At 39.0% G+C, this 103512-nt stretch overlaps 4 protein-coding genes and 1 non-coding gene across 15 annotated transcripts; 4 read left to right on the top strand and 1 right to left on the bottom strand.

Annotated features, from left to right (window-relative positions):
* Positions 1-4545: 4545 nt before the first annotated feature.
* SIKE1 (suppressor of IKBKE 1) lies at positions 4546-10967 on the top strand. Of its 2 annotated transcripts, none has more exons than XM_032653108.1 (5): positions 4546-4796; positions 5030-5135; positions 6070-6212; positions 7396-7509; positions 9395-10967. In XM_032653108.1, the coding sequence occupies exons 1-5, from the start codon at positions 4638-4640 to the stop codon at positions 9494-9496; spliced, it is 624 nt and encodes a 207-aa protein (XP_032508999.1). In that variant the 5' UTR covers positions 4546-4637; the 3' UTR covers positions 9497-10967. The 2 variants fall into 2 exon arrangements, with proteins under 2 accessions (XP_032508999.1, XP_032509005.1); XM_032653114.1 differs by lacking the exon at positions 9395-10967 and adding an exon at positions 9038-9365 and having other exon boundaries at positions 4571-4796.
* Positions 10968-22196: 11229 nt separating this feature from the next.
* Positions 22197-59181, top strand: CSDE1 (cold shock domain containing E1). 7 transcript variants are annotated; one of them, XM_032603139.1, is made up of 20 exons: positions 22197-22327; positions 29034-29455; positions 39499-39697; positions 40709-40818; positions 41220-41312; positions 41934-42031; positions 44507-44588; positions 44922-45050; positions 45176-45301; positions 45926-46138; positions 48125-48265; positions 48351-48515; positions 49798-49905; positions 50516-50691; positions 51540-51652; positions 52654-52773; positions 55624-55802; positions 56657-56820; positions 57380-57512; positions 57882-59181. In XM_032603139.1, exons 3-20 carry the CDS (start codon positions 39499-39501, stop codon positions 57927-57929), a joined length of 2397 nt encoding a protein of 798 aa, XP_032459030.1. In that variant the 5' UTR covers positions 22197-22327; positions 29034-29455; the 3' UTR covers positions 57930-59181. The 7 variants fall into 7 exon arrangements, with proteins under 7 accessions (XP_032459030.1, XP_032459049.1, XP_032459038.1 ...); XM_032603158.1 differs by lacking the exon at positions 41220-41312 and having other exon boundaries at positions 22199-22327; positions 57882-59174; XM_032603147.1 differs by lacking the exon at positions 29034-29455 and having other exon boundaries at positions 22268-22327; positions 57882-59174.
* LOC116745430 lies at positions 31699-31784 on the bottom strand. Its single transcript, XR_004347428.1, has one exon. It is a non-coding gene; the product is annotated as a small nucleolar RNA SNORD35 (small nucleolar RNA).
* A 118-nt stretch (positions 59182-59299) lies between the features above and the next one.
* NRAS (NRAS proto-oncogene, GTPase) lies at positions 59300-69395 on the top strand. 3 transcript variants are annotated; one of them, XM_032603202.1, is made up of 7 exons: positions 59300-59438; positions 59937-60064; positions 62105-62283; positions 64572-64731; positions 65298-65421; positions 65734-65775; positions 65883-69395. In XM_032603202.1, the coding sequence occupies exons 2-5, from the start codon at positions 59954-59956 to the stop codon at positions 65415-65417; spliced, it is 570 nt and encodes a 189-aa protein (XP_032459093.1). In that variant the 5' UTR covers positions 59300-59438; positions 59937-59953; the 3' UTR covers positions 65418-65421; positions 65734-65775; positions 65883-69395. The 3 variants fall into 3 exon arrangements, with proteins under 3 accessions (XP_032459093.1, XP_032459100.1, XP_032459107.1); XM_032603209.1 differs by having other exon boundaries at positions 59324-59438; positions 65865-69395; XM_032603216.1 differs by lacking the exon at positions 59300-59438 and having other exon boundaries at positions 59471-60064; positions 65865-69395.
* A 13251-nt stretch (positions 69396-82646) lies between these two features.
* Positions 82647-103028, top strand: AMPD1 (adenosine monophosphate deaminase 1). 2 transcript variants are annotated; one of them, XM_032640071.1, is made up of 16 exons: positions 82647-82806; positions 84089-84100; positions 87440-87620; positions 88920-89085; positions 92298-92463; positions 95035-95254; positions 95716-95845; positions 96875-97069; positions 97654-97785; positions 98549-98712; positions 100073-100199; positions 100383-100546; positions 101228-101348; positions 102012-102185; positions 102379-102489; positions 102849-103028. In XM_032640071.1, exons 1-16 carry the CDS (start codon positions 82686-82688, stop codon positions 103005-103007), a joined length of 2343 nt encoding a protein of 780 aa, XP_032495962.1. In that variant the 5' UTR covers positions 82647-82685; the 3' UTR covers positions 103008-103028. The 2 variants fall into 2 exon arrangements, with proteins under 2 accessions (XP_032495962.1, XP_032495971.1); XM_032640080.1 differs by lacking the exon at positions 84089-84100 and having other exon boundaries at positions 102849-103022.
* Positions 103029-103512: the final 484 nt, after the last annotated feature.

Raw genomic sequence — 103512 nt, 5'->3', positions numbered from 1 at the left:
GAATCAGCCAAGCCTGACCCAGACCAGAAGGACTACCCAGAAGACTCATGAACAAAATAAATGATTATTGTTTTAAGCCACTAAGTTCTGGGGTAGTTTTTTATGCAGCAAGAAATAAATGATATACCCTCTGATTCACTTCAGTAATTACTTTATTCCAAACCCTTGCACCATTTAATAACCACCCCTACTACCATTCTCAGCACCTGATTTTACCTCCTTCTTTAATGAGAAAAACGAACATACTTAACTCCCACCCTGCCCTAACACCACACTACAGTGTAGTGGTAAAGAGTACTGATTTTGAAGTCAGACTCCCAACTCTTACCTTGGCTCTGGAACACATAAGCAGTATGACCTAGAGAAAATTACATGTTCCTTCTCTGTTAAAGTAGGGGTAATGATAATACCTACCTCATAAGGTTGTTGTGAGAATTATGAATAAAGCCTTAAGATCATTTCACTGCACATAGTGAATGTTCTAGAAATATAAGTTACTATTATTTTTATTGTGATTAGCCAGTGATCCAGAACTTGATTGTCAACAGCTTTATTCACATATTTATTTATTCATATGCCATAAAATTCATGTATTTACAGTGTACATTTCAATGGTTTTTAGTATATTCACAGAGTACTGCAACCATCACCACAATTTAATTTTAGAGCACTCTCATCACCCCAAAACAAAGCTTGATTTTTGAGGCCTGAAAAACTAAGGTGGCTCTAATCCAAATCCTTAAGGAAGGGCCAAGAGTCCAACAGGGAAGACCAAATACTGATGACAGTCCAATGAGTAGGAGCAGAACTGTAAACAAGAAGTGAAGCCAAGAATCAGAGTCAGATAGAAATAGGGTTGGAGAGGAAACGAGGTTTAATACTCAGACACAAACAGCACCAGACTGTCTCCAGCTAACATTATCACGTATGCCAGACTGACTTAAAGGTGTAGCATTAGGTGAAGCTTCTCACTCCCCACAGTCAGACCTACCCTGTGAAGGCTGACAAAGCCAGGATTGCCCCAGATTTCTGCCCTCTAAAAAGGTCCTAACATATCCTGGTAAGCTTTAGTCAAGGTTCCTTGGGTTACAAGTATAACCTTCAAATTCTCCCCAAGTTCGCCAGAATTGAGGTGATCACCTTTATCTTTAGTGTCCAGCTAACATAGCCTAAGCCCCCATCCTATGTGACCTCAGGGAGTTCTGTCTACTCCCTAAGTATTTCTAAGATTCCTTGGGAAATGCTTACATGTTCCACAAATATATTATTGTTTCTTGCCATCTCTTACTTCAGTCTACTGCCCTGTGTTTCTCACAAGATCTCTTCATACTATCTCAAAATCATTTCAACATCCTACCAGGATTATCTCCCTAAAGCTTTGCCCCAAGTGTAGACTTAAGCACCTACCTAAAATCCCTAAGTACAGCTAACCTGAGGCTTTAGTATTTATAAATTTAACTGCTGGCTCAAATATAAAAGGGACTACAACATGGCAAAAGATGATCATTTAAAACAAAATTTTAATTATCATTGCCCTAGAATCTACTGGCAATACTTTATCCCTGAGGGTCCTCTACCAGTGAGCTCCCTCCTTATCTTCCAGTTGGTCATGGTGTTGTAGAATGGCAGCTCTCCTCCCAAAATCAGGAGTCACTTTAGCATTATCTTTTCCTTTCCAAGCCATGGGCTTTCGCTCTCTTTCTCAGACCCAGCCAGAGAAAAGGCTGGCCTCTAGGTAGGGGCCACATTTTCTCCTCAAGGTTGACTGATAGTGGGAACAAGCACTGAATTCAGGAAAGATCTCCTATTTCCCACCATGCAAAGTATGATATGGACCCTGGCTCCAGGAAGCCAATCCATAATAGTTGACAATGCAGTTTCCAAAGTCTGACTCACTCAGCCTTAACTAGGCCCATGTGTGGTTCACTATCCTATTTTGACGCTGCCATGTATGATCCAGTCCAGTTCCTTTTCACACACTTTCCTCCAGGTTATAGTGAAAAGAATTTCAGACCTTCATGCTCCTCTTGTGGACTATCCTCCCAAGCTATTATAAGCAAATATTTATACCAAAAACATGCACACTCCTAAAGAAAAATAGTAATTATATTCTGTCACAGAGCAGCCTAAGACTGGAAATATGAAGAATACTATTAACTGTGGGCAGTCAGTTTTATTAAAAATGCAATATATGTGCAAAAGATGCACATAATTCATTCAGACCCTGCCAGGAGTATATATAATATACAGTATATGGATCTTATTACCTTTCTAAAGTATTACATTTTCTGAATCTCAGAACACATCATGTCCCAAGGTTTTGAATAAGGAATTATGGACCTGTGTAATCAAAAGCTGACTTAGGGAAAGTGGTCAATATCTGGAAAGAAAAGTTTGAGCTAGATAGATAATACTAAAGCTCTCTGATGCATAAGACATTGTTTGCAGGAAATCTAACCTATATGGTAACTGTGAGGATTAAATAACTTTACTATAAAGTCCTTAGAACAGTGACAGACACAGAGTAAGCACTTAACATCAGTATTGCTGTCAATACTGATAGCAATTCTGGATACAATCCTTTCCGTAGACCAGGTGTTAGAGACGGTTATGGTACCATAGAACTAGTATACCTTCTAATGTAAACGTTGGCTTCCCAGGTTAGGAAAAAGGGGGGAGGACAGGATCTAGGCCTCCTGAGGCACAGCATAGAATGGTAATCGGAAAAAAATTCCACAGGATAGCATAATAAGAAGTAGAATTCAATAGAGTTGATTACATACTTTTGTGGCTTTCTAATGGACCTAAAATGTCGTCTTCCAGATTTCAGTAGGAACAGATTGCATGAGTGTAACAAAAAGAGAATTAGAGAATTCCACTAGATTGTCTCTCCTATGGGCCACTGCCTGTTGTGTATACTTAGCACCTCTCCTTTGCATAATGTAAATGTTCTGTGGGACTGTGGTTCAAATCGTGTGGGAAAGTGGAGGAGAGCACTAATTGCTTGGAATTGTGGTTTTAGTAAAAGAATATGTTAAAACATTGTTTGCAAACTCTGCAATTGTGGGATAGGTGGGCCAGCAGTATTATCTATAGGAGGTGTGGTAGGCAGATTTTCTTCCAGAATCTGCTGGGAATACAAAGGTAAAAAGCCCAATTCTCCTCCTGCACCCCCTTCTCTGACCTCTCACTACTGCTGTGACACTCTTGCCCCTTTCACCATGTTCCTAATCATATCATTACCTTCAATTACTTATAAGAGTATGAACTCTTTCTCCCATTAGAATGTAAACTCCCTATTCACTTTGTTATACAGCAAAAACTAACCCTCCATTGTAAAGCAATTATACTCCAATAAAGATGTTTTAAAAAAAAAGAATATAAACTCCCTAAGGGCCAAGACCTGTGTCATTCTCTGCTGTATTCCCAGACACTAAACACTGCCTGAAACAAGACTCTCCAAAAGTATTTACAGTATTAAAGTAATTAATGAAAAAGAACAAAGTTTGACACACAAGCTTGACAAGGCAAACTCATAAACCAATATAACAGCACAAGTCATTGCTGTTCTGGTTAAATTTATTTTCAATTAATAATTGAATTAAAACAGAAAAAAAAAAGGTAAGCAGAAAATAATGACTCCATCTCACACGTATTAAGATGGCTATTAAAAAAACAACCAGAAAATAGCAAGTGTCTACAAGGATGTGAAGAAATTGGGACCCTTGTGCACTGTTGGTGAAAATGTAAAATGGCACAGCCACTGTGGAAAACAGTATGGTCATTCCTCAAAAATTTTAAAATAGAATTACCACATGCCCCAGCAATTCCACTTCTGGGTATACACTCGAAAAAATTGAAAAGAGGGATTCAAACAGATATTTATACATGTGTTCATAACAGCATTATTCACATCAGCCTAAAGGTGGAAGCAACCCAAGGGTCCATCAGTAGATGAATGGATGAACAGAACGTTGTGTGAAACTTGAGGACATTATGCCAAGTGAAAGAAGCCATCACATTATATGATTCCACTTGTATGGGGTAACTAAAGTAGTCAAATTCATAGAGACAGAAGGTAGAATGGTGGCTGCCTAGGGCTGGGAGGAAGGCAGAATAGGGAAAGTCTAATGGGTGCAGAGTTTCAGTTTTGCAAGATGAAAAGAGTTTTGGAGATGAATGGTAGCGATGACTGCACAACAACCTGAAGTACTTACTACTATTGAATGGTTAAGATGATATATTTTATGCGTATTTTACCAATATTAAAAAAAAATTTTTTTTAAAAAAACGGTTACAATAACAATCCACATCAATCAAAACCAGTAGGGAAAGGAGAAACTCGGCCTAGCCCAGCTTTAACACTACTCGACCACCAGGCTGTGGAAACAGGAAACCAAGGGCGGGGCAAGGGCAGGCTTCCAGGGCTGTGCCCTGGGCGAGACTCCAGGAAAGCCGCCGGTTGAAGCGGGTCACCGGCCGCCTAGGCTGCCACTGCGCAAGCGCATATCGCGGCTACCACCGAGGCGCCTTTTAAACGTACCCGGAAGTGACGTCTGTAAAGCTGAGACCGGCTCAGGGAGATCTGAACTCTTCGCGCAGGTGAGCGGTTCTGCGACTGTCGTCCTGGGGCCGCTATGAGCTGCACCATCGAGAAGATTCTGACAGACGCTAAGACTCTACTGGAGAGGCTGCGGGAGCACGATGCAGCCGCCGAGTCGCTAGTGGATCAATCAGCGGCGCTGCACCGGCGGGTGGCCGCTATGCGGGAGGCGGGGACAGCGCTTCCGGACCAGGTCAGGCAGAGGGTAGGGGTCCGTGCCCTCGGGTTCCGGGCACTTGAGGGGTGGAGGGTGAAGTAGAGTGGGCACTCGGCCTGGAATTTTGTCCTGGTCCAAGAGGGCGGTGGTGAGAACGTTCTGCGGGGTCGGGGCTGAGGATGCTGCCCTGGAGCTCTGCCTCCTGCCTATTAAGTTGCATCTGCGGCTGTTCTCTTTAATGCGCGATTAGTCTGTCTCTGTTTGTCCAGTATCAAGAGGATGCATCCGATATAAAGGACATGTCCAAATACAAACCTCACATTCTGCTGTCCCAAGAGAATACACAGATTAGAGACTTGCAGCAGGAAAACAGAGGTTGGTCAGGCCTTTTTGTGTAGTTATGATTTTTTCATATCCAGTAATATTTCATAAGCTCTTGCAAAACTGACAAACTGTTCACAAAAGCGCACATTCTGTATATATTTCCAAGTCAGAGAGGGGCATTGGTGGTTCAGTGGTAGAATTCTCGCCTCCCAAGTCAGTACTTTTAACAGGAAAGTTAGCCTGTGCTCGCCCAGTATCAGTAAAGTTTGTTACATTACCCTTTTCAAGGTCTTACTGATTTTTTATTTAAAGGCAGCTTATCAAAGAGGTGCTTAGTAGAGTTGAATTATTGCATGGCTTATTAGGTGTCCTAACATGGAGGCTTGCATAACAAGAGAATATCCTCAAGGACTTAAAATTTAATGTTTAAATATTAATTGAAATAAACATTAAAGCTAAGATTGAAGGTTTTTTTATGTTCCTTGTGCAAGGTGGAAGAGGTAAATCGTATCCTCGGGTGTATATTCTTGGGCTTGATGAATACATTATTAATGATAGTAGTATGAATAGTTATTTGTATATCAGTTTACAGAGGGCTTTCACGTGTATCATGCCATTGCATTCTCACATCTTCATTTTGAGGTAGACAAGCAAGGTTTTTATTATTACAAGGCAGATAAGAAATAGGCTCAGAGAGGTTAAATGATTTGCTTAAGAGTCGTAATCTAGTGACTCACAGAAGTAAACTTAAACTCATGTCTTCTGAGGCCACATCCCGTGTTGTTTCTACCAGATTATGCTGCCACTGCCTAGAAAGATATTTTTCACATAGACCATAACTGTTGAGTTCTGTGGACTTAAACACTAATTTACAACTTTGGATTCATAATGTTACATGAAGTGTCATAAAATTCCAACTGTTTGAGTTTGGCTTTAGGACGTATCTCTCAGACATCACTGCCAAGTTATTTTATTTTTTTGATAGAGCTATGGGTTTCCTTGGAGGAACACCAGGATGCTTTGGAACTCATCATGAGCAAATACCGGAAACAGATGTTACAATTAATGGTTGCTAAAAAAGCAGTGGATGCTGAACCAGTCCTGAAAGCTCACCAGTCTCACTCTGCAGTAAGAAACTTCTAAATGAATTGAAATCTTGAAATTGTTTTAGATTGTGTGTTTGCTTTTGAAGAAAAGTAAGCTTGTTTTCCTTTCATGTTTATCACATTTGCTGTAGGTTTTACTATAGCTTTGTAAAGATATGAATAGAAAGAAGGGGGTAAAGGGCTGCTCAGGGCCTTTTGAGTAAGACTAAAGTTCCTCCCCCCTTCACCAAGATCTCTTTTCAAGATGTTAATGAATGCTTAGTTAGCTCTTCCACCAAACAATGCCAGTTAGTGTTGAAGGTGCTCAGTAAATACTTGGGTAGTTATTATTGTACATTTCACTGGTCTGTAAGCTCCTTGGTTGTAAGGAGCATGAATTCATCTTTTATCCCTAACATAGTACTTGGCACGTAGCAGGGGGTCAGTAAACTTTTATTAAACTGAACTACATAGCATCATACTGTGTTGTTAGGAGAGAGAAGTATGGTTTAAAAAAAAAAAGACATGGCATAGTTTCTATACTTTGGTTGCTTATGATTTAATTTGGGAGACTGAGTAATTGTTCTTAAGTTTGTAGAGTGCTTCAGAGTTGCCACTGTACATTCACAGGTACTGTATCATTTAATCCTAGATTAATAGATTGACACCTCACTATTTACTGCAGTGGAATTTATGGAAGATAAGTTTCATCTTAGATCCCACTTGGAGCATTTTAATGACTTCAGTTAACTAAAGTCATAGGGCACAGGGATATTTTAAATATGTGAATGGCTTACATCTGGACAAGATAATAATCTGTGGTCCAGAGGAGAAAACTTGATCCTTGAAGGAGACAGAGTTTAGCGTTTATGAAAAACTTGCTAAGAGATATGTCCAATGATAGAATAAGATACTTTGGAATATGGTACGCTTCCTGCCAATAAAAGTATTCAAATTTAAGTTAAACAGCCATTTAGAGATAGTGTCCAGTATCCAATGGGTGGTTAGACTAGAACTGATCTTTTGAAAACAAATTATCTGTGAATATCACAAGATAACTTTATTATGGCTTTACCTCTGAGGACTTAGATTGTAGTGAAACTCCTTTGTAACCTCTGTACCACAGATTAAATGAACTTTTAACATCATAATGCACATGTTTTCATGAACTTCCTATCTGTAAAAAAGATGACTTTTTCACCTTTTTATTCTTAATATCCTCACAGGAAATTGAGAGTCAGATCGACAGAATCTGTGAAATGGGAGAAGTGATGAGGAAAGCAGTTCAAATGGATGATGATCAATTTTGTAAGATTCAGGAAAAACTAGCACAATTAGAGGTAAGATTGTTGATACTTTAGGTTCACAATATTTTATGGAGATTTCAGACTCTGGAAGATATGCCATCACTGTATTATCACTGTTATGTACTGATGTTTCCTTTGTGGTCTGATTTAAAATTAAAATACATCCTCCATACCCTTTTCAAGAAAGGAAATGTAATCAGCAGCAAACAATGAAAATGCCAACTGTGTATTAGCTAGAAATTGAGATATCATATTGAGAGGGTAGAGAGAGTGGAAGGGACAGATTACATGGGAGCTAAGGTGCCTCATCTGCCATAAAAAGAACTCAAATAGGCAATGTCTAAACTTGATGATCAGGAAATAGCAGTACCGGGCATATTATGTAGAATTATGGAAGTAAATACCAAAAGAAATAGATAAAAATATTAAAAGTGGTTGCCTTTGGGAAACAAAGTCAAGGGACTGCAGTCTACTTTATAAGTCTTATAGTCTTGATTTTTTTTTAATTAATTTTTATTGGATAGTCTTGATTTTTTTTAAAAGCTATATTCTGTAATATTTTGATTAAAAATGGGAGTAATTTACAAAGAAAGGCCTGGGGTGTTAGTGTGCCCATAAAATTGTTAAGGAAAAGCATTACAATAGATCAGCAGTCCCCAACTTTTTTGGCACCAGGGACTAGTTTCGTAGAAGACAATTTTTCCACAGACTGGGGGTGGGGATGGGGGGATGGTTCAGGCAGTAATGTGAGCGATAGGGAGTGGCAGATGAAGCTTCGCTTGCTCACCCGCCACTCACCTCCTGCTGTGCGGCCCGGTTCCTAACAGGCCGTGGACCAGAAGCCATCAGAGGCCCGGGGGTTGGGGAACCCTTGCAATAGATGATTTGAATGTTCCTTATTACAAGATGCTGTCATGGGCCCTTTGAGAAATACTAGAGAGAAAAAGACAGGGTCCCTGCTCAGAGTCTAACGAAAGGAATAAGACTAGTAGTATTTTGGTATGAAATGGTATATAAATGCTAGGAGAGAGATACGGAGTATTGAGGGAAGCACTTTATATGGTACAAGGTTTAATGACCATGGGCTCTAACTCTCAGTGAAACCTGAAAATGCTGTGGCTTCCCAGAATTTCCTGCAGAGAGAATAAGGATGAAGAGTGCAAACTGCCCTACCTGGAAATCAAAGGAAGTGGCAAGGTCCCCATTAGGAGCTAGGAGTTAGGTAAAATGATAGAATGATCTTGTCTACACTGTCCCTAATTTATCTCACTTATGGAAACAGCCTAAAGAAATGTGGGACAAATTTTACTTAATATTTTAAGTGGAAAAAACAGGGGCATTGGATTGAGACCCCAGCAATACCACATCTAAGTTGTCTAAGTTTGGACAAGTTTTTGGACTTTTGTGGGCCAGTGTCCTCATCTCAAAGAGAACATGGATGTAGGCAATGGTACTTACCCTACCTATTGTGTGAGATAATAGATGTAAGACATACGTGTGATACCTGGCTGTGTGCCCAGTGATTCTTTTCCCCCTTTCCTTCCTTTCTCCAAAACCGTAGGACGTCTAGGAGAGAAGATTGAGCAGAGTGAAATTATTATTAGGAATTTGAAAGATAGAAGAAACAATACTAAAACTTGTGGGAACCATAAAAAGTTTGACAAGCAGTGAATTCCTCAAGTGGAGAGGGACCTTGTTTTTTTCTGTGTAGTCCTAACACGTGGCATGTGGAAATTACTCAGTAAATGTTTTTTAAATGAATAAATAAGTAGAATTTTAGGAAATTCTCAGTTCTTTTGTTTCCTTAAAACTTTTAAAATTAAAATAATATGCTTTCTGTTTCAGGCCCAAAACAATGTGTTCTGATGCAATTTGACAGTCAAAATACCTGAAATGAACATATACTTTTTTTTTCCAGCTTGAAAATAAGGAACTTCGAGAATTATTGTCCATCAGTAGTGAGTCTCTTCGGGTCAGGAAGGAAAACTCAATGAACACTGCTTCCCAAGCTATCAAATAATTCAACTTCTGAATGACGGCTAGAGATTGTTTATCGAGGAAGGAAGTTATTATCTCTCTATTCGAGTATTGTCCATTCAGTGTCTTGCCTCAGACTTGATTTAACGTTGATTAAATGTATCAAGTGGCAGTTTAGAATTCTCAGTCAAAAGTGGCTGTCCACGAAACAGTTTTGGGGTATGTTAGTGAAAATACTCACTAAAATACACTGAGTTTCACCATTCCTTTCTCTAAGAGACTACTTTTAATTTTCATTTCTGGGACCTCAATTTATATGAACTGTTTTCAGTTCATTTTTGTTCTTTCATATCTCTGAAACTTAGAGCATTTTATTATAAACCAGCAATTTTATTTTATATAGGATTGTAAATTGCAATTCTTAAAAAATTTAAAAAGAGATTAGCTTTTTCAATATATTTGGCATAAACCTGGATTTGTTTCCATTTGAGAAAAATAATACAATTCCACAGAAGTAGATTGGCAGATTCTCTAATTTGTAATGTCATTCACCTTTTTTGATGTTTTAAGTCTCTCTGGTGCTAAGAGTTGACACTTTATGGCCTGGTGTCTTTACTCTTAATTTGAGAGAACCTATTGCTAGTCCCTGGGAAACATACTTGAAAATAAGTCAACTGTTTTTTTACTAGTGGGAGGATAATCATCGTATTGTTCAAAGAATGCTGAAAAATTTGTCCTGTGTGTGTTTACACACACATGTGCTCTTAGTTCAGATGCTAAAAGTAACTTTTATTTATTCTATTAGATGTTAGTAGTCAATTTTTCAATTTTGTCCTACTAGGAAATCTTCAGCTTGGGTAGTTTACCCAGTGTGAAGAAGATATAATTGGTTTATTCACATCATAGTTCTTAGGTACTACATTCTACAGTTTATATATAACTTTCATTTATAATTAAGAACCATCACTTACTTGGATGTCTTTCATTACTAGTACTAGTAGTTGGCTTTTTTTTAGATCCATTTTTCACAGGAAGCAAAGTTTTATCACTTAATGAGAGTTTATTACATTCATAGAAGCTGTGTTGAGATTCAAATGCTAAGTGGTCAGCTAGGCCCACTCATCATTTCATTCCCCCATCTCAGTTTACTCACATTTCAAAGTTATAAATTACTTCGTGTAATACTATCAATTTAGGTTTGCCCAAAAATAATTGAAATAATGAATGCTAAACCTGTCAATATTTCCCAGTAACCGTAAGCACTATACTGCATGGGAGAGACACATCATTAGAAAGAGCTTTTTGTTAGTGCTTTGTGTGGCGTAACCTTTTTTTTGTACAGCCATAAAGAATTAACTCCAAATAAAACAACAGAATTTCTCCATGATATCCTAAGAGCATCTGATCCCAGTAATACCAAAGGACTTTGCCTAAAATGGTAGGCTGTAATGAATCGGTATATGTCATTTTTGAATTTGTCAAATTTCTATTCAGAATCCTGCGAACAATTTCCACCCGAAGTGTGGATGTTTTTATCTCATTTCCTTAGTATGTAAACTTTTAGTCTAGCCATTTGCCTTGCAGTATATGTCCTAAGTGCCACTCTGTGTTCCACAGTTCCATTCAGGAGGCAGGTACCCTATACCATTGGTCAGCTGCCATGGCCAGTTTTCAGTGAAAATGATAAGGTAATCAAATGGCCCATTAAACTATAACATGGTGTCCCTTTATCTACTTTATGTTCCTTTAGAGTTGTTTGTAAAGTTCTTTACATCTCAGATATCAGGATAAATCTAAATGTTAACTTTTCCCCCTGGTAAATCAAAAGCTTGAAGCATGAGCCTCAAGAATTCTTAGCACCCTATATAATGTGAATTCTAGCTGGTGTTAATACTATGAAAATAGTGTGTAGTTAGAAAATTGAAGGGGAGAAGGAATGTTCTTGACTTTGGTCTGAATGGGTATGAAAGTTTATTTTGCAGTGGATGATGGAACTTGACTAATGTGCAAAATTTTAGTACAAACTTACCTTTTCTAATAAAAATCTCATTTTGAGAATATCAGCTAATTTTACTCAGTAATGAGTCTAACTATAGGAAATGCAAGTGTTTTTCACTTATATAGCAACCTATCAGGTACACAGGGTTTTTCATAAATACTCTCTAATTATCACATTGTAGTTCAGATAACTATAAATAGTTGTTTCTGAAATGGCTTTAGAGGTTTCCTCATGGTTAGAAATCATAAGTTACATGATTACAAGTCAAAGTATAAAATTAAAACTGTTTGGAAGTATCTTGGAAAAATGCATAAATATTATTGATACCTACCTTTATTACCTTATATTAATACCTTATGCATAATTTGATTCAAACATTGAAGATCTATTCCAGTGTTCCTCAAAATGTGGTTCACTGACCTACTACAATAGAAGTTTGGGGATGGAATTTAGGAATTTGTATTTTAATAATCATCCCAGATAACTTCTAAGGACACTAGTTTCAGACTGTCTAGTTTACTATGTTAGGCACTTGATTTGGAGTTATGAATTTTAAAAAGCAGGGGGGAGGCGTTGACAGTGTTTTTGAAGAAAAATCTGGTAGAAGAGGCAAACAATATGATAAATCCAATATAAGGATGTGTAGAGTACAGAGGAGGGACTATTTGCCACTTGAGAATCCAATAGAGACAAAATGAGTAGAACTAGAAAGCTTAGTGCTTTCTAGTTATTATATAATCTCCATTTCAACTGTACCTCATTTTACAGATACTCAGGCACGAGGAGGTTGTTATTATTCCAAACTGAAACCAAGATTCAAACCCAGAGTTAAACATATTCTTAACCATTAAGATTCCTTTAAATGCCAAATACTATTCAGAGTTCAAGTGGTTCTTGAGAGGAAAATCTATTTTATTAATGGTGCAAAAGATACACCACAGCCCATATATTAGAAAATATCACGAATTTAATAAATGGAGTCTTAAGGAATGAGACATAATTGTCATCTGTTTTTTAGAGTGGTGTAGCTGAGAGTATGTGCGTGCAACTGAAAAGAGCAATGCTTAGGGCTTCCCTGGTGGCGCAGTGGTTGAGAGTCCGCCTGCCGATGCAGGGGACACAGGTTCGTGCCCCGGTCCGGGAAGATCCCACAGGCCGCAGAGCGGCTAGGCTTGTGAGCTATTGCCGCTGAGCCTGCACATCCGGAGCCTGTGCTCCACAATGGAAGAGGCCACAACAGTGAGAGGCCCGCGTACCACAAAAAAAAAAAAAAAAAAAAAAAAAAAAAGAACAATGCTTAATCAGTGCTTAACAATCCTTACTGTTGATACATACAGGAAAGGGTGCAGTTCTGTCTTTCAAATCTGTCTCCTTAGCGTGTTGTTTTTCAGCCTTCATGCAATTTTCTTGTTGCAAGAAGGTTGCTGCTCTGCCAGAAGTCATGTCCATGTTTGAAGGCAGAAAAAAAAAGGGAAATGTCGTATGCCAGCTATGTGTATTCTCTTTTATGAGGAAAAGCAATGCTTTCCCAGAAATCCAGACAGACTTCCCTTTGTCATTTGCCTGACCTGTTACATGGTCACTTCTAGCAGCAAAGGAGGCTGGGGACATAGCTGCCGCAAATAAAATCAGTATTCTATTAGCAAAGAGGAAACAGTACTGGTAAAGCAGCTAACAATGTCTGACACAAGTCCTCTTACACTGAATAGTTTTTAACAAGTGTAAGCATTAGCCAAAGGAGTGTGTTGGTGTTGAGTGGCCAAGGAGTGGGCTGCGGAAGACATCTGACATTTCTTTTTAGGCTGCCCGTTATCCTAACTCCTATACTATAGTTAGGGAACCCATCACCTAATGAGGCAGAGCCTTCCTCCCTCCTAAAAAATTTGAAAGTGTCAGATGTGTTCCCAGCCACTTTGCAGCCAGTGAAGATACCTCTGCCTTAAAAGTTAGTGATACAAAGAAGCAGGGGACTATGCTGAATTCTTTGAATAAAGGCAGTGACTACAACACTGGCTACTGCATCCACCTCCACAGAATGAGCAGCAAGTGGCTGTACTGACAACATTCAGTATCCAGTGTCAGCAAAGTCAATGGTGTAAGCTGCAGTGTCTCTGCCCCAGTGGACACAGTGGGGTCTTCACTGAAGCAATTATCTGAAGTGATTATAGAGGTTGTATAGCCTCTAATTCTGGTTTTCTGGCTATCCAGAGGTCCTGAGGATTACCTGAGGATTATTAGCTTTTAATAAAATCACTTTTTGTTAAAATTAACCTGAATTGACTATAATTAAGAACGCTGACTGATAAAATAAGCATAATTTAAAAAGCAACAATGCAAATATAAATTTTGTCAACACATTATGCATAATTTTTCCCTTATGTTTTAATGTAATTTTTGACATAAAAAGATGTGACATGCAAATAAATTATCAAGCATAATAATTCATCACCTAATTTAAAAAATAGAACATTACCCATGTTACATTTATTTATTTGTGCTCTTCTCCTGTCTCTACCCCTCTGCTCCCTCTTTTTAGTAGTTTTATCACATGAGAAAAGACCTAAAGTATGTGTATAACACTAAAGTGACATTTTTTAGTTTTGCTCCTTTTTGAGCTCTATGAAAGTGGTATTAGACTGTATAGTAGTCTATGGGGATTTGATTTTTTTCACTCTCCATTATGTTTCTAAGATTCATTGTGTTGTATATAGTTGTCATTCATTTTCATTGATGTACTAGATTTCATCATGTGACTACAGTATATTGTTAAGAGATACATACATGTAAAATAATAAAATTATACATTTTTTTAAAAATCCTTGCTAATATCTGACTCCTAATTTTTAATTTTTCCTCCATCTACCTCATTGATATTAGACACGTTTCGCTATAAGCAGTTGTATTTCGTATTCTGCAGTTATTTCACTTGCAGTTGTCTCATGGCAACTTTCAAAGTGAATTAAGGACTATTATCCACTAATATTCATAGTGGAAAGCAGATGATGCTTTTTCTTTTGTCACTCTCCAAGAATGCCTAAGAGAAAGTGGAACCTTCAGAGCTTCGATGAACTACAATTCACTCAACATTTCGTCTAGCCTCCTAGAAATGGATTTCTGTATGTTATTGATCCTAAGATTCATCTTTATTTCATATTTTAATGTCTCTGAAATTGAGATATGTCTTATACATGTAGGGGTTGTCGTCTAGTTGATTCTAAGCATAAGAAAATTGGTTTGCATTCCTGGTGGTGTGACTGGATAAAGTCAAGTTCTTGATATTTCAGTCAACAAACTAAGGACCATTTGAGAAAGGAATGGGGGTTTAGCTGTTTTCTGTGAACTTTCCATTAGCACTTACTGTAAAATCAGGAGTGCCAGCATAAGAATTTGGAGTATGGCTGTATTCATTTTCTATTGCTATGTAACAAATCACCACAAATTTAGCAGTTTAAAGCAACACCTATTTAATATCTTACAGTTCTGTAAGTCACAGGTCCATGCAGGGCTCAGCTGGGTTTTCTCAGGATCTCACAAGGCTGAAGTCAAGGTATCATCCGAGGCTAGCATCTCGTCTAAGGCTCTGGGCCCTCTCCCATACTCACGTGGTTGCTGGCAAAATTCATTTCCTTGCAGGTGTAGAACTCACAGGAGATCATCTCTGACTTCCCTTGCGTTCTACCTCTAGACTCCCTTTTAAGAGCTCATCTGGGGACTTCCCTGGTGGTCCAATGGTTAAGACTCTGTGCTCCCAATGCAGGGGTCACAGGTTCGATCCCTGGTCGGGGAGCTAGGATCCCACATGCTGCCGGTATGGCCAAGATAAAGTCTCCAGCCACTGAGGGGGAAGAAAAAGAAAAAGAGACAGAGAGACACAGAGAGAGAGAGAGAGAGAAAGATCGCGCGCGCGCGCACGCGAGCTCACCTGATTAGGTTAGGCCCACACAGAATAAGCTCCCTCTTGATTAACCCAACTGATTAGATATCTTAATTATATCTGCAATGATCCCTTTTGCCATTGAGGAGATGTAAGTGATATCCTCTAAGATCTACAAGCCCAGCCCACGCTCAAAAGGAAGGAATTATACACGGCAAGTGTACCAGGTGATAGGAATCTTGGTGATCATCTTAAAATTCTGCCTACCACAGTGGCTTTTGGCAGCTTGGAATAAAATCCTGGAGACAACAATGAAACACTCAGGAAATTCTGCATTACCAGTATTCTTGGTGGCCCAAGAATACTTCTGTGTGGAAAAACCTGCACATCTATGAGACAAAAAAGAGATTTATTAGCAAGATCCACCAATGCATGCTAAAATAAGTGGACTAAAGTTCAAACAGAAAAAGGATATTTGCATAGTCTCTGTATCAGTTTCCCAGAGTTGCCATAACAAATTACCACAAACTGGATGGCTTAAAACAACAGAAATCTATTCTCTCACAGTTCTGGAGGCTGGAGGTCTGAAATCATGGTGTTGGCAGGTCGGTTCTTTCTGGAGGCTCTGAGGAAGAATGTGTTCCATGCCCCTTTTCTAGCTTCTGGCAATTCCTGGCATTCCTTGACTTCCATATGCATCATTGCAATCTCTGCCTTCTCAGTCTTCACATGGCGCTCTCCTTATATGTCTCTGTGTCCAAATTTCCCTCTTCTAAGGACACTGATGGTTGGATTAGGGTTTACCCTAGTCCAGTATGACCTCATTTCAACTTGATTATATCTGCAAAGATCCTATTTTCAAATAAGGCCACATTCTGAGGTTCTGGGTAGACATGAATTTTGACAGGACACTGTTCAAGTATGGTCTCAAAGTATCTCCACCACAATATTTAATTATTATAAAGGGAAAAACAGTAATTTTACCACGAAGAATCCTGGCAGACAACACTGACCAATTGATTAGGTAAACATCACTAATAATACTTTTCAACATCATATAAGCCCTGATACAATGCAATGACAAGGGTACATGACCTCTGTAACATTCTTTCAAATAATGCATAACCTCAATCTAATCAAGAGAAACATCAGACAAAACTGAATTAAGGGAGGTTTACAAAATAACTGACCAATATTTTCCAAAGTATCTAGGTCATGAAAGACAAGGAAAAGCTGAGGAACTGTCATAGGATAGAGGAAACTAAGGAGACATAGTATTAAATGTAGGATGGGATCCTGGATTTGATTCTAGGAGAGAACATGGATATTAGAGAAAAAACTGGTGAAACCCGAATTAATTTTGTAGTTAATATTATTGGGTCAAGGTTGATTTCCTACTTTTGAAAATTGTTCTATGGTGAGGTAAGAGTAACATAATAGAAAACTGGGTGAAGGGTTTATGGGAACTTTCTGTGCTGTATTTCTAATTCTTTTGTAAGCCTAAAATTATCTCAGAACAAATATGCATTCCCCTGATTACTAATGAGGCTGAGCATAATTTCAAATGTTTATTTGCCTATACAGAGTTTTTTTAATATAGACATTCAAGTCTTTCCTCCATTTTCCTTTTCTTTGATTTTTTTCTTATCGATTGATATGTATTAATTTACTATACATTCATGATAATGCATTGTCAGTTTTATATGTTGCAAATATATATTCTCCTAGTCTGTTGGTTTTTAATTTTTTTATGGTGCCTCTTGATGTATGGCATTTTCAAAATATGTTCAGGGACTTCCCTGGTGGCGCAGTGGTTAAGAACCCGCCTGCCAATGCAGGGGACAATGGTTCGAGCCCTGGTCTGGGAAGATCCCACATGCCACGGAGCAACTAAGCCCATGCACCACAACTACTGAGCCTGCGCTCTAGAACCCGCAAGCCGCAACTACTGAGCCTGCACACCTAGAGCCCGTGCTCTGCAACAAGAGAAGCCACTGCAATGAGAAGCCCACGCACTGCAACGAAGAGCAGCCCCCAATCGCCACAACTAGAGAAGGCCTGCACGCAGCAACAAAGACCCAACACAGCCATAAATAAATTTTATAAAAAATAAAAACATATTCAAATTTATTACTAAAAAGAAAGAGATTCAGAAGAGTTGGACTAGTAAAGAAGTTTTAGGAATACCTTAACTAATTTACTTTGCTTTTTTTTTTTGCTTTATATACACACAAGTGTGACATAATTTTAAAAAACTAGGTCTAAATTAGTTTAAAAGGGCTCTTTTAATAAATATAAACTTCTAAGTAATAAAAGTATTATGTCATAGTGTGTTGCTTTTTTTTTTTTTTGGCAGCGCCAGCACGGCTTGCAGAATCTTAGTTCCCCAACCAGTGATGGAACCCATGCCCCCTGCAATGGAAGCATGGACTCCTAAGCACTGGACCGCCAAGGAACTCCCTATGTCACAGTGAAAATGGCAACATTTTCTTCTTGCTGGTACATAAATAATGATGTATCACACAGTCAATACTGTCTTAGATTTAATTAAATAAGTATAACTCATTCATTCAATGAACATTTATTAAGTACTTACTGTTATCTCAGTCACTATCCTAGGTTTAGAGGATACAATGATGAACCAGAAAACTGAAGCTTACATTATTGTTCAGGAAGTAGGGCAATGAAAGATTAAATTCATAAATGTGTTAATTTTGGATAACAATACATATTATACAGACAATAAAACAAGCTAATATTGTTATGGAGAGCAATGGTAATAGTGGGTACTTTTACTTTAGAAAAGATCTTTGTGAGGTGGTAACATTTGGGCTGAAACCTGAGTGATAAGAAAGTGCCAAATATCTGATGATTTGGGGAAGGAGCATTCCAGGCAGAAGCAAGAGTAAAGGCAAGGATTCTGAAGTAGGAAAAACTTTGCAATGTTGGTGGCAGTGGATTGAAACACAGTGAACCAGGGGTTAGACTTAGCAGAGACTAGGTCATTTAGGGCCTTGTACTATAGATCATTGTAAAAGAGTTTGGACTTTATTCTAAATACAATTGGTTTTATTTTTAATTAAGTTTGAAATAGGCTTTGCTCCATGCTTCTCTCTGGCTGATTCCCAGAGCTAAAATGTTATGGTGATTACTTTTAGTGCAGCAGCTTAGCATGTCCACCTAATTCTTCCGTTCAGTGCAATGTTGACATTTTAAAGGGAAGCATTATAGGGCTTACCTGGCGGCGCAGTGGTTAAGAATCCACCTCCCATTGCAGGAGACATGGGTTCGAGCCCTGGTCCGGGAAGGTCCCACATGCCGCGGAGCAACTAAACCCGTGCGCCACAACTACTGAGCCTGTGTTCTAGAGCCCGTGAGCCACAACTACTGAGCCTGTGTGCCTAGAGCCCATGCTCTGCGACAAGAGAAGCCACCGCAATGAGAAGCCTGCATACCACAATGAAGAGTAGTCCCCCACTCGCCACAACTACAGAAAAGCCCACGTGCAAAAACGAAGACCCAATGCAGCCAAAATTAAATAAATAAATTCATTTTTTTAAAAAAAGGGAAGCATTATATAAAGCTTCTGCCTTATTTTTATTTAAATTCTAATATTTTATTACATAATTGTTATGCTTACATATTATTCTCATTTAAACAATCATTTTAACTGTTTGGGGGCTTGCTAATGAATAAAAAGTTTTGGATTGTGGGGTTCTAGGGTTAAATCTTATTTACATTCTTTTGGAAGTAATATTCTGTATGAAAGTTTTTGCTCTAACTTGTGTTTTCCTGTTCTGATATCTTGAATGTGGATTCCTTTACCATCCACTATTACCATAATTTTATAAAGGAAGTTCTCATTAACTTCCCTAGCTAGGAAAGACATAATGTCAGAATAAAAACGGTGCTTAAAGACTTCCCTGGCGGTCCAATGGTTAGTATTCCGTGCTTCCATTGCAGGGAGCACAGGTTCGATCCCTGGTCCAGGAACTAAGATCCTGCATGCCATATGGCATGGCCAAAAAAAAGAAAAAAAACAAAACAGTCCTTAAATCTTGAATAAATTTAGCCTTACTTAAAAGAAGTCTCTACATTGATCTAATTTTTCTCATTTCACAGACAACTGACAAAGATCTCGTCCATTGCTGCTCAAGAAAACCTTATAAATGCATAAAGGATGCTTACTTTTTAAAAAATTTATTTTATTTATTTTGGCTGCGTTGGGTCTTCGTTGCTGTGCACGGGCTTTCTCTAGTTGCAGCAAGCAGGGGTACTCTTCCTTGCGGTATGCAGGCTTCTCACTGCGGTGGCTTCTCTCATGGAGCACGCGCTCTAGGAGCGTGGGCTTCAGTAGTTGTGGCTCGCGGGCCCTAGAGCACAGGCTCAGCAGTTGTGGTGCATGGGCTTAGTTACTCGGCGGCATGTGGGATCTTCCCGGCCGAGGGCTCAAATCCGTGTCCCCTGCATTGGCAGGCGGATTCTTAACCACTGCGCCACCAGGGAAGCCCAGAATGCTTGCTTTTGATTCTCAAATAGACTCCAGAGAAATGTGCTTATTGATAATGGTAGAGGAAAAAAACCCCACAACTATAATCAATCTCATTGTCTATGTTTCTCGAAAGAAAAATTAGTATGATAAATAACCAAAAATATATGCAACTTTTAAATTCTGATTATTATTCCTTAATGGAGTAAATATCTTCCCCAAATCCATGATTACCCTATTGTTATAGGAAATGGTTTCCCAAGTGACTTCACAAGCTTCTGCTTTAATTAACTTCAGTTTAAAAAATAAACATAAAAATATAACTACATTTTGGGGTATTTTTAATTTGACTTCAAAATTACTCTGAAAAAATATTATTGCCTTAAAATGTGATCTCCTAAGAATGAAACCTACCTCTACCTAAAAATGAAACCTATGAGTGGTAATTGTAGAAAAACTAAATCATTTAAACTAGTGATTTAAATCAATGATTTAAGACAAAATCATTTAAACTAGTGAATTACTCCATCTTTTAATGCATTGGAAGCTAAAATGTATGCTTCTGGATTGATACACATTTGCATTTTGTGTTAAGTGTAATTTGATACTAATGGACCAAGGAGGAATTTAAAGGCAATTGAGACATAGAATAAGGATGATAAAACAGTTACATGGTTTAAGAAGGTCTTCAGAAGCTATGTATGATGGTAGAAATTGAGACTTTATTCTTATTAATAGGACTTGTATTTATAGAATTTAGTGAGACTATTATTTTTTACATTTCCCATTGCTGTGATATTTGAGAATGTGTGCTCTTAGACCTAATTCTACTTTTAGCCCAGCTTCACAGGACCTTATTTCTAGTGCAAGAGCCCAGGGCAGTTTCTCTGTAACACTAGATTAGAATATCCAAACGAGATCTATTGCTGGGGAGGAGAAATCTTAATTTAAGATTTGGACAGAGGAAACAAAACAGCTAGGTTGACATATTTACATTCCATACTTCCCAACAGAACACTCCACTTTCTAACAACTTCTTACATTGTTGTTCAGTGCTATTCATTCAACAAGCTTTTGAGGGTTGTCTATGCCAGGCACTGTCAGGAAAGAGCGATGCAAAGATGAATGTCACAGGCCCTGTCCTAAAGAATCACTAGCTAGTATAAACTAATAATTACAATAGAGTGAGCTATGAAAGCGCTGAAAATGAAGCAAATGTCTGTGCCTGGGAAAGCGTGGGAAGGCATCAAAAAGAAGAGGCAGCTTGGAGGTGGTATGGGATTAGACCAATAGCAACAGAGGTGGAAAGAAAAATCTTTGAACATCAGAAGATACCACCTCCTCTTATAATTCAAGATGATTTGCTCAGAAATGAGCTGTGCACCTTTCCATCATTGCAGTTATTTCAATGTGTATGTTCAGATTTTGGTTTTGTGATTATTGAATGATGCTAGACTGAAAGTTCCTTGAGGACAGAACCATGACCGTTTGTCTTTACTATAGTATACACCCCAGTGACGACGCATACAAGATGCCAGACAAATAAGTGTTGAAGGGGAAAATAAAGTGGTGGGAGAGTTCTCAGGAGCGTTGACTGATCATTTTTTATCCAATATTGTCAAGTGAGAGAGCCACAGAATCTGTGAAAGAGCATTCCTCTCACCAGAGGGGACTGCTCTATCGTTTGGCAAGGTATAATTCATTGAACTTTTCTGGGGCCAGAATTAACCATTTTCCTCCTTCCCTCTTTCCCTGTGGGATGAGTCATCCATTTGCCCTGATTTCAACCTTTTCGTTACTGATTTACCCCTCTGATTACCTGATACACTATGTAGATCTTCTGTTAACTAAAAAGGTCAGTTGAAGGAGTTTGTTTTTTAATGATTATGCTACCTTGCTCACTCTCGTCTGTCTGTTGCAAGCAACACAGTTTGTGGGAAACAAAGTTCTCACGTATAGCATTCAAATTACCTTGCTTAAAGCCTAACTCTATATTAAATAAAAGTCCAGTCTAAGGTAGCGGACAAGAGAAAGAAGGCTTGCACTGTGAATAAAGAGGAACTGGGATTTGAGGAACTTCCGGATTATCGCTGAGAAAAGAGAAATCCTTTATATTACATTCCTGATATGCCCTCCTAATTGTTCGTCTTCAAGGTTTATCCTGATCTCGGGGCCTAAAACATTCAGGTTTGCAAAGATCAGAGACGCCGAAAGTCACCCGCCACCCCGCCCCGTGCGTCCCAGCGGAGTCAGCAAACACAGAGATGGCTTCCTGCAGCTCACGGAGGAGGGGAACTAAGGGAATGTAGACACCACCTCGGTTGTGGTTAAGCACAGCGAACTGGCCGGCGTCACTCAGCCCTCGTGCGCAGGCGTACTAAGGGTACGCTCCCCCCCCTTCCTGTGCACGCGCTCGAAGCCCGCAACTCTCGCGAGAGAAGCGAGATTTATTCCTACGTACCGGGCCGTGCTGCTTATGGCGGCGCTGGAGAGGGGGCGCTGAGCTGTTGGGGTGAGTACGACCTCAGGGTCCAACTGGGGGTAGCAAGAAGCCACGTTAAGGGCAGATGAGAGGACCAAGACAAACGGGAGAGACTTCTGAGGCAGGGTGGGCACTCCTAGAGCTCCGGGTAGAGACGATCTCACCCTGAGTCCCTGCCCCGGGCTTTTCCACCCGGCTCCCGTTCAACTGTTTAGGCCTCACATCAGGCTGCAGAGCAGAAGCGAAGAGTCTAGGCCAGGCGGTCGCGCGTTGTGGTGGTGGTGGTGACTAAAGTGGGGGGAGGGAGCGAAAATGGAGGCTCCGACCGCAGCCAAGATGGAGGCAGGGGTGCGGGGCTCGGGCGCGGAGGCTGCTGGGAGTTGTAGTCTGGCTGCTGCTTCCTCTGCGGCTTGGTGGGGGAAACGAGAACTACAAGTCCCGGCGGGCGGGGCGAGGGAGTGGTGGCGCGGTCCTTTGTGTGAGACTGGAAGAGCTGGAGGCATAGGAGAGGGGCCTATTCTGACTCTGAACCCTGTGGTGTCTTGGCCATCACCTGCTTGGATCTGACTACGAGTACCAGAGCGCAGTGCGGCAATGGCGCTTCCTTTGTGTATGGACTGAGACCCCGCTCCATCTAACTGCTTAGAGACACCTCCTTTCCTCGGCACATCTGGCACGGTAGTGCGGCCGAATTGTCATCCTTACTTCCATTCACCTAGAGCTGTTTATCTTGGGTCTCAACACCCAACCTTCCTGTCTAGTCCTCCCCTTCGGCTTCTTGAGGAAGAGAACCAGCCCCTAAACTTAGGCACATGGCTCTCACCCTTCTAATCCTGGTGTTAGGGCGAACTCGGTGAGAACTCAGTGGAGTTCTCCTTACTCCCTCTCTGGTTCTTCTAGTGTAAGAGCCCGGCCCATATTGTGCAATGAAAGGCATGGCTTCGTCATTCTGTGTAGAATTAGTTTTTTAGAGCCCTGGTCGTAGACACTTTAGAGGTTCTTACCATCCGCTGTATCATAAGTAGGAACTCTTAGTGCTACGGTTCTTTTTGCTTTAAGGTTTTCCTTTAGAAACACCCAGTAGCTCCTCTCTTGCCTGACAAGTGAGGCAGGGAACCCTCTCTAAAAACAGCCTACAATCCGCAAATACAAAAGCTGAACGTTGTTTGAGGTAATTTCCTTGTTTTGCATCTAAAATGAGCGCAAGAATGTGGTCCTCTTAAACAGTTGGTAGACAGGGTGGAGGAGGGAGGGCGCCCAAAGGCACTGTGGTAGTTAAATCTTTAAATCTTTCCTGTGGGAGACTTAGCTTTTTATCAGGATGGTATGAACTGGCAGCTCTTGACCAGAGCTACCAATCTATAAAATGTAGGTACCAAATTATAGCCCGCTAATATAAGTTGTTCTGTATCAAAACGCTGAGTAATTTTCGAGTCTATAGAAGGAAGCATTTTCAATACTACGTTGAGGGGCAGTGTAATACCTTTGTGCCCTTTTGGTACTAACCAATATTGGGTATTCTTGGTTTGGGTGAGGAGGGGGGTTATATACTTGAATAGGCATATGCCTGAGTCATAAAATCTCGATAAATTTTCATCCTTGTTTTTTTTTTTTCCTTTCAGCCATAGGCCCGAAATAAAAGAGATGGTAGTGGTTTGAGTGATTTTGCAGCTGCTCTGGATGTTTACCATCGAGATGAGTATTTATAGCAGCTGAGTTGAAAAGTAAAGCATTTGAGACACAGAAGATAGGTTTTCTTTTTTTGTAAATAAGTTCTGACTTAACAAGTATGACCTTTAGAGTATGGTTGAAAATTCTGGTAAATTCCTGCAAATAAAAAATGAGAATGTGGAAGCTGACATGTAGTCCTGCTTTATCCTACTCCTGTTTTCCCTTCCTTCCATCTAAAGACACACAATGCAGGGCCATTACAACATTTTAAAAATTTTTTTCTTTTAAATTGTGGTAAAATATACATAACGGAATTTACCGTTTTAACCTTTTTTTTTTAAGTGTACAGTTCAGTAGCATTAAGTTCATTCACATTATTGTGAGGCCCATACTTTTGGAAAAGTAGTTTAAACATGGAAATGCTATGTGCGCAGATTTTTAAGGAGTTGAATTTGAGGACTGCATTACAAAATAAAAATCTTGAGATCTTGTTAAATAAATACGAGGCGTTGGTTTGCCTTCTTAGTTTAGTCTTTTCAAAAATCAAAGGGGGACTACTTTGAGATTTTTGACCCAGACTGTCTTATGAAGAGCTGTAACTTGTAGGATTTTTCATGATAAAAGAATTACAGCTAGAAGAATTACAACTGTATTTTTTAAGATTTAATAGCTGGAATGTCTACAGTGGTGAAATTGCTGTGGTGGGGGTGACTTGTTTTTTGAATCCCATCATTTCTTGCTGTTAAATGCTTTCTGCCAAATCAAGATTTTTAAAAATTCCTTTGTCTTGGTATTAGAATGTTTTCTGCTTGCATGTGTGAGTACCTAGTTAAAAAAATAATTCAACACTTTTTTCCAGTTCAAATATACTGTCAAGCCAGAGGAATTCTTAGAGATGTTTCTGTTGTGCCACATTTTTTATTAGGGGTATTAAACTGAATATTGTGTATTGGAAGATTATTTTTTGAGCATTATTTGTCCTTTTATGCTGAGGTATACTATTAATGTGTAGTTGAAAATAATTGGGAGTTTATTCGCGTTGAACCTGTAGGCTATCCATTGGTTTGCAGCTGCAGCCAATATATAACCAGTTAGTTGTTTGTATTTCTGCTAAACGTTGGATTTCCAGGGATGTTAAAAACATGTCAGTTACCTGTGGGAACTGATGACATTTGGATTTGGTTAAGTAAGATACTTAATTAAAATTAGTTTCACCTTTCTTTCAAGTTCATATGATTACTAGAAAATTTTAAATTACATATGTGGCTTGCACAGTATTTCTGTTGGATGGTGCTGGTCTACACTATTCTTTGACTTTTGTGTCTGGAGCATTTCTTCAGCTTCTTTCCACACTGGCAGTTGTCCTATTTCAAAGTATTAGTATATGTAAAAGAAGTTAAGTGATGGGTGGGTGTATAATTTTAAATATCTAGTAACAGCACAATTGTTACTACTAAAGGAAACATAGAAAAAGATGGTTGCAGCAATTTGATTTTCTTTTATTTCCGCTCAACGTGTTGATGACTTAAATTGTTTTAAGGTGGTTAATTATCTGAACTTTTATCATTTTCCTTAGATCCCAAAGTAAAACTGAATTAAAACCTGTTAGGCACTTCGGTTATACAGGTTAGAGAAAAATGTGATAAACTTGTCTTGGGTTAATTCATCAAGAAATACCAACTGGGGAGTTAAGGCAAGAACGAGTGTTAGTCATATAAATCAACAGTAGAGAACCTTTTCAGTTCCGTGCTGCCTATTTGGGTCTTTGCTCTTACTCTCAAAGAAAATACTCTGAAGAAAGTGGGTTAGGTGGAGGGACTTTTATAGACTGGTTTAGCATTTCTTTAACATTCTTCCCAAGTGAATGCTGTACAGACTTTGAGTATAATTTGTCAAAATGATAAACTGGGTTATGTGGTAACATTTTAGATGGATTAATGTCATATAAATGTATTAGTTCAACGTGTATTAGTTTAGTGCCTGCTGTGTGCCCGGCTTCAGCTAAGCCTTTGCGATAAAGCAGCGAAGTGGAGGGGACAGTAAATAACAAAACAGGTGATGATAGTTTTAAGGCAGGTAAAATAGGGCATGACTGTTTGGATTATCAGATCAAGTAAAGGAAAATTAACTTCTAAAACAGCATGACATAATTGATAATTAACTAATGGTGGTAGTGTTCCCATACAGAGAAAAGGGAAAAGGAGTTGATTACTTAGTAATCAGGGAGACTCTCAGATCCACATTTAAATTGTTCCTTGGTTTTTTTTTATTAGTACTCTGTATTTCATGGGACTTAAGAAGCGTCTAGCTTTGGGGGTGGGGGGGAGGTTGTAGGGGGTACACTTTGGTTCAGAGGATTAAAGCGAAAGAATTGGTCAGTACCACCCATGAATGTTAATAATCTTAGCATGAGTGGATAGCAAATTTATTAAAATGCCCAATGGGTATCTTTTAAAAGAAGAGGTTATTTCTTGATTGGATAATTAAGACTTTATACAGTTCACCAAACAAAATTTTTTAAAGTTGGTGGAACTGTCTACCAACTTGAACTGTGTCTTTTGCTGTTATAGATTAACTGTCTTTTTGCTGTATTAGTTTCTGCTGTGGTAAGTTTAGCAGTACCTGGTTAAGTGCTATCAGAGGTTGTGATAAAGAAATAAACTTGAATTTGTCTCTCAGAAATCTGAAATATAATTGAAGGAACAAGATACATAAACATGTAAGTAAAGTACAGAAATGATTTGGTACCAAAAAGCATGATGCCAGCAGTGGGAGTTACTGTAATAAATCTGTGCTGGAATGGTCAAGAAAGGCTTTTTTTGTCGCATTGAAGATGATAAAATGTATTATTTGTGGAAAGACCCGTATACACAAAGACTAGAATTCAGGAATCTCCCAAGAGTTGCGTTTAAGAATTAGGGAGGAAAATGCACCTATCTAGAAGAACTGGAGAGCAGAAGAAGGTAAAGATGTAAAGGTAGAAGAGACACACCTTGAATGGTGGTGGTTAAACGCTGGCTGCAAGTCAGAAACATCTTGGGGGCAGGGTGGGAAGGAAAATACACCAATGCCTAGGACCTAACCCCAGTTAAATTAGAATCTCAAGGTGGGATCCAGGCTTTGATTTCCCCTCCCCCCAAGTCCCTCTTGGGTTGGATTTGCAGCCAGGCTTAAGAACTTCCCATTTACAGTGCTGGAAAAATCACTGAGGATTTTGGACAAGGAGGTGAGATGAATGAGATGAAATTGGAATTTTAGATAAATCAGTCTGGTAGTGTTATGTGGCAGAATATGGAAAGGGTTGACACTGGAAGTTAGCAGATGTGTCAGACCCCTGGACTAAAATATGATGTCATTTAGGGCAAAAGATGAATACACAAGGTATCTTGAAATATTGATAAGACTTGCAACATTGGGTGTGTAGGTGGAGAGGGAGGAATCAAAGATCATTACAGAAGTGGCCCTACGTCAGGCCAGTTCAGTTACTCTTTGAGTGGGAACTGGGCATGTGTATGTCTTAAAGCTTCCCAAGTGATTTGAGAATCATTGCTCTAAGAAGTGTCTAGTCTGGGTAATAGAATGATCCAAATAAAATTGAAAGATTTGACAAATGTAACATTTGATATTTGAAGTTATTGTATAAAGTCATGGAATGTTAGGTATACCCAATAGCCACAGATCAGCTGTTACTAAGTTTTCATTTTGCATAGGAGAAACTGAAACTCAGGGAGATTAAATAATTTGTTTGTTACATTTTACTGGTAAGTATCAGTGTGATTAATATTGAGCTCTCCTACTCTGTTTCACCAGGTCTGACCTCTCACCTTATAGTCATTATTTCTGATCTTAAAATATACTATCCACCTCTCAGCATATCTAAAACCAAATCCACCTTTTCTTTTCCCCATATAAGTCATTTTAGTTAACAACACCATTTTAGCTAACATTTGAGGCACTGCAAAATAATAATTTTTTACAGCTAATACAAAGCACAATTCTGTGATTTTATTTATACATATATTACACTTCTCTTCCCTTCTTATCTTAATTGTTTCTCTTCTATAGACATTCCTCATCTGTTTATGGCAACAGCTCTAATGAGATGTCTGTTTCCTTCACTAAGTGATCCTTCATAGGATTTCAGGATTTCATACTCTTTCATCAAGAACTAAGGCTCTCTGTTTCCTGTTATATCAAGTTGAAACACTTCATAATCTGGCTCTACTGCATCTGTCACACCATACATCTCATTTCACTTTAACCCAGCCCTCTGTTCTAGCCAGGCTAGCCTATTGATTCCTCTGAAACAACAAGCCACACTTGCTGTGACAGTCTCATGCAATAAAGCTCCCTTGATGTCAGGCATAGAAAATCCTATACATGGTCTCTGCTCTCAAGGGACTTAGGATTTAGTTGTATACTCTGGCTTGGTTTATGTGATATTTTATGCCTAGAATACTCAGCTGTTTTCTTTTTCTCAAAAATCTGCCCATTTCTCCAAATTAAGCTGAAATAGTCTACCTCTTAACTAAAAGCCTTCTCTGACCATGTTGCTTTGATGCACAGACGGTGATGCATAAACAATAAATAGTATTTCTAGAATAGTATGTGATGTAGTAGATACCCAGATATTAGTTGAGCAAATTAATTTTGGACATTTTGTCCTATATTCTAGTTTTCCCTCCATGTATAAATAACTCTTCTCAACAAGGGTGTAAACTCCCTGATGGCAGGAAATTCTTTTATGTTTTCCACAGTACCTAACACAGTGCTAGGTAGTTACAAAACACTTATACTAAATAGAATATTATGTTATGTAACTTCGAATTTATTTGTGGGGGGGGTGTCAATAAGGACTGAATAATTTCGGGTTTTGAGTGTACAGTACCAAAGGAGGTATCCATTAGCACTTGGGAGATTGCTTAAATGACATTGAGTGTGTGTGCTTCCAAGTTTTCTGCCTTGCTTGATTCTAAGTTAATGAAATGAGTTTGTCCCTCTAGCTACCTTCTGTTCCTGATTCTTTTATGTAAGTTATACTTAATGTCTTCATTCTTATCTCTAGTATGAAGTGTAACAGAACAGACTTTACCACCTGAAACTGCTGCTTCAAGTTCAGATCAGGCAAGGAACAAACCTCGAAACAACCAACAAGACCAAAGAAGAGTACACTTAAGTTGAAGACACAACACTTGATCTGAAACAAGAAGTTTGTGCCTACTCAACAGCTTTGAAAGAGCACTTCCCAACGCTGCTAGTAGTCTTTGTTTTCTTCAGTGCTGTACTGTGAGATTGCCTGGTGCAGCAGCAGTTGTATTCTTTATTAGCTTGATAGGTCATTTTCTCTCGCACGCGCGCTCTCTCTCTCTTTTCTTTTTTTTTTTTTTTTTTTTTTAACAATAGCAACTTTCATCCTTTGAAACGTGTGCTGAAAAAGAAGAATCAGCAAATACTACTGAAAGTGCAATATTTGATTATCACTGCGAGGTAGGTTTATCGTTTCCTATTGGCAAGAATCAGTTTATAATTCTAGATTTCCTAATTATTTGGTTAAATTTAAAATCTTAATCTGTTTGCTTCTAAAGGTATTCTGAAAACAGTTTATATTATCAACTATTAGTCTGAAAATATCAACACTAGATTATTTTAACTTGTTGTCTTTTGTTAGATGACAATATTTATGCCCAAAACTGGGATTTTCCACCCCAGATTATATTTATTAATACATGTAGGTCTCTTGATTTATTGGTCTCTTAGAAAGAAAAACTCTCTCTGTACTGTTAAGTTAGGGTTTCAGTTAGGAGTGCCCTTTGTAGTCTTTCTACAGAGAAGGGACATTTGAAGGTGAGTTGTACTTTGTTAAGAGGGAGAAGAGTTTTTGGTAGAGGTATAGAGGTAACGGAATGAGCAGATTTGGGGAGATATGAAAGCACATGGTATATGTTGAGTAGTCTGTTATGAACGGAGTAGAGAATACAGTTTTGTGGGTCAGAGAGAATAACTGGAAAGGGAGGCTTGCTGGAGGCAGGTTCTACAGGGCCCACTCTACTTGCCTTTATTTTTCAGGAAAGTTGTCAGCTGTTTATAAGCAAGGGCTTAATGGATTTTGTATTTCAAACCTGAGATAGTTTATTGCTTCAGATTTTAAAGTTACATGTTCATAAATGTATCTTTGAAAGACAAATGGTGCAACTTTTAAGGAATAGGCTGAGGATGGGAAGACCTGTTAGGAGCAGTGGACAGAGTGGAAGGAAGATAAAAGCTAGGGTAAAGGCAGAGAAAGAGGTAGACACTAGTTGTTTTAATGGTAGAAGTAATAGGACTGGTGACTAGTTGAATGGGAAGTTGAGGCTGGAGGGAATTGATTTAGTCTATCCAGTTGTCCAAGTTAGAAATCTTTGTTCATAGGAATGGGGAAGTTCAGGTAGGAATTTGTGGAAATCTGTTTTATTAGTAATCTGAAGTTGAGAAAATATTATAGTATGGAATGTTAAACAGTGGTTGTTTGGGGGAGGTAAGATTGTGAAGGGCAATTGATCCTTTTTAATCTTTAGTTTCTAGAGTTTCTAAAATCAGCAGAAATAAAGACTTGGAATTCAGAAAGGAGTCATCACTTTATAGGTAATAAAGGAAGAAGTGCCAAAGAAGAGAATGTTGAAAGAAATAGGTAGTCCAGGTAGGAATGCCAAGGAAGAGAATTTCAAGAACTGGGTGGTAATCCTTTTGTAAAACGCTTCATTGATCAAATGAGGAGAATGAAAACAGACCACTCCTAGGTTGTTGTCTTATAAAAGCTTCATCACCATTTCAAGAAGTAGTGGGCCTTTATCTCCAGTTTATTTAAAGGTTAAGGACCTGGCTGTGGTAATGACCTTACTGTGGACCAGAATTCCTTAATTTAAAACTACCATTAACACCAATTTATTTAAATTACCCATAAACAGACATATAATTACTCAGTATTAAGGGGTTTTTTTGTTTTTTAAGCATTGACTAATTTAATCCTCACATCCACAGTGGCATTGGTACTTTTGTTTTTAATTAATTTATTTATTTTTGCTGTATTGGGTCTTCGTTTCTGTGCGAGGGCTTTCTCTAGTTGTGGCAAGTGGGGGCCACTCTTCATCACAGTGTGTGGGCCTCTCACTATCGCGGCCTCTCTCGTTGCGGAGCACAGGCTCAGTAGTTGTGGCTCACGGGCCTAGTTGCTCCGCGGCATGTGGGATCCTCCCAGACCAGGGCTCGAACCCGTGTCCCCTGCATTAGCAGGCAGATTCTCAACCACTGTGCCACCAGGGAAGCCCAAGGTTATTGTATTACTTGCTTTTTTTGTTTCTTCCTACCTCCTCATCTGATTTTTTAAAAAATAATTTTAGACTGGTACCACTTGTGCTGGGTTAGATAAAATAATGGGGATTGAAATTGTACAGCTCTATCGTTACTATTCAGAAGGGTAGAAGATTAGATGTTACAGCTTTCATTGCATTGACGTGAATTGTAGAGATGGATTTAAAGTAGAAGTGCTTTTTGTTTAGCCTAATCTTTGTATTCTGAATATTAGTTTACTACAGGAGCATCCCGCCCCGGGGTGGTGGAGGTGGGGGGAAGCAAAGCTGTAAGGAAACAAGACAGGGTGACTAGGGGAGGGCTATTGACAACCTGTCCTAGAGGATCCCAGTTTAGTCATTGAACTTCTCAGGAAGCCTAAGCTCAAAAGCCGCTCCCTGCTCCTTCTGGCATCAGCTGAGCCATTGGCATTATTGGCACTGCCCACAATGGCATCGCAGACCATTGTGAGAGAAAGCCATCATCTGCTACGTGAACATTTTTAATGCGTAAATGCATGCATAGCTGTCAAAAGTTGAGTTATGTAAGGGCTTCCCTGGTGGCGCAGTGGTTGAGAGTCCGCCTGCCGACGCCAGGGACACGGGTTCGTGCCCCAGTCCAGGAAGATCCCACATGCCGCGGAGCGGCTGGGCCCGTGAGCCATGGCTGCTGAGCCTGCGCGTCCGGAGCCTGTGCTCCGCAACGGGAGAGGCCACAAGAGTGAGAAGCCTGCGTACTGCAAAGAAAAAAAAAAAAAAAGTTGAGTTATATAGATTAATTCACGTATTTACAAACAGATAAATAACAATTGGGGGGTTATTGACAGTAAAACGTGTTCTGATTGTACAGTTGTGAATTATTCCATTTAAAATGAGTGCAGCTAAGGAAACAGATTTGGTAATGCAGTAGAACCGCAGATTTTGGGTTTTTTTTTTTTTTTACTTTAATTTTTATTGGAGCATAGTTGCTTTACAATGTTATGTTTCTTGCTGTACAGCAAAGTGAATCAGTCACACATATACACATATCCACCCTTTTTTAGATTTCCTTTCCATTTATGTCACCACAGAGCATTGAGTAGAGTTCCCTGTGCCATACAGTAGGTAGGTACTCATTAGTTATCTATTTTATACATAGTAGTGTATATATGTCAGTCCCAGTCTTCCAATTCATCCCACCCTGCCCCTTCCCTCCTTGGTAACTATAAGTTTGTTCTCTACATCTGAGAACCACAGATTTTAAAAGAGCCTTTGTAAAAAACAGTAAAAGTAGTACATAATTAGGAATGAATAAAAATATTGAGGAGTGGGATTGGCCTTAAAAAATATCAATGAATAAGGCTTATAAGAAGTTTGTCATGTGAAGATAGACATGGATTGTTTTGATGAATATTTTGATCAAAGACAGTTTAAGGTGACAAGAAGGAAAGCAAAGCTAGGAACATTAAAAGAAAACTAAAGCTTCAGGTGAATGAGAAGATAACAGGGTAACTTGGCTAGGGGTGTGGAGACCTATGATCAGGAACTGTAAATGTCTTGATTGATTTTTCAAAGTCAGGTGTGCGAACTTTGGAGCCTGCTCTCCATCCCTAGCAAAAATCCAGGAGCAAACAAATAAAAAATAAGATCTTTCAATAAGGAGATTTGACAGAGTATCTCTTGATAACATAGTGGTCAGTATGGAATATAGATTGGATTATAAGCATTAAAAGGCTTTGACTAATGGACTGGTTTTCAGAGAGGTCTCCATATGTGTGCTGCCAGATTCTCTTCTTGCTCTACTTTTTAAAAAGATTTAGTGGTAAGTAGTTATGTGTGTGCTCTGTACTAAGCACCATTCCAGGGTTTTTGTATAACCGTCCCCACAACCCTGTGAGGTGGGTATTAAGGAAGGACATAGAATGCTTAAAAGACAGATTACAAAGGCTAATGATTTAAAATTATCCCTCTAAATTGGAATTCCAGGTTAACTAAGAAATTTAAAAGCATTAGATTAGTTTTTTCTTTAGTAACAAATGATCAGTTATACAAGTACTAAAAGGAGAAAATAATGATTTTACTAATTTATTAAGGAGTAATAGAGGTTTTTTTTTTTTTTTTTGCGGTATGTGGGCCTCTCACTGCTGTGGCCTCTCACACTGCGGAGCACAGGCTCCAGACGCTCACGCTCAGCGGCCATGGCTCACAGGCTCAGCCGCTCCGCGGCATGTGGGATCCTCCCGGACCGGGGCACGAACCCGTATCCCCTGCATCGGCAGGCGGACTCTCAACCACTGCGCCACCAGGGAAGCCCAGGAGTAATAGAGTTTTGTTGTTATTGTTGTTTTTAGTTATATAAAGTTACTCAAACTTTAGTCTACAGAATCCAGAAACGTAATCACTCAGTGCTTTCTATATATTGGTCAGGGTACAGTAAGAATAGTAGTGAAATGTACTTCAGTGAATAATAATTTGAAACATATCCAGAAGACAGCAGTTAGTCTGAAAAACAGTTGCATTCCGAAAACTGAAAGGAGCAAAGGAAGTTAAGGGGAAGTATGTTTAGATTAAGAAAACAGTCATTTTCTAAAACTGTCATACAGTGAAATAGGTTGCCTTTTCTAAACTAATTCCTTTTCAGTGGGAGCCAGGCAGACTAGGTTAGGAAAAAGGAGGGGGAAACAGCTCAGAGATGTTGCAAGAAGAAATTACAGAGCACAGAATTTTGATTTTTTTCCCCCACCTCCCAAGGGAATTTGGAAATCACTTAGGCCATCATTTTACATCTGCAGAAACAATCCCAGAGAAGTTTTAAAAAGTATGAGAAGCAAGACTAAAAGCCAGTCTTTTGATTCTAGTTCTGTGTTCTTTAGGGAACTTTAGTTGATTTCTTGAATTAGAAGTGAAGTTTAAATTTGATCTGTGACTTTTTTCCATTTCTCCTTTAAAAAAAAAATCATTGTTAATGATTTTTAAAAAATTTTTTGGGCCATGTTTGGGTCGTCATTGCTGCGTGTGAGCTTTCTCTAGTTAAAGCGAGCGGCAAGCAGGGGCTCCTCTTCGTTGCAGTGCGCGGGCTTCTCGATATGATGGCTTCTCATTGCGGAGCATAGGCTCTAGGCCCGAGGGCTCAGTAGTTGTGGCTCGCGGGCTTAGTTGCTCCGTGGCATGTGGGAATCTTCTCGGACTAGAGATCGAACCCGTGACCCCTGCATCGGCAGGCGGATTCTTAACCAGTGTGCCACCAGGGAAGTCCCGTTAATGACTTTCTGATTAAAAACAAATACATAGAAAAGAGTAGAAAGTCTAAACTTGGTGTTGGGGGTGTTCGTCTGCTGTGTTCACTGCTATACATGTAGAACCTAGAACAGTGCTGATGCATTGTAGGCATTCGAGTTCTGGTTTAGCATATAAAGCAGTGGTTAAGAATGTGAGCCATGGAGTGAGTACTGAGTTCTGTTCCCATTTACCAATTTTAGCTCTGTGCACTTAGAACACCATCTTAAGTGTTACATTGTCTGGGAGTATTGAAGTAGACTTTCCTGGTCTTTCCTTTTTAAAATACAGTTGAAATTATATTATAGAAATATTTTTGTCATAATATAAATGACTATGAAACTTTAGATTGTTTCCGGGAATTTGTTATTAAAACATTTTAATGAACACATTTGTGCATAAAGCCTTGTCCACATTTCACATTTCCCCATGATAAGTTTCCTGCAGTGGAATTATTAAGGAAAGCACCTCCACATTTTGGTACATGTGGTTAAACTGTATTTCAGAAAGGTTGCACCAGTTTGCCACCATGAACATATATTAGCATGTTGTTCTTAACCTACTTTCTCAATTTTTTAAATCTTTTATCTTCGATAGTCTGATAAATGAATAATTGTTTTATCTAAATTTTTGCTTGCTAGAATTGAAGTTCATATGTTTTGTGTTTAATGAATGATCTTTTAAGACTTATTTGTCTTAATGTCTTTCCATAATTCAGCAAATGAGTGCTTACTATGTGCCAAGCACTGTCTAACACTAGGGATTTATCTTTGAACAAAAAGCCCCAGCTCTCATAGAGCTTATATTCTGGTAGTTTAATTCTTACTGATTTGCTTAAATTCTTTAATGATACACTCATATATTTACATTTGCGTTTGTTCTCTTTAGGTTTGAGTATAAAAGCTTATACTTTTTATGTAATCAAATATTTATCCTTTCCCTTGGCGTTTTTTTTCTATTGACTTTAAACCTAGAAAGTGCCCCCTTCCAAAAACTTTATAAATGCATACATTTTTATTTAATATTTGTTAAGGCATTTAACACAGTTCATCTAGAATATATTTTTTGTATACTGTGAGATGAGCAACTAAATTGATTTTCCCCCTATTTAAAAAAAAGCCAAGTAACATTTACATACTGATCCACCACCACCCCCTTTTTTGATGTTGTCTTTATGTTAATTTTTTATAAACAAGCATCTGTTGTTGAGCTGTCTACTTTTTCCATTGTATTTCTCTTTTTACGTAATTGTTTGGTGGTTTTGTTTGTTTTGTTTTTTAAGGAACATCACTTTTGTTTAATGGTGCTTTAAAGTTTTGATGGTGCTGGTTTTAAAAAAATTTAGCTGAACTATTAGGAATTCTTTTAAGGGTTAACATACTGTCTTATCTAAAGTTGCTTGAGTGATATATGGGTTTCCCTTTTTAAAAAGTAGCCCTCAAATTAGATAAAGGCTAGAGAAAAATACTTAAGTCAGGAAAGGTGCTAGGAGAAAGGAGAGGTTCTGGTTCAATTCTGTTTTGATGTGCACATCTAAAGGTGAGATGAGATGAGCAGTATAGCCTAAATTCCAGTATGCTTGTTGGGGAATAGTTTAGTCTTAGGAAGAAATGATAGCTCTAATCCCTTCTCATTCTGGTTCATTTTCCCTTAGGGTGAGAAAAACGTGAGTCTTACCTCTTACCTTCAGCTAGGACTACTAGGACTGGAGACTTGAGAATGTGGTTTTTGCAGCTTCCTGGCCTATGTATTACAGATCGTATCATTCATTGCGTTCTTACTTGTATGGCGGTAAGAACTAGTCTAAACATGAAAAAAGCACAGCTTGAAAGTCATGGTCTAAGTCAGTGATGGTGGAATAGTGGTCTTCAAATTAATTTGATCATACTGTTTAACAAGAAGAGCATGTATGTCAAGAGCATGTATGTATGTGTGTATATTTATAAATCGTGTGATTATACTGCTCCATTTGCATTGTGAAGCAGTGGTACCAATAAGACAAAGGTGAAATAAGCAATATTGTGAAAATAGTGTACCTGTTAACAGTGTAGAAACTTTTCAACCCCACTAGAAATATATATATCTGGATGCTTAGTTTATGAGTGTTTAATTTAAAAACTTTATACTATCATGAATTAATATCTGAGGGACAGTATGCGTTTTATGTTTTATTGGTACTGGTATAAGTCTGTATCATAGTCTTGATCTTAATGTTTTGTCAGACTTGTCAGATCTCATTAGATGGTCATTTATTTCATAATGTGGAGGTACAAGAACTAATACTAGGATTAGAAGTGCTGGCTTCCAATTCTCTGCCTTTGCTTGCTTTATTAGCATTATCTTCTAAGATTCTTCTGTGGGAATCTTTTTCAACAGTTTGTCTATTTGTGAGGGCAGTTTAGTTAAACTAGATAGCTAAATATGTACACTTAATTGGAGAGATGTAAACTTTAATATGCTGAAAGTAAATGAACGAGGGCTTCATTGTCAATCTCTTGTGAGGTTCTCCACTCTTTCCTCAGAGTACTTAAGTAATGTATGACGTGATACGACCTGACATATCAACTCAGCAAGGCCTCTTCTATAAATACATAATAACCATTTGTAAAAGCTAGTTTTTATCTCTGGCCAAATATATATATTCTAGTTCAGATATTTTCTTCCTATACCCCATTAGATTATCCTGTGTGTACCCTACTTGAGGGAGACAAGTGATTGAGAATATTGGATTCTGTGTAAAGTTGTGGGACATTGAGAAGAAGTTGGTCTCAGTTGTCTTGCTGTAGCAACCACCAGAGTCCTTATGGCATTTTTAAAATTGTAAATGTTATGGATTAGGGGTTAAGTAAGTGCTTAAAAAATACATTTCAGTTTGACCGTTTAGTGTTAATGCTATAATTTATTTTGTTGATAGAAATCTGATTAAATGAATTATATTTTGCTAAACTAACTTAGTGATAAATGTAAAGATATACAGGTTGACTGTCAAATGTGTGTTAAATTGTTATTGATCATAGTTGTAAACATTGTGCTATGTTATCACAGCTGTTTGAGATGGAGAACGTTTTTACTGTGTCATCAGATCCTCATCCCCCTCCTACAGCCCCTCCTTCACTTTCTTTACCTTTATCTTCATCTTCTACCTCATCTGGGACTAAAAAACAAAAGAGGACCCCCACGTATCAGAGATCTGTAAGTCAGGGAAGCAGTCATCCCAGCTTTTTTCTTTGTGTTAAGAGCATGACTCAGAAGGGCCACTCAGTTTGATTGAAATACCCTGCAAACTCACTTTCTAACTTCCCTAAGTATTTCCTTCACCTTGAATCTTGAAAGGTAAGTTTAATAGTTTAGGCCTTGCTACTCAGAGTGTGTCCAAGAATCAGAAGTATTGGTATCACCTTGGGAGCTTGTTAGAAGTGGAGAATCTCAAACCCCTGCCGCTGAATCAGATTTTGTATTTTAACCAGATCACTGGGTAACTTCAGTTTGAGAAGCCCTAGTTTCGAGTCAGTATTGTAGAGGTAGACCTTCTTTGTTCAACTCCTCTGTCATTTGACTTTGGCAAGTCATTTAATCTCAATGTCTGTTTTGTCATTGGTAAAATTGGGACAGTATTCCTCATGGGCTTTTGTAAAAATTAAATGAGTTAGTACACATCCGACACAAAAGAGTGTCTAGCATGAATGAATTAGAACTTAACCACCTACAGATGTGATGGCTTTGATTTGCATGATTTGGCTATCCCACCCAGTGTTTACTTAAAACTTGAGTTTATCTTTTTAGAATTTCAGTCATCTTTTTTTCCTGATGAAAAATTTTTTTACTTGCCCAACGTCAAACTTAAATGAAAATGTTTATAAGTCAAATTTTCAATGAAAGGGTCTAAAACTAGGTATAAAGATGTGGATCTGTTGCTATAGTAAATCAATTATAGACTAACCTTTCCTAGGGATTTTGCCCTATTTCCATGCTTCACTTAAATAAAATGAATTATCCAATGTGATAGACAGTATCTGATGATTAAATAGGTCCCAGTGCATTGCATTTAAATAAATAGCCCTTCTGTTCACTAAAGAATGTTTTATTTTGCTTTATCTGACCATAGAAACAAATGACAGTATTTAGAGAGTTCAGTGTCTGAAACAGGTGAAAAGATTTCTTTAATTGTACCTGTGAAGTGATTGAAGATTTTTAGGATTGAAGAGCTTTTGTTGTCTTGGAGTTCTTAGAAGACTCTTGCTTTCTAACTCATTATTTTGAGTCATCTTCCATTAAAGGACCTGAGCATGCATGTATTTTCTAGTTTGAAATAAGTATTGCATGGAAAGTTTCTTTTATTGTTTTAATCTCTACTAACTTAAATAATTGCCTTCAAGATGCACGGCTTACCAAATAGCATCAGGGTTTCTATTTACGTTTCAAAATAAGTATTAATAAATTTAATGAAATGTCCTGGTAGTTTGGGTTTCCATCTCTTGAATAGTAGTTACCTTTGTTCTGATACTGTTGTTTTAGTAATTTAAAGTTAATGTAAAGGCAGCTTTTACTTATATAGTTACTTTATCTTAATATTTAAACTCCAGAAATTCTATTTGTTTGGTAAGTGAAAATTCTACCATGAATTGGGGCAGTTCCCCCAAAATAATTTGAATTACTTCCTCTGAAATGTTTTATTAGCTAAATTAACATTTCAGTAATAAAAACACATAATCTTCCCTTTATTTGTTTTACCTTTATTTGCCTTTTTATGTTAAAAATTCAGTGATTTGTTTTTTTTTTTTAACATCTTTATTGGGGTATAATTGCTTTACAATGGTGTGTTAGTTTCTGCTTTATAACAAAGTGAATCAGTTATATGAAAATTCAGTGATTTGTTGATCAGACTTATAGTAAGCTATGGAGGTAATATACAGATCTATATGTATTGAGTTCTTTCTCTTTTTAAAACAGATGAGCTTTGATCCAAATCTTCTCCACAACAATGGGCATAATGGGTACCCCAATGGTACTTCAGCAGCACTGCGTGAAACTGGGGTTATTGAAAAACTGCTAACCTCTTATGGATTTATTCAGTGTTCAGAACGTCAAGCTAGACTTTTCTTCCACTGTTCACAGTATAATGGCAACCTGCAGGACTTAAAAGTAGGAGGTAATCTGTTGGTTCTCCTTTTTATAAAACTAATCACAAATTTATCTTGCATATCAACTTACTCATGACAGTGTTATGCTTTTGGCCTTTTAATTGTACCAATTACTGAAGTTTGTTTATATAAATTAGCAGAATCCTGATTTTTGTTGTGGTGGTAGTCTTTTTGAGGGATGAGAGAGTAATTGATTAAAGATATCTTTGAATATTTTTTAAATAGACACTTGGTATATTTAATTGTTATTCCCCCAATAATGACTGTTTGGTTATATATTAGATTTTAAGCCAGTGAAAAAATTAAACTTTATAACGTTAGTTTTAATTATTTTGCCAGGTACTAGTTTGAGTAGTACCTGAAAGAAATAACTCTTACAATGTCACCACTTGGACTATGTGGAAATTCATTTTGGCTGACAACATAGAAATTACTTTCACATGTGAAAATGTGTGGCTTATTAAAGGACTGAAGTTACAAGGTCTCAGTGTGTGTTTTTTTAAAATATCTTTGAGAAAAAAGAACAATAGTTACATGAATATTTGGCATACCAAATACTCTAAACTGTACAAGAGTGTTATTTTGGTTAATCCTCATTTTACAGATGAAGAAACTCAGGGTATAGAGGGATTTTGGGGGTGAGGGGGGAAGCTTGCCAAACGTCATCATTACGTTGCATCAGCTGTAGTATGTGTAGGTGCCATGAAAACTAAGATATGGCTAGCTTAGTCTAAAGCAGTGGTTCTGAAACATTAGTGTGTATCAGAATTACCTACAAGGCTTGTTAAAATGCAGATTACTGTACGTGATGCCCAGAATTTGTTTTGGAGTGGGTCTGGAGTAGGGCCTGGGAATTTGCATTTCTGCTACATTCCAGGTGATGCTGCTGCTGATGCAGGGACCACACTTTAAGAATCACCAGTCTAAGGAAACTCAAATGCCTCATTAAGTTTAGCTTGAAAGTGAGATACCATTTGGCCAAAATTAGTCCACCAAACACAACACTCTCTTTGTTTTAGATGATGTTGAATTTGAAGTATCATCTGACCGGCGGACTGGGAAGCCCATTGCTGTTAAACTGGTGAAGATAAAACAAGAAATCCTCCCTGAAGAACGAATTAATGGACAAGTTAGTGACTTAGATGCTTTATGTTTTCTTAGGGCCCTGCATTTGCATATCTTTCACATTAGAAAAGGAAGATTCTCCCCATCTCCTCAGTTTGCACGCAAGAGAGCTATAGTATATAAAAGTTACTATTTTAAAATTATATCAGAAGCACTGGCATTTCTTGACCTGAAATAAAAATTTGGTCAAGACTCAATTTGGGTTTTTACACATAACCCTAAGTCTATACTTACAGTCAGCTTATGTACTGTAAGTTTGGAACTTGGCAGCATGACATCCTCTTGTGGATCATATTAAAATGTATCCCTTTGTATAGTATAGAGGATATTAAAATTCAGTTTATATTGCACAGTGCTGCTCCTGAAATGATTAGCAATGGAAATTTTTTTTTTTTTGACTGGTAGGTTGTGTGCGCTGTTCCTCACAACTTAGAGAGTAAATCTCCAGCTGCCCCGGGTCAGAGTCCAACAGGGAGTGTATGCTACGAACGTAATGGGGTAAACTTGTGTATTTTTCTTAAACCTTTGCCTGATCCACCATGTGATCTATAAGCGTACTTTAAAATTCAAAATAGGAAACGTAAGCTGCAGTTGATAAAAATCAGTTTAAAATTTGGTTTTGAAGAGGCTTCGAGTGCAGCATTATCAAAAAATCTAAAAAGAAAAAAATCCATAGGACTTCCAAGTGTCTTAGCTTGCCCAAGTGTGACCTTAGTTAGAACATTAAGGTAAAATGCTTCTTTTACTCGCTTTTTTTGGGGGTTGTGGGAGGGGATCTTTTTTCTGGTTCCTTTTAAGCACTAACTCAGCTTTTTTGTTTGGAATGCCTTATATAAAAATTGTTTTTTTTGAAATGTAACTACAGCCTCTGGGCAAATGCTTCCACGTGTGTAAGCTTTTTGAAGTTGGATTGCTGCTCAGCTGTGGACTCGCAGAAGTCATCAGCACCTTGGAGGGGAAGTGTGTTTATGTGAATAAACTATGTGCTTGTCAAAAGGCATTTAATTTTAAGAAATTTGGCTTTAAATGCCAGTTTAAGAAGTATTTAACAAAGTAAATCACAGTATACACTGAACATGCATCCTGCCAGTATAGTAATAATGCCTTATTAATCCACAGGAAGTGTTTTATCTGACTTACACCCCTGAAGATGTTGAAGGGAATGTTCAGCTGGAAACTGGAGATAAAATAAACTTTGTAATTGATAACAATAAACAGTAAGTTCTTTTTTCCCACCTAAGTGGTTTGTTTTTTTGTTTTTGTTTTTATTTTCCTTTTACAATAAGAAATTTGAAGCAAGTCAAAAACCTAACTTGTAAATCTGGATAATTTTCATGATCTTTTAAATTTTTATTCGTCAGCTAAGCATTTGAGCGTCAATTCTATGACAGGCACTATGCAGGGTGTCAGAGATAGGAGGATAATTAAAACATGATCAGAACTTTCAAGGAACTATTCTAGAGATCAGTGAAGGTTCTGCCATAGCAGCAGTGCTTGAGGTGCGCTTTACGACGAGGAAGTCACTAGGGAGATGAGAAAAACATTCTGGATAGAGGAACTACCATGGGGGAAGAGGCCAAAAGTTGGAGTTGATTTAATTGACTGGATCATGGAAAGATGAAGTTTGAACTTTATTCATTCGTCACAGGTGTCTTTGAAGGATTTTAAATGGGGAAGTGTGATTGGTTTCTGTTGTTGGAAGTGGTGGAGACGGTAGGCTTTTGGAGAGTAGGGATGCTATAGACTAGAGGCAGAGTTATGAAAATTAATATGAAAGATGAGGGTGTAGTATAGACAGGCCAGGGGTGTTTGGGTATAAAAGTCAAGTCACATTGAGAAGATAAAATCACCAAATTTTATAACTTTTTAGATAGGGGTGTGTATTAGAACTAAGGGAAAGGGAGTCCCAAATGCCATTTTTTTTGGCTTGGGCTACTGGGCAGATGATGATACCATTAACTGGACTAAGGAGGTACAGCAGAAAGTATTAAGAGTGGGAGAAGAATTGTGCTTATTTTGGCATTTTGACTTTGAGGTGTCTTTGGGGGAAGATATTAAATATGTAGTTGCATATATAGATCTGAACAAACTAGTTATGGACAAGAGTTAGAGCTGTTGAATTCATTGGCATAAGCAGTAAAGGAAAGTGTAGTTAAGAAAGCCCAGGGATGATTATTTTTATTTTGGAGTGGGAGAAACAGATACAAGTACAGAAGGAAGTTAAAAACAGGAGAAAGTGCTGGGAATGGACTTTGAATGGCAGTACAGAAAGAAAAGTCCCAAGAGTGTGCAGAATTATTAGCCTTGAACCTTACCTCTTGTGAGACTAGAAGGAATTGGATTGAGTTGTAGATTGATATTAGTAGTGCTAGTCTGAGGCCTCAATTTAATGTCAAGTTAGGAAACTTGGGAATAGGGCTTGAGTTTGAGGTGGATGGGGAGCCAGTGAAAGGGCTTTATTTAATCTTAATAAGTTCTTGAATGTGCTAAGAACTTGTACTAAATATTTTATGTACAGTTGTTAATCCTCAGAACAGCCTCATCTGGTAAGTTTCTTCATCTGTAAAATGAGGTATGTTCTCATAAAGTAACTTGCCTAAAGTCATACAGCTTTTAAATTGACGTTTGAATCCCAATCTGGCTCTAAATAAAGCCTTTTCATTGTAGTAAGTTGCAAGAGCAAATAGGATTTTTCCAGTGTCTTTGTTAGTCTGTTAAATTTTTGAAATAAAAAAAGCACAATTGGGTGACAATTTGTCCATGAAGAATTAAGGGAAGTAATTAGTTGGTCTGCAGATCTTATAAACAACACCAACAAATACTGTTGCATCTTACACTGTGTGTGCCATCTTTAAAACGAAATCTGATTTACATTGTTGCTGCAGCAACATGTGATGTCTGTTTTCAATGGAGGTGAACATCACTTTTTTTTTTTTTTTTAATTAAATTAATTTATTTATTTATGGCTGTGTTGGGTCTTTGTTGCAGTGGCGGGCTTCTCATTGCGGTGGCTTCTCGCTGCAGAGCACAGGCTCTAGGCTCGCGGGCTTCAGTAGTTGCAGCACACGGGCTTAGTTGCTCCATTGGCTTGTGGGATCTTCCCGGACCAGGGCTCGAACCCCTGTCCCCTGCATTGGCAGGCGGATTCTTAACCACTGGGCCACCAGGGAAGTCCTGAACTTTTCTAAAGCATAGCAGATATCTCCTATAATCACTGCATTTACTCATGTTTCTTTTATGACTGTTGAATCAGAAATAATTGATGGGATAGCTAGTAAATTCAGTATTCATTGCAAACAGGACTATCTCTTATTTATCTCTTTATCCCACGTACCTTTGTTTGCAGTACGTAATACCTACTTAGTGTTTGTTCACGTAATGGCCTTTCTAAAACTTTAGCATTCCCCATCTGGTTGCAACCAATTTGTGGCCTTATTTCAGCAGTCTGGGAGAAACAATGCCATATATGTGTGCCCAATTTAAAAGGCTAGGGAGTTTGCGCAAAAGTCCTTTGCATGTGAAGCCATATGAAAAGGATTATGTATTATAAAACCTTATATTAATGATGATACAGAATTCCTGAGGCCTCAGAAAACTAGTTTGTTTCTCTAAACTCATCATGTCTAACCAAGCCAATGCATTTTTCACCCCTCTTTGGTCCCCACCGTCCCCACCCGATTCTTTTGTTCTAGTACTGGTGCTGTAAGTGCTCGTAATATTATGCTGTTGAAAAAGAAACAAGCTCGCTATCAGGGAGTAGTTTGTGCCATGAAGGTAAGTGTCGATTGGATTTGAGAAACTTTAGTTTTTTCTTTGACTGCTTTAAGTCTTTCAAACCCAAGCCTTTTGTTTTTCCTCTTTATATTTCCTTTAAAAATATTTAATTGTTAACATCAGAAGTAATCTCTTAAAATTCCTTGGTTACTAATTATGTTCTTTAAAATGGGCCATTTAATTGATATTAATATTAGACTTTACCAAGTAATATTGTTTCCACTGGAGTATAATTTTGTGAAAAGGCTTATTGATTGTAAATTGTAATCATAAATATGTGCACTGAATAGTACATAATATTCCTACTGTTTCTTCATATTTGTTTGGCTTTAGGATGCGTTTGGTTTTATTGAAAGAGGTGATATTGTAAAGGAGATATTCTTTCACTATAGTGAATTTAAGGGTGACTTAGAAACCTTGCAGCCTGGAGATGACGTGGAATTCACAATCAAGGACAGAAATGTAAGATAAGATAGTTGAATAACTTGATCTTTGGCCTTCTTTTAAGATAAGTAGTGAGTTAAAATTTTAGGAAACACTTAAAGTGACATGGTTCCCCTCGCCCTCTCCACTCCCTTCTGATGTAGGGTAAAGAAGTTGCAACAGATGTCAGACTATTGCCTCAAGGAACAGTCATTTTTGAAGATATCAGCATTGAACATTTTGAAGGAACTGTAACCAAAGTTATCCCAAAAGTACCCAGTAAAACCCAGGTAAATAGTGTTTTTTCAGAAGAGTCATCTTACACCTCATCAGTAATAGAATAATACGGTATGGTATACAGAAGTTTTATTACTTTCAATTAATGTAATTTTGTGACAGTGGAGCAGTTAAGTATTTTATGTGTGTAATTAAACTATATGAGAAACCATTGGTACATCCATGAATATGTTTTTCTTTTTTTTTAAACTGGGTGATACGGAGAAGGGGGCAAAAAAAAATACTGGTTAGATTGGTAAAAAAATTCATGTGTGCATGTGTGCATCCCAGTTTGGTTTTTTTTTCTGTTGGTGGGTGGGGGTGGGGTGGGGTGAAGAGATGAGACCAGTGGTGTCATTGCTAAGGAAATGTAGAACATAAAAGACTGAAATTCTTTTCCTTAAATAAAATCTCTCAGTATCAGAGTGCAGGATCTTAACTGCAGTATCATGATTTTATGGTTGTGTCATGTGACCATAGAGCACAAACCTTTCAAATTGGACTTACGTTATCAACACCTTTTTTTCCTTTAGGGAGCTATCTGTTATAAAATGGGTTTGCTGTATGTTCTTCTTGTTTGACTTAGAACTAGGAAGGGTGAGAAATCTCCAGCTAAAATAGTTTTTCCTTTTCATCAGAATGACCCATTGCCAGGACGCATCAAAGTTGATTTTGTGATTCCTAAAGAACTTCCCTTTGGAGATAAAGATACGAAATCCAAGGTGACCCTGCTGGAAGGTGACCACGTTAGGTTTAATATTTCAACAGACCGTCGTGACAAATTAGAACGAGCAACCAACATAGAAGTTCTGTCAAATACATTTCAGTTCACTAATGAAGCCAGAGAAATGGTAAGTGTTGAGTATTATTAGATACGTACCCAGTCTTGGAGGCGGCAGGGCAATGTTACAGTCAAGTTTGTAATACGGTATTGAAAATTCTTTGAGTTTTGACAGTATTGGGCAATTACCTTATTAAGGTGATTGAGAACACAGACACTTGAGTCAATCTGGGTTTGACACTTAGCTCTGCCAGTTACCTTGAAATAGATGCGAGAAATTTTTAGAACTAAAATCTGGAGAGGATGGACTTCCCTGGTGGTGCGGTGGTTCAGAGTCCGCCTGCCGATGCAGGGGACATGGGTTCGTGACCCGGTCTGGGAGAATCCCACATGCCGCAGAGCAGCTAGGTCTGTGAGCCATGGCCGCTGAGCCTGCACGTCCGGAGCCTGTGCTCCACAATGGGAGGGGCCACAACAGTGAGAGGCCCGCGTACCGCAAAAAAAAAAAAAAAAAAAAAAATCTGGAGAGGATGATTTCTAAGGTCTTTTGAGAGTCAGTGATTCTCTGGCCCTTAAATATGAAGACTGAGAAGATTTAAGTTCATCATTGTAGAAAGTAGATCTTTCCAGACTGTTCATAAAATGTTTAGTAAACAGTAGGTTAAACAAAGTAGGTTTTGTTTCTTTCGTTTTTACAGCAGGACTTTGCAAATTCTTCTTAGTGAATATATGCCTGGAAATGATATATGCCAGAATTGTTGCTGAAACATATTTTAAAAGTTCCGTTTTCGTGAATTAACTTTATCAGATGTAATTTACATTTGCTTCTGTTTGGAGTCATAACACCTACAATATATCTCAGTGTTGTCAGTAGAACTGGATACATTCAATGAAAATTTAAGTTTCTTGAAACTTTTTAACTGTTAGGAGAACTGATCTTGTTTGACACTTGCTATATGCTTTAAACTTTAATGCGTGTTTAGTTTCTTAGATCTATTTTGCTTTACACTATGGAGTACATTGTTGAATAGCTTGCTTACCATCAGGATATAGCAAGGATTAGATGTCAGAGTATTGTTTAGGCTATATTCAAAACTGATTATAGAATAATCATCTCGGGCTTCCCTGGTGGCGCAATGGTTGAGAGAGTTAGCCTGCCGATGCAGGGGACATGGGTTCGTGCCCCAGTCCGGGAAGATCCCACATGCCGCCGAGCAGCTGGGCCCGTGAGCCATGGCGGCTGAGCCTGCACGTCCAGAGCCTGTGCTCCGCAACGGGAGAGGCCACAACAGTGAGAGACCTGCGTACCGCAAAAAAAAAAAAATAATAATAATCATCTCTGTAATATGTAAATATGTAAGTCATTGGTGGGTTGATAATTATATTTTAGTAAGTATTTGAGTACTTGCCATGTGCCAGTTAGTCTGGATATAATGCCCTTACAGAGCTGATAATTTAGTATGAAGGAAAAAAACATGAGTATAGAACTTCATTTATTTTATTTTTCAAACCTAAATCTGAAGTCCTCCTGTGCCTAAACTCAGAAATTTTTGAGGTAGAGATTAGAGAGTTGCCCTTTGTTGACTTCTGAGGTATTTGGCTTATTCTGTAGATTTTTAATTTCTGGAAGTTACAGTGTCATAAAGCTTGGGCATTATTTGGAATCCTGGTTTTTGCCACTTAATAGCTGTGTGCTTTGGGAAAATTGCTTAACCTCTTTCAACCTCAGTTTCCTCTTCTTGTAAAACAATATTTTTCACGGAATTGAAAATTAAATGGAATATGTTGTATGCATTTACTTCAAAAATGATAATTTTTCTAGTGCGTATTGGCCAAGAAGTAGCATCTGGGAAGTCTCAGGCAATTGCTTAGAGATTAATTTACTTTATTAAAATCAATGAGTTCGTATTTAAGTGGAAAAATTAAAATGTGGGTACAAAATTTGGCTGTTTAATACAGAGAATTCCTAATGAATTTAACTTGACGATACTTCCAAACTTGAATGTTGTTGTCTTGACAATCTGCACAGCCAGTGAAAGTATTGTTTTGGTTTCAGGGTGTAATTGCTGCCATGAGAGATGGTTTTGGTTTCATCAAATGTGTGGATCGTGATGCTCGTATGTTCTTCCACTTCAGTGAAATTCTGGATGGGAACCAGCTCCATATTGCAGATGAAGTAGAGTTTACTGTGGTTCCTGTGAGTAGTTTTTGAGAAAAGTATGGGAGGTTTTCTTGATCCTTCCGTTTTTGGTTTTAAAGTTACTTTTGTTTATCATTTGTAGGATATGCTCTCTGCCCAAAGAAATCATGCTATTAGGATTAAAAAACTTCCCAAGGGCACGGTTTCGTTCCACTCCCATTCAGATCATCGTTTTCTGGGCACCGTAGAAAAAGAAGCCACTTTTTCCAATCCTAAAACCACTAGCCCAAATAAAGGCAAAGAAAAGGTAAGTTTTAATCAAAATGATTTTTGCAGTTCTTTATTCCTCTTCTGCTTAAAGGCAACCACTGTCCACACAATAATGGAGTATTGTCTCTTTCAGAATTCCCTGTAATACTAACAGTGAACTAACCTAAAGCAGGGTTTTTAATCTCATCAATATTAACATTTTAGGGGGCTACCCTGGTGGCACAGTGGTTGAGAGTCCACCTGCCGATGCAGGGGACACGGGTTCGTGCCCCAGTCCGGGAGGATCCCACATGCCGCGGAGTGGCTAGGCCCGTGAGCCATGGCCGCTAAGCCTGTGCGTCCAGAGCCTTTGCTCTGCAACGGGAGAGGCCACAGCAGTGGGAGGCCCGCGTACCACAAAAAAAAAAAAAAAAATTAACATTTTTGAGCTGGATAATTCTTTGAGTGGGAGGGGGTGGGGAGCTGTTCTTTGCATTTGGGGATGTTTAGCAGCATCCCTGGCCCACTAGAGGTCAGTATCTCTCCTTCTTTCCATGTATAACAGCCAGACATGTCTCCAGAATCTGTCAAATGTCCCCTGATCACCCCCAGTTTAGCATCACTCATCTAAAATGATAGTACTTGTCATCCAAGCAATTTAAAACTTCGACATTTTGGTAGACTCAGTTCACACATTTGAACTCCATTTATTGAAAAATCCACTAAATCTGTAAATATGAAGCTATCCCTAAGATGACGTCTGCTCTTAAGTAAATAACAAGAATTGTATAGAAACAGGTGATTCAAACGATACTAAATACTGCTATAAAAGGTCAATGAGAGAGCTTTGGCAAAAATTCTAAACTGGCAGGATCTGGGATGGTTTCACTAAGGCATTGACATTTAATAGGTGGAGGTAAATGAGGAAAGGATGTTCCTCACTGAATAGAGGTACAGATGAGAAAAAGTCAGGGTTTCTTTATAAAACACTAATTAGTTTGACAGGAAGATAGGGCTTCTTTTTTTGGGGGGGGGTGATTGTTGATTGGCCGTGAATACTATAGAATAGGCATGTTGTCAGTAAGCGTTCCCTCCTCAACATTAAAATTAGGTTAAGACTTTAAAACCAAATTAGGCAGACTGAGTCAGCCCTGGGTTAAAAGGCAAGACCATCTATTATTCATACGAAAAATACATATTTTAGAGAACCCTAGATAGGAAATTTCTACAACTGTACCAGTGCTTTGGCTCAGGAGTCTGTAATAATTGCAGTTGTGCTTATATTGGTTTTTTGGTGGTGGTTCTTGATTCTTTTCATTGTTTTCTGACTATTTCTTTAGGAGGCTGAGGATGGTATTATTGCTTATGATGATTGTGGGGTGAAATTGACTATTGCTTTTCAAGCCAAGGATGTGGAAGGATCTAATTCTCCTCAGATAGGAGACAAGGCAAGATAATTCTGTTTATTTGAGAGAGGGGGGAGGGTTAAAGGTTATCATCTTCATCATAAATCCTGAAAAATGGTTTCTTTAAGTTTTATCAAGTTTTGCTAACATTCTTTTGTGCTTACAAGCTTAATATATGAACATCTTCCTATTTAAAAGCAGCTTATTCAATAAGAACAGGGTCTAGCAAGCTTTTTGTTAAAGCTTTTTGAGGAGTTAGTATTTAAGCATTAGATATGTCAAAAGCAATTACCTTATATAAAATTAATAATATTGGTAAGAAAGTTAAAACAGTCACTGAAGCATTATCAAAATAAAACCACGCCAAAGGTTTTTATATTGCTGTTCATTTTTGTCATACTTAATATGTCTGGTTTTCCAGTTGACGTCCTTTAGAGAAATTAAGAATCTATAAGGAATACACACTGGAGAGCAAAACTTGATCCTTGTGAAAAGTGGAATGAGAAGTAGAAGTGATAGTTCTGGTGAATATCTGTTCCATCAGAGTATTTATAAAAGGGATATTTAGAGTGGAAAGCAAGGTCTGGGGGAGTTGTCATTTCCACTTGGCGTGAAATGACATGATATTAATGAGCATCGTTATTTTTCACAGGTTGAATTTAGTATTAGTGACAAACAGAGGCCTGGACAGCAGATTGCAACTTGTGTGCGACTCTTAGGTCGTAATTCCAACTCCAAGAGGCTCTTGGGTTATGTGGCAACTTTGAAGGATAATTTTGGATTTATTGAAACAGCCAATCATGATAAGGAAATCTTTTTCCATTACAGGTGAGGAATGCCTTTTAGGAACTTAGAGCTTACAATCCATAATCCATTCTTTGGTTTTGGAGTCAAAAACATTAGTATTGGGTAGTTATGTATTTTTTAATCTCAGATTTCATATTGGTGAAATTTTGGCAATATATAAAGTTAACCGTCTACCTCTACATAGAAAGCAAGTGGTCAAAAGATACAGAAAGACCTATACCTGCTTTGAACATTGGATAGGAGCCTTTCTGCTTCAGTAAAAGAATACAGTTTTGGGCTTCCCTGGTGGTGCAGTGGTTGAGAGTCCACCTGCCGATGCAGGGGACACGGGTTCGTGCCCCGGTCCGGGAAGATCCCACATGCCGCAGAATGGCTGGGCCCGTGAGCCATGGCCGCTGAGCCTGCGCGTCCGGAGCCTGTGCTCTGCAACGCAAGAGGCCACAACAGTGAGAGGCCCGCGTACCGCAAAAAAAAAAAAAAAAAAAAAAAGCTTTAAAAGATATAGTTTTATGTGTTGCTACCAGAGAGTTGTATATTTCATTTGGTATTATAGTATAGTGGTTAAGAGCATGGGCTCTTAGAACCGTGCAGTTCCAGTTTGAATCCAGGCTCTGCTACTTAGTACCTGTGTAAGTTTTATCGAATGAAAATAACCTCCTGTCATCTTAGTTTCATTATCTTGAAGCTGAGGATAATGGTACCTCTTCATAGGATGTTTCTGAAGATTACATGAGTCAGTGCTTAAAACAGTATCCAGCTTAAGTAAGCACACCATGAATATTATAATAGAATAAATAAAGGGTATTTGCTACTGTTGATGTTTGTGGTAAATACTTTTTCAAATGTCATTTCCTTTCCCTCCCCTGCAGTGAGTTCTCTGGTGATGTTGATAGCCTGGAACTGGGGGACATGGTCGAGTACAGCTTGTCCAAAGGAAAAGGCAACAAAGTCAGTGCAGAAAAAGTGAACAAAACACACTCAGGTAATGAATTGTGACTTCTGATTATTAGGCCTATGTTTTGGGTAGGGAGGGTGAGGGGTAGGGTAGGAGAGGGAGAGAAAAGCCTACTGTTGTAGATCAGTGTTTCTCCAGGTATGATCCCCAGATCCAGCAGCATCACCTGGCTACTTGTTAGAAATACAAGTTGTCTGACCCCACCCCAGACCTACCAAAACTTTGGAGATGGGCAGTCTGTTTTAACAAATCCTTCAGGTGGTTCTGATGCACACTGAAGTTTGAGAACCATTGTTCTAGATTTTCTAGGTCATTTGCTTTGAGTTTATTATCAGTTCAATATCTCTTTTTAAAAATAACCCCAAGATAATAAATCTCCATGGGATTGGGGGAGGAGGCATTCCTCTAGAAGACGGTTTTGGAGAAGAATGAGTTTAAATGTGAAGAATAATGGCAACTTAAGGAAATCGTTGCTATTTAGGGTCTTTGACTTTTAAAAGGCCTACAACTTACTTTTTTGGCTTTCGTGTAAACTCACCAAATAATACTTTTTCTTGGTGTTATTCTAGAGAAATGGGAGCTAAGAACATTCATTCAGTTTAATAAATGTTTTAGAAACTGGGGGTACAGCAGTGAAGAAATATGACAGATTGGCAAAAAAGATGAGTGAAATATTGGATATAGTATGTTCAGAAAGATACTAAGATAAAATAAATTGGGGAAGTATATAAGTATTGGAGTTAGCAATACTTGTAGAGACCAAGGAAGGCCTCACTAAAAAGGTGATATTTGGTCATGTGGAAAAGGTGAGAGAGCAAGACATGTTTAAATATGTATACTTATTAAGTCTTTAAACATGTTTATTTTAATAGTAGTATAGAAGTATTGCATTTCAGGACTGGCAGGCAACCAGCCAACCCTCTGTTAACGTTTGTTCTGTTAATGTTCGCTTTTTTTTTTTTTGGTCCTATGCAATAGAGTTTAAATAAAATTGTTGAGGGAGAGGTATACATGCTTTTGTTTTGTAGTGAATGGCATTACTGAGGAAGCTGATCCCACCATCTACTCTGGTAAAGTCATTCGCCCCTTGAGGAGTGTCGATCCAACACAGACTGAGTACCAAGGAATGATTGAGATCATGGACGAAGGTAAGAGCATCGCTATCAGATTGTTTTGAAATTTGCCTTACCTTCAGATGAGTGCGTCGAAGATTTTAAAATATGGTAGGGTGGCAGTTATTTTCAAATTCCTAAAAACTGAATCAAGGAAAAGTGATTTTATTCCCACAATACTTGGTTTTTATTTTTTATATCCCTTGGAAATGAGATCAGCTTGGGTTTATGTTGTGAACAAATGACTGCTGTGGAGCATATGGCTGATATGTGAGCTACTAACGCTGAGTTATATTGAAATAGACTGAGAACAAAATCTCACACTAAAAATATGCATTTAATGTTTGATAATCAGACATTCAAGTTGGCTGGGTTTAGTACAACTTTGCAGTTTTCCTCTGTTATTCACTGGTTATTTACATCAGATTAACACAATTTCCTAGTAACTGTTCAATTCTATAAACATTTTTGCCTCCTGTAAAAGTTTACTGTATCTGTTAACTTAATAGCCAGGGTTCCATGGGGATCCTACTACTTTTCTCTAGATCAAGGCCCCCTACGTTTTCATTTCCTGCCTTTTTCTCCCCATCTTTGACAACTCCCTGAGTCCTGGTGTCATCCCTTACCCCAAACAATTAACGCCAGAAAGACCAACTTTGTGCATAAAATAAGTTTGCAGTAGAAATGTTAGTAGGGAACACTGGATGATTAATACAGCAGAATTACCATAATGATGGGGTTGATGAGAGGATTTGAAATTCTAACCAAAGATGATAGCTTGGCTCACAAAGGGAATAAATCTTGTGTCATCTAGGAGTCATAGGAGAACATAAAGTGGGGAAGAGAAGGTCATGTGAGAGAAGGAAGTGAGCCTTGATGAACGTTCCTTTACTACATGAGGTTCTTAGAAATTTCTGTTTTTAATAGAAGCAGTACCCTAATACACACATCTCCAAATATGAATTGACTTTGTAGCAAGTCAGTCTTAAACTAATGCCATGGTGACACCATATCCTTAAAAGGGCCACGAGGGTATGGGCAACTAACTTAAACTCGTGAGGTAATATCAAAGTGCCCCATTTCCTCCTCTGTATCATGCACCCTTTTATTTACTTTTGCATTCCCATCCCCCAATCCACTTAATTCTTCAACACTGGCTATTTGATAGTCTAAAAGCAAGGTTTTGTGGAAAAGGAAACTTTCCTGAAATCTCTAAGCCTAGAGTTTTCTGCGACTAGAAAGGTCACTTTTCCCCACTTGGTGATGAGAACAGCTCTTTTATTTAGGAATACAGCTAACCCAATATAAGACCATGGGTTTTAGAGCCGGACAGACCTAGATCTGAATACCAGCTCTTCCACTTCTAGCTGTACAACCTAAGTCAAATTAATTAAATCTTTACTAGCTTAGTTTCTTTGGGTTTTTTTTTTTTTTTTTTTTTAATTTATCTTATTTTTGGCTGCTTTGGGTCTTCGTTGCTGCACGCGGGCTTTCTCTAGAGGAGGCAAGCGGGGGCTACTCTTTGTTCGGTGCACGAGCTTCTCATAGTGGTGGCTTCTCTTTGAGGAGCATGGGCTCTAGGCACATGGGCTTCAGTAGTTGCAGCTCATGGGCTCTAGAGCGCAGGCTCAGTAGTTGTGGCACATGGGCTTAGTTGTTCCATGGCATGTGGAATCTTCCCGGACCAGGGCTTGAACTCGTGTCTCCTACATTGGCAGGCGGATTCTTAACCACTGGGCCACCAGGGAAGCCCCAGTTTCTTCATTTTTAAAATGAGGATAATAACTTCAACCTCAGAATATTCTATAAAGATTAAATATGCATCAGTATAAGTGTTTAATAAATAGTGGTTACTGCTAGTACCACTAAGTCAGTCTAGCTGTCTTTAGTATTTCTGCATGACTTGATCTATTGGAAATCTCTCCTCAAAGTTTTTAGTTCCCGTAAGTTTGAGAAGAAAATCTTCACTTACCCCCTATAATCATCAAGAGAACGGTTAAAAGCATTCCCAGTTTTGAAGCTTCGTCTTCCATCTAATGTTTTTCCCCTCTTTTCCACCTTCATTGATTCAGTGAATTCACCATCCAGCGGAACTGATAGGCATCTGGATGGACTCTTTGGCCTGGTTTTTATCCATAGCCTGCACTGACCTCCAGCCAACTTTTTACTCTGGGGCAGAGCTCAGCAAATAAGATAGCTTGTTTTTATAAATAAAGTTTTGTTGAAACACAACCAAGACTGTTTACATACTGTCTTTGATTGCTTTCTCACTGCAACAGCAAAGTTGAGTCATCATGACAGAGACAGGATCCTACAAGACTAAAATATTTACTATCTGGCCCTTTAAGAAAAAGTATGATGGGCCCTGATCTAGAAGAAAGGTAACTGTAGGTTTGAGGGAGCCACAATCAGAACAAAGAAAGGAGGTGGAATGCCAAGAAATGATTTATCTATTTTGCGTTTTTGCCTGTGCCTGGCTTGTTTAATGCCCAGTCGGGTATGGATCAGAAATGTGTTTGACTGGCTCATATTGTGAACTTGGGAAGAAGATAATCCAGTGGATCATGTTAGCAACCCATAGAGCTTTTTAAAAGCTCAAAGGTAATGAGATTGTGAGTGCTAGTGTTATATTTTTTTCCCCCATAAATGTGGTTTAAAACTGTTCATTAGCTAGTAAGGTGATAATGAGTTATAAGTTCTCATTTGTTTTTGTGGTAGTATTTAGCATTCAGGATTTTATTGGAGCTTTAAAGTAGAATTTCTTAGGTATAAAAAAAGTCTTCCTAGTGAATATATTTTTAGCAAATTAAAAATTCATTAGGACCATCAGCAGAGGGCTGTCATGAAATATTAGCTTTTAGACTTTATACCTGTTTCTCCTTACAGGGGATATGAAAGGTGAGGTCTATCCATTTGGCATAGTTGGGATGGCCAACAAAGGGGATTGCCTACAGAAAGGGGAGAGCGTCAAGTTCCAGTTGTGTGTCTTGGGCCAAAATGCACAGACTATGGCCTACAACATCACACCCCTGCGTAGGGCCACAGTGGAGTGTGTGAAAGATCAGGTAAGTGGTTATATCTCTTGATCTGAATTTGATCCTTTTATGAGTTGGTAACCAAATAGTAACCAAAACCTTGAAAATTTTTCAGCCCAGGGGGAACCATCAACATTGATTTGGTTTTTATTTCCACTTTACCCCCCTTTTCAGTGATTTGAAGTAGCTTATTAAAAACACAGAGAAAACCACATGGAAAGAAAAAACGGCAATAGTAGCAAAAGGATAGTATTAATGGCTAACACAATGGGGAAAATAAGTTTGGAGTGAGATTTCCAGAATAGAAAGACTATAATGTTTTTCATACTTGAGCTCAGAACTTCTTTTTACAGACCACACAAAGAAAGAAACCATGTGTAGAAGTGTTCATAAAATAAGCTTCGGGCAAACAAAACTATTCCTGGTACTTAAATCTCAAGGAAATCTCTCTGGGTCCTCAGAGAGGACATTTTTTGGTATCAGTACAGTGACTAACATTTTATATGGCTGTTTCTAATAATACCATAACCCAGCTTAATAATTTTGGAAGGTATCAAAACAATGCATATGTTCAAGTAACAGCTTCCTAATGATTTTGCTTAATTCAAAAGCGTAGTTCATACAATATATGTAGGCACAAGGTAACCTTTATTTGTTTCTCAGGCTATGATAGAGTGGATGGCAGTCGTTTCAAAGATACATTTCTTCCCTGACAAGTTTTGCAGACCCATATGCTGTTGTTATAGCCCAGGCAGCTAGCATCAGCACTGACGCCACATTTTATAAACCCTACTAGCTAGGGGCAAATTGTGCTTCATTCAAAGTGAGTTTCTTTTCCCTGCTGTGTGGTATGTCTTTTTTATGCTGTCTTTTTAAAATTTCAGTTTGGCTTCATTAACTATGAAGTAGGAGATAGCAAGAAGCTCTTTTTCCATGTGAAAGAAGTTCAGGATGGCATTGAGCTACAGGCAGGAGATGAGGTGGAATTCTCAGTGATTTTTAATCAGCGCACTGGCAAGTGCAGTGCTTGTAATGTTTGGCGAGTCTGGTGAGTTCTTTGTTGTTGTTGATTAGTAACCTCCCTGGACTGTCTCTTTCATAATCTCTGCTTTATCATATTTTTTCACTTTTCCATCACTGCTTTTTTTTTAATCCTCTTCTGCCACTTTCTGGTTATTTCTTCATTGTCTAAATTTTGTAGTTTAGCATTTCTGGCACTATGTTTTTGTTTTAATAACAAAATAGCATGAGAGGAGCTGGGAGTCTCTGGAAATATTTCTTCATATTTTCCTTTTCTAATGTTTTTCCGTACCTGCTACATTGTTTTATGTGTCTGTGGAACTGGTTTTCTGGTTGCAGACCAGTCTAGGGATGACCCTCACCCAAATGATTCTTCCAGGTCCTAAGCAGTAATAAACATTGAGTTCAGAATAAAAACATAAACTTGTCTGCCCTGTCTTGCTAGTTAGTTAGTTGGCTAAGTGAGGCAAGAGTCTCCCCTCATTAAAACTGAGTCATTTGGGTAGTTAGGTAGAAGACACACTCCTCTGCATGTACTTTTCTTCCCACCAAGTGTTGCTTCTTCTCACCTATTGACTTTGTTACAGCGAGGGCCCCAAGGCTGTTGCAGCTCCACGACCTGATAGGTTGGTCAATCGCTTGAAGAACATCACCCTGGATGATGCCAGTGCTCCTCGCCTAATGGTTCTTCGTCAGCCAAGGGGACCAGATAACTCAATGGTATGAGGGCATACGAGGTTTTGGGCGGATGGGGGCAACTGATAGACTAGCATACTACTTGAGAACCTATTTTAGCAGAACTCAAAGAGCTTACTTTTACCAAGGTGCTTCAGTATTGCTGTCATAACTAGTTAGCATCCCTGCACATTGGTTCAGCCCCTAACGTTATGGTTGCTTACAGTAAGAGGAACATTTCTTGGTGTTCCTGATACTTTGAACATAGTTTAGGAAGGCTTACTATAGATTTCCTCCTCTGCAAAAGAATTGGTGGTGATTGAGAGTAATGCTTTGGTAGTCCCTTTTGGAATTGTGAATGTACAATGATTGTCATACACCCAGGTCATTAACTGCAATTTTATTTCCTCACAGGGATTTGGTGCCGAAAGAAAGATCCGTCAAGCTGGTGTCATTGACTAACCACATCCACAAAGCACATCATTAATCCACTATGATCAAGTTGGGGGGATTCTGGTGAAGGGTTCTGAATATCTCCCTCTTCATCCCTCCCAAAATCTGGAATACTTATTCTATTGAGCTGTTACACCAGTTTTAACACCTTCCTCGTGTTATGTTTAAAAAAATAAATAAATTTAAGAAAACCATTTTAAAATTATGCACAGTTGCAGCCTGGAAAACTTAAGGTGGCGCCTTATAGAATCAATTTTAGGAGCTTTATTTGGTGCATTTAACGCAACTGGTAATTGCAAAATCCACTTCTGCCTGTGTAAGTGAAAAATATAGACTGTTACCTTGTTGGCCCTATGAAATTCTGCACTTGATACTTAGTATATCTACTCTACCTTCATTACTTTTGGCAAGATGTTCTGCCTTAGGACTCAGTTGCATTCTTTTTCCTTTTCTGTTCATTATGCTTTAATTCTGAGGACCATATGATGGTAGAATATATTAAAAATTACAAAAATTTGTATAGGCAAACCAGTTCTTTAAGTTGATGGCCAAATGTTAAAATGTTATTTTTCATATCATTTATAATCTTATCACAGTCCACTTAATGAAGTTTGGTTAGATTTCAGTGAAAATTATCTTCCAGGGTAGTTCCCCCCCCCGAATGGGGGTTGTACCACAATTAGTATATATGGTGCAGAATTTCATGCAAATGAGGTGTGCCAGCAGTGTGATAATTTAAACGTATTTAAAGAAAAACAAAAGGATGAATGCACAAACTTGCTGCTGCTTAGATCACTGCAGCTTCTAGGACCCAGTTTCTTTTACTGATTTCAAAACAAAACAAAAACAAACAAAAAATAATAAAAAAGTTGTGCCTGAAATGAATCTTGTTTTTTTTATAAGTAGCCGCCTGGTTCCTGTGTCCTGTAAAAAGTACAGGCACTTGACCCTTGGTGTAGCTTCTGTTCGGCTTTATATCATGGGAAAGGATTGGTCTGATTTCTTGGCCCTCATCTTGAATTGGCCACGTACAGGGTCCCTGGCCAGTGGACTGAAGGCTTTGTCTAAGATGACAAGGGTCAGCTCAGGGGATGTGGGGGAGGGTGTTTTATCTTCCCCGTTGTCGTTTGAGGTTTTGATCTTCTCTGGGTAAAGAGGCCATTTATCTTTGTAAACACGTTAACACTTTTTCTTTCTCCAGTTTTCTGTTAATGGCGAAAGAATGGAAGCGAATAAAGTTTTACTGATTTTTGAGACACTAGCACCTAGCGCTTTCATTATTAAAACGTCCTGTATGGGAGGGGCGGGTCTGGGTGCGGCCTGCCGCGTGACTCCTGGGTCGGAGGCCCACGTGGCCGGGGCGGGGACTCCGGCGCCTGGGGCGCCGACTGATTGCGTAGCGGGCGGGGCCGGAAGTGCCGCTCCCTGGTGGGGGCTGTTCATGGCGGTTCCGGGGTCTCCAACATTTTTCCCGGTTGTGGTCCAAATCTGTCCGAAGCGGAGGCAGTGGAGCTTGAGGTAAGGCCCTGGCGTGTGTAGCGTTCGACTTTGGAGCATGCTGATGACTCCTTGTTGCCAGGAATCGAGCGGAATCTACGAGCTGGAGACAAAGGCCCTGGGCGGGGGGTCCTTCGTTTTGAGCCCTACGGCGGAGCTCTTTGGAGACAGGCGGGATAGAGAGAAGGGGAGACGGTCTGGATGCCGCCCCCCAGAGCTCAGAAGATTTAAAGGAGTAGGGAGGGGGGTTTTCTTTACCTTAGGCTGAGGGCGGGGCCCAAGGGCTATTGAAAAATAGACGAGGGTGGGGGTAGCTAGAAGACTAGTCCAGAATTCTGAGATCCACAGTAACCTGCAAGTATTTTTGCACTCCTGAATCACTTTGAGAACCAAGTGGCGATGAACGTGTACGGAACCAATACATTTCAGACTCTGGTTTTAGTTACTGTTGATTACAGAAAGCTTTGAAGTACTGTAGATGTGGTTCGACAGTTAACCCTAATTGCTGCTTTCCCACAGGTTCTTGCTGGTGTGAAATGACTGAGTACAAACTGGTGGTGGTTGGAGCAGGTGGTGTTGGGAAAAGCGCACTGACAATCCAGCTGATCCAGAACCACTTTGTAGATGAATATGATCCCACCATAGAGGTGAGGCCCAGAGGCAGTCTGCTGACCATACCTCTCTCTCTCGGTTTACTCTTAACCCATTCCCTTTCCCATACCTTTCACCTACTCCTTAGCTAAAGGAATAATCAGGAGAGAAAATAAAAGTTATTTTGGGCACTGTGTTCAGTAATACAATAAAGCTTTACCTGTTTTTGGAGAAGAGTTCACTTTTATTAGCTACTGATGATTTTCTAAAAAGTTTACAGTTTTTAACAGTTTTGAAAACGGTTACAAACTCAGTGTTGGACTCATTTAGTTTCTCCACATATGACAGCTCCGTTAAAAAGAAACACAGGTCATAGAATACCTGAATGATAGCAGGATGGAGATAAAGGATTCAGAGATCTGAGTGTTTCTTAGCCACTTGAAGCAGCTGAGACTGTGGGTTGGGGAAGAAAGAGCATGAGATTTTGAGTCACTGTGCCTAGGAATACAGTCCCTGTTTGCAGTTAGTTATATGATAGTGAGCAAATCACTTTTCTCATCTATTAAATTACCATAAACCTGTCTTGCCTGACACCCAGGGGATGTTGTGAAAAATCAACATACGTTAAATTTTTGTGGATGCTAACGCACTGTGTAATTATCACTTATTTAAAGTTTCTGTTGTTTTTGTGGGAGTTCATGTTATAGATTGGCTTCAGTAAATGTCATCTAAAGTCCTTTAAGTAAAGAGTTTGTAATCTTATTCAGTTTAGAAATGTCTAACTCTAGAGATTATTTTAATCCACATCCTGGTCTTCGTACCACCCAGCCATTGAGTGTTTAATGCAAGCTAACTCTAATATAGCCATTATTAAAAATTAGTCATCAGTCCTTGGCAAAGTTTTATTTTAGGCTTACCAGCTTTAGTATTAATGGTTAGAACATTTTGTTATTTTTCAGAGTTTTATTTGTTTGCGAGGTAATTTACATAAGGTATATAAATCTTACATCTATAGCTCAGTGGCTTTAAATTTATGTACACTTATGTAACCGCCGCATAGATAAAAATATAGACTATTTCCAATGCCCAAGAGAGTTCTCTCATGCCCCTTTCTAGTCAGTAAACCCCCCTATTCTGCCAGGAAATGACCACTTCTCTGACTTCTATTATCATAAATTAGTTTGACTAAAACCTATCTTTATCATTTTAATTTTGTTTATTTCCTCAGAACACTCATACATTTGACCCTATTTCATGCTTTAAGCAAATTTGGACAATGTGAATTCTATGTTAATTTGAAAGTATATTACAGTCCCGCAATGGTGTGAGTTACAGAGGCGCTGTTCAATGCAAATGGGCTGGCAAACTATGTTGCATACTGTTTCTGGAGCCAGATCTTTACTAAGTGTGATGAGGTTATTTTCTTTGAACTGAATTCCCAGAACATAAATATTAAAATACAAGTAAAATTTTTGCCTTAGAGTCAAATTGAATTTTTTTTTTCAATATGATCTATGCATGTCTATCTTCCCAAGGAATTAATGTAGCTATACCACGTTTGGAACCTTTAGGAATTTGATTCAGGAATATTCCCCAGAAGTACAGTCTGTCATGATGAGAAAAATATTTTGATATTATAACCTTGTCTGAAATAAAAGGTATTTGTGTATTTAATCATAAACACAAAAGATAGTGCATCCTGGGCCAAGTTATAATTGGTGGAGGTATGTTTAGAATTGTAAATGGACAATAAACAACTCAAAGAAGTACAGTTCATACTTCAGTGAACGTAATCTCTAGTCTAAGTGCGGTAGAACTGTCTTTTCAATTACCATGTTTTCTTCATCTTTTCCAGGAACAGAGTGACCACATTTTCCTTTCTATAGGCATATCGCATTTGGGGCTTTTTTCCTAGGGTGACATTAAGTACTTTCTGTTTGTGATTATATATCAGCAGTTTGAGGGACAAACCAAAGAGACAGAATTGGACTTGGTTAGGAGCTTATTTAACCTTAGCAATAGCATTGCATTCCCTGTGATTTTTAATAAAAATGGAATCTCCCTCTCTCCCTGCCCCCCTCCCCTCCACACCCCAGGATTCTTACCGAAAACAGGTGGTTATAGATGGTGAAACCTGTCTGTTGGACATACTGGATACAGCTGGACAAGAGGAGTACAGTGCCATGAGAGACCAATACATGAGGACAGGCGAAGGCTTCCTTTGTGTATTTGCCATCAATAATAGCAAATCATTTGCAGATATTAACCTCTACAGGTACTAGGAGCATTGTTTTTTCTGAAAGGATGATCTTTAAGTGTGTTCTGAAGTTTTGGGGTGAGAATGAGGATACCACACTAGGGAAAATGCAATTTTTTCATTATGAAAAGAATTGCTTTTAGGTTGTGACATTGAGAATCTGGGGTTATTACTGAAAGTTAATACGGGAGTTTATTTTATATAAGCTAGTATGTCTAGAATGCCTGATAATACATAAATGAAGCTTGCTTGCTAATGGGAGTGATTCAGAACTAGAGGTGTTTTGAGAGACCACAGAGAGGAAAACACCTCTGAGAAACATTCTTCAGTAAGTAATAGAGAAGATAGCGGGAAGAAACAAATGGGGGGAGGGGGGTTAGATAAAGATGAAAGCAAGGCAAAGGGGGGTTAGATAAAGATGGTCTTTCTCCACAGAACCTTAAAGTTTCAAAGCTCAGTTGGACCATAAAAATTCTAATACAACATTCTTATTTTACAGAAACAAAGTTCAGAAGGTGGTTTGTTAGGTTTTCATAGTCATGATTATTACTCATAGCAGAGCCAGGACCAAAAACCCAGGGCTCCTTTTTCTTAGCCCTGTGTTCTTTAGGCAGAATAATATAATGGTTAAGAATACAGACTCTGCCTGGGTTGAAACTTGGCTCCATCATCTCTTAGCCATGGAACTTTGGGGCAAACTACTAAATCGCTGGGCCTCAGTTTCCTTATCTATAATGTGGAGATGGTAGTACCTACCAAGAGTTGCTCTGAAAATTAAACGAGTTAATAAATATGTGAATCACTCAGAGCAGTGTTCAGCACAGAGTAAATGCTACACAAGCGTTCTGCCTATAGCCTGAGTCTTGGCGTATGCTCCATCCATATGACGATATTGACTCTCAGAAACAAACTAGTCTAAAACTGGTTTTCTTCCCCTAAACCTGCTCTACTTTCCATTTTCTCTCTGCAGTTAATAGCAGCACTTAATAAAATGCTTAGCACTTGGCAAGCACTAAAAAACTATTTGCTGAATTTCTAGAAATCGTTTTCCTCCTTAGATTGTCTTATATTATCCCTTCACATAGGTTACCGCCATCACACCAAAGCTCAGTTCTGCAGATAGCCAGTGAAATGCATTTCAAGTACATGACTTTGTATGTAATCCCAGGGTAGAGTCTAGAGCAATGCTGTGCAGTATGGTAACCACAAACCACATGTGGTTTAAATTTAAATTCGTTAAAATTGGGCTTCCCTGGTGGTGCAGTGGTTCAGAGTCTGCCTCCCAGTGCAGGGGACATGGGTTCAAGCCCTGATCCGGGAAGATCCCACAGGCCGTGGAGCAGCTAAACTTGTGTGCCACAACTACTGAGCCTGTGTGCCACACTACTGAAGCCCGTGCATCCAGAGCCTGTGCTCCACAACAAGAGAAGCCACTGCAATGAGAAGCCTGCACAGCACAGCAAAGAGTAGCCCCTGCTCGCCACAGCAACAAAGAAAAGCCTGCGCACAGCAACGAAGACCCAACACAGCCAAAAATAAATAAATTCATTAAAATTAAACAACTTAAAAATCAGTTCGTCGGCCCCATTAGCAACTGACTTTTCAGGTGTTCAGTAGCTTCATATGACTAGCATATATAGTTGGACAGTGCAGCTAGAGAACATTTCCATCATCATAATAAGTCCTATTGGACAGGGTTGATCAAGAGAATCTGGAACAGTAGTTTCCAAACTGCTGTGTGGTATGTCTTACTTGTCATTGAAGAGAGAACTGTCAGTTGGGAGTTCCAAATCCTTTAGTCCCCTGTTAATAGGAGCAGTTCTGGTGTTTCCTATTTTATACCTTGGACTTCCAGCTATAATTCGCTTGAAGAAAATGTTTGGACACCACGCATCTAGAGAAGTGGATAGACTGTCTTTCATTAAATACTGTCACTCTCAAGGGAGCTTCAAAAAGTTATTTGGAAGCAGTAAGATTTACTTTTTATACTTCAGACCTTAACCTAGAATGTGATTTCGAGTTGCTATTTAACTCCAGAGCCAAGCTTTTTGGAGAATCAAGGAGCCTAACAGGGACATGTGTCAAGATAGAAGGTGAACTGGTACTTGGCTTCCCTGCGGCTGTTGCATCAAGCCTACACCAGTCTTCTTAGTATGCAAGGCCTTTTATAAGTAGAAAAAAAGTGAAACTCAGTATAGAAGCTAATAGGGCTAGGTGAAATTTGCTAGATTTTCTTCTTTTCCCTAGCTGTTTATTCCTTCCTAAACGTTTATTCTTCTGTTATGATAACATATTCCCTTTTTTAGGGAACAGATTAAGCGTGTAAAAGACTCAGATGATGTACCTATGGTGCTAGTAGGAAACAAGTGTGATTTGCCAACAAGGACAGTTGACACAAAACAAGCCCATGAACTGGCCAAGAGTTATGGGATTCCATTCATTGAAACCTCAGCCAAGACCAGACAGGTATAGTACAGCTTTTAGCAACTGGCAAGGGTTTATTTAAGGCAGAAAAGTTTGATTGATTTGACTCTTCACTAGAGACGTGATCCACATTCTTTGCTGTTTTGGATTTTTTTAATACTGTTCTATTTTTTTAATCTTCAGTTTAAACCCAAAATGAATTTATTAATATTCAAGTGTGGTTTCTTTTTTACTCATGCAAGTTAACATGCACAAATATTTCTAAAATGAAGACCCTTGATTAAAGATACTTAAAACATTAGTCCTTCATCCATCAACACCAGCTACTATTTAAGGCATAGGCCCTCCTGAATGGAATCTTTAGATCTGGTAGTTCTGTATGTCCCATGTTATCCATCTTCCTTTACGTAAATGTTATCTTTGCAGAAAGTGCTATTGTATATCATCCTGCTAACGTGACTCAATAGGAATGCTGAATCAGCCTATTTGATCAGCTAATAATTTAATAATTGCAATTTTAAATCCACATAAAGAAGTACAAATGAGAGAGAACTTACAACTTGGGTTGTGTCTGTTAAGCTGTCTTTATCATTTTCTCTCTTTTATAGGGTGTTGAAGATGCCTTTTACACACTGGTAAGAGAAATACGTCAGTACCGAATGAAAAAACTCAACAGCAGTGATGATGGGACTCAAGGTTGTATGGGATTGCCATGTGTAGTGATGTAACAAGGTGAGCATGTGGTCTCTTGACATAATTATAAACATTATTTAGGCAATTTGGAGGAGTGTTGCTATTATCTTTTCTGTGTTGCTATTTAACAGAGTTTCTGCTCACTTACAACTATAAAATAAAGAACTTTCCTTATGGCACCCTTTCTGAGAGTACCACAGCCTAAACTGTTTTTAAAACATTTAATTATTTTACAGACTGTTAAATTTTCAATAATATTAGAAATTAGAAGACATTGTTTATGAAATGTATTACCAGGAGCTTGAAGGATCACTACATGATGATGACATGGTGTGTATTCTTTTCTCATAGATACTTTTAAAGTTCTAGCATCAGAAAAGAGCCACCGTCAAGGTAGGACGGGTTTGGAAACGAATGTATTATCATTTATGTTGATTTGGTAACCTTGTCTTTCTAATACTCTCTATGTACCATTTATACAGATTCCATCTTTATTTCAGCTGCACTGACACCTTGGTCCTGACTTCCCTGGAGGAGAAGTATTGCTGTTGCTATCTTCAGTCTCACAAAGAAGCTCCTGCGATTTCCCCAACTCTCAGTAGATCAGTATAATATTCTCTATTTGAGAAGTTCTCAGAGTAACTACCTCCTCACTTGGTTGTCTGACCAGAGAAATGAACCTCTTGTTACTCCCAGTATTTCTCCACCCTGGGTTCTCCCCGAGCACACACAAACCAACCTCCACCACCCCAGGTTTTTCATCTGAAAAGCAATTAATGCTCTGAAACAGAGAACCAAACTGTAGAAACATGAAATTCTGTAGAAAACAATGTCTTGAGCTCTGAAGTAGCAACTGCTGGTGATTTTTTTTTCCTTTTTACTGTTGAACTTGGAACTATGTTGGTTTTTGGAGAAATGTCATAAATTACTGTTTTGCTGAGAATATAGTTAATGTTGCTGTTTGGTTTGTTTGTAATGTTATCAGCTATATTCTATAAACTGGCATCTGCTCTGTATTCAGAAATACAAAAGTGAATACTGACTTTTTTGAGTCTATCCTCGTCTTCTCGACTTTCTTGTAATTAAATCTGACTTTCACAATGAAGTGCCTTTTTCCTGGAAGCGGTTTGTAGACTTCCTTTACAATACTTCAGTGGAATAGATGTCTTAGAAACTGTTGTACTGTTGTACAAGTGATTGTGTGAGATGTGTCTGTGACCCGTCTAGCTTTGAGGGAAAGCTATACCAATATGATAGCAGATGCCATTTCTTACGTGTATGAAGTTGATTTTCTAGAGACCTGTTTTGGGGCTCTCCCAAGAGAAAGGTGAGACTATAAATGATTAGGAATAATTTTGCTTACTTTTTACCTAATCTCCACTTTTTTTTTGTTTTGGTAGTTTACTGCCTGCAAAATGTATATAATTTGTTTCTTCTAGCTTACTGATAATCTAATGTTCAATGAACTTCCATTCATATTTAAATTTGGGTCATAGCAGAAAGTCTATATTTGCAGGTGTTCAAAATTATAAAATTAGATGCAGGTTTATTTAATAGCTGTGATCAATGATTCTCAAGCCTCAAATATGTTAATAGGCAAATTTTCACTGCATATCATGGTAATTATTCATGTATATAATTGCCCTCAGTCCCCTTCTCACCCCATCCCCTGTCCTTCGCCCCATAGCAGTGGCTTGATTATTTCAGTTGAGTAAAGCGTGGTGCTAATAGACCAGGGTCACAGTTTCAAAACTTCAGTGAGCCAGTTAGCATCACAGAGAGAGAAATTCTTCCACATTTGCTCATTGCACCATTAATTCCAGCTAGTAGTTTTGCCAGATGCATGTGGTTAGTCCTGCAAGGAGAGAAGAGGTCAGTTAGCACAAATTCTTAACCATGACTGGAAAAACTTGTTATCCTGAGAAGGGTCAGCTTAGAAGTCTTTATAAATAAAGGATCTAGACTCTGTTTTTAGCTACATGGAAACCAAATTAAGCCAATATTTTTTCTGTTTTTGAGAATGAGGATACCTCAGATCAAAATTTTAAAAATTTTCTTTATTCATAATGTTCTTTGAGGGTTTAAAACGGGATGTTGATTAATTAGTCTGGGCATACCAGATAAGCTGATGAGTTTGTTCTTGTTCTGAACAAGAAGTAGCCTTTGGATTGGAATTGCTGTTTGAGAAGGGAATAGAGAATATAATTAATAGTTATGAGGATTTGGAGGCTTGGCTTTTCCATTTGCAGATAATATCCTGATAATTCTAATGAGTAATAGACTTGGATAACTTTTGATGAAAGAATACTTCCAAAACGACCACTTCCTGTTCTCGTCTTCTAATGTGTAAATACTTACTGAGGTCCTCTTCTAATATGAATTTTCACTTATTAAGCAAATTTCACATTGCCTTGAAATGAATTCGGAAGAGAAGAAAAAAACATAATGTACCCAGAGAATGAAAAACCCAGAGAGTTGTGCTCCTTCGTGTTAATTCTGAGAGCTTTCACAGTCCACGCCGGTAAACAGAAACTCTCTGCCACTTTGCTTCTGCTCCTCTTGGAGCATTGCTCTCATTTTCTTGAGGATAGATGGAGACTTGTCACCTCAGTTGTCATTGTCTTCCTCTTCTTCTTTTGTCTATGTGACTGACTGTGTGATTCTTATGAATGTCAAATTGGGGGGAAAAAATAACTCATTTTAGACTCTTGTGCCCATTACCCTCGTATGTTTGTATCTTTTAGTTTTCTCAAGTATGTTCTAAGCACAGAAGTATCTAAATGGGGCCAAAATTCAGACTTGAAAATGTTCTTTTAATAGCTTCTTAAAGAGTCACACTTTGGTATGAATTTTGGCACAGTAGAGTGACAAACTGACAGTTAAAACGCTGAATAACTTCAGTTAGTGTGGTATCAGATAGTTTTTAGAATATGTTTGTGATTGCTGAAAACAATTACAGTTTACCTCAAAATCTGGAAGTCTCTTTCCCCAAGTTAAGTGCCTGGCCAGCTGTCATAAATTACATATTACTTTATGTCTGTTTGTTTCTTAAAGGTTGTACATTCAAGATTGTGAAAATAAGGTGTTCTGTATGAAGGCTGCCATGCCTGTGTGTAAATGAATCTGTTGAGTGCTGTATTTGCTCCAACAGCTTACTATAGAATGCTACTTGGTCATATCGTACTTACTACAGTTTTCACTTCAGGAGTGTAATAGGTAAAATTATCCTTAATCTGTATTGTAGTGGGCCCCATGTTTAGTCTTTCATCATCCTTTAAACTGCTGTGAATTTTTTGTCTTGACTTGAAAGCAAGGATAGAGAAACACTTTAAAGAGATAGTCTGGTTGTTTTCCATTCCGGAATTTGTGAGCATAGTCATGTTTTGCTTTACATTTACAGTCATGAACTCTTAAGCTGGCAGCTACAACCAAGAACCAAAAGAGGGTGCATTCTGCTTCTTGTAATTCATCTCTGCTAATAAATTATAAGAAGCAAGGATAATTAAATTAGAGAAAGTATTTAATTTGGGTGGTTTCTATAAACAAGAGACTATAATTCTTGTACATTATTTTCATCTTTGCTGTTTCTTTAAGAAACCTAATGTGCCACGAAATTATTTTAAGGTGTTTCTTATAAGAATTGTTTTTAAAGTGTTCTTGTTATCAGAGTAATTGTAGATATATTTCAAAATATAACTGGTAATTTTTAAAGGCCTGAGTACTGACCTAAGAAGCAATTGTATGAATTCTCTGGAGGCAAGGGAGGATCTCAGTGGAAGTTGTATGACTTTTATATTTCTGTGCCATTAAATATAGGTAAAAAATGTCAATTGTGCAGTTCTGCTGTTTAAACAGGAACTATTGGCCTCCTTGGCCCTAAATGAAAGGGCTGATATTTTAAGTTGACTATTTTATTGTAAATTAATCCATTCTAATTTTTAAAACTTTGGTTGAATATTTTTCTTGTTAAATGTTTGAAAAATAAAAACTGGAAGTTCTTTGCTTAGTCATAATTGCTTTTACCACTGATTGCCTTTATTGAAAGTTAATATTTAATTCAGACGTTTGGATGTGACATTTGGACAATATTGGAAGATCTGAGTTCCTCATTTTGTCTCAGTATAAAATATGTCAGAGCCTGCTTTATTATGTCGGGGTGATTCAAAGCTGTATGGCAGATTCTCACACATTAACATGAAGTGCTAAAAACTACCATTGGATCTTTTGGTCTATTTTTGTACTACTCTACAGTCTACCAGTCTTGGTGTAGGTTTGAGAGTGTAAGTCTAGGAACCAGAGAACATGGGCTCCAACTATAATTTTACTACTCTAGCCAATAGTTTCCTCATTTTGCAAAATAGGGAAGTTGAAATAGGATATCTCAGATTTCCCAGTCCTAATTAAGGAGATATAAAAGAATGATTTCAAACCTAGGCTTTTTCTTTTTTTATTTTTATAATTATTTATTTATTTTTGGCTGCATTGGGTCTTCGTTGCTGCGTGCGGGCCTTTCTCTAGTTGCAGCGAGCAGGGGCTGCTCTTCGTTGTGGTGCGCGGGATTCTCATTGCGGTGGCTTCTCTTGCAGAGCACGGCCTCTAGGCGCGCGGGCTTCAGTAGTTGTGGCTCACGGGCTCTAGAGAGCAGGCTCAGTAGTTGTGGCACACGGGCTTAGTTGCTCCGCAGCGAGTGGTATCTTCCCGGACCAGGGCTCGAACCCTTGTCCCCCTGCATTGGCAGGCGGATTCTTAACCACTGCGCCACCAGGGAAGCCCAAACCTAGGCTTTTTCAGTCAACACTGGAATATTGTGATTATGAGGACCTTGATTCATTCTCCCAAAGACATCCGTTTTTTTTCACTTTTTTCTTAAAAAAGGCAGAAACGTGGATCATTAGTATTTGACTGAATTAAGCTTAAGGAAACCAAATTTAAGCAACAGGATACTGTTTCTAGCTACTAGGATGAGTGTAAATATTTTAGATTGTAAAATGTACATGAAAAACAGAATTATGGACTGGTGTATCTAAAACAGATTTCCTCCTAAGTTGGTCACCTATGCCTCACATCAGATCTTTTGTTCTTCTAATATTTGACACCCTGATAACTGAGAAAGAGGAAAGGAGGAAAGGATATTATCTTACTGATGATAGCTGCTGTTCCGCTTGGCAAGATGAAGCTATAGAAAGACAAACAATGGAAAAGTAGCTAAGGAAACTTGTTTATTTGGAATATGAGGGGACCTCCTCTGCATCTCTGTGCTATTAAGGTTTCTGTTCTCAGAACAAGCAATTCTCAAGGTCATTAAGAGGCCAACAGAATCGCATGAGTTGTTTGACATCCATAAATACATGTAAAGGGGCCAAGAGTTCGTGCTAGTGATCATTTTGCAAAACCACTTAGGACACATTTCAGATTATGTCCAGCTCCATGACTTGAGAGCACAGAGAAGCAGTGTCCAGTATCCAAAGGGGAAGGGTATGGTTTGTAATGCTTTCGGTATAACCCTGGGCAATGAAATGTGGTCCTATACCTTAATAAAAGAAAACTGGAACTCTAGGAACATCTGAAATACAGATAATAAATACCCTTTGCAGTGCCAAAAGGAACATCAAAGGTTCAGATTCAGGAACTGGGAGTAAACCTAGTGAATTAATCATTCTTATCTGGAGACATTGTATTCATGACTGACTTTGCGCTTGCACCAAAATAGTCTGCTTATTAACCTATAGTGGGGAGGAGGGAGATGTTCTTTTTCAACTTAATGTTTAATCTCTTCTTAAAACTAGTGTAAATACAGATTGCCATCAATTTGTAGGCACCGTATAAAGAGAACAAGGCGTAGTGCCTGCATTATTGGGGGTTAAAGTGATATTAAATGTTTCTAAAGATAGAGGCAGCTACCTGCCTAACCAGGGAGTATGTGGTTGGAACTGAGCAGTTGCCTACTAGAGCCTTCAGATGCAGTAGGCTGAAATATTATCCAGGCTAGGAAAAGCAATCTTCTAGAATGGCTACTGTGGAAATAATAAAATTGGCACTATTGACACTTGCTGGAGGAGCTTGAGATGTGTGAATTTTGTGTATTTGTCTGAAGGAAAACTGCACACTATTTTAAAACATCTTAGTGTAAATCGATTCTCCACATGGACAATTGAGACCCAACATTAAAAAAAAATGTTTTTATTCATTGGAATGAAGTTTAAAGACATCTTGAAAATTAGATCAAGAAACCTCATAAGTTTATGCTTGTTTTGCCTGTGAATTTGAGGAGTTTGACATATGATATTAAAGCCTAGCAAGGCACATGAACTGAAGTTACCAAGGCCTGTCGCCCCATCATTCTATAGCTGGTGTGACATTTCCTCTCAGAGAAACACATTTGGATTCCACTAGGAGGCATAGCCACATGCCCTAACAGAATGTTTTTGTTTCGTTGGCTCAGTACGTTTTCCTTACGACTTTCCTTCCTAACCCACGTAGCAGGTTTTTATTGAACCTGCTATGTGCCTAAATGCTGTGCTGCTCTGGGCATACAGCAGTGAGCCACATAGGCTGGCTCCTCATTCGTCTTTTATATTGCATTGAGGAGAGATCTCGAAAACAAAAATTTCTTAGTTGCAATTTGGTGATTGTTTCAAAGGAGAAGGATATTGTTTACTGAGGCATAACTTGCTTAGCCTCACTCTTCCAGTTGTCGCCCTCATGACACTGCCCAGGGTCACCTCCTACCCAATTTTTCTGTGAATAACCAAGGCTACCCAAGATGCACAGAGCCTGTCTCATGCCTCATTGCCACTTGGGTCTCTCCTTTTCAAGTCAAGGCTCTCATAAAAGGAAACTGTATATTGCTTCACAATTTCAAAGTGCTCTTACATAAATTTCGTTTAACCCTCCACAAAAGCCATGTAAAAGAGGAATGGTCTACATTTTACTGATGTGAATCCTGTAAAATTAGATGGGTTTATTCCAGGTTTGAACCTAGGTCTTCTGACTTCAGATACTGTGCTCTTTTTGGTTTACTAGTGCAATTGACCCTTGAACAACATGGGTTTGAAGTGGGCAGGTACACTTTTAAGCAGATTTTTTTTCAACAGTAAATACTACAGTACTACACTCTAAGGTTGGTTGAATCCAGGGATACAGAGGAATCGCGGATACTGAAGGCTGACTGTAAGTTATAGGCGGGTTGTCGACTTCATGGAGAGTAGGCGCCCCTAAGGCCTGCATTGTTCAAGGGTCAACTGTAGCTTTCAAACCGTGCTGCTCAAAGCCCTTGGAGTATGGTAAAGGAGATTTCCGGGAAAGCCTGAGTGGTCAGGGCTCTGCTCGTCTTCCCTTGTCCTTCAACCCAGGCTCCACTTTCATCTGTTTGGGGGTGGGGTTATTTTGGCATATTATCCAGATATTTTATTTTTATAATCTTAAATATCAAGAATGACAATTTTTAATTCAACTACCTGAAGTTTTGTATGAATTGACCTTGTGTTTCAAGTAGTCAATTTTATTAATTTTATAAGAGTAGTAACAGAACCTGGTTTTAAAAAAATTGAAAAAAATTGGAAACCACACATAGAATTACTTAACATTTACACAAAGTTAATCACTTTAAACTTCTGTTGTTCTTCTGTCATCTTTTGTGGTGATTTTTATGCACAGGGTCACGTGTGTGTGTGTGTGTGTGTGTGTGTGTGTGTGTAAGATTGAATCATCTAGTGTTCTGTACCTTACTCATTTCACTTAATAACATAAATTCCACACCTTTTCTAAGCCAGCATATTTACAACAACATCTTTCTTTTGAAAACTATATAGTACTGTAATTTATATAACCTTTTCTCTGCTGACAAACACATGGGCTGTTTTTTATCTGATGGTTGATTGTTTTGTCATATCAAATATCATTATATTCAACATATATTTGCCAGTATATGCATAGAGCAAATTCCCACAAAATAGTTGGGTTTACACTTGATGCATTTTTAATTTTTTTTAATTTTTAATTTTTTTTTTACTTCACTGTGCCGGGGCTTAGTTGCAGCATGCTTGTGGTATGCGGGATATTTTTTTTTTTTTTTTAGTTGCAGTATGCGAGATCTAGTTCCCTGAACTTGGGAGTGCAGAGTCTCAACCACTGGACCACCAGGGAAGTCCCCAATACATTTTTTATTTTAATGCATATGGCCTTAATTGTCTTCCAGATACTGTTTTATCAATAGATTCCTTCCAACAGTGCATGAGAAGATGTTTTATCCCAGACCCTAGGCAACCCTGGGATATATCAAAATTTCAAACTCTTACCAGATTAATAGGTAAACTGTGATATTTTTGTCTACTGTCCAATTTGCATATCTTTAACTATAAGCACTTTCATTTGTTTTTCATTGTAGGCTTCCACTCAAGATTTAGTTTGAAGATTCCATAAGTAAAAGTTTAAACACCCCTTGACTTCGATCTACTCCTACAACCATCTGTCAAGCTGGGAATCACTATGCTGCATCCTCATGTCTAGTCCAGAACCCAGTACTCTAGGCACAATCACGGTCATTGCACAACTAAGCAAGAGTGAGGCCGTAAATGACACCATGGTTAAGAGCCCCGACACAGAGCCGTAATTCCTGGGCTTAAATCCCATCTCTACCACTTAAACAACTGTGAGACCTTGGGCAAGTCAGTGTCTGTACCTGAATTTCTTCAACTGTAAAATGGAAGTAATAATAGTTCCTCAAAAGACTGTTGTGAAAATTAAATGAATTAATATATGTTAAACAACAACAACAACCTTGGAACAGTGTTGAGCACTGTTATTATTGCACAGACCCCACGGCATGCCTCCCTCTCTCTCCTGACAGAATGCAGTATACTTTTGATGTTTAGATTGCTTTGTTAAAAGCAAATTGCTGAATTTTAGTTCCATGCAAGAGGCAGGAAACAAAGTCAGTTTGTCTCACGGAAAAGGATGAGTCTTACGAAGTTGACGTCTTTATTTTTAGGCATGTATGGGAAATTATGACTGACAGGGAAATGAAACTAAATACAGTAAAATACCGTAAGATTTCAGAATTTGATTATATTCCAAACTAAAACTCATTCCTTAGGTTTAAGGTAACTTTTATATACCTCTAGCAGGGTGACAAAAATAGTCCATAGTTGCTGCTGGCAGAAGGACTGTATTCCAAACCAGAGGTTGTAATGAACTCAGAACTGCTGCCACTGAAGCAATGTTACAAAGGGTTAAGCTCATCCTGAAAGTTTACTACTGGTAGACCCGAGCCCCATAGAACGCTTTGGCATCTAAACCATGAGTGACTGTGAGGGCATGGAGGAGGGTGGGGTGAAGAGCAGGTTGGAAAGGGCTGGGCCCTCCCAGCAGGTTTCACAGCAGGGACAGAAACCTGCTATAGTAGAATAGAAGAAGGGCTTTCTGGACAAAAAAGCCAGGCAGCAGTGATTGCCTGTGCACAGCTCATTCCTGTTAAGTGTCTGTCGTCTCCTTCCTGTAGAGCCTCAGGTTACAGGTATCTCTAACTTGATAAACTACAATAAATCTCCGCTTTAAAAAATAGTTTGTAAATTTGTTATTTGGAACTCTGAATGTTTTCCATTGGAATAATGTTCTAAATGATGGGAAGCATCTGGGTAAGCTCCAACCAATGTAGTCCATAATTTGGATGAAATATCCACATTAACAATTTTTAAAAGACATAGAAAATAATGGTTTTAGAAAATAATGATTTTCTTTTGCCAAAACTAAAGCAAAAATAGAATTAAATGAGACTAGTTTATATACTGATGCTTGAAGAAAAACCAAGTCTAATTACAGAAAAAGAATGAGTAGATAGACTTGTCCCACTTATAGACTTGTCCCATTTAGCTTCTGGACATTTTTCCTTAAGGGCTGTAGATGATAATAGGACCAGAATATGTTTTGTTTTGCTTTAAGTTCAGTTTTTTAATGACAAAAATAATACTTGTTCATGGTAGAAAATGCAAACAAGAAAAAAGAGAAAAGTAAAATATTGCCATCATTCCACTGCCCAGACAGAACGCTGGTATAAGTTGTCCAGGCTGTTTTCAACGTCTATATTAATACATAAGTTAAATGCCTTTCCTTTTTTTTAATGAAAACAAGATTATACTATGTATACATCCTTGTAAAATGCTTTTTCACTTAATAAAAATCTTTGAATGTTTTCCAGGTTAATATATATTCATCTACTCATCATGTTAATGACTGAATGGTATTTTATATTATGGTTGTACCGTACTTTAATCAATCTTCTATTGCAGTTGTTCCTACTTTTAAAAAAATATTTATTTGGCTGTTTTGGGTCTTTGTTGCAGCGTGCGGGCTCTTCGTTGCGGCACTCGGGCTTCTCTCTAGCTGTGGCGTGCAGGCTGCTGAGCTCGTGGGCTCAGTGGTTGCAGCGCTCAGGCTTAGTTGCCCCGCTACATGTGGGATTTTAGTTCCCCGACCAGGGATCAAACCCACGTCCCCTGCATTGGAAGGTGGATTCTTAACCACTGGACCACCAGGGAAGTCCCTGTTCCTACTTTTTGACTCTTATAAGTTTGGCTACAATTAACATTATTGAAACATATCTTTGAGCACTTGTATAATTTTCTTAAGATAAAGTCATAAATATTAAATTGTTTTATCAATGGATAAGCATATTTTTAAAGGTTTTTGATAAATATTTTGCCAAATTTCCTTCCAGGAAGGCTAAAATCTTACACTTTCACCAACCACATGAGTGTCTGTTTCCCCATATATTAAACATTGAGTATTATCAAGAAACTGGTTCTTTTTTATAATCAAATTCACTTCAAATTGTGTGGGAAAACAAAAATAAACTGTAAATTTAAAAAAAATGGAGTGTTACAATATATGCAGTTTTAGAAACTCTTCATAGTATAATCAGTCATATTTTCTTACCTGTATCAGGTGGAATTCCCCAAAAGACGGCAGTTTCTTAAGATCTTTTCATTTTTAATTTGATGGTAAAGCCTTGAAATTTGTCCTGCACTTTTCCCCACTACTTACACCTACCAACATTTGTCTGGACATTTCTACCTGCTAACAACTTTATAATCCTTAATTTACTTACTCGGTGAATCAGGAATATTAAAACTTATACAGGCCTTGACTACCCCAAACACTACCCCCACATCTCAGAGTGTCTCTGTCTGCATTCTTCTCCCCTCCGCCACTCCAGACTCAGCGATAAAGCACCTCTCCTCTCTTCCAGGTTCTTCCTCCACCTGGGTCTTGCTTCCACCTCCTCGCATGTCCTCCAAGACTGGAAACTTGTTCTGACCTGTAGTTTCCACTCTCTTTATATGTTTACTTTCCTCCATCTACTTGTTTCTGCCCCTAGAATTCTATAAATCTGCTCCTTTGACCCTAGTTCCCTCAAGTTATCATTCTATTTTTTCTCCTTCCACTCTCTGCCAACATCATTAGGAAAGAGGAGTCTCCACCTTCCTCAGTTCCCATCCACTTTTCAACTCACAACCATCAAGCCTCCTCTACTCTCATGGCTCCTCTAAAGCTTCTCAAACAGGGGCTTCCCTGGCAGTCCAGTGGTTAAGACTCCATGCTTCCATTGCAGGGGGTGTGGGTTCAATCCCTGGTCAGGGAACTAAGATGCCACGTGGTGTGGCAAAAATAAATCAATAAATACAGAGGTGGGAAAAGAGGCCCTTGAACAGCTTCCAGTTTCCACACCTTTTCATCTGCAACCTTGAAGCCATGCTCAGTACCCCCCTCACCATCCCACAGTCAATGATTGATCATGATGAGGGTATAGAGTTGGATCAATTCTGCTCAGTCCTGAATTCCTATAATGGCAGTCTTTTTGGGGAGCTCCCCATTGGCCTGGCCAAGACTTTTTCAGATTACAATCTGAGGCTCTTCAGTCCCAACCATACTGAACTAATTGCAGTTCCACAGATGGGTCATGAATTCTTGAAAAGAGTGCATTTATGGAAAAGGATTTGGACTGTAAAATGGATGGGTGTATAAAAAATGTTTGAGGGGGCATCAGTGGGATAAGACCATGAAGTAGCGAGGATGATCCCATAGGTTCGAGGAACTTTGTTTTCTCTGTAGTGCTCTATAGTGATAGGGAAATTTATTCAAGAAGTTCGGCCATTTGTATGGATAAAGTCTTTCATGATCCAGTAGAGACTTGTGTGAGGTATCTAAAAATCTATACTACTAATCTAAACAGTTCTGAGAAGTGATCTACTCCTGTCCTCCATTATAGGATTGGCTGAAAACCATCTCTCGTCACTAGAAATAACCTTGTCTTGTTTTCTTCATAACACCCATTACTACCTAAAATTATTGTGTATTGCCCATTAGAATATAAGCAGAGGCCTTGTCTCTCTTGTTCACTAAATGGCATTGCTCAGGACTGTGTCTGGTTAGGTTTTCAAAAGTTGAGGCCACACAACTAGTAAGAGGAAGAAACAGAATTAGAACCGAGATCTAGTTCACCTTAACCACGTAAACTTGGTCTTCTTAAGTGCCCAAGAAATATTTGTTGAAACAATGAATGAAGAGTTAGTGAATGTTTTTGAACTGAGAATATAAAGATCAAAGTTGTGTTTCAAGAAGATTTAGCCTGGCAGTATTTTGCAATATGGATTGGTGACAGGGAAAATAATTAGAATCTATTGCAATCATCTGAATTTGAAATAACTCATGACTTACCAGTTAGAATTACATTGGTTGCTAGTAGCTAAAAAACCCAGACTAATCAGTGGATAAAACAAATTTATTTTCTCATCTATTAAGAAGTCTGGAGGTGGGCAGTCCAGCGCTACTGTGGTGGCTTCAGGATACCATCAGGAACCCAGACCCTTTCTTTCTGCTCAGGCATTCTTCACATGTGGCTTTTGTCCTGCTTGTCACTTGTGTTACAACAATTGTTGATTTGCACTCAACCTACCCAGATATTTTCTTATTCCAGGCAGGAATAAGAAGAAGGGCAAAAGGCAAAACATATGCCAGCTGAGTTGGCCTCTTTTAAAAGAGCTTTTCCAGACATCCCGCCCAGCAATTCTGCTTCTATCCCATTGGGCAGACTGTGTCACATGGCCACTCTCACTGCAAAGAGGTCTAGCAAATATAGTTTTTTGGCTGAGCACATCGGTTAACATTTGTCAACATTAGTTAACTTTTGTTAATAAGAAAAAAGAGAAAATGAGTTTTGAATAGACAACTAGGGTATCTGTCACAAATAGAATGGGAAAAGTGGAGGGTAACATATAAAGGTTAAGAGTCATTTGAAGGAGAAGCTGATTTGTGGGGGGGAAATGTTTGGTTTGTATATATCAGTTTGTAGATACCATTGGGAAATCCAGATGGAAATGTCACAAAAAAGAGTTCAAAAGGAACAAAAAATATTTTGGTTGAGTAACAACTTTGTAATGTGTTTCTAAGATTGTTGATTGAAAGGAGAGGATGGCCATAAAGCTAAGCCGTAAAATGTTCTCTTTTTGCAGACAAAGAGGCTTGTCCCAACTTTCAGTAGAAAATAGTAGTTAAAAGATCGTTCAGTCCATGCCCACAATTCTGTTCCAAATCTGAGGTTCCACACTGATGCTCCTATCTTTAATATATGCTGTTACAGTTCATAAATTCTGCTGAGTCTAGCTAAGTACTTTATTTACCTAACAGTAATTATCACAGACAGGTGTACCTTGGAGCTATTGCAGGTTTGGTTCCAGACCACCACAAGATAGTGAGTATCACATAAAGCAAGTCACACAACCTTTTTTGTTTCCCAGTGCATATAAAAGTTAAGTTTAGGGCTTCCCTGGTGGCGCAGTGGTTGAGAGTCCACCTGCTGATGCAGGGGACACGGGTTCGTGCCCCGGTCCGGGAGGATCCCACATGCCATGGAGCGGCTGGGCCCGTGAGCCATGGCCGCTGGGCCTGCGCGTCCGGAGCCTGTGCTCCGCGGCTGGAGAGGCCACAGCAGGGAGAGGCCCGCGTACTGAAAAAAAAAAAAAAAAAGTTTAAAAAAGTTAAGTTTACATTATCCTGTGGTCTATTAAGTGTGCAGTAGCATTATATCTAAATAACAATGTACATATCTTAATTTTAAAATACTTTATTGTTAAAAAATGCTAGCCATCATCTGAGCCTTCAGAGAGTCTTAATCTTCTTGCTGGTGGAGGGTCTTGCCTCGATGTTGATGGCTGCTGACGGATCAGGGTGGTGGCTGCTGAAAGCTGGGATGGCTGTGGCAATTTCTTAAAATAAGACAACAGTGAAGTTTCTGCCTCAATTGACTCTTCTTTTCCTGAACGATTTCTCTGTAGCATGCACCGCTGTTGATAGCATTTTACCCACAGTAGGACTTCTTTCAAAATGGGAGTCAATCCTCTCAAACCCTGCCACTGATTTATCAACTAGTTTTATGTAATATTCTAAATCCTTTGCTGTCATTTCAACCACCTTCACAAAATTTTCACCAGCAGTAGGTTCCAGCTCAAGAAATCACCTTCTGGGAATTCCCCGGTGGTCCAGTGGTTAGGACTCGGCACTTTCACTGCCAGGGCCCAGGTTTGATCCCTGGTCGGGAAACTAAGATTCCGCAAGCTGTGTGGAGTGGCCAAAAAAAGAAAGAAAGAAAATAGAAACCACCTTCTTTGCTCATCCATAAGAAGAAACTCATCCATTCAAGTTGTATCATGAGATTATTCAGTCACATCTTTAGGCTGCACTTCTAATTCTAGTTCTCTTGCTATTTCCACCACATCTGCAGTTGCTTCCTCCACTGAAGTCTTGAACCCCTCAAAGTCATCCATGAGAGTTGGAATCAACTTCTTCTAACTCCTGTTAATGTTGATATTTTGACCTCTTCCGATGAATCATGAGTGTTCTTAATGGCATCTAGAATGGTGAATACTTTCCAGAAGGTTTTCAATTTACTTCGCCCAGATCCATCAGAGGAATCACTATCTATGGCAACTGTAGCCTTAAGAAACTTATTTCTTAAAGAATAAGACTTGAAAGTCAAAATTACTCCTTGATCCTTGGGCTGCAGAATGGATATTGTATTAGCAGGCATGAAAACGACATAAATCTTCTTGTACATCTCTTATCAGACCTCTTGGGTGACCAGGTGCTTTGTCAATTGAGCAATAATATTTTGAAAAGAATTTTTCTTTTCTGAGTGGTAGGTCTCAATAGAGGGCTTAAAATATTCAGTAAATCATGTTGAAACAGATGTGCTGTCATCCAAGCTTTGTTTTTCCATTTATAGAGCACAGGCAGAGTAGATTTAGCTTAATTCTTAAGGGCCTTAGGATTTTTAGAATGCTAAATGAGCATTGGTTTCAACTTCAAGTCACCAGCTGAATTAACCCCTAAGAAGAGAGTCAGCCTGTCCTTTGAATCTTTGAAGCCAGGCATTGACTTCTCCTCTCTAGCTATGAAAGTCCTAGATGGCACCTTCTTCCAATGTAAGGATGCTTCATCTACATTGAAAATCCATTGTTTAGTGGAGCCACCTTCATTCATTACTTACATACATCTTCTGGATAACTTGCAGCTTCTTCATCAGCACTTGCTGCTTCACCTTGCGCTTTTACGTTATGGAGATGGCTTCTTTCCTTAACCCTCATGAACCAGCCTCTGCTAGCTTCAAACTTTTCTTCTGCAGCTTCCTCATCAATCTCAGCCTCTGTAGAATTGAAGAGAGTTAGGGCCTTGCTCTGGATTAGGCTTTGGCTTGAAGGAATGTTGTGGCTGCTTTGATGTTCTCTCCAAACCACTGAAACTTTCTCCATATCATCAATGAAACTGATTTTCTTTCTTATAAACTTTCTCCATATCATCAATGAAACTGATTTTCTTTCTTATCAATCATTCGTGTGTTCACTGGAGAAGCACCTTTAATTTCCTTGAAGAACGTTTCCTTTGTATTCACAGTTTGGCTGTTTGGTGCAAGAGGCCTGGCTTTTGGCCTATCTTGGCTTTCAACATGCCTTCTTCACGATGCTTAATCATTGCTAGTTTTTGATTTAAAGTGAAAGACGTGAGACTCTTCCTTTCACTCGGACACTTTGAGGCCATTGTAGGGTTATTCAATGGCCTAATTTCAATATAACTGTGTCTCAGAGAATAGGGTGGCCCAAGGAGAAGCGGGGAGACAGGAACCAGTCAGTGGAGCAGTTAGAACACATACAACATTTATCGATTAAGTTCACTGTTTTATACGGGCATGCGTTCGTGGTGCCCCAAAACAATTATAATGGTAACATCAAAGATCACAGATCACAAATCACCATAACAAATATAATAATAAGGAAAACGTTTGGAATATTGTGAGAATTACCAAAATGTGACAGAGACACAGTGTAAGCAAATGCTGTTGGAAAAATGGTGACAGTAGACTTGCTCCTTGCAGGGTTGCCACGAACCTTCAATTTGTAAAAAACACAATATCTGCAAAGTGTGTTAAAGTTAAGCACAATAAAATTGAGGTCTTCCTGTATTTTGCTGTAACCAGGACTCTGTGTTATTGTGGAAGGAGCATGAGATTTTGGTCCAGAGAGACTTGGCTTCGCATTAACAATCAGAATGACTTTGGGCAAGGCACGTCTCTCCCCAGAGCCCCAGTTTTCTAATTTGGGAAGCAAGGGTAAGGTGCTCCTTGCCTTATAGAATTGTAAGCAGGGTCAAATAGATAATATTTGGAAAGTGCTCTGTGTACTATAAAATGTTATGCATGAGAAATACATTCTTTTTGTAACAATATATAGAGTGAGGGTCCCTGAGCACTCTAGATGGCAGTTGTGCTTCCACAAGATTTGAAGTAAATTTATGACTTAATTCATTAAATAAATTCTGTCAGGTGAATTTCTGCCAAGTCAGGAATATTTCTTAAGGTGTGTGTGTGTGTGTGTGTGTATTGAGAGTTTGATGAATGTACCAGCATATTCTCTGACCACAGAAAGCTGTTCTCAGGACAGAAATCCTGAGGACCTTGACTTTCCAGAAGCATGGACGATTTCATTGTGTTTCACTAGGGTGGAAAATGGTCATCAGTGGTCCAGTCATACAAGAAAACTACACTTGAAGAGAATCCAATCCATAGGAAGATTTAGAAAGTATTGAAATGCAATTTCTGGCCTACCACAGATATCTTGTCTAAAATCCCAGGGTAAACATTGAAGGCTTCACCTGTTTTTCACAGTCAGTGCCTAAAGCTATAAATAGGTCTAAAGCTCATCTGTCTCCTTTTAGCAGAGAAGGGTCAAATTACAGGGGCAAAGCAAAATAATAAAATGAATATCAGCGTGTTTTATACTGTCAGTCAGTCATCCCCACAGTCTCCTGTCTCTTCCTTTCTACTGTGCCATCCTAGAATCAAGGATCCCAGCACAATGCCTCTGTTGAAACTTCCAGGTAGGTGTGCAAAAGTGTTTGTAGAGTTCACTTCTTTTAATATGCAATCAATCCTTTAACTATCATGTCAGCTCGGGAATCCTTTGTTTAAGGTTCATAGTATTTTTAACTAATACATTTCAGGAAAAGACAAGACAAGGTTTCCAAGGGGATTTTGGTTCTTAGTTTTAGGAGGGAGGTAATTTTCTAAAACTGTATCATGTAGTAGCATCCTTGATGATCCCAGTAGAAAACGGTGTAAGATATTTATTATCTACTCTGCTAGTCTAAACAAAACCTGTGCTGCCACACTTGGGAGAAGGGTCCTATAAAATGTCTTTAGCTACACCATTAGCTGAAAATCATGAGAATAATGGCAACATTAATATTAATCTGTGTATTCTGATGGTTCACAATCCAGGTTTGTACACAGAGTAATTTTCAAAATAATAATTTGTCTTTTTCATTATAAAAGTAATACATTTCATGTGAAATAAAAAGAGACATTTCACTGAAAAATAAGAGTAATAAACACTCATTTAGAGAAACTGAGAAATTTAGAAAAGTAGTTATAAAAAAAAAAACCCACAATCCTCAGCATCCAAAGATAACTTTTAACATGTTAGTGTTTTTCTTTCAAACTATTTTCTTTGAAAATTTAAAGAATTTTTTTTAAAAAACCACAGTTGAGATTATATTATACATGTGACTTTGTATCCTGCCCTTTTTCTGGCTTCACATTATAACTTAATCAGTTACCATGGCACTCCAAACTCTTCCTAAACATCATTTTAAATGCTGTATAATATTCCAATTTTCTTAACCAATCCCTTACGTTCCTTATGTTTTTTTAAGTATAAATGTGCTCTGACAATAATATTTGTACCTAAAGCTTTTTCCATGTTTAAGGATTCTTTCAGAATAGATTCTCAGAAATGGCTGTTTGGTAGGTGTTAATTGTTTACCAAAGAATCTGTTTTCGCTTACCTGCAATCAGCATTGTATGAGAGTTTCCATCCCTCTTGATCAGGTTTTTAAAAATCACATTTTACAAAGAGTACCTTTTTAAAATTATAAACATAAATTTAAAGAGACAAATTAGAAAGGAAAAGAAAACGAAGAGCTATATAATAACTATATTCCCAGGGTTTTCTATTGGCAGCAAATTGTAGAAAAATGGAAGAATGAGCTTTAATAACACATCCCACCACACCCCTTTCTTATACCAACCTACCTATTTCTATTCCAAAGCATTGATGAGTAGCCACATATATTTTATCTTGTTCTATTTTATTTCATACAGCTGAAGAAAAACGTGAGTATTTTGGGCTATTTTTCCTGCCATTTGCCAAAGTATCAATTTCTAAAAGATACTATTCTTTAATTCAGAAGCATGTGTATTTTTCAGCAGTGTTTATTAATGATACCATTAAAAGCCAACAAAGATTTATAATGACCATAGATCTCCCATAGCATAGCAAATGCACTCATGAATTTTCCTGCCTCCAAAAATCCCTTTTTTAAAGAAACCTCAGAGGACATTCATTTAATATTCTGACGTAAAATAATCTTCTCCTTTAGACATTAGTTAAGGGGATCTACTGAGTCCTGCCGTAGTGAACCCTCCTCCAATGCAAAAAATTCCATGGTGAATTTTTGTGACCAGATAAAGTGAAACCCATTTTCGATAAAATTGTAACTTTTTATGTATGTTCCCCTCCAACTCAAATCAGACTTGTCCTTTGACGGACTGATAGTACTCATGGTGCCTCCGAGTTCCTCTATGAGATGCCATGTGGCAGATGAAAGATCTACAACCTGTCTTTCCTACACATTAATAAAGCACTGCTGAGAAATAAGCATGTTTTTCTGGGTCTGTTGGGTGAAGAAGCAAGCATGGTATTTCTTTTCTCAAGAGTTTTGCACTTCCCATGTTAATAATAATAATCCCCAACTTCTGCATAGTACTGTGTAGTTTTTAAAGTATTTCCTGTTCAATCTTTACAACAATTCTCTGAAGTTGACATTGTTATTATTAATATTCCTCTTTTATGATGATGAACACTGAGGCTCCTAGTGATTATATGGCTTTACCAAGGCCACCCAGCTGTCACAGACACTTTTTCTCACTCCTAGTCCAGTGTTCTTTCTGCTTCACCACTCTACTTCTTGTTTCTATTCTCTTATCTATTCTCTGTCTAAATGTGGATGTCCTAACCTCAAGACGTTGCCACTCAGATGCTCCATTATCTCAAACATGCTCAAAAAAGAACTCAGCAATTGTCTATACAAACCTCAGGGAGTCATCTGTACTTTACTCCATGAATTAGGTTGTCACCAAATCTTATCTACTCACCTTTTGAAATGTCAGTTTCACTCTTTCCTCTCCCTAATCGCCACCACTCCCTGAAGTATTTTTGAAAGGCAAAGCTTTTGAATTAGGAATCAAATTTCAGCTGTAGTTACACGAAGCCAAAACAACTGGTTGATTCAGTGGAAGGAAATATCAACCATATAATTTTTTGCGATAATGTAAGCTACTTCTTGAGAGTAGAGTTTCTACTTTTCAACTGTCTATAGTGACTTAGGGAGGTACAACCTAGAAAAAACAATGTTTAAAAACATGAAACAGATAGATATGTGCAGTCCCACATAATGGATGCTTGTTTTGGAAGAGCCAGATCTCAAGCGAGTAGGATTTGGTTCCTGGGACTCCATTTCCATACTTTCCTTCCTGAGACCTCCAAGAGCATTGCCACAGACCCATCATGACAAGCCAGTTGCATAGTCATCTTCATTCTCCTCCTCCTCATCATCAGAGCCCACTGGCCTATTTCCATTTGCTACCCATGGTACATGAAGCCTCTTCTAATTTCTGCTTGTCATTCATCCTTTAGGTGCATGTGCTTGCCTGCGATGCTCAGGGAGGAATGATACTATTTCTGGGGAACAGTTGGCTGTGGGGTGGGGAGGCATTCTCAGGTCATCAAATGTATCTACTTAGTGTTTTGTTCGTTCCTTCATGGATCCTGGTGCTTGCCAAAAAACTAGGGATAGCATCCAAAGATGCTTGTCAGTTTCAGGAAGTGCTTGAGCTCAACGAGACAAATAGATGCATGAAGTTCAGCCAACGCATTGGGCTTCTCTGTTACTCTGCTGTGACAAGCCAGGTTTGAAAACTGGCTGACCTGACTGTTAGCGTTGGTGAAGTTATGAGTCAATTACTCTCATTTCCAATGTATGCTTCAGCCTATACTAAGCCATACCGTTTATCGTTTCCTTAATAACCCTAACCTAACCCCAAATACCAAATATCAGTCTGAGCAATGCTACCAAATTATGTCATTCAGTTTAATCTGGTGTTTTATTTTCCTTTAAAAAATTGCTCTAAAAAAGCATTTTCACATACATTATCTCACTTGATGTCACAACAGCCTTGTGAGTGAGGTTTGTAGGTATTAGTATTCCCATTTTATACATAAGGAAACTGAAACAGGAGAAGGTGAAGGAGTTGGTAAGTACAGAACAGTACTTGAATACAGTACACTTACCTAAATTGTAATTGAAAATGTGTCATTTTGGAGACTTGTATAGACATTGAAGGGGCAGCAGGAGCGAGGGGATCTATGTTTCTGCATGCAGTTTGCTTTGTCATCACATGAAGAATGTTTCTGTCTTCTGCTGTTGCTCCAAATATCCAGCTGTTTGCCATTCTCATTATTTGCTACCTGCTCTTTTCTGGAAATACCAAGAGACTTTTAGAAGTATTGGAGGTTATAACTACTCAGATGGAAACAGCTGGATGTCTGGAAAACACAATAGAACTTAACAGAAAAGCAGATACTTGATGGCCATCACCACCCTATATGATAAAACTGGTTGTCTTGTATCCAAAGGATCTTGGGGTTGTTCATTGCCAGGCTAAAGGTCATCCTTCCACCCATTTTAAGAATGGAAAAATTAAGGCAAGTAAAAGTAAAATGGGCTGTCCAAAGGTCACTCATTATGGAAGGTCACATATCCACAAGAAATGGGACTCCCAACACTAGGCAGTAAATATTAGCGATTCCCCTCCCCCCCCAACACCAGCACATCACCAAGTCATCAGGATTTGAAAAAAATGAGGTTGTGATGTGTGACAGAAACACAATATCTGTCTTATGAGGAAGAAAGGCCCTAAAGTACACATTTATTTCTCAGAACTATTTAGATCACTTATTCTGTTCAGGAAGAAGAACACCAAGGACCAACAACCCTATCCACATCTTTAAAACCGTCAGAAAAATTCCACCAACCTGATAGGAAGGACTATGCTGCATGGTTACTATGAAATCAAACTTAGCCCCGCCAGAAACAGGTGATCTTGGGTTAAGTGCTAGTCCTGCAAGAGCCCAATCCCATCTTTAGGACCCTCTAAAGTGTGCTGTAAGAATCTGACCTGTGATTCTGAGAATGGATTTCCAAGCTATCCACACAGAAACCCACTAAAGAGAGGATAGGCATGAAGCTCCATCATGTTTCCGGCACACTGGGCGGAGAGCAGGGGAGCCATGTACCCAGGGCAGTCCTTAGCACTGTGCCTTATGTGTAGCAGAAACTCTCGGATGACTTCTGAGAAAGTGCTTGAACACTAACACGTGAAAACGCCTTTTAGGTATTGATGATGCAACACGGAGCTTTGCTGAAAAAGTGTTTGCCTCTGAAGTCAAAGATGAGGGAGGCCATCATGAGATCTCCCCTTTTGATGTGGATGAGGTCTGTCCAATTTTGCACCATGAGATGTGCAAACACCTATTCCAGCTGGAGGCTCTGTCCACCCCCACAGGAGGCAGGAGGTAAGTGGTGTAAGTGGAATGTTTATTACGTTGGGACACAAGGAAGGGGAAATGTCAGGGCAGATGGTTCACTCTGAATGGTGATTCAACTTGGGGGAAAAACTCTGTCAGAGTTAAACCCACACCCCCCCAAACACACACAGTGAGTACACTAGGGCGAAGCGACGAGGACAAAAAAGAAGAAAACAGTGGCCTTCCTACCTTCATCCAATCTGCCTTTAGTTGAAGCATTCCTGTTCACCCAAGCAAGAGGACATGATCTACCACGTGATTGTTCCAAACCAAAGTGGGCTGATGGCTGCTTTTCCACACCATATAGAAACTGGAACTCAAGGGCCTCATCTTTGGACTCTGTACTTAGTCAGCCTTAGTGTCGTGCTGCCTGAGAGGAATCCTGCCCTTCAGCCAGTCTGACCTCCTCCAGGCCTCAGGGATACAGCTCTCCGTTTCTGCCCTCAGGCGCTGCCCATCCTATGCCTGTGATGTGTATCTACTGCCTTCCCTGAACAGATCCCTCTCCACAAAGTCCGCTTATTTTCCCTTCTTTGAACTACTCTAGTACTCACTACCTGTCACCATGTGCCACAGTTTAGTTCTCAAACCTGTTATTGACCACTTACCTGGACCCCCCTCCTCAAAACACTCCCCTCCCCCAACCAGCTTCATGGGGAGGTCATTCTGCAGTCCTTCCCTTGGTTTTATCTCTTTAAGGAAATGACAACAATCCACCTTCTTTGGCATCCCCCATAGGACCTAACATAGGGCATGGGTCAAAGTAGAAACAGAATAAATACATGTTGATTTGAGGAAGTAATGTTGATCAAGCAACTTACAAGTTCCAGGTAGTGTGCTAAGCGTTTTATAAACATTAAATCTCACAGAAATCCTGAATGGTAGACATTATTACACCACTTTTTTAGAGAGAGAGACAGAAGCTCACAGAATTTAAGGGACATGCACCAAATGACACAGGTACTAACTGACATAGCCTGTGCTTACTGCAGCACCCAGACTTCCTGTTCTGCTGGGAGTGGGCCTCCTGTGCAGGACAGTGTCATGCTGAGAGTCTTCTAGTACATTCCCTAAGACCCACTTTTCCAAGGTATACGAGGACGAAGGGAACACTGCAACATGATACCCCTTTCCATAAAGTTGGATCCTGTTTCTGACACCCAGCCCACATTTAATTTTCACTCTTTTTCCTCACAATGAAATTGTATAGTGGAACATCAACTTATCACAATGAAACTCGCAATGAAGATAAAGTTAACTCTTTTTATTTTTCAATTTCAAACCGAGAAAAAAGCGTTCCTTTGGACAGAAGACCATTAGTTTGTCCGTTCCACAAAGTGAAACATCTTCCACCAAACTGTCCCACACTGATGAATACATTTCTTCGTCTCCCACCTACGAGACCGTGCCTGATTTTCAGAGAGTGCAGATCACAGGCGATTATTCCTCTGGGGTGAGTTGCTTCTTGCCCCTCACATGTAGCTGCTAGAAAGATACTCAGCTTGATTGTTTCAGCTTCTTTCCTTCCTCCCCTTCCTTTTGAAGAAGGTGTTAGCTCACCGGTCCTTTGCTATACTTCATTATCACACTTCAATACCAATATGCTGCAACTTTAAAAAAAAATTATTGAAGTATGATTGATATACAATGTTGTGTTAACTTCTACTGTACAGCAAAGTGATTCATTTTACATATATATATATTCTTTTTTATATTCTTTTCCATTATGGTTTATCACAGGATACTGAATATAGTTCCCTGTGCTATACAGTAGGACCTTGTTGTTTACGATACGCTATGACATATTTCCGTTTCGCTTTTATCATCTCACATAATTTCTCCTCCTTTATCTCATTTGCTTGCACATGCGAATACGCAGTAGAATGTGATGTGTGTGTTACAGAATACAGTGGACAGATTCTGGCAAAAGGACCAAAGAGAGTAGCAACTGAACTAGTCTCACTGAGGGCATCATAAAGCAGGAAAGGGAGCCTCAGGGAGGCCCGGGGGGCAGAGTGGGGAGGGGCTCTTGGGGAAAGATGGACCCAGAGCAGACCTAGAATGGAGAGAAGGGCTGCAGGTAGGATTAACCAATCAAAGAAAACAGATCAGGAGAAAGAGAGAGAAAAGAGGAAAGAAGAATGGAGAGAAAAGAAGATGAGAGAGGACTTCGCTGGCAGCGCAGTGATTAAGAGTCTGCCTGCCGATGCAGGGGACATGGGTTCGATCCCTGGTCCGGGAAGATCCCACATGCCCTGGAGCAACTAAGCCCGTGCACCACAACTACTGAGCCTGCGCTCTAGAGCCTGCAAGCCACAACTACTGAGCCCACGTGCCACAACAACTGAGGCCCGCGTGCCTAGAGCCTGTGCTCCGCAACAAAGAGAAGCTACTGAAATGAGAAGCCCGTGCACCGCAACGAAGAGTCGCCCCTGCTTGCCACAACTAGAGAAAGCCCGTGCGCAGCAACGAAGACCCAACGCAGCCAAAAGCAAATAAATAAATAAATTTTTTTTTTTTTTTGCGGTACGCGGACCTCTCACTGTCGTGGCCTCTCCCGTTGCGGAACACAGGCCCCGGACGCGCAGGCTCAGCGGCCACGGCCCACGGGCCCAGCTGCTCCGCGGCACGCGGACTCTTCCCGGACCGGGGCACAAACCCGTGTCGCCCGCATCAGCAGGCGGACTCTCAACCACTGCGCCACCAGGGAAGCCCTAAATTTATTTTTTTAAAAAAAGAAGAAGAAGAAGATGAGCGAGAGGTCAGAACATTCTAATGCAGCTGCTGTTTTTCGACCAACTGTCCTTTCCAATTTCATAGCTGATGCTTACACAGTAGATTATTGCTTGGAACAGATTCTGGTATGCCACAGGGATAGTAAACTCAAGTTGCAAACAACTTGACCTGCTTGTCCTCTCCAGAACAGTTGGTCAATAAATAAATCTCTGCCACACGGACTTGCAAAATCAACATCATATTGGTGAAACTGCTGTTTAGCCATTGGTCTGTGCTCCAAATATAGTTTTAATGACCGGTCCTAAACCCTCTTCTCATGTAACTGACCCACTTAGGGTCAGTCCCAAGATATTTAAAAATGACAGAGCAATGAAATGGACACTATTCTTGTTTATTCGTTTTCTGCCTGGTAACATGTGTGCTCTACAAATGGCAGGGATTTTAGATGCTAAATAACTGAAACGAAATGTTTAATAGCAACGTGGAAAACAAAGTTTGGAGAAGGCCAGAGTTCAAGAAAACCACAAATATTAAGTGACAAACTTGATCCTTATGTGCTTGGTGGAAATGAAAAGAGGAATAAAAAGAAAGAAGATGAGAGGAAGGACAAGGCTCACAGAAGTCAGGGATTAGCTTCTCCTCCTATAAAAGCTGGAGGGCACCTGAAACCTTGGTCTGGAGTCTTTTTCTTTCTTTTTTCTTTTGTCTTTTTTTTAACGTCTTTATTGGAGTATAATTGCTTTGAAGAACCAAGTATGTGGCTACACCGGGTAGCTGAAGGTGGCTGAGCTGCTGAGCTACACTCCACCTAGTTGTGGCCTGTACCTGAATCAGTCTTTGCCTTTATAACTGAACAGAGAGGTAAAGGGGGAATTAGGGCTAAGTTCCCAAGGCCATTCATCCCAGATAACAAATTCATTGTAATCAGTCCTTATTGAGCACATACTCTGTGCCAGGCACTGTGTGCTAAGTGCTAAGGACGAGAAGGTGGATAAGATCCAGCTCTTGTCCTCAAGGAGCTTTAGATGGCTGGCCCATTAGATAGCAAAGGAACAAGCATGCTATTGGAAGCAGACCCCCAGACCTAGCACCTGTGCCAGACTCTCTTGGTCAAGGTCAGCAAGTCATTAAAAAGAGTTCAACTGTTTAGGATTAATATCTGGACTTCAAACCATTGGGAACAAGCTTACATTGGTCCCAGAAAGTCTTTGGGTTCTGATGATGAGCATGCAATGATTTAGAGTTATAACTGTGGGCATGTCAAGCCTAGCCAGGAGTTGGGGATGGGGGTCAGGGAAATAGGCCAGTTTTAGGAAATTTCCAGCAGTTCTAAGAAAATTTTACTCTATAATCTCTGTTTTTAGTCCCAGATAAAATTCTGTTCAAAACCATCCCAAAGAATGACTTCTCACAGGATGATATTCTGATCCGTCTCTAGCTACAGAAAGTAGTGCATGGGTGACAGGGTTTGAGGGAAGTGTGACACTTTACTCCTTCCCCAATTTTTCCCACACTGACCAGCAGGTGATCTGAGTTCTCAAATTACACCAACATTGTCTTTCAGTTGAGATGTTGTCTTCAGAAGCCCATACTTAAAATGTTCTTTTGTTACCTGGAGAAAGTATTGTCCATGTTAGAATGGGTCCTTTTAATCATATTTGTTAGATAATCACTGCTATCTAGCAAAAACCAAAAACAAATATGGAACTGTAAGGAAAGACTCATAGGACAGACACGTTTTGCCAAGAATGGAAGAGCGATTAAAACTTCAGGGCCTGCTCCTTGAGGGAGACCCAGGGCCCAAGTTGAGTGAGAAGTAGGAGCGGCTCAGCAGGGGCTGTGACACCCAAGAGAGCTGGGAGGCGCCAATGACAAGCTTTACCCACTTCTCCAGTTTTCACAGGAGCTACTCTGAAATTTTCTTGGTAGGTTACGGTTGAAGATTTCGAAATGGTTTGCAAAGGTCTTTATCGGGCATTGTGTATACGGGAGAAATATATGCAGAAGTCGTTTCAGAGGTTTCCAAAAACCCCTTCCCAGTACTTGAGGAACATTGAGGGTGAGGCTTGGGTAGCAAATGAGAGCTTCTATCCAGGTAAGTAATTTTCTTATATAATGTCTGGAATATAGCTTTAGGTTTAACTACTAACTGTTAAAAGTGCCCCATGATTATAAGTAACCCAGTTTTAAGATATCATAGTCATCTTTGGCTCCATTCTCTCTCCCGCCCAAGTGCCCAATCACTTGATTCAGTCTGTACAATATCTCTCAGAACCGCCTCTCTTCACCATTCCTCAAGCTCTAATTTAGGTGCATATTTCTCTTTGTCCAGATCATTGCAATAGCTTCCTAACTATTCTGTTAAATTCTAATCTCACTTCCTTTCAGTTCATCCTCACTTTGGTACCAGTTATTATAAAACAGATCTGAGCACATCCTTCTCCTGACAAAAACCTTTAACTACGCCCCCTACAAAATTAAGTCCAGTCTTGAGCCTGGCATTCAAGGCCTACCACCATCTAGCCTTCTAACTATGTTTTATTTATCTGCTATTTATTTATTTTTGGACTTGCACACTCAATCTACTTATAAACCTACCTCCTTTACTCCACCTTTGAACTCTTTGTCCTGGTTGGAAGCATATCCTGTTGTCCATTTAGTTCAGCACATTCCTGCCCCTGTACTGTTGCCATGCCATTCCCTGTGCTGCATTGCCCTTCCTTTCACTTTTTTACTATATGTCCAAATGTCCAGATCTGGTCTCATCCTTCAAGGCGCAGCCCAACCATTATCATTTCCTTCCTTCCTCTGACCTCTGTATAAAAGTAAACTACAGGTTTTGACTTTCCATAGCACTTTATTTATATATCTCATTTTTACTTTCTTTCTTATATAGTACATATTTTAAAACAATCAGATTTTAATAATTTCTATTGTATACCTGTATCATAATTTATTTAATCAATTCCTATATTTAGGCGTTTAGATTTCTGACTTTTAAAAGTTTCTCTCCAGGGCTTCCCTGGTGGCGCAGTGGTTGAGAGTCCGCCAGCCGATGCAGGGCACACGGGTTCGTGCCCTGGTCCGGGAAGATCCCACATGCCGCAGAGTGGCTGGGCCCGTGAGCCATGGCCGGTGAGCCTGCGCGTCCGGGGCCTGTGCTCTGCAATGGGAGAGGCCACGGCAGTGAGAGCCCTGCGTACCGCAAAAAAAAATAAAAGTTTATTTCCAACAAGGTTACAATAAACATCTTTATTAAGACATTTTTGTACAATTGCTCTATATCTTTAGGATTAGACTTCTAGAATTGAAATTCAGGGGAGGCAGCTATTTAAGGTTTTTGAACTATCAAATTGTTATGTTGTTTAAAATTTCCAGTTCTAGAGCTTCTTCTCTTTAATTCCTTTTAATATTAAAATCCTAGTAAACATGTTCCAGTTTGGTAACTCATAACATTGGTTTGTTCATCTTCTATAGTATTGACATTTAGGATGACTTGCCTTTGTTTCTCCTAAATTATACTTTATCTCTCTAGTATATTTAAGAGTAGGGACTCGAAAGTTTATATTTGACATAGCAATGTACTGTCTCACTTCTTTCGTGTTCCTTATCTCAGTTTTGGATAGAAAATGTGCCAACATTTTCTTTTTTCTTTCTTTTTTTTTTTTTGTCATCAAAATTTATACAGCAGTTCTTTTATATATATATATATATATATATATATATATATATATATATATATGTTTCTTAGTAAATTTATTTATTTATTTTTGGCTGCGTTGGGTCTTCGCTGCCGCACGTGGGCTTTCTCTAGCTGCGGCGAGCGGAGGCTCCTCTTCCTTGCGGTGCGCGGGCTTCTCACTGTGGTGGCTTCGCTTTGTTGCGGAGCACGGGCTGTAGGCACGCGGGCTTCAGTAGTTGTGGTACGTGGGCTCAGTAGTTGTGGCTCGCGGGCTCTAGGGCACAGGCTCAGCAGTTGCTGTGCCCGGGCTTAGTTGCTCCGCGGCATCTGGGATCCTCCCGGACCAGGGCTCGAACCCATGTTCCCTCTATTGGCAGGCGGATTCTTAACCACTGCACCACCAGGGAAGCCCTATACAGCAGATTCTTATTAGTTAACCATTTAATACATATTTGTGTATATATGTCAATCCCAATCTCCCAATTCATCACGCCACCCCCCTAAAACCTAAAACTGCTCCAAAAAATTGTCTATTAAAAAATAACCACTCTAAATTAAGACTGATAGAGAAGCTTGGTTTAAATAAGGAAAAGGCCCAAACTCTACATTTTAACGGTAGTTTTACTTTTATTTCTACGCAGTTATCTCAAATGTTAATAAAATGCTCTTAACAGGAAGACTTTAACAACTTTAATAAATAATGAAAATGGTTTGTAAGTCGTATTGCAATTATATAAACAGCAATTCTGAAGAACTTGAAAGTCATTCTTACACTAGATAAAATGTTATAGTTATTTTATACTACTAATTTAGTCACCTTTGGGAAATAATGTAAAAATAAACTTTAGCTTAGCTCTGGATAATTACAACTTATGACATACAGAATTCCATACAAATGAGATCTTACAGTATTTAACTTTGGTTATTTTTATGTGGTCATTCATTCTATGTGCTGATATATTATTGTGTGTTTTATTGAAAAAGTCTTTACCCCTCCCATGAAGAAGAGAGAAGACCCCTTCCGAACAGATAACCTCCCGGAAAACCTCGGTTATCACCTCAAAATGAAGGACGGTGTGGTTTACATCTATCCTAATGAAGAAGCAGCCAGCAAAGAGGAGCCTAAGCCACTTCCTTACCCAAATCTGGACACCTTCTTAGATGATATGAATTTTTTACTTGCATTAATTGCTCGAGGACCCGTGTAAGTGTTAAGACCTAAACTACTGCTACTATTACTACTACTGACAGTAAGACTACGTATTAATTAATTGCTTACAAGGTTCAAACACTATGTTAAAACCTTCATGTGCATTGTTTCTTTTTCTCCTCACAATCGTTCTATGAGGTGGGTATTTTTATAACTCCCGATTTACACGCTGAGACTTTGACGAGTTAAGTGATTTGCCCAAAGTCACACAGGTGGCTGAGACAGGCTTTGAGCCCCAATCCTCCCTCATTATTATTTGTGTACAATTTTGATGAAAAGATTAAGTCCTTGGAGCCCAATACTTTTCAAGTTAGATTAATGCAGAGTAAGCCAGTTCCATTTGGAAACAAACATAATAGTTTTCTACAGGTTATAAGGGTCCTGATGGTTTTGAAATTGTGACTGTTTTCCTTAGATGTCTGGAACTTTTTACAATCATGATTTAATTTTCACAGTAAGACCTATACCCACCGGCGCCTGAAGTTCCTCTCCTCCAAGTTCCAGGTCCATCAGATGCTCAATGAGATGGATGAGTTGAAGGAGCTGAAGAGCAACCCCCACCGGGATTTTTACAACTGCAGGAAGGTAAACATATTCGGTGCTCAGGGATCATTCCTGGACAAAAACATTAATCCACTTATTTCTTGAACAGAACAAGAAAGATACTGTTTTTCTGATTCATGTAAGATTTCTACAGGTTCAGTAGAACTTCATGAAAGGAGATAGATGAGTCTAAAAGATTAAAATGCCTTTTCTACTGTTTTCTGCATAGAAAGGTTTATCACATTATTGCCATAAAAAATTATAGTTATCATCAACAACAAAAATAATAAAAACGAATAGAACCTCAAAAACCACTATTCTAGGATTTGAAAGGTCTTCACTCTAGTCCTCTTTCTTCTACTTCCTGACTGTAAGACATTGCGGGGGAAGTGATTAAATATTTCTGAGTTTCAGTTTCCTCATTTGTAACACTGAGAAATATATCTGCTCAATCTAGCTCATAAGAGGATTGTGAATAGCAAATGGAAAACTAATCAACTAGAAACACTTCCAAGATGTGTTCTGACCACTTAAATGATTGCAAGGAAGTGGGAGTAGGAAATATATGAGCAGAGGTTTGGGACCAATCCCTGGCTCAGCCACCTGTATAACCTTGGGCAAGTTACTTAATCTATCAAAACTTCCGCTTATAAAATTGTACTCATAAAAATACCTAACTCATAAGTGCCATCATTGTGCCATGGCTTCATCATTTCAACCTTTCTCCCTTTGGGGCTGAAAGCTGTAGCAGCTGCTTCACTTCCAGCTGTGTCTCATGGGTGGAGAATTGTCCCCAAGACTTTTGTGTGGATCAAATGTAGGAAGTACATTTGACGCACAGATATCCAGGAGAAGCAGGCAATATTACTCTATCCAGCCTAACCTTTCACATCCTCACAAGGGCACAAAAAGGTACTATGGGTTCATTCTTTGCTTGGTCACCTCCACCAGCTGCCAGGTCACACCCCTATCATATACTCCTTTCTCCCATCACAGTGGGATTGGCAGGCACCACAGAGAAGCATAACTCAAGCTGATTGTTGGTTTTTCTTTGTCTGAATGTACACACAGGTTGATACCCATATCCATGCAGCCGCTTGCATGAACCAGAAACATCTACTGCGCTTTATTAAGAAATCTTACCAAGTTGATGCTGACAGAGTGGTCTATAGCACCAAGGAGAAAAATCTGACCCTAAAGGAACTTTTTGCTAAATTAAGAATGCATCCCTACGACCTGACTGTTGATTCTCTGGATGTTCATGCTGTAGGTTGAAAAGATAATGTCAGTTTCATCTAATACTCAGAACCCCACACGCCTTTCCCCTACAAACTCTCCCTTCTCAGAGAACGCTAAACTACGTGGGCTTACCATGCTAACTGAAAGAACCCATGGACAATTTTGAGGTTCTCTCATTGTCAGCTGTATTGGATTCCATTCTTGGAGCCCAAGCCCTTCTCCTGTTTTGTTTTTTGGTTTTTTTTAATAAATTTGTTTTATTTATTTTATTCTTGGCTGTGTTGGGTCTTCGTTGCTGTGCATGGGCTTTCTCTAGTTGTGATGAGCTGGGGCTACTCTTCATTGTGGTGCGCATGCTTCTCATTGTGGTGGCTTCTCTTGTTGTGGAGATGGGCTCTAGGCACAGGCTTTAGTAGTTGCAGCACGCAGGCTCAGTAGTTGTGGCTCGTGGGCTCTAGAGCACAGCCTCAGTAGTTGTGGCGCACTGGCTTAGTTGCTCTGCGCCAAGCCCTTCTCCTGTTACCAGGCCACTGTTCCTTGTGGCCATTCCCTAACTCTGTGTTCAGGCAGCTCTGATAAAGATATACTTGTGCTCCTGTTTCCTGATGCAGGGACGTCAGACTTTCCAGCGTTTTGATAAGTTCAATGACAAATACAATCCTGTAGGAGCAAGTGAGCTACGGGACATCTACCTGAAGACAGACAATTACATTAATGGGGAATATTTTGCCACTATCATCAAGGTGAGGAGAAATCAACCAGATCTATGGTACCTGGCCTGGTTCTTGAGGAGGGGGAAGAAGAGAGGGAGGGAAGGAAGGAGAAAAGAGGGAAGGAAGGAAGGAGGGAAGAAGAAAGGGAGGGAGGGAAGAAGGAGAGAGGGAAAAAAGAAAAGAGAAAAGAGGGAAGGAAGGAAGGAAAGAAGGGAGGGAGGGAGGGAGGAAGGTTGCTATCCCTGGGGTCAGGCAATACACAAATTAATGTGATAATTTCTTCTGAAACATTCACTGTAATGATTTTCAAAGACCTTGATTCCTAGGACAGAGACCCTAAGGGTGTGGATTTGGGATTAAGGACCTGGCTCTTCCAGGCTTTTGGAGTTGTAAGTTCAGGAAGAATTAGGATCAGAATCCATCCTGATCTTCATGACACCTGAACATTAGGAGGCAGGAATGACAGGTGCAGTTGGGAGATGTGTGTTTGGGGAGATAGGGGGCATATGAAAAGCTGAATTTATTTTGCAGCAGTGCCTTGGGATTTCATTATCTTTAGTCTGACTCTTTTTCTCTCTAGACTCCATTACATCCTATCAGTCTTTTAGCCCGACTAGCTCCCCCTCACCTCTCAGGCTCCTTACATCTTAACCTTGATAGTTTTCCTCTGACTGCCTTTCACATTTCCTCTGTTCTTCTTAGTACCCATCTCCTCTCCCTAGACCCCACAGGTTTAGACCCCTGAGGGACCCGTGGGAATTCCTGGCTTTGGACTCCTCTCTTGGCTTTGCAGGAGGTAGGTGCAGACTTGGTGGACGCCAAGTACCAGCACACTGAGCCCCGCCTGTCTATCTACGGCCGCAGTCCTGATGAGTGGAGCAAACTCTCCACCTGGTTCGTCCGAAACCACATCTACTGCCCCAACATGACATGGATGATCCAGGTCCCCAGGATCTAGTATGTACCCACCCACTGGAAACCCTGAAGCCTGCCTTCCTCCCACCTGCCTCACCTCCTCCACACCAACAAGGAATGTACATCACATCTGGACAGAAATAAGCTTTGTTAAACAGCACTCAGTACTGGGGCCCGGGTGCCTGTTTTTGTCCCTTCTGGGTTTAGCACTCTTGATGACAGACAGGAGTTAGGAAGATCATTTCAGTTCAGTTTTCTAACCAGGTTTTTTGGTTTTGTTTTGTAAAACAGGGGACTTTATGCAGATCACAAAATAACTTCTTGAGAATGATTAAGACTTAAGATAAGAACTATATATATTTTACTATACATTTTCTTTCTCTTGGTCTTCCTCTCTGTGTCCAGTTCACTCTTTCCCATGAGCATCTGTACTGGGGTGTACCTTTCTTGTATCAGAACCTCTACCACTGTCTGTCGATTGTCTCATCTACAAGTGCTCAAGTTCTCCATAATTAATGAGTATTTATCAATGGTATTATCACCTGCTAATTACTCATTGCCCTCAGGGATGTTCATATCATTGATCTTTTATCTAACTTAAGTGTTTATATATTGTCTAGCCACCTACCTCCATGCTGTGTGTGCCCTGTGACAACGCAAGAGTTTTATCCTGTCTCTTTAGCCAAAAAAAAAAGTAGCTTTTTGACTGGAGTAAAACATCCTGTCTAATATCATTAAGGAAGAGATATTAAAGCATTAGAGTGTGGTGGTTAGAAGCATGGGCCCTGGCTCTGGACTGGCTATGCTTGAATCCTGGCTCTACTAGCTGTGTGACCTTGGCAAGTTGCGTGACCTCTCTGTGCCTTAGTTTCATCATCTTTAAAATGGGGTCATAATGGTACCTAATTTATTGTGTTTTATGAGGATTAAATTAGCTAATACTTCTGGCCACTTAAAAGAGTGGATGGCATATATTGAGTGCTATATAAGAATTTGCTAGATTGCCCCCTGGCCACAGCATATCATTGGTGTTCTTGATAACTGTTTCACGCTCACGATACCACACACGTAAAAATCATTGAACCTTTCATGACAGAGTTCCCATACTCTTCATTTTCTATCTGGACTTAGCTGTGAACGTTTAGTTTTCTCACCACAGAGGATTTGTAGAAGATATAGGGGCATGTGGTCGAGCAAGAAATTTATACCTCCTATGCCAAACCCAAACTGAATCCTTCTTTATGGGTAACCAAGAAGAATGTACCAGAGTGGACCTAGGATGGAGACACTAGGTCTTCTTCTGAACACGGCATTTAGTCCTTTGCTTGCCTTTGGTCCTTTGCTTTGAACTATCAGTCCAAAAAATATTTTCCTCCTAAATTCTCTTCATTCCTGCCTCTAGTGATGTGTTCCGATCTAAGAATTTCCTTCCACACTTCGGAAAGATGCTGGAGAATATTTTCATGCCAGTGTTTGAGGCCACCATCAACCCCCAGGCTCACCCAGACCTCAGTGTCTTCCTCAAGCATGTAAGCATGGCCCTGAAAGCCTTCCTACGGCTGCACATGAACCAGCCCGCCTACCTAACCATGATTAATTCTTGATGCTTATCTCTGACATTTGGTCCTTGCCTTTGGAAGCTGAAAGTTTGTCTGAGGGCCGGGACCCTGCCTTCAGACTGAACCCAGTACGTGGCTCACTCTTCCTGACAGATTACTGGCTTCGACAGTGTGGATGATGAGTCCAAACACAGCGGCCACATGTTCTCCTCCAAGAGCCCTAAGCCCCAGGAGTGGACCATGGAAAAGAATCCATCTTACACTTACTACGCCTACTATATGTACGCAAACATCACGGTGCTCAATAGCCTGAGAAAGTAAGTAGATGAGAACTGGAGCTAGAAGGAGATTCTATTTAGCACACCTCTTTCCTCATACATTGGCACCCTAGGTGATTGAGGGCCTACGCTGCTGGGATGCTGCCCGCTGGCCCAGAGCAGAAATTTCTTTCCCTTGTCTTTTTCTTCGGTTTCTTTATTTATTTAGGGGCAGGAATGGACAGTTTGGAGCCTTCAGTAACTTTCACAGTTCCTTTTCTTTGGAAGTTTAGGAATTTACACTAATCACTGTACAATTTCCTATAAAATTCCATACATTTTACCTTTCTTGATATATCTGGGTAAGGAATAAATAGAGGACTATCATAATGGGGTTTTCTGGAAATGTTTCCCCGCTAAAGTGTGAGTAGGAGAAACAACGACATGGTGATATTGGTAAACGTTGGGTGGAAACTGAAGATGTTTCTGTTCAGGTAATCAAAACTTCCCTCCATACCCTCATATCCTATGTTGTCTCTTTTTTCAAAAAGCCTGTGTTTGGGAAGAATTAAGATTATGATTTGGAATTGTCAGTTTTGCTGAATACTTTGGATACCCCACTCCCTTTCAGAGTGTTCTGGTGTTTCCTACCAGATTTTCTTATAAATCGCTCTATGCCCAGCATTGTTGCCAGGTCCCAGTCAGTCACCTGTGATTGCTATAGTAGCTCCGTTTCCCTAGGGAACGAGGCATGAATACGTTTCTGTTCCGACCTCACTGTGGGGAAGCTGGAGCTCTCACCCATCTCATGACAGCATTCATGACAGCGGATAATATCTCTCATGGCCTGAATTTAAAAAAGGTGAGTTGGAAGCTCTCTTCTCAATATTAACTTTTATATTGGAGCTAGAGGAACAGCATTTTTTCCCCTTATCATTCTGACAAGTCATGATCAACACTGGAATCAAATTAAAGTAGAGCAAAAAAGATTTTTGAGATTATTTAGTGCATCTCATTTTACAGAGGCCCGGAGAAGTTAAAGGAAGTTGCTCAAGATTACCTAGATAGTTGGTGAGGGAGGAGTTAATGGAGGTCGCCTGACTTGCACTTTAGAACTCTGACAAGGGATAAATCAGAGGCAGTTTGGCTTACCTGAAACTGGTTTTCACCAGATTTCATGTTATAGCATGTTTTAAAATGCCTCTGGTGTGAGTCAGAACTTTCTTGTAGAGAAAAAAAATGTTTCAAGGTGAAATCTTTTGCCTAAGATGGGCCATCTAACTTAGACAATTAAAACACAAACAACTGGGTTTGACGCAATGCTTCTGAAAATTGATCCCAAATAAATTTCTTCTAAATAGTATTTACATTTAAAAGCTATTATTCTTCTTTACAAGGGGATTTAAAGAATAGGTGATAATTTTGTTGAAAGGTAAAACTTGAGGTAACCAGAAAGTTTTAACTTTTCTAGTTTGTATCCCTTTTTCAACATGAAAAAAAAATTTTTTTCACTCTTCCTTTACAGAGTCCTGTGTTACAGTATTTGTTTTTCTTAGCCCAGATTCCCATCGCTATGTCGCCATTAAGTAACAACAGCTTATTTCTGGAATATGCCAAAAATCCGTTTTTAGATTTCTTCCAGAAAGGGCTAATGATCTCACTGTCTACAGATGACCCGATGCAATTCCACTTCACCAAGGTACACATATGGAATTTTGAGTAATACAAGTATAATTTTGCTGAAATATTGTTTACCACCCAGAATTTTAAAGTCAAATCAAGATATTTCATTATTCTTTTTGTGCAGGATGTGGGTTATTTCTTTTAATGCATTCCTTTTTCTTCCTTTCTTCTTTTTTTTTTTTTGGCCTCATTTAAATAAATAACCCAAGGAGCCCCTAATGGAAGAATATGCCATTGCTGCACAAGTCTTCAAGCTGAGTACCTGTGATATGTGTGAAGTGGCAAGAAACAGTGTTCTGCAATGTGGAATTTCTCATGAGGTAGACCTGCCCTTGACTGGCTCTCCTTCTGAGTTTAGAATTTGGCAACTTGAATATTGAAAAATTAGTTGGGGAAACATGTTGAAAAATTATTTCACAAATCATGTGCAATTACTATGGACAGGGACTAGAAAAAATTATTCTGTCTCTCTGGCCATGCTTTTTGGGCAAGGGAAATAAAATATAATTGATTTCTCAGCAGACCGTGCACATTGAGGTACTGGATGAGTGCTTTTAATGGTTTATTGTTTTCCTCTTGCATAGCTAACATAAGGAAGGAATCTTGGTGGAGGATGTAATTATTGTCTATATCAGGGTAAAAAGAGACAACAATCATTCTGTTTCCTGTTCTCTTATAGGAGAAAGCAAAGTTTCTGGGCGACAATTACCTTGAAGAAGGTCCTACTGGAAATGATATCCGAAAGACAAATGTGGCCCAAATCCGCATGGCCTATCGCTACGAAACCTGGTGTTATGAACTTAATTTAATTGCTGAAGGCATTAAATCAGGAGAATAAAACAAATAAACCAAATAATAATATGGGTGAGATTTTCATTGTAGAGTGTGAATAACAATAGTTACCAGTTATTGAATCCCTACTACAAGCCAAAGATTGTATTAGATATTGTTCCATTGACATTATTTCATTTAATGTTTTGCACAATTTTATAGGTATTATTACCTCCATTTTGGGGAAGATGAGTAAACTGAGGTTGGTGAAGTTAATAACCTGAACAATTGTACAACACAGAGAATATAGCCAATTTTTAATAATAACTGTAAATGGAATATAACCTTTAAAAATTATGAATCACTATGCTGTACACCTGTAACATATAGTAGTGTACATCAACTATACCTTAATTAAAAAAAGAAATGACCTTTGATAAAAAAAAAATAAGCTGCACAAGGATGCACCTAGTGAGAGGTAGCAATGGGTACCTGGGTTTTTCTGACTCTTGAGTGTCCGTGACTTCCAGGCAAAACGGTTATTAAGGCAGGGCAAAAATACAAGGAAATGA

This window comes from Phocoena sinus, chromosome 1, assembly GCF_008692025.1.
Source record: "Phocoena sinus isolate mPhoSin1 chromosome 1, mPhoSin1.pri, whole genome shotgun sequence".
NCBI classification, from domain to species: Eukaryota; Metazoa; Chordata; class Mammalia; order Artiodactyla; family Phocoenidae; genus Phocoena; species Phocoena sinus.
Note: the sequence above shows the minus strand (reverse complement) of the source record. Positions and strands in the feature narration are given on the sequence as shown.

What these genes read in the sequence shown, in the direction of transcription:
- SIKE1 (XM_032653108.1), top strand. Translation starts at nt 4,638, where the DNA reads ATGAGCTGCACCATCGAGAAGATTCTGACAGACGCTAAGACTCTACTG. An exon ending in CTTGCAGCAGGAAAACAGAG is followed by an intron (nt 5,136 to 6,069) that starts GTTGGTCAGGCC and finishes TTTTTTTGATAG; the next exon opens with AGCTATGGGTTTCCTTGGAG. An exon ending in AAAAACTAGCACAATTAGAG is followed by an intron (nt 7,510 to 9,394) that starts GTAAGATTGTTG and finishes TTTTTTTTCCAG; the next exon opens with CTTGAAAATAAGGAACTTCG.
- CSDE1 (XM_032603183.1), top strand. Translation starts at nt 37,603, where the DNA reads ATGGAGAACGTTTTTACTGTGTCATCAGATCCTCATCCCCCTCCTACA. An exon ending in GAGTAGTTTGTGCCATGAAG is followed by an intron (nt 44,589 to 44,921) that starts GTAAGTGTCGAT and finishes GTTTGGCTTTAG; the next exon opens with GATGCGTTTGGTTTTATTGA. An exon ending in CTCCTCAGATAGGAGACAAG is followed by an intron (nt 49,906 to 50,515) that starts GCAAGATAATTC and finishes TATTTTTCACAG; the next exon opens with GTTGAATTTAGTATTAGTGA.
- NRAS (XM_032603202.1), top strand. Translation starts at nt 59,954, where the DNA reads ATGACTGAGTACAAACTGGTGGTGGTTGGAGCAGGTGGTGTTGGGAAA. An exon ending in AATATGATCCCACCATAGAG is followed by an intron (nt 60,065 to 62,104) that starts GTGAGGCCCAGA and finishes TCCACACCCCAG; the next exon opens with GATTCTTACCGAAAACAGGT. An exon ending in GCAGATATTAACCTCTACAG is followed by an intron (nt 62,284 to 64,571) that starts GTACTAGGAGCA and finishes TCCCTTTTTTAG; the next exon opens with GGAACAGATTAAGCGTGTAA.
- AMPD1 (XM_032640071.1), top strand. Translation starts at nt 82,686, where the DNA reads ATGAATATCAGCGTGTTTTATACTGTCAGTCAGTCATCCCCACAGTCT. An exon ending in ACCCCCACAGGAGGCAGGAG is followed by an intron (nt 87,621 to 88,919) that starts GTAAGTGGTGTA and finishes TTTCAAACCGAG; the next exon opens with AAAAAAGCGTTCCTTTGGAC. An exon ending in ATTCTCTGGATGTTCATGCT is followed by an intron (nt 97,070 to 97,653) that starts GTAGGTTGAAAA and finishes TTCCTGATGCAG; the next exon opens with GGACGTCAGACTTTCCAGCG.